This window comes from Tenrec ecaudatus, unplaced genomic scaffold (genome assembly GCF_050624435.1).
Source record: "Tenrec ecaudatus isolate mTenEca1 unplaced genomic scaffold, mTenEca1.hap1 Scaffold_555, whole genome shotgun sequence".
In the NCBI taxonomy this organism is placed as follows: Eukaryota; Metazoa; Chordata; class Mammalia; order Afrosoricida; family Tenrecidae; genus Tenrec; species Tenrec ecaudatus.
In genome coordinates, this window is record NW_027459467.1 from 350416 (window position 1) to 494594 (window position 144179).

Genomic DNA, 144179 nt, shown 5'->3' on the forward strand with positions numbered 1-144179 from the left:
TTGCACATTGTTACACAATATTTTCAAAACCTCTAAATAGAAAGTTTGATTAACAGTCTGACCTAGTGGAAGGAACTCTAAATGCACTATATTATGGACATCAAAAAAATCAAATGAGCATAATCTTGATCTTTAATTTCACTTGACGAGTTTTTCTTGGGCAAGGTGATGATGGTGTCTTCCCCTGGCTTGACTGAAGTTTGCTTGTCACCAGTAATGACCTTGAGAAAAATCTGGATCACTTCAGAGTTGTTCTTTCCAAGAATGACTTGTTTCCAGTTGATACTCCTTCTTGGTGGCCTGTCACAAATCTTCTGTTAAACTTCACTGAACTAAGCTCCAAGATAGTCCAGATAACTTCCCCATCTTTTTAATGGTCCATCATTGGTCTTCAAGCAAAAGTGGATGAATTTTTTGGACATTTTTGTCTGTTTGGAAAGTTGATGGACATCCAGAATAAGGTTTGTTATCGATCGACATTTTACCTTTTTGGAAATAAGAAAACTACTGGTACACTTGCGTTTTTTTCAGAGTGCTATCCTTGTAAGTTGTATTCAACATCACAACAGTTTCTGTGACATTTTTCTGGAGCAGAAAGCAAACTTTCACAGCCACACGCAGTTCTCTTAAATGAGCCATCACAAAAAAAACAAGGTGTGAGCAAAACTGCTTTTATGAAAAAATTCACTGTGACCAGAGAACCTTCCCAGGCGACGCCGCTGGGTGCACTAACTCAGAACAAGTTGCTCGATGCTCAGCTAGTAGGAACAATGCATTCTATGAAAGCTCCACAGAGTGGAGTTTTCCTGTTTTTTTTTTTACCCACTCATATATGTTAGGTCATGATTAAGGGGCTGCTCAGATACCTTATCTGTGCAGTATAGTCTCCCCTAACACCCTGACTCTACAGTCCAGGAAAATGTGTTTTCTTCAAAGCCCTTGGCCAACTACAATCTTATTATTAGCTCTCATCAGCTCTAGAATTTAAGTTCCATGAGGGCTTATTTATCTCAGGTCTACCTAGAAAAGTGCTTTCCTACACAGTAGGTGCTCAGTAGGCAATGTGCTGAATGATGGATGCATGAATAAATCCATAACCTTCCTGAGGTTATGTGGCCATCTCAAAAAAGAAACCTTAAAATGATACCCAAAAGAAAATAAGTACAATAAACAAGCTAGTTATATATATATAATAGAATCTTTTATTGACTGCTATTAATTATGAATCCTGTGGAAAATTACTTTATGTTCAAGTATAAGGTGTTGACAGAGGCTCAGTCTGAGGGGTAACTAATGAACATGGCCTCTCGGAGTCTGTGACCAGACAGTCTCTTACTACACCAGCTGTGTGAATACCCAGGAGGTAGAAGTGTGCAGATATAAGATGTTTGTGAGGAAATGACAAGAACTTATCACTCACCTGGTCCTTCTGCTCATCTACTTTTTCTTGTAGAAGCATTTCCATATTCTTTAAGATCATTTCCACTTTATCCACTTGCTTTTCTGTGGTATTAAGTTGTTTTTCATGTATTTCCTGACAAAAGGAGGTTACCAATCAAAAAATTATGTTTTAAAAGAACTAACTTCAAGACATTTAAAATGGTATTTGGGCGAAATGTACACATCTACAAGTTACTAGCTACGAGCCTCTGTCTGAACATGGGATGCTAACAAGCTCTGTCAGGAGTATAGGTGTGGCGCAGGGCGTAGTGTTTTGCATAGGAATCCGACAGTGGCAGTTTCTTACATAGGCTTACAAAAAACAAAAACAATGCCATCAAGCCAATTTGACTCACAGCGTCCCTATATAGAGTTTCTGACAGGATTTCTTTATGGGAATAGATAGGCTTATCTTTTTCCCTCGGATCATCTGGTGGATTTGAACTGTCAATCTCGATGTCAGCAGTCCAATACTTATCTGGTAATGTAACCACTATTCCAAAGGCCTGTCATATGTTTTAGCAGTTGTGTTCCTAGGTATTTACTCAAATGAGTTGAAAATCTGTATCCACATAAAAGCCTGCATACAAATATTTATCGTAATTTTATTCATTATTGCCCCAAACTGGAAGTAATCAAGAGGTCCTTCAACAGGTCAATGGCTAAACAAACGAGCATATCTGTATCATGGAAATATTATCTAGCAAAAAAAATAAATGAGCCATCAAGCCATGAAAAAAATATGGAGGAAACTTAAGTACTTATTAAGTACAAGAAACCAGTCTGAAAAAGCTACATAATGCATGATTCCAATTATAAAGCAAAATTAAAGAGACAGAAACAAGGTCAGCGACTAGCAGGAGTTGAAGGAACAATAGAGGAACAAACAGGTGGAGCAGAGAATTTTAAGGGCAGTGAAATTATTCTGCATGAAACTTTAATCTTGGGTACAGGGCATGCCTACGGGCAACCCTAAGCGTCATCCTGAATGGGAACAAGAGACAGCAGTTAATAACGAAAACTGATGCTGTGGAGTTAGTTCTAACTCACGGCAACACATGTATTTGTCAGAGTCGAAGTGCTCCATGGGGCTTTCTTGGTCATGATCTGACTCTGTAATTCTAACATCCCAGAAAACCTGATCTGATCTGTAACCACATGGAGTTTCTTTCTATCTCGTTATTTATTTTTCAATATGAAAACCGTTTGCAGTAGTGGTCTCATACAATATCTGTCTCTTGTGATTGACTAATTTCACTCAGCATCATGTTCTCCCGAATAATCCATATTATTGTTTTGCATCACATCTTTTAAAACAGTTGTATTAGCACTTCACCCACGTCATACAATTCAATCAGATCAAGAAAAGTTGTCCAATTGTTACAATATTTAATTCAAAACCTTTTTCTTCTTCCTTGTACTCATTGTAATTCATGTACTTATTTTTTTCTAACTGTGGCACAAATATACAGAAATATTTTCCAATTGCACAACTTCTAGTTGTATAATTCAGAGCGAGAAGAGGCTCAATAATATTCTTCATGTTGTACAACTATCATTGTTATCCTTTTTCAAACTATCGACCACAGTGACAGACACTCAATGCTCCCAAAGCAACAGATCTTTCCCCTTCACCCATGGTAACTGTTGGTCAAGTTTGGTTTCTTTTTTTACAGTATTTTAAAAAATCATTTTATTAGGGGCTCATACAACTTTAAAAAAATTTATTATTATTTTTTAAACAATTTATTAGGGGCTCATACAACTCTTATCACAATCCATACATATACATACATCAATTGTATAAAGCACATCCATACATTCTTTGCCCTAATCACTCTCAAAGCATTTGCTCTCCACTTAACCCCTCTGCATCAGGTCCTCCCAAGAGCAACCTCACTGGACACCCCTCCCCCCACAATGTCAGCCCTCCCTCTTCTCCCCTCAACAGGCATGCACCTATGTTCCCCCAAATTTGACCATTGCCTTTCTTCTTTCCTGTGCTGCCCCTCGCATCAGTAAGCCCCATTCCTCTGACAGGGCTGATTCCCTCTCTGGGAGACCTCACCCCAAATCCACATGGCTACCTCTCAGGGACCAGCATCAACCCCACCCCATCCATCTGATTCCAGCTCTCATGAGGTGACCTTCGGCCAAGTGACCTACATGATACTTACTTTGAGCAGATGATGTGTGGCTCTTTAGCGGCCTGCCTGGTCCCCAGCCAGACGACTGGATGGCCTGCACACTTGAACTTGTGCCCGTTCTGCTGCATGTTCCTATTATCGTGGACTCACACAGTGTTTATCCTTCTGTGCTTGACTAGCTTCACTCAGCATAATATCTTCCAGATGCCTCTACAACTTGAGGTGTTTCATTGCTGTTTTTAGGGATGTATTCCATTGTATGTATGTACCAGAGTTTTTATCCACTCTTGTACTGATGGTAATGTAGGCTGTTTCCAGCTTCTTCCTGCCCACCCACCAGCTTTTTGCTACTATGAACTCTGCTGTGATGACCATAGGGGAGGGAAACATCTGTCCGTGATCTGCTTCTTATTTCTTTGGGGTACATACCAGCAATGGTATTGCTGGATCATATGGTAGTTCAGCTGCCATCTGTTTTAGGTATCGCCATACTGCCTTCCAGAGTGCCTGTACATATTTACCAGTCCACCAGCAGGGGATAAGAGTTCCTATCTCACCACACACTCTCCAACATTTGTTGTTCTGTTTCTTTTGAAAAATCATTTTATTGGGGACTTGTACAACTTATTGTAATCCTTCCATTGTGTCAAGCACATTTGTTCATTTGTTGCCATCATCATTTTCAAAATATTTTCTTTCTACTTGAGCCCTTGGCATCAGCTCCTCATTCCTCCCCCTACCTCCGCCCTATCCTCCCTTTCACATTCTGGTTTTTTTTAATTGGGCTAGTTATGGGCATTAGGTGGGATCTTATGGTCATTTTGACTCGCATTTCCTGGGTGGCTAGTGACAGGGAGCATGTATCAGTATACCAGTATCAGACTGTTTTGACAACTGTGGCTGTATAAGTAGGTTTTGGGGTCAAGTAATGTGAGATCACCTGCTTTGTTCTTTTTCTTGGGGAGTTCTTTGCTTATCCTGGGTTTCTTCCCTTTTTATATGGAGTTAATAATCAGTGTTTCCATTTCTTTGAAGAATGATGTTAGAATTTGGATCGGCAATGCATTTTATTTGTAGATTGTTTTAGATAGTATCAACATTCTCACAATACTGAGTCTTCTGATCCACAAACACGGAATATGCTTCCATTTGTGTAGATCCCGGTTGGCTTCTTATAGTAATGTTCTATAGTTTTCTTCGTACAAGTCTTGGTTTTTGGTTAAGTTTATTCCCAGGTATTTCAGCTTTTGCAAAGGATACTGATTCCTTGGTATCTTTTTCTGTACCCCCATCCCTGGTATAGAAGAAGTCAATTGTTACTCTTGTATACTGCTACTCTACTAAACACCTCTATGACTTCCAGCTAGTCTCTTGTGGACCCTTTAGGATTCTCAATATATAAAATCATATTATTTGCAAACAGTGAAGTTTCACTTCTTATAATGAGATTCTTGAGGCTCTTGCTATCTATATTTTCAACTTGTCTTTTCAGAAAGGTTGTAGGAATTTACTCTCTTTTTAAGATTTAATTCCTTTATGCTACTCTTCTAAATAAAGCAGATTTATAAAAAACTATGATATTCCATGTTCTTTTCCCCCAGGCTTCCTGGCTATGTGTGGGGCAGTGTATGTCTCCATATCTTTAAGTTGTTGCTCTCATATTCCCACTCTGCACTGCCCACTCACCTGCTCTTTCACCTGGTGACCAGCCCGATCCATCTTCAGTGTCAGCAACTGAACGGGTACTTGATTTTTCTCATTTTGAGCCTTGTGGACAAAGGCCTCCTCACCCAGGTGAAGGATCCTATGGTTGAGCTGAGATAACTGATCCTTGTATTTCTGACTCTAGAGCAAAAAAGGGTAAAACAATGATTGAAAACAAAAACGAAGCCCCAGCAGATCCTTTCAGTGGTTAATGAGGAGTAATTTTGTCTCACTGTGGGACGTGGCAACATCTGGAGGCATTTTTCATTGTCATAATTGGGGTAGGTAGGGGTGGCTACTGACATGTAGAAATGCTACTAAATATCCTACAGTGTATAGGACAGCCCCTATACAGACTTATCCAGTCTCACACAGCAATGATGCTGAAGTTGAGAACTCTGCTTTATTCCTGAGAAGAAGTGAGAATACATCTAGACCATTAAGAACATTCAAACCACTGTTCTGAAGGCCTCCCACTTTTATCTAAGTTATTTAAAACATCATGTTAAGGGGGGGGAAGGAAGAAACTTAAAGCATATGAATCTCTTCAAAAGGACCTCTGACCTGTCCCTGATATCCAAATCTATCTGGCAGTAAGTTGTTGATATTCTCAGTACCACTGGGCCAGGAAATTAGAGTGTCTGACAGATGTCCTCTTGGTGTATACACAAATGGCCGTGTGTTCCAACAGTTGCTAGAAAATTTCTCAGTTTTTCACCATAGAGATTTCAGTTACTGTCAACCACTGGTCAGGAGCATCTTTCAATAAATTACAATTTAAAAGAATCAAATTACATTTTTGTTGGATTGCCTTTCTTTTTTTCTCACAACAATTAGTTTTCAGGGGAGAGATCAACCACAGTTCCAAGGTATTCCCACGTTGGTGTGAATACCTATGGTTCAGCAATGAGCAGAATCATATCATTTTTATCTTGTAGGTTTAATACGCACACACAAGGGTAAGTATAAAAGCATTGTATAATAGAAACTTGTTAAAAATGATTATGGAAACATATGTATGAATGTGCTTGACACAATGAATGTATGTATGGAATGTGATAAGTTGTATGAGCCCCCAATAAAAGGATTAAAAAAAGAAACCTTAATTAAACAAAACTATCAAAATATGAAGCTACTGTTTCATGTCATATCTTTATCTATGCCTATATGCTTCTGAAGTGTTTTCATCTTTCTATTCATTTCCCAAAGAATTCTCACTCTTCAATTTATGTCATGTCAAATGGGAGTTTTGTCATGTTCAAGGGATGCAAATCATGTTCGTTTTAAATGTCCTCTGAGCTTGGGAACACAGAGCAGTGTGGAAGGCAGATAAGGCTGCGTCAGGTGGATGGGTCGTTCCCAATGAGGAGCTCGTCAGACAGTCCTTGCTACCCTCCAGGAGGAGCAGGTATGGCGCCGTAACAGAACACACGCCGTGGTACATTTTCCTGTCCTTCCTCCTCCCCAGCGCAGCTTTCCATTCTCTTCAGATGTCTTCCTGAGAAGTCTCTGTGATCATCCTTGAGAAAATATAAAGAGGATTCCTTTGAAACCCAGAAAGAGAGTCTCCAAAGCCTTCTGAGGTGACTTGCCTTGAATTCATCTTTGAGGTCTTCCCGACCTTCATTAAAACGCTAAAAAGTATTGTGTTATGTGGAGCAGCAGCATTCCTGTAAACTTGTGGGAAAACTTAATTAATTTGGGAATATTCACTTGAGTTTTGTTAAAAATGTGATAGCCCTGATGTAAATGAAAATTGATTTTTTAAAATTTATGTTTTTCCCAGATCTTTTTATTAGGGCATAATCCAGACATCATACCAATAGCTCTATCAGATCAAGCAGCATTGTGCAATTACTGCATATAATCAATTTCTTCCTTTTCATACTACGTGATGTCAGCTCCCCATTACCTCTTTCCTCCCCATCAATACACCCCAAGAACTCTTACTCCAGTTATTACCTCTACAGATTCACCCAATCTGGGTTTGATAAACCCCCAAACACAGAAAGATACATAACAGAGAATCAAGAAAGGTACCACAATAACAAAATACAGCAGAGATAAGACCTAATCTAGAAAACAACAGCAAAACCCAGAAAATATTAAAAACTAGATAAAAGTCAAAGTGTATCTAAAGGGAGCTCAAATAACAAGATTTTAACCATTCAAGCCCTATTTATCATTTTAATTTACTATAATCGTCTTTCCAATACCAGCTGCCTGATAACCAGGTTATTCCTATCTCTCAGTGATAGTCAGAGGGGGGCCACTGGAGGCTTATTCCCTGTGGAGAACCTGAACATGTATTTTGGGCTCCCACTGTCAGCCATAGCTTTGTGAACACCAGAATGTCACAAATTTCAGCTCTGACAGCACTCCCTTCTTCAGATCTGGTTTATATAATTGATAATCCTTGGATCATCGATGATCGTGTGCTTCTTCCAGGTGAGTTTACTGACATCTCACTTAGATGGGTGCTTATTTGAAACAAGCTCCAATTATTTCCAACAGGGTTTTGTGGAGACCTTGGGTTTTTCTCTCTCTATAAAATCATACCATCTGCAAATAACTAGAGCTTAATTTCTCTTTGCCCAATTGCACTCCCTTAATCTCTTGTTGCCTTTTGATTCTGGCTAGGATCTAGCACAATGCTGAATAAAAGTGGGGATAATGGGCATCTTTGTCTGGTTCCCATTTTCAATTGCAATGATTTCAGCTTTTCTCCATCCAGTATGATACTGGCTGTTGGATATTAAGATATGGACTTTAGTATATTGAAGAATTTCCTTATATTTAATTATTGTTTTTATTAGGAATGGGTGTTGGATATTGTCAAATGCTTTTTCTACATCCATCAATATGATCATCTGGTTCTTCTATATTTTGTTTATATGGTGGTATGAATCCCATTTGGGCATGAAGTATTATTATTATTTTGATATGTTGTTGAATTCTACTGGCCAGGATTTTGTTGAGAATCTATGTTCATGAGAGATATTGGCTTGTAGTTTTCTATTTGTGTGAGGTCTTCCTTTCATTGTCATTGGTTTAGTAAATTTTTCTCCATCTTTTGACTCTCAGTCTGTTTTTGTCTGTGAGTTTGAGGTGTGTTTCTTGAAGGCAGCAGATTGATGGATCTTGTTTCCTAATCCAGTCTGCTACTCTGTCTTTTGACTGGGGTATTTAGCCCATTGATTTTCATTGGTATTAATTCCAAATGCAGGTGAGTTACTATCATATTGTATTATCTGTGTTTGGGAGGGAGGAATCTATTCATGTCCTTGTTTCCCGTCTAGATCTACTGTTTTGGGTGTTGTTTTAGTGTGTTGACTTCTGGATAGTAGCACGGACTGTGGCGATCTCATAATGTTTTTGTGCTGTTGATTTTCTGACCATAGAGATATGGTTAGTGTTTTCGGCAATGCTGGTTTTGTTTTTATGAATTCTCTAACTATTTCCTTGTTTGGGAATACCTTTATTTCTTCTTTATATGTGATATATCGCTTTGCTGGATACAGGATTTTGGTTGGCAGGTTTTTACTTTGAAAGTTTGATCTATGTTGCTCCATTTTCTTATTTCCTGCATATTTTCTGCTGAGAGCTCTGAGCTTATTCCAATCTGATTACCTCTGAAGGTGACTTTTTCCCTCTCTAGCTGCTCTCAAGATTCTCTCCTTTTCCTTGAAGTTGAATATTTTGACTATCATATGTCCTGATGCCCTCCTATACATGTCCCCTACCCCCACCCCCCGGGTCTAACCTCCTTGGAGTTCTCTCTGTCTCCTGAATGGTTATTATCTCCTCCTTTATAGTACTGGGGAAAATTTCCTCCACAAATTCTCTTACTAATTTATATGTAGATTTGTTTGTTTCTTCCCGTTCCAGTATTCCAAACAAGACATTCATTACTTCTGCTCATGGTTTCTCACATCATCCTCAGGTTTATTTCAGATTATTTTACTTTTTTGTTTGTTTCTCTCATTTGCTGAAGTCTGCATGGTTGTCTTCAAGTTCATAGATTCAATTTTCATTTTCTTCCATTCTATTGTTCAGTTCTTTTTTGGGGGTAATTATTTTATTGGGGGCTCATACTACTTTTATCACAATCCATTCATACATCCATTGTGTCAGCACATTTGTACATTTGTTGCCCTCATCATTCTCAAAACATTGCTTTCTACTTGAGTCCTTGGTATGAGCTCATTTTTTACCCTCCCTCCCTGCCCCCCTTTCTCATGAACACTTAATAATTTATAAATTATTATTAGTCATGTCTTACACTGTTCAACGTCTCTCTTCACCCACTTTTCAGTTGTACATCCCCCAGGGAGGGGGTTATATGTAGCTCATTGTAATTGGTTCTCTCTTTCTACCCCCACCTTCCCTCCACCCTCCCAGTATTGCCACTCCCACCACTGGTCCTGAAGGGTTCATCTATCCTGGATTCCCTGTGTTTTCAGTTCCTATCTGTACCAGTGTACATCCTCCGGTCTAGCCAGATTTGTAAGATAGAATTGGGATCATGATAGTGGTGGGGAGGAAACATTTAAGAAATAGAGGAAAGTTGTATGTTCATCATTGCTACACTGCACCCTGACTGGCCCATCTCCTCCCCGTGACCCTTCTGTAAGGGGGTGTCCAGTTGCCTACAGATGGGCTTTGGGTCCCCAATCTGCACTCCCCTCATTCACAATGATATTATTTTTTGTTCTTTGATGCCTGATACCTGATCCCTTTGACACTTCATGATCACACAGGCTGGTGTGCTTCTTCCATGTGGGCTTTGGTTGGCCTAGAAGGCCACTTGTTTACCTTCAAACCTTTAAGGCTCTAGATGCTATATCTTTTGATAGCCGACACCATTGACTTTCTTCACCACATTTGCCTTCAGTGATTGTGTCTGGAAGGTGAGCATCATGGAATGCCAGTTTAATAGAACAAGTGTTCTTACATTGAGAGAGTACTTGAGTAGGGTCCAAATGTCCATCTGCTACTTTAATACTAAACCTATAAATATATGCATAGTTCTATTTCTCCATCATCATATATAAATATATTTACATATGTACATGCCTATATTTAGAGCTCTATAAATGCTATGTGCCTTGCAGTTCTTTCCTCTATTTCCTTTTACTTTGCTCTTGTTCATGTTCAGCCTTCATTAGGGTTTCAGTAATTCCTCTCGGTTACATTACCCATGATCAAGCCCTACCAGGCCTCTTACACGCTCCTCACCACTGATTTTGGATCACTTGTTGTTCTCTTGTCCCTTGGTTTGTTAACCACTTCTTTTCCCCAACCTTCCCCTCTCTCATGTCCCCCCGGAACTGTCAGTCCCATTGTTTTCTCCTCCAGATTGTTTATCCCACCTATTTTATCTAGATAGACCTGCAGAGATAATAATATACACAAAAACAAGACAGAACAAAACAAAGCAACAAAAGAAAACAAAACAACACCACCAAAAAACAAATGACACAAAAAAGAAAAGCCTGTCAATAGTTCAAGGTCTGTTTGTTGACATTTGCGAGTGTTTGCTGATTGAGCCTGATGGGGTGCCATGCTCTGAACCCAAAGTCTATTTTTGATAATGCCTCGGGACTTCCTTGCTCTGCTCCCCTTGCTGTTCTGTTGCATGCCCTTCATGCTTTGCCTCAGTGTGGTGGGGTCAGATCGGTCTAATTCCCACACTGTGTCTCCAGTGTTGTCCCCTATAGGGCTATGGGTCAGTGGGGGATGTCCTGTCTCATAGTGGGACCAGCCATATGGTCCTCTCTCTGCATTGGCTGTTCTTAGTGGGGATATTGTCCTTAAGGCTTGGTGGGCCAGGATGTGCTCCAGTCTCTCTTCCTCCCCCTTCATTTGCTTCGATTTGCTCTGATCAGACATGTCCCTCTCTCGGACCTGTAGCTTCAATGCTATCCTCTGAAGTACTTTCTTCTGGGGGCAAGGGCTGCTGTCCATGTAGTTGGGATTGGGGCCAACCCCTCAGACCTCTCTACTGGTTCCTTGCTTCATGCCAGTATGTTGCATTCACATCTTGGAGCATGGGGTAGAAGTCTGGTCCTTCTTTCCCGGCGACGATATGAACAAGACCCTCCCCTTGGATGGGTTAGTTCCCTGTTCCCCAGCTACCCATTTATTTCATTTTCTTCCCCCCCCCCAACCTTTTTAATTGTCTAACATATGTATCCCTGTATTTGGTCTGGCCCCTGCCATACTACCTGGACCTCACCCCAGGAATGTTTGTATACAGTAGCTTTTTCCTTATGTCTCTTTTGCATTTTTTTTAAGTTTACCTCAGCGGACTCATGTTGTATTTGTGTTTTGTGCTTGGCTTACTTTGTTTAGCATCATTTTCTCCAGTTTTTCCCATGTGGCAAGGTGCTTCATGCATTCATCACTGCTTTTTAGTGATGTGTAGTACTCCAGTGTATGTATGTACCATAGTTTTTATTTAAATCATTTTATTAGAGGCTCATACAACTCTTAGCACAATCCATACATACATCAATTATGTAAAGCACATCTGTACCATAGGTTTTTAATCCATTCATCTGTTGATGGAAATTTGGGTTGTTTCCAACTCCTTGCAATTGTAAACTGTGCTGCGATGAACACCGGTATTGCTCAGTTCTCATACAATGTTTTGTAATTCTGTTATCTCATTGTTTTGTTTCTCGGTTTCTTTGGGGTGTGAGGTTTTTAGTATCACACTTTCTTCCTTTTTTCAGAATTGATCCCCAAATCTCTTGTATGGTCACAAACATCATTCACCTGTATTCTCTTTCTGGTAATTTAAGGTCTTCACTTTCTGTGTATTCCAATGAAGTTGCGTAATCTTCAGTTGTTGACTTTTGTTTATCTTGATTTTTTGTGGTTACTACTGCTGACTGTTGTTTGCATGGCATAGTGATCCAACTGTAGATGGTATGTAAGGTTCTGGATTGTGTGTGAGTAGGTGGAGGAGGGAGGGACAGGACTTGCTCTTTGGGTTAGTGGAGAAAGTTCAGATAGGGGCTGGAAATTGTATTCTGTTGAAATGAGGAAGAAATGATAGAGCTGACTGGGTAGAAGGAATAGGAGATAGGAATACATGAGTAGGATTTAGGTGACAGAAATAATCATAAGTGGTGTTCTGGTTATAGTGGTTTTCTGATAAATTAAAAAAGGGGATTTTAAGGGGTCTGCTAGTACTTGTTAGTTTATGTGAAAGTGTGTCTCACTGTTAAGATTCTGGCTGAGACTGGCTGAATTCCCAAGGAGGTTCTAACTGGTGGCAGTTTCTAACATTTTATATTTTCTTTTGGCTGAGGTTTTTCTCTGTTTTGCTTTGTCATTGTTTGTGCTTTGTGTGATTTTCTGTGTATGAAATCCAGGCTATGTAAATCTCTAGAGACAGTAACTGGAGTGATAGCTGGCTAGGGGCATGGCAGGGAGGATGCGGGAAGTGGGAAGCTAACAATGAGTGGAAGAAGGAAGAGTTCTGACATTGATGGTGCTGATGACTGCACAACTCTTACTCTTGTACTTCTGCCAAAGAAGCCTCATCTCAATCTAATTATTATCAATGACTAGACAAACCCAAACTTCAAGACACGGAACAAAACAATTGCATGTAATATTCAAAAGTGCCATGGTCTCCAAAATAAAGAATAGACCGAGAGAAAGAGACAAGAAGACATGATATAAATGCCACATGTGATTCTAAGAATTATCAGGATGGCTGGCAGCACCAAAATGGGGTGTCCCTGACGGCAGTAATGTATCCACACGAACTTTCTGATTTTTGACAAGGGAGGTAGTTACTGCATTCTGAAATCGTTGAGGAACAAAGTCCTCTATAATATTCGAAAATAGTTTTAAAGAAAGAAAGAAAGAGAGAAAGAAAGAAAAGTTCATTAGCTTCACATCAGGTGGTAATACTAAACCTGACTGTTGATCATTTCCATTTCAAGGCAGGCCTGATATTTCTCTTTCTTTAAAATATCAATTTCTTTCCTGTTGAAAAAGCAAAATTAACAATATCATTGCCAATTAATGAGTTTTCTTCTTCTAGTAACAGTCCACCATGGCTTGGACAAAAAGGCCCACCCCTACCTCCCCTCATATTCTACGGCCCAGATCCCTCTACACTACTGCTACTGCTATGATTGATAATAGTGGTGATGGTTCAATCTTGATCCCAAGCTCCTAAAGCCAGAAGAATTTAGGAAAGTTTACCCTTAGGACTTCAAACCGATTCATTCCAGTTCCAACCCCTGTTGATAATTTGAATTTTTGACCTAAATATACTGAATCACAATCAATATTTTAGCAAAGTTCTCAGGCGATTCTTTAATTTTTAAAAAAGTTCTATTGATACATAATTCACATATATACAATTCAATAGTTCAATCATATCAAGATTGTATAATCATCACCACAATCAGTTTTGGAACATTTTCTTCATTCTTGTACTCGTCGTTATTAGCTTCCCATTTCCTTCTAACCAACTGTGTGAAACTCCCAAAGAACCATTAATCCAGTTAGGGTCTGTATAGATGCACCTATTCTGGACTTCATCTATAGGAAAACATACTTTGAAAACAACAGAAACAACTAACAATAACAAAGTAAAACAGACAAGAACCTTTAGAAAAGAAAGCAGAAAGTATTAAAAACTGGAACAAATTAAAAATGGAACTTAAGAGAGATCAAAAGACAAGGTGCCAAATTTTAAACTAACTGCATCTCCAATAATCCCCTTTCCAATGAATTTTACATGAGAACAAGGCTGGTCCCATCCTTGGTCTAGGGTCAGATGGGATTCGTCAGGTGACTCTTTTTGAGGCGGAAATGAAAATTTTCAGCAGGGAGGGTGAAACCAAAGCCAGGTGTCACCTTGGTTTGTGCTGGTAACTGCCAAGGTCAATGGTATAGCCTCCCACACCCCTTAACGATTCAGTCTTAGAAACCCTCTACAGACTCAATGAGAGTGGGTTTAGTTTTCACTTGCAAGATTTTGCCAGATTGTACAAAAGGAGCATTCTCCGTGGCAATCCTTAGTCAAGCAAATTACTACGGATTTAGCAAAGTATGGAACTAGCCACCCAGCAACACAAACACAAACCATCTTACCCTCACTGCGATCTGCTGGGAATGGAGTCTGGTAGTAAACTTAGGAGAAAATGGTTTCAAGGGAAGACCTCCTGGATTTCAGAACTGTAATGATGCAAATCCCCGCTGGTCCCTTCCCCTGCCATCCATATTCTGACCGTCATGGCTACTCCATCAACTATGCTCCATGCTCGCAGCAGGTCAGAGTTGACTTTATCTTGAACTTCTTATTTGGAAGAAAAATCAAAAGGCAGACTGCCCTTGGATATGGCTACAGCAGTGAAAACTCACTGACCAGTGTTAGCACTCCACTCCCTGTCCCTTGTTCCTGCCTCAGTGTCCTAGGGCCCAGACCTACCCCTAATGCCGATATCTACATACAAATATAAACCGTGGTGAAAAGTCCACCTGAAATTATTACTGAGTCATGAACATAGATATTGTATTAGTCTAGGAAGGCCCTAGGATCATTTCACTGTACTAAACTATGTCCACCTGTCCTCACCATCAGGTGTGATGCGGAGTACTTTCATACAGGGAATAAGGTGGTATGCCACGATGGCAGAGGTAAGAAGGATGGGTGTAGCAGCTGCTCACTGTGGGGTGGGCCATGCTGCCACATACATACGTGTTCTACCTTTTACGTCTGAGACCAGGCATTCAGGTATGAGAGGGGCTGCCTGCATGTGGAGGTAGGCCAGGGCCCTTTACATATGTGTCATGTCATGGTCAGAGACCAATTAGGTTCATCCACTCTTGGCTTTCTGGAAAGTGAGGTTGATTTGAGAATACGCCCCACTTTCTATCTCAGTAACTTCTACACTCACTTTACTGAGAGGAAACCACTCATTCTGCTATGTGAAAACTGGGTCACAAGCTCAAAGGTCCTAAGTTGAACCTGGACAAGCCTTTACCTCTGTACATCATTTGTTCTTTCTGCAACTTTAAGTTCTTGCTGAATCCTTCCCAATTCATTTGTCAACGATGTGTTTTCTTCAGAAAGCCTCTGTAGCTCGGCTCTGCAAGCACAATTGACAATCAGAAGTAAGTTGGGAACCATGTGCCCATGGTTGGTATCAATGCGTAATACTGAATGTGAGACCTTGGGGCATTCCAAAAGCTATTCCCTGCTAGTGAATCCCGGCAGGGATCTAAGAAACAAGAATGACCAGAGCTTAAAATATATGCACACATTTTCCTCTTTAGTGAGACTGTCACCTGCTATACTCCAAGGTCATCCCTGGAAGGAAAAACTGAGGAAGAAACACATATTGATTTATGGAGCGGCCTGATGCACAGTGAATACCTCAGCAGAGAAAGGCAGGTGTCACTACCTGGGCCACATTATTTCCTGACAAACAATTCTTAAAGAATCTCTGCCAAGACAACACAAGTGATTTATGACAGGCAATTATTTTTACCAACAAAAAAATCCCTAATGAGCTTTGAACCCATACTTTCTGTCCTGAACACATGTCGATATTTATCCCCCCAACTACGTCTTTGTCTGGCATCTTGTTAGATTCTAATTTTCCCAATCTAAGTAATCAAGGTACTATATAACCTTGCCATGCTTATCTTATGCATTATGTTCTAGTATCAAGCACAAGTATGTCTCATCTGACTTCATTTGATCTCATGGGGCACTAAGGGAAAAATAGAGAAAAAGAAGTCATGGGAACTTTAAAAGCAGCAAAGGGTTTAGAGTAGGGCTGTCAAATAAATGGGACATGAAATTTGAAATGGTCACTCTGGCTCTAGTATGGGAAACAGACTGATTCTAGGTATGTACACTGTGTTAGGTGGAGGTGGAATTCTACTTTTGGCTGCTTGGAGCGCAGATACACTGAAGATTGCTCATCCTATCTGCTGAACAATTAAGAGACTATGTGAAGCCAAGTATGTAACTGCCCTCACAGAAGTAATGGAGAACACACTCAGAGCAGAAGACAATGGATGACTAGGGGCTCCGAAAACGTAGACAATTGTGTGTGTCAAGAGATTCCACCAAGAGTCAAAAGAGCAGCCAAAGGCTGTGGAATTTCATATTGGACAATGACATACTGGACAAGAGACTCATCTCTAAAATTTACAGAAAATTGAGTATCTCAACAGAAAGAGATAGGCAATCTAATTTAAAAAATGGTCAAAGGATGTGAACAGGTCCTTCACCGAAGAAGACATTCAGGGGGGCAAAAATATATGAAGAAATGCTCTTAATCATTAGCCATTAGAGAAATACACATCAAAATGAGATACGACCTCACCCCCCAAATTAACTGGAAGGTTAAAAAAACAACAACAGATAACAACAAATGATGGTGAGGGTGTGGAAAGACTGGCACTTTCATACACTGCCGGAGGAACTGGGAAATGGTGCAGCCACTGTGGCAGGCAGTATGGTGCACCCTGAGAAAGTTGGGAAGAGAAATACCATGACACATCAATCCCTCTACTTGGTATGTGTCTTCGAGAAATAAAAACTATGACACAAATAAATAGATACAGACCCATGTTCGTCATAGCATTATTCACAATAGCAAAAAACAGGAACAATCTAAATGCCCTGCAGTGGAAGAATGGATGAACAAACTTGGGTGCAATAAACACACAATGAAATGCTATGCAACGTCGAAGAATAACGATGCACCTGCAAAGCCCTCACAGAGGGATGGACACGGAGGACAGTACGCCGAGTGGAATTAGTCAAAAACAAAAAGGACAGATATCGTATGAGACCACCACTATAAAAATCAACAGTAAGTTTTCTTATGGAAATAAAAACATTCTTTGATGGTTGCAGAGGATGGAAAGGAGGGGGGGGAGGTGCGGCTAGAACACAGGCAAGTGATAGCCTGGGCGGAGGGGAATGCAACACACAGGAGAAACGATGGAGGCAGGCAGGCGAGTACACCGGTAGTTTGCAAGAGTGAGAAACTACAGACGCAAACACTGTTAGATTCAAAGTCCTACAACAGTGGGGGATTGGGGAATCTACAAGTGAGTACTTGGACATACACACAGGCTGAACAGATAGGAGACTTTTACAAACATATATATATATATATATATATATATATATATATATATATATATATATATATATATATATATATATATATATATATATGTTTAAAAGAGAGTATTTGTATATTTACTTTTACTGCAAATATATCCATGAATGTGGTGGGGCGAACAGAGGACAAAATTATGACAACTTCTTAAATATAAGCAGATACTCTGAAGGAATAAGGTACTGGGCTTTGGGGGAGTGGTATCACAATAGTTGCAGGGGACAAAATGATCCATTAGCATATCATAGTTCACAAAGACAGTGCTCTACATTCTAATCTGGTAAGTAGCAGCGGTCTTAAAGGTCTCTGAGCAGCCGTCTAGGGTGCAAGGACTGATCTCTCCCTGTCCAGAGCAGAGCAGCGGGGTGGCAGTTAAACAGACACAGGGAAAACACTTAGTCGAAGGGACAGTGAGAACACCGGTCTCCACAATCCTGGGCCCAGAAGAACGGGGTGATACCTGGCGCCACCACCACCAGCTCTGCATAAAATCACACTAGAGAGTCCTGGAAAGAGAAGAAGAACCTGTCAATCAAAATGGTAAAAGAAACCAGGCTTACTGGTCAGACAGCGTCTGGTAGGGCCCCTAAGACCGTGCTCCCTTGGGTCTGGACTTCAACTCACTACTGTGTTAGAAAAGTCAACCGTTAAAATGAGATGGGGAGCATTCACCCAAAGACAGAAGGCTAGGAAAGGAGGAGAAAAGGACATAGAAAACAGGGAAGTCGTGGACTAAGGGAGGGCATATTAAGGGGACTGGAATGAATGAATGGCATCAAAATATGTATGAATTGCAGAGCGTTAAAGTATGATCTGCTCTGTAAACCTTAATTCACAATAAAAACTTCATTAAAAAAAGAGTTGTAGTTGAGTTTTGCACAAGACACATTGTTTCTTATGTCAATAAAAAGGTAAACATTATTATATCTTAAAATCTAAAAAATTCCATTCCGTACAAACATATTGCATTGACCCAGAACTTTCATAGCAGTAGAAAAATGCAGGCAAGAGAATGAAAAATAAAGTGCAAATGAAATAACTATAGCTCTAAGCAACAATATGGAAGAATCTCACAAACAACGTATGGTAAGAAAGGACGGATGGTATGCTTCTTTTATATAAAGTGCAAAAACAGGCAAAATTAAGGAGTTAGAAGTCAGGATACTGGCTATGTGTGGGGAATCCAGGAGGGTTCTATTTCTTGTTTTGGGTGCTGGTAAAACGATCTGATCAATTTCTTATAAAATCATAGCAGTACACTTTTTTATTGCATATAACATTAGAATATTTTAAAAAATACACACCTAAATACACCAAAGATATGTGATCATGAATGTATCAGAGATAAAAAACATCCAGATCACTGCTGTGGTTGGCAGATTAATGACCTCCTAAAGACTGTTCTGGGAAGCCATGGTGGTGCAGTTGGTATTGTATTCATCTGCACTTCACTCTAGGTTGCTAACTGGAAAGCCAGCAGCTAAAAGACCCACCGACTCACTGCTCTAAAGGAGAACGATGGGGCTTTCTGCTTCTATCAAGATTTATAGCCTCACAAACCCTAGGGATCAGTTTTACTCTGCCCTTTGGGGTGGATATGAGTCAGAATTAACTCGATGGCAGTTGGTAAAACATTATTCATGTTCTAATTCCCGATTGTGAATATTATGTTACATGGCTAAGGGGAATTACAGTTGAAGATGAAATTAAGTCTGCTGATCAGCTGACTGTGAGATAATGAGATTATTCTGGACTATTCTAGTGGGCCTATTGTACAGACTAGGGTCCTTTGAAATGAAAGAGGCAGAAGAGGCACAGCCTTAGATTCAGCCAGCCATTGGATGCTTTGAAAAGTGGAAGAGGCCACGAGTCAAGAAATGTGAGTGGCTTCTAGAAGGTGGAAAAAGTAAGTACATGGGTTCTCCTTAGAACCCCTTGGAAGGGGCACAACCCTGATGACACCTCGATTAGAGTACAATTTAGCTCTCAGTTCTAGCTAACATGCAACTAAGCTGTCAAGAAATTAGCTAAATTTTAACCTATTTCTGACCTGTAGCGTCTAGAACTGTAAGATATTAAATCTGTGTTGTTTTAAGCCACTCAGGGACATGGGTCCATCTATGGAAAATATTGGGAAAGGCCTTCCTATATCCCAGGCTTTTGAGATAGAGCATTTGCCAGCCAAAGTTCTCAAGCGAGAAGGCCAGTTCCACCTGTGGCCTTTCAAGCAGCCTGCCCAGCTGGTGGAATTAAGAACTCCCCCTCAGCTCAGCTTTCTCTAGAAGGCATTGGTTTCTGCGGCCAACATCTGAGTGTCCCAGTCAGTTCTTGGGGCTCTCACAGAATTCACGAAGCAGTAGATCTGCGCCAAGGACACTTTCAATAAATACACACAGTGGGACTAAAGGAAGGTGCTTGGAGCTGGCAGGCAGAGACCTTCAGAGACCCCAAAGGAATGAAATGGGGTTCAGGGCAGTCTTTCGTGGGCCCCGTGAGACAAGCACAGATTTCCTGCCGACAGAGATAGTGAAAACCTGAGTCTAAGCCACAGCAGTCCTCTTGGTGAAGTTCTGGGGGTTTCTGTATGGAAAACTTCTCTTTTCGCATTCACACAGCACCTAGCAACACCACGGCCCGAGTACAGGCCAGACTGGGCTTGTAAGCTTGGGCACACCTGGGCTACGTGGTATTCTCCTGGTGCCGAGTCTACCAGCCTGCTAAGAGGAAAAGGGGTTATGCAATCAAGTCATCAGGGACTGAGATGACTCAGTTCCACTTGTTTAAGAATGGATAGAGGGCAAACCTGTTATTCTCTCTCGAGTCTGCTTCTTTCTCCCTAGCCAGAAGCTTATCTTCCAGCTGTAGGAGCCTGGTTTTCATGTCATTCTTTTCTCTCTCCAGCAGAGTTTCTACCTTCTGTTATCGGTACAGCATCTTCTAATTTCTGCTGTCCTGTCCTAGTGGTCCCTACCCCATGCTCACCTTCCAAGACACAGAGGCTCCTAGAGGGGCAGCTTGTGTCCAGCCATGTCCAGTAAGGGCTGCTCTGTGGCTTTGGACTCCTGCTGCTCAGATGATCTTTGCTTCTGACCAGCAAGGCTGCTAGCCAAAGGTACGGGTTTCTCCAGGAACATGGGCCTTGCCCCTCTAGGGGATAGCATACATCACCCATGTCTCTAAAGGAGCAGGAGCCACCTCTATATCATTCACCAAGATGGGATGGCCCTGATAGTGAGCTATGCAGAGGGTCCTCTGGGCTGTGGGGCTGCTCTCGGGACCGGGCTCTGGACAGGATCTGCAGTGAGATGCCTCCCTGGCATACGCAGGAACTCAGCCTCTCCACGTTCTGACCCTGCTGGTCCCGTCTCCTTTCTGACTTCTGTGGACCTCAGCAGGCCTGGAGGCAGTTGCCTTTCCCTCCTTCAAGAAGGCTTTCAGCCCCTCTGCCTCCAGGGAAAGCCCTTTTAATTGCTTCCTATATGTGGTTTCTAACTTTTCAAGTGCAAACACTTTGCAAATTTTAGCTTGCTCTTTACTCATCAGCCCTCCCTGCCACCCTCCACCCTCCACCCCCCACCCAACTTGCGTTGCTGCTTCTTGCACTGGGCTAGCATCTCCTTCTGCCTCTCTTCTCTATCCCTTGTCCAAGTCCAGCTGGGCTCCCATGTCTGTCACTAGCTGCAGTTGCCTCTGAAGCATCCTTTTCTTTTTACAGTCCCATTGCTGTAACAAGTGCGCTGCTTCCATCCACAGGAGTTTCTGGCTCAGTTCAGCCTTTGCCCCCTTTCTACAGAAACTTTCACATGGACCTGGCTCAGAAACACGAATGTCACATGTATCACAGGGTTAGAAAGGCCTGCCCAAGCGCACGTTCTAAGTGCACAACTCCTCGCTACTCGTGCCAGCTGCGCTCAGAGAGTGCATGCACAGGATCTAGTTGATAATGCAGCAGACACGACTTGTCAAATGGGACTAAATTTACATTTAGACGGATTAAAATGGAGTAAAATCAAAGCTCAGATTCTTGGTCACATCAGTCACTTTCAGTGACCCCATGTGGCCAGTGGCTCCTGTAATGGGCAGGCAAACACAAGATATGTCTATCACTACAGAAAGCTGTATTGGGCAGTACTGGCCTAAAGTTTAGTGAAAAAAAAAAGTACCTTTAGTCGAAATTACTCTAAAAAGTATTTTAAACATCTAGGAAAGAGGCCTTTAGAAGCCCCAGGAAAATAACACTGAGGTGGAGTGAGGCCCAGCTGAGAGCAGTCAGCCTGGGAGAACAAGAGTAACTCAGCTCATCAGAGTCATGCAATATGGCTCGACTCACAATCATGACATGGGGTGGGAATGGGGGTGGGAGCAGCCTTCCAGCCAGTTAAGGAAACTCCTGGGACCAGACATGTCCCTTTGCTGCTTCTTAGAGCCTGAGAGGGCTTGGGATTAGTGGCAATGGTCTATAAGGTGTAGTGGAGAGTAGCCCGCCCTTTACCAGAGAGTTCACAGGTTCAGATACTATGAAGCAAAATTCTCAGGAGGAAGCTCTGGATCATCCTAGCGGGCAGTATGTGTTATTGCAACGCCCAGGTCTGAGGCCACTGTGTGGTCATCTTTTGGGGAACAGAAAGGCAGGGTACAGAAGAGGGTACAATTCAGTAGTCCAGGATTTTCTTTACCGCCCATACTCAAGCTGCCTCAATTTCCTTGCACCATGACAGAAAGGCAGACTGGCTCTGGGATCATCAACCTCCCCAGGTCACAGGACACGGGAGATGGCTTGGTCCACTGTGGTCATCGTAGTGTCACTTCTAACCCGAGCCATGTTCCCAGCTAAGAATGCTTCCCAAGGAGGCTTTGCAGGTCTGGTCAGCAGGGCTCTAGCCCGCTTGGTGTCCAAGGTGGCGAGGGCCAAGATTCTCTGTGGGAGAGTGAGGTCATGATAAATAGGCATGGGCTGGCAGCAACCAGTTATCATTCCACTAAGTGAAACCTACTTGATACGCTCAGTTTTCCAAAGAAATCTTGCATTGCTTTTCTTTGTGATGACACAGCAACTCGCTGCCATGAAACCGATTCTAACTCCTATGCTCTGCAGGATGGAGCAAACTGCTGCCGAGGCTCTCAGATGGTCCCTCTTCTTGGAGGAGCAAGTCTGTTTTTCTCTCACAAAGCAGTTGGGAGGTTGGAATCACCAATCTTGTAGTTAGCAGCCTGATGCTAACCCAAAGCCCCAGCAGGGCTCCTTCCGCTTAGGACAGCTTTGAAAAGCTACCTTCGCAGATAACTGGCCTCCCTATTGCAAAGGAGCTTTTAGCCTTTTTCTCCATTTGCCCACATGCTACCGCGTGCACTGGAAAATTAGAACATGACATTAAATAAGGAAGATGCTTTGCTACTTTGTTCCTTTGCTACAGATAAGTCTGAGGCAGAAAATAAATATGAATGTGTTAAAAGTAGTCTACAAACTAAATTACTTCATAACTTAAGTTTTAATATATATATTTCTAATTTAAGTTAAAACAACTCATACAAAGCCCTATTTTTTCCTACCTTCCTCTCTATGGCCAGAGAAAAACTACCCACTTAGCATGCACTGCAGTTGAGTCATTTCCTGAATTAAATATCTAATGTGGGTTTTTGGGAAGAAATTCAGATTGAAGGAGGACCCAGAAGAAAACAGGGCAGCAGACCTGATTTGTGGTAGTCCGTGCTGGTGTCTCAGGCGTAGCTTCTCGTCTGGCCACTGAGCTAAGGTGGCCAACTCCTTGGGGAAATGTGGGCCCCCACTCCTTATCTCCCACAGCTGCCCCTGCAGGCTGCAAAGGGCATCCTGAGACTGTGCATGGAGCGCCTCCAGGTCTGCTCTCTGGCTCTCTAGCATGCTGACTTCACTTTTGAACATAAGCTCCATTTCCCTTTTCTCCTTCTCAAAGTTTTTCTTCATTAGTTCAATTTCCTGCTTGTAGTTTACCTGGAAAGAGAAACATTAGCCCCTGACAATATGACATGGAAACAGCAAGGTTGTCGGGCATGCCAAGGAGCTGAGGCCTGCAGAAGTCAGGGATGAAAAGGCAGTGGTGACATCCCCAAGACTCAGTGCTCAAGATGTAGGCACAGCCTTGTCTGGACCAGTTGGATAACCTCCCGTGGGAGAAGATATTGTCTGGCCGTTGGCTGGCAAGCTCCGTTTAGGTAAGTAACTTGCACCCAGGAGCTCAGAGGTCCCGGTGGAAACAGGGTGGCTGGCTCTCTGAGTCCTGAAAGTAGAATGAACGCGGCACATGGCAACTGTGTGCGGACATTCTCTTAGTCACCATCTAAGGAGAGGCAGGAGCTAACTTCATCTGAGAAGACCTTGTGAGCCAGGGTAATTCTGGCTGAGAAACTATGCAGCATCCCACAAGAGGCAAATCCAAGGATAAGTTATGCTAAGAATGAGGTAGGTGGTGTGAATTCCCGCACAGCAGTTGGCAGGGCTGCACTCAGCATGCCAGCCCCCAGCGACTTTGGGCCAGGCACTGACAGTCATTTCTGCTTGTATTTCCCTCAGACTGTCTTCTTAGTGCCCCCGCTCACCAACCAGAGAAATCCAAGGCAGCTGCCTGGAGAAGGGTCAGCACTAAGCACGGCTCTCTGTGCACAAAAGGAAGCCCCAGGCTCCCCCTCGGGCACCCCTCACACCTACCTTCGTCTCCAGCTGGCTCTTGACGTCTTGGTAACGTTCTTTCACCTGCTCCATCATGAGTTCCGTTTCGAGGCTCACTGGAGTAGGAGCTGTAACGCATGTGAAAAAGCCTGCGAAGAAGAGGAAATCTCAGCTTAGCTCAGTGAGGACATTACAGGTTTCTTACAGCTTTCCTATTCCCAAGGGACAACAAAGCACAGATTCTACATGTGCTTTTTCAAGGGAAAGGCAGTGATGGTGGAGTCCTGCCGCACTGGCGTACAACAGCACGCATCACTGGTGATCTGCTATGTTGTATCCATGTAGAATAAAGGATCTCAAACTTATTTGGTCAGCTGTCCAATTTTCAGAAAAATAGTTACCCAGCAACCCTCTGGCAATTAACTTTTATACAATAGCCCATCCCTAATCCAGGATAGGGTGTAGGTTATTTGCTTTGGCAGCTCCCACGGATTATTCCAGTGCCCCCCAGGGGGCAGCATTGCCCACGTTAGGAAACACTCATTTAGAACCATTTCACACTTTCACCAGAACAGATTGCTCAGGAGGCTCCTGCAGCCCATCACACCCTTCAAGTTCCTACAAAGTGGCAGTGATATCGTGTGAAGGGACTTCAAAAAACCTCCAGAACACGGAAGAAAAAGATAATGGAATTGTCCATGAATGTAAGGCCCCCTTGTACTTCACTTCAAGTTTATTCCCTGGTGATGCCAGGATCATAGAGGAGGTGGGGAGATGGAAGAAGTGGGGTGACCTGGTGACACATGCCTCTGGGCAGTGTGATGCCTGGGAATGAGCCTCACTGTGTGTGAAGGTGGCCAGACACACCTCATGGCTTGTTTATTAGCTAAAGACTTCAAATTGGCCTCCTCCTCCTCCACATTATTATATCACACAAATAATGCTGGGTTTCAGGATATGTAGGAGCTCTGGTGGCATGGTGTTTATGCATTGGACTGTGATCTGAAATGTCAGCAGTTTGAAACCACCATCAAGAGTTACAGTCTCAGAAACCCACAGGGGCAGGTCTCCCATGTCCTATAGGGTCATTATGAGTTGGCATCAACTTGATGGCAGTAAGTCTGTGTGTTGCTCGATAAACTGGTCAGATGATTGCTGAAGCCAAAATGGGTGTATAAGCAAATGTGGTTGAAAAAAGCTGATGGTGCCTGGTTATTAATAGCATATGGGGTCTTAGATGCTTTGCAGTTAAATAAGTGCCCAACTAGCAGGTAAGAAACAGCCCACAAGGAAGCACACCAGCCTGTGTGATCATGAGGTGTTGAGGAGAAATGGTATCAGAAGTTCAAAAGATAAGCAACCAAATTGATGTGAAGGGGCATGGATGTAGTAGAGACCCAGAAATCACAGCCCCTCTGGTAATTAGACAGTCACGCTCAGAAGGGACACAGGAAGGGATGATAAATCCAGGGTGTGGTATAGCACTGATGAACTACATAATTATCCTCTAGTTCCTTAATATTCCCTCCCCTTATGATTATGGTTTTTATTTGTTTTGCCTCTTTAATCATATCAGATTTGATGCAGGTTCATCGTATATTTAATATCATTTGATACATGAAAGCTAAGATAGATAACCCTTCAGAAACAATAAATGGAGTAACGGTTCCCTGAGGGTACGGGAAGGGGGGAAGATATAACAGGGAGCTGAGAGCACTGATGACTGAATAACCCCACTCAATGGGATCGAACAACAGAATTGTATGTGAATGGATATATTGGATGTGCAAGATATGGAAAAAAATAAAGTAAGGTTTCCTGGGGCGGGGTATGGTGGGCAAAGGAGGGAATAAATGGGGAGCAGATATCAAGGAGTTCAAGAAAAAGAAAATGTTTTGAAACAGATTGTGGTAGCAACTGTACAACACTGTTTGATGTGATTTAACTATGGAATGTTATACTTGTAAGATCTCCCAACAAAATGATTTTAAAATACAATAATAATAATAATAATAATAATAATAATAATAATAATAATAAATAAAGCAGTCAGGCACATTCCATACGTGTGGAATGAGGAATGGTGCTTGAGAGCACTGCAAGGACTCGCTTTCCGACCTGAATCACCACTCCGCACACCAGGCACACAAGGCACATCTTTGAACTACGTGTGTTGCTAGGGCTTGGAAGAGCTGGTCTGAGACTCAGAATTGCATTTATGCCATGACTCAGTCTTCATTTTGCAGTGTCAAGGATGGGACGTGGCAAAGTCATCCTCTACTCTCATTGTCACCCTGAAAATGGTGACAAACTTTGACATAAGGGACAAGACAAAAACCTGAATGAGAACCTCTGGAAAGAATTACTTTGCCTTGGAAACTGAGAACTGTCAACTTGCGCAGTCACCTGGGCTGACAGGAGGTCCGTGAGGCTGGACAGTCCACATCACTAGGCTTACTGCAACCCAGCTTCTTACTATTCTCTCAGCAGCAGACAAACATCGGAAGGATCAACTGAGCCTTGGTGCTGCTTCTAAAATGGTTTCCATCAGAGGGATGGGAGGACAGTACATAAAAAGGCCACATTGTGAAACTGCTAGGTTTCATTAGCGATGGCATGAAGCCTAGGTCTGTGATCTGGTGCCGCAGTCCCCAGTCTCGAGCAGACCCAAGACTTCAGGGCCTTGTCTCCCAGGTTTTGGGTCAGTGGTTCGTGCTGAGGGCCATAAATTCTGTGTAGTTGAGGGGACACAGTGTCCATTTCCCTGGGGATGGCTGACCTGTCTGTTGTGTGGAAGAATACGTAGGATGCCTTAAATGGATGTCACAGCACCCTTGGCATCTCTGGATGTGGTGCAGCTGGCTGTGTCAGGCTCCATCCCACATTTCCCAAATGAGTCTAATGGCCTTTGGCTGTTGACTCACAGGATTTCAAGACACCAATCTGCCATTTGCAGGTGAGCAGGTTATGTTGGGGTCCAAAGACGCTGTACCCACATTCAGAGAAAACTTAAGGTTCCCAGGTTGGCTCTTTTAGCTATAATTCATTTACATTTTATTAAATAAATAGCTTTAGAGCACTACAAAACTGGGAGGGAGGAGGATGCAAAATGCTCAACTGCCAAAGATCCACAGGTCAGTGTCCACAGATCTCCCTGGGGTGAGGGAGTGGCCTGTCAGTGTCCACAGATCTCCCTGGGGTGAGGGAGTGGCCAAAACTTAGCACACAAAACCACTGTGTATCAGAGCTTTGGCAGCAGGGCTGAGAGACTTGCCACGGTGTCTGCTGATGCACAGTTGGGGGCACTGATCCAAGAACCAACCCCTGGCTATACAGGACTATGACAAAACTCTAGGGCAGCTGTGTTACCTCCTTGTTCTTGTCTTTTGAAGGAGCTGAGATTAATCAAACACAGTCTACACTGTAGGTGGAATTTGTCATAAACCTCAGCACTAAGAGGATCCTGAAGCCAGAGATATCTACTTTTAAGCAGATATGCATGCCTATGCACAAAGGTCCCAACTGCTTCCAGTGCTTGACCTGTGTCCTGCGCAGGCGCCGCTGGCACAGGTCTATTCTGACGAATTCTGACACTCAAGGGGACAAATCTCAAGCTCTCTCTGAACATCAGGGAGTCATTAATATGTTTTAGATATAATTTATCTCTTTTATTAAAAGAGTTTTCACATCAACCAGCTTACAGCTCAGAGGACAATCTGTATAGAGACTGGTCTGTGACCTGGGCAAAGGAAATATAGCTCCTTTATTTACTGTCACATACCCTCACTCTCTCTGTCTCTAGCCTATGCTGAAACCTCACCACCAAGTCCCTTCATCTTAATCACAACTCTGGAGGTGGCTTTGGAACATCTACGAGTGATGGACATGCCTCTCATGAAGTCATTGTGAGATCACATAACTGCTGCCTTTTCATTACAGTTGATAAAGCCCCCATCACCTTCCATAAATTCCCAGCTACAAGGAACTCAGCCGGGTGGTGCCAGTGTGTCTGGGGCAGGTGTTTGTGCCTCAATATACCCTATGATGCTTGGAAGTGGCCCATGACACAAACTACGGGTAGGTCTGAGAGATAGCCCAGTTTGCTGGAACAAGGACTCCACCCTTTCCCCAAGAAGATCCTCTACCTTCGGAGCAATCTGCTGGGGGCAGGCATCCATCTGGCCGGAAACTAGATGGGCTACTCTGTGTCTTGTGCATCCATGTCTGTAGGCCTTCCAGCGCAGCCTGCAACTCATCATTGCGGTCCTGCAGGTCCCATAAGCAGAGTAGAGATGGCCCTGCAATCCCCATGCTACACAGCAAGGCCCAAGGAGCAATGCAGCACCGCAGGGTCTGCAGGATGCCCAGTGGAAAGGAAATTCAATTCCTGACAGCAAACATGTAACATTCAAACTATAAGTTTCCAACTATGCAGTGAGTTAAACATGACAGGGATAATTCAGCTTTCTTAAATCCTACATCGCCTTCTATCACTAGAATCATAGCAGGGGCTAAATTTTTTTTTAAGTGAAGTGAATGTGGAGGAGAAATGCAGATCACCAACATCTGACTCAACAGGAATGTGTGCAAGTCCACCACAGTGATGGGGTGTGGGCAAGAAAAGCAACTCGCTGGTGTCCTTTCTCCAGAGGGTTCTGCAGCATTGACTGTCAAGGCGTTGCCATCATCTTAAAACAAAATGCCACCCAGCAGAGCAGAAAGGCCACATGGATGGCTGAGGCCCAATAAGGCACATAGAGTGGGGGCTGCAGGACAGACAGGCAATGCTGGGAGGCTGCCCTGAATCTGCACCTGGCTGCAGTGGTCTGTCTGCACAGGAGTTGAGGAAATGCACTGTAAAAAGCACACTTGGTTGCCAGGGTTTAGAGGCGAATCTCCCAAGACACAGCTCTCACTTGTAGATTTAAGGGTAAGAAGGCAAGAAGCGCCTGTCTGTGGGACTATCGTGGTGTGAAGTCTCTTGGCATGGCTCTTCTGTCTAGGTCTTTGTGATTCCCATTGATGATTAGGTGGGACTTTGCAAATAGGGCATGTCTAACACAAAACAGAGTGGACTGGTTCATTTTCGTTGCCACTTCCCTGGCCATAGGGATGTGTTATCTTAGAAAAGGAACAGAGAGGAATCCCATGAACTTAAGGGATAAAGAACTACCAGTGGAGAACAAATGAGATCTCTGTCTAAAGACAAGAGGAACCAGAGGCTGTGAAACAGAAATTACTGGACAGACTGAAAGAACAAGGCAAAGTCAGAGGCTGAGGCAAGGAGACACAAGACAGAATTGAAGAGCAACACAGAGACTAAGGACTAGAGAAAGACTTGATTGAGGCGAGATGATACTGTGGACCAATGACTGTATCCTTAGTGTTTTCTGATCTTGGCTTGTAGTAACCCATTAAGTTCTCTAAAAAGCTCCCTTAATTGTGAGTATTGCCTGTGAGCTCTGTGCGACCAGTGCAATGGATTATAGAACACAGCACAAAAGTAGAATGCTGTGGAAGAAACAGTTACTATCAGAAAAGGGTAAAGAATGATGGAGGGTGGAGGCATGCCTGATCTCTATTTTGTGGCAATCGGCCTTGATTGATGGAGCTACGTAGGATTCTTCTCCTTGATGTAGCCAGAGGTCAGCTATGCACTCCATGCGGTTTACTCAGGGACCCTAGATCCCTTCGTGAAGGAATGTGAGGTGTGTGGTCACTTTCCCTTTTGTGCACCTGGGGATGGGGGACTTGGGACTCTTCAGACCTAATGAATACGGCAGCAGTGCTCCCAGGGACTATAGGAGTATGATTCTACCTGGTTTCTCCTTTAGGAAACGTACTCTGGAGGGACACTAGACATTGAACTGTGAAGAAGCCCAAACTGGCCCATCAGGCAGCCACATGGTAAGCGAGCTTTCAGACATTTCTGGTCTAGCCAGTAAGGTGTGTAGCTGAGGCCCTGGCATCATAGGGCAGAGAAGAAACATGTTTGTTATGCTATGTCTGAGTTCCTTCCCACAAAATATAAAATCTATGAGCATATTTAATTGCTATTTTAGGCCATTAAGTGTTGGCGATAATTTCTTATGGAGCCATAGTAACTGGAATAACATGTATGAGTGAGCCACAAATAACTCATGGAAATAGGATTAAAAGGTAAAGGAATTTTCCATGAATTTTTGAAGCCATTTTTCTGTAATTTACAAAGGTAAATTACAGTCTCTTGAGGGGGAAAGTATATTAATTTAAAGTGGGAGAGAAAAAAAAGTTCTCACAAAAATCTGTTAAGAAATGGATGGTAGAGACTTCCAGGAAGATGGCGACTGAGTAACACATAGCAGAGGAACTCCACAGAAATCTGTGCAGGAGAGTCACTAAGAGGGAAAATCCACACCGCCAGGTCGCAGAAGGAGCATCAGAAAGATAAGTAGGCAGAGATCCAATAGGTTTTAAGGAGCTGGGTCTTTTGGCTTACCACAATGGAGGCCAGCTAGGGTTTGACCTTAGCCTAAGGTGACCAGACGTACCGCTTTTTAAACATTTTTTCTCGTGTCTATGGTGTTTTTAAAAAGTCCCAATTTTTGGAAAGAATGGACAACAAGTGAGGGTATGTACGGTTTTCGGCTGCCATGTGGCAATTTCACCAGGATATGAGTTTTATCAATGGTGTCCCGCTATACCAATGTTAAAATCTGGTCACCTTACCTTGGCCCGGCCACTGTCTTGGCTGGAGCCAGGATCATTTGTAGCCAACACAGGGGCTTTATCTCAACACAGCCACAGTTTGACACCATCTCAGGGCAGGGATTAAACCCCTGCAGCCCCATGGTCAAGGATCAGGTTCATTTATATTGATGCTTCAGTTTCCCTCTCTTCTCTCTATTCCCCCCTATCCCCCTGTCTCAGTGGGCTGTTTTTTTCCTTCTCTTTTTCTCTTCCCCTTTCTCTCACACAGCACTGCCAACATCCTGACCACTACCCTTAGCCTAGGGCATTAATGCCTGCACTCAACCCTGCTGGGCGAGCTCCTCCCTCTGCAGCATAACCGGAAGCTGGGAAAGCCCACCCACACTCCAACAGGGGATATCCTGCCCAACTTCTTCCCTGGAAAAGCCCACCTGCCGGTCCTCTGTAGTGCTTAAGACATGGCTGGAGAAATTCGGCACCCCTTCTTTGGGGGAAATCCTGCCTGTGTGCCTTGGGGAGCTCCTATCCATCCTCTGTGGTCCCACGTTACTGAGGGAGCTTCCTCCCGCCTGCTGTAGTGCCTCACAGACTAAGAAAGCTTATCAAACACTCACCAGCTTTCCACGGAGCAGTGGAAACCTCTGCCTAACCTATGCAGTGATCTACCTGATCAGGGAAATTCCGCCCACCATTCACGGTGCTCTATACCAAAGCAGGCAACCAACCAGATTTCTGTGACACTCCTGTTGCAGCGGGCACCTTTGCATGCCACCTGTGGCAACCCAAGCCGTCATGGGCCACACCATCATGGATTCTTGTGAGATCACCCAGTAAAGCACCATCCTCGTGGATCCACAACAACCCAACCAGCATCTCCGGAGAGGCCCATCCAACTTGTTGACTAGGGAAAGAGTGAAGCCACAGGAGGATAAAGTGGTTGGCTAATTCCATAGTGAAATTAGCTGTAGCAGTTCGAAGAAGCTTTCCTACGAGTCTCCCAGAGAGAGCCAGTGCTCTTTGACTCCCTGAAAAATGGCACCTGGCTCCTCTAAAACAAACAGCAATCAGGCCCAATGACCTCAACAAAAAAACATGAGAAACAAACTTCAATGGCAGAGATGTCCTGAACCGAACGACATGCATAGAAGAAGCAGATATTTATCTGCCACATAAAGAATTTTTCAGAATACTTCTTGCTGTAATACAGGATATGAGAAAAACAATACAGAAAAAAGATGAAATGAAAGAGGAGATTAAGTCCATACACCAAAGGGAAATACAAGAGATCAGGGAAGAGATAACAAAAACTAGTAGCAGACACGCAGACCTCGAGAATCGACTGGAGGAGGCAGATAATTGCACCAGTGACCTAGAGGACAGCCAAGGAGACTTTAAATGCGAACAAAAATCTAATAAGATCATTAGTGAAGCTGAAGAGAACCTAAAAGCGAGGTCTGATGCTATGAAGTGGAACAACATTAGAATTATTGGATTACCAGAGGAAGACACCACAAAGAAGTCAACTGCAACAGAGAGGAAATTCTTGGAGGAAAACTTCCCGAGCTTAATGAATGAAAACCTGGCAACCATTCAGGAAGCTGAAAGAACACCAGTCAGATTGAAACCCAAGAAGAAATCAAGGCACATCATACTTACTATCCAACTTTGAGGAAAAGGAGAAAATCATGAGAAGAGCTAGGGAAAAACAAGCAATCACATAGTTTCCCAAATAAGAATATGCTCAGACCTATCATGTTTCCCCAAAAGTCAGACATCCCCCCAAAATAAGACCTACTTACAGTTTTGCCTCGGGCTGAAATATAAGGCATCTCCCAAAAATAAGACCTCCCCAAAAATCAGCACCCCCGAAGCTACCGTAACTCTGGACTCTGGATCATAGTGGTGGGCACCACCACGCAGCTCACTATTGGCTGCAGCGCAGTCAGAGCAGACAGGTAGTACGAGGTCTCTTTTAATAAAACAATAAACAATAAACGTGTACCACATTCTTCTCCATGGAAAAATAAGATATCCACTGAAAATAAGACCTAGTGCATCTTTGGGAGCAAAAATTAATATATATGTCTTATATTTGGGGAAACAGGGTATCAGAGAACACTATGAAGAAGAGGAGAGAGTTGTTGAGTAACATTGCAAAAATTGAAGGAAAATAATGCAAACCCAAGAATACTCTACACAGCCAAATTACTGATCAAGATAGATGAAGAAGTAATTGTCTTGTTAGAGAAGGAAAAACTCAAAGAATACATTAGAAGAAACCAAGCCTGGATCCTTGTCGATCCAGTATAGGCAGAAGAACAGCACTCACCAAGCATAAGTAAGAGACTGCCACAGAGAACAACCTCACCCAGAGGGAAACAAAGAGAAAACAGCCCCCAAGATAGCATTGGATTAAGGGTGAAAAGAAGTCAAGAATGAAACACACACACACACTACATTAAAAAGAAAGGGAGGTGGGAAAACACCCAATACAAAAGGTGTAAGATGACATCACAGAGTCCACGGATGGAAATAATACCCCTGAATATCTATGAACTAAACTCAGGCATTAAAAGACTGAGGCTAGCAGACTAGTTTAGACTAGTTTAGAAATACAACTAATCAATCTGCTGCCAACAGGAGACACATGTCAAGACTACAAACAAAACTAGGCTGAGAATCAAATGCTGGAGAAAAACATACCAAAGAAACAGCAATTAAAAAAAAACCAAGGGTTGCAATCGTAATCTTGGATAAAACTGACCTCAAAGTGCAAACCATAAAAAGAGATGAGGCACACTATATAATGCTCAAGGGAGCAGTAGGCAAAGAACCACTAAGCATTGTAAACATATTCCCCAAATGACAGACCTGCTGAATACGTCAAACAAATGCTTCAAAATATGAAAAAGGAAGTCACAGCCTCAACAATTATAGTAGGTGACTTCAATACACCACTCTCTGAGAAAGAAATATCACAGGGAAAGAAACTCAACAAGGAGGCCAGAGATCTAAACACTACAATTAGTCAATTTGACCTGATATATATTTACAGAGCTTTTCATGAAAATACAAAATATTTCACATTCTTTTCAAGCCCACATAGCACATATTCGAAGATAGACCACATGCTGGGGCATAAGTCAAATCTGCATAAATTTAAGCACATTGATATCATATAGACTTCTCTCACTTACCACTGTGCCATAAGGCTGGAAATCAGCAAAAGGAAGATGAATAAAACAAGGCAAACAATTGGAGGATGAATAACTCTCTACTGAAATAGGAGTGTGTACTGGCTCAGATGATAGATGAAATTAGGAAATTTCTAGAAACCAATGAGAATGAGAATAAGACGTACCAAAACTTATGGGACACAGCAAAGGCAGTTATCAGAGGAAGTTTCACAGCAACACATGCACACCTGAGAAAGGAAGAAAGCCATATGATTGATATGCTGGCACAAAATTTACAGCAACTAGGGCTGAGTCAACAGCACAATCGTGCTAATAGCAAAAGAAAAGAAATAATAAAAATCAGGGCTGAGATTTAGGAGAGGGAAAATAAGAAAACTATGGAAAAATTAATGCTGCTAAAAGTTGGTTCTTTGAAAAGATAAACAGAATCAACATATCGTGGGTAAACCTAACCAAAGAAAGACGGGAACAAATTTCAATAGCAAGAATGAGGGATGAAAGAGGGGACATTACAACAGACTCTAATGAATTCAAAATGATAATTAAAGAGTATTACGAAGGACTGTATTCCAATGAATTCAACAACTTGGAAGACATGGTCAAATTTTGAAAAACAATCCCTCCCTCGAATTTCCCAGAGGAACATCAAGAATGTCAATAGACCCATAGCAATAGAAGAAATAGACAAGGATATCAAGGGATTACCAACCCCAAATTCCCTGGACCAGATGGCTTCACAGGACAATTCTACCAAGCATTTAGGGAAGAAATGACACCAATCCTACACAAAATCTTCCAGAACATAGAAAAGACGGCAACCTCTTGAAGCAAGTATAAATATGATACCCAAACAGGGCAGGAATCCTACAAGAATTGAGAACTACAGACCAATATTCTTAATGAACACAGATGCAAAAATTGTTAACAAAATACTTGCCAATAGAATACAAATGTATATAAAACGAATACCATATATACTTGAATATAAGCCGACGTGAGTATAAGCCTAGGTACCTAGTTATTACCTGGGAAACTAGAAAAACTGATGACTTGAGTATAAGCCTAGGGTGGGAAATGCAGGATGTGAATTAACACAGAGACCAGAGGGGAGAGACGGAGCGCAGCCACGGACACATCCTGACCAGTTCAGCTGCCAGCGTAAGTGAATCACTATGGGTGCTTCTGCAAATTGGAGCCTTCCATGTCATAGGATGGCTCTGATTGGTTAGATGTGAGTAACAAACATTCAAAGCCCTGCAGTATCAGTGGGGCTTTGAATGAACAGCGGAGGAACGACAATCACCTGTGAGATATTACACCTCGTATAAGTTAAACCCCAGTTTTTCAGCACATTTTTTGTGCTGAAAAATTCAGCTTATACACGAGTATATATGGTAATTCACCATGACCAAGCAAGATTCATACCAGGGATAGTTCAACATACGAAAGACCATTAGTATCATGTGCCACATTGACATGAAAAACTCTAAGAACCACATGATAATATTGATAGATGTGGAAAAAGCATTCGACAACATCCAACACCAATTCCTTTTTAAGACAGGTCAGGAGATAGGAATGGAAGGACAATTCCTCAAGACAATACAAGCTATATATGAAGAACCAACAGCCAACATGGTAGTCAATGCAGAAAAGAGGAACACAATTCCACAGAAAAAGGGTCCAGACAAGGATGCCCCTTGTCCCCACTCTTATTTAACATCATACTGGAGGTTTTAGCTCGCAGCATAAGGCAAAGGAGAGACATCAAAGGTATTCGTCTGGGGAAGGAAGAGGTAAAACTATCGTTATATGTAGATGACATGATTTTATAAATGGAAAATCCCAAAAGATCCAAAAGGGGCAGAGTGGCAGGATACAAGATCAACAAACAGAAGTCCACTGGACTGCTATACATATCAGCTAAAATAACAGAAGAGGAGGTCAAAAAGGTGGTACCCATCACAATAGCCAAGCACAAATTAAAATATCTAGGGAAATAGCAGACTAAAAGAACAAAAGATTTATATGAGGAAAACTATGGAACACTATTACAAGAAACCAAGAGTGATTCAACAAATGGGAGAATATCCCATTTTTGTCGATCAGAAGACTCAATATAGTAAAGATGTCAGTTCTCTCCTAGGCACTATATAACTTTAATGCAATCCTGAGAGAATTACCCTCGTCTTTCTTGAAAGAAATGGAAAAACTGATTACCAAATTCATATGGAGAGGGAAGAAGCCCAGAATTAGCAGAGACTCCCTAAGAAGGACACAGTGGGAGGGCTTGCTTTACCTGACTTTAGCACATATTATAATGCCATCATGGTCAAAACTGGGAGGTATTGGTATAATGACAGATACTTAGACTACTGGAAAAGAACTGAAAACCCAGAAATAAAATCATCAGCATACAGACAACTCACTTTTGATAAAGCCCCCAAAATATCAAAAGCAGGTACCCTCTTTAACAAGCGGTGTTGGAAAAAATGGATATCTACCTGCAGAAAAATGAAGCATGACCCTTATCTGACTCCATGCACAAGAATAAACTCAAGGTAAATCACAGACCTTGAGGTAAAACTCCAAACTATTAGGTCCATCAATAAGGGAACTGGGACCAATCTGAGAATTTTGGCACTGGGAATACATGGGATAGCAGAAACAGGGAAGGACACAAATGCACATGAGTCACAAATTGACATGTGGGATACACTGAAGATAAAACATCTGTGTACATCAAAATAATTCACCAAGAGAGTAATAAGAGAGCCCACGGACTGGGAAAACATCTTTAGCCTGACACATCAGACAAAGGCCTTATTACTAAAATCTACAATACTCTGCTAGTTTCCAAAGAGAAAAAAAAAACTAATTGCCCACCGAGGAGGTGGGCAAAGGACCTGAACAGCAGTTCCACAAGGGTACAAATCCGAATGCAAGGAGTTGGAAACAACCCAAATTTCCACCAACAAATGATTGGATTAAAAAACAGTGGTATATACATACAATAGAGTACTACACATCACTAAAAAGCAGTGATGACAAATACTAAGAGGACGCCTGGCCCTCCCACCAGAAGAACTTATTTCAAAAGACGGCATTGAATCTGCAGCTCCAGGAGAGGGACATATCTGATGGGAGCACATGGGTGATGATGAAGGGGGAGGAGGAGAAAGTGGAGCACATCCTGGCCCACCAGGTCTTGAGGACGATTATCCCGATTAGAGCAGCCAGTCCACAGAGAGGACCACATGGCCAGCCCCACTATGAGACATGACGCCCCTCACTGACCCATAGCTCTACCGGGGACAACACTGGAGACACAGTGTGGGAACTACGCCTGATCTGATCCCGCCACACCGAGGCAAAACACTAAGGGGGTGCAACAGAATAGCAAGGGAATGGAACGGCGAGGTCCTCAGGGAATGATGAAGGTGGACTTTGGGGCTAGGGTGTGGTACCACAATTGATTGAACTGGAAAACACTCCTAAAGGCCAACACACAATCCTTGAACTAACTACAAACTTTTCTTTCTTGTGTTTTTTTTGTCATTGATTTATTGTTGTTGGTTGGTTGTATATTGTTCCTTGGTATTTTTATGTCTTGTTTTTGTGCATGTTATTATCTCCGCTGGTCTTTCTAAATAAGATAGGCTGGATGAACAATCTGGAGGATAAAACAACAGGACCGACAGTTCAGGAGGGACATAGGAGAGGTGGGGGAAAAGGTAGTGGTGTTAACAAACCCAGGGACAAGGGAACAAGTGATCTAAATCATTGGTGAGGAGGGGCTGGGAGGCCTGGTAGGGCATGATCAAGGGTAATGTAACAAAGAGGATTTGCTGAAACCCTGGTCGGGACTGAGCATGATAGTGGGACAGAAGGAAAGTCAAGGGAAATAGAGGAAAGAGCTAGGAGACAAAGGGCATTTATAGAGGTTTAGATAAAGACATGTATATATGCAAATATATTTATATATGAGGATGGGTAAATAGATCTATGTGCATATATTTATACGTTTAGTATTAAGGTAGCAGAAGGACATTGGGCCTCCACTCAAGTACTCCCTTAATGCAAGAATACTTTCTTCTATTAAATTGACATTCTGTGATGCTGACCTTTTCAACGCAACTGCTGAAGACAAAGCGGGTGCATAAGCAAATGTGGTGAATAAAGCTGATGGTGCCCGGCTATCAAAAGATATAACGTCTGGGGTCTTAAAGGATTGAAGATAAACAAGTGGTCATCTAGCTCTGAAGCAACAAAGCCCACATGGAAGACGCACACCAGCTTGTGTGATCACAAGGTGCCAAAGGGATCAGTTATCAGGCATCAAAGAACAAAAAATCATAACATTTTGTGCTTGCCTCCATGATATGATCGCTGAAGACAAATGGGTGCATAAGCAAATGTGGCAAAGAAAGCTGATGGTGCCCGGATATCAAAAGGTATAGCGTCTGGTGTCTTAAAGGCAAACAAGCAGCCACTTAGCTCAGAAGCAACAAAGCCCACATGGAAGAACCACACCATCCCGTGCGATCACAAGGTGTTGAAGGGATCAGGTATCAGGCATCATCAGAACAAAAAATCTAACCATAGTGAATGAGGTGGGGGGGCGGGGTGCAGATTGGAGATCCAAAGCCCATTTGTCAGTCACCGGAATCCCCTTGCAGAGGGGTGTAGGGGAGGAGGCGAGCCAGTCAAGGTGTGATGTAGCAACAATGAAAAATACAACTTTCCTCTAGTTCCTAAATGCTTCATCCTCCTGCACTATCATGATCTGATTTCTACCTTGCAAGTCTGGCTAGACCAGAGGATGTACACTGGTGCAGATAGGAACCAGAAACATAGGGAAACCAGGGTGGATGAGCTCTTCAGGACCAGTGGTGAGAGTGGCACTACTAGAAGCGTAGAGGGAGAGTAGGTTGGAAAGGAGAAATCGATTTCAAGGATCTGCATTTGACCTTGTTACTAGGGGGTGGACAACAGAAAAGTGGGTGAAGGGAGATGTCGGACAAGGCAAGATATGACAAAATAATAATTTATAAATTATCCAGGGTTCATGAGGGAGGGGGAAGCGGGGATGGAGGGGACAAAATGAGGACCTGATGCCAAGGCCTTAAGTGGAGAGGAAATGTTTTGAGAATGATGAGGGCAATGAATGTACAAATGTGCTCTACACAACTGATGTATGTATGAATTGTGATAAGAGTTGTGTGAACTCCTAATAAAACAATTAGGCCTCCACTTACTCAATGCAAGAACACTTTGTTCTATTAAATTGGCATTCCAGGATGCATACATTCCCTACATGATTGCTGAAGAAAAATGTGTGCATAAGCAAATGTGGTGAAGAAGGCTGATGGTACGTGGCTATCAAAGCGTCTGGGATCTTAAAGCGTTGAAGATAAACAAGCGGCCATCTAGCTGAGAAGCATCAAAGCCAACATGGAAGAAGCACACAGCCTGTGTGACCACAAGGTGCAGAAGGGACTGGTTATCAGACATGAAAGAACTAAAAATCATATCAATGGGTGCCCACCTCCCTGATACGATCAATGAAGACAAACGTGTGTGTAAGCAAATGTAGTGAAGAAAAGTGATGGTGCCCAGCTATCAAAAGATATAGCGTCTGTGTTCTTAAAGGTTCTAAGATAAACAAGTGGCCATCTAGCTCAAAAGCAATAAAGCCCACATGGAAGAAACACACCAGCCTGTGTGACCACGAGCTGTCGAAGGGATCAGGTTTCAAGCATCAAGGAACAAAAGATCATATCATTGAAAATGTGGGTGAGTGCAGAGTGGAGACTCAAAGCCCATTGGTAGCCAATCGGACACCCCTTAGTGAAGGGTTGTGGGGAAGAGATGAACCAGTCAGAGTGCAGGGTAGCAGTGATGAAACATATAACTTTCCTCTAGTTCTTAAATACTTCCTCTCCTCCACTATCATGATCCCAATTCTACCTTACAAATCTGGCTAGACCAGAGGATGTACATTGGTACAGATAGCAACTGGAAACACAGGGAATCCAGGACAGATGACTCATTCAGGACCAGTGGTGAGAGTGGCGATGCCTGGAGGGTGGAGAGAATGTGGGGTGGATAGGGGGAACTGATTACAAGAATCTACATATAGTCTCCTCCCTGGGGGAGGGACAGTTGAGAAGAAGGCGGTGGGAGACATCGGACAGTGTAGTATATGACAAAATAATCATAATTTATTAATGATGAAGGGTTCATGAGGTAGGGGACAGTGGGGAGGGAGGGGGAAAATAAGCAGCAGATATTAAGGGCTCAAATAGAAGGCAAATGTTTTGAGGATGATGATGGCAACAAATGTACATATGTTCTTGACACAATGGATCAAGAACATATTGTGATAAGAATTCTATGAGCCCCCAATAAAATTATTAAAAAAATAAGAAAAAAAGTAGTGATGAATGCATGAAGCACATTGGAAAGAATTGGAGGAAATTATACTAAGCGAAGTAAGCCAAGCAAAAAATGAGAAGTACTATATGAGTCTGATGAGGAAAGCTTAAAAAAAAAAGTACAAAACGGGCTTAGGGAAAAAACTATTGTATATAAACATTCCTGGGTTCAGGTTCAGGGAGTATGGCAGGGACCAGACCAAATCCAGGAATACATATGGTAGACAACTAAAAAGGAAGGGGAAAGAGAGAAAAAACAGAAACAAATGAGTAGTTGGGGAACAGGGCACTAACTCCCCCAAGGGGAGTGTATTATTCATATCTTCTCAGGGAAAGAGGGACCAGACTACAAAGCGGTGCTCTAAGATGTGAATGCAACATACTGGCATGAAGCAGGGAACCAGTAGAGGGGTCTGAGAGACAGGCCCCAATCCCAACTATGTGGACAACCACCCCTGCCCCCTGAAGAATTTACCTTAGGGGCAGCACTGAAGCTACAGCTCAGGGAGAGGGACATGTCTGATCAGAGCACACAGGAGCAAATGAGGGGGGAGGAAGAGAGAGTGGAGCACATCCTGGCCCACCAAGACTTGAAGATGATATCCCTGCTCAGAGCAGCCAATAGCTAGAGAGGGCCATATGGTCAACCCCACTATGAGACATGACATCCCTCACTGGCCCATAGCCCTATAGGGGACAACACTGGATACACAGTGAGGGAATTATGCCTGATCAGACCCCACCACACCGAGGCAAAACACTAAAGGCGTGCAACAGAACAGCAAGGGGAGCAGAGCAAGGACGTCTCGAGGGAATACCAAAAATAGACTTTGGGGCCATGGTGTGGCACTCCATCAGACTCCACCAGAAAACACTCCTAAATGTCAATAGACCTTGAACTATTTTCTTTTTTGTTGCTTTGTTTTGCTCTGTCTTGGTTTGTGCATAGTATTATCTCTGCAGGTCTGTCTAGATAAGAGTCTGGATAAACAATCTGGAGGAGAAAACAACAGGACCGAAGGTTCCAGGGGACATAGTAGAGGGAGAGGTGGGGGAAAGGAAGTGGTGTTAATAAATCCCAGGGACAATGGAATAACAAGTGATCCAAAATCAGTGATGAGGAGGGTGTAAAAGGCCTGGTAGGGCTTGTTCAAGTGTAATGTAACTGAGAGGAATTACTGAAACCCAAATGAAGGTTGAGCATGATAGTGGGACAAGATAAAAGTAAAAGGAAATAGAGGAAAGAACTAGAAGGCAAAGGACATTTATAGAGGTCTAAATGCAGGCATGTACATATGCAAACATATTTATATATGACAATGGGGCAATAATCGATCTATGTGCATATATTTATAGTATTAACGTAGCAGATGGACATTGGGCTTCTACTCAAGTACTCCCTCAATGCAAGAACACTTGTTCTATTAAACTGGCATTCCATAAGGCTCACCTTCCCAACACGATCGCTGAAGACAACACAGGTGCGTAAGCAAATGTGGTGAAGAAAGCTGGTAGTGCCTGGCTATCAAAAGATATAGCACCTAGAGTCTTAATGGCTTAAAAATAAAGAGGCCATTTAGCTGAGAAGCAATAAATCCCACATGGAAGAAGCACACTACCCTGTGTGATCATGAGATGTTGATGGGTTCAGGTATCAGGCATCAAAGAACAAAAATATTATTATCACTGTGAATGAGGGGCAGTGCAGAGTGGGGATCCAAAGCCCATCTGTAGGCAAGTGGAGATCCCCTCACAGAAGGGTCGCAGGGAGGAGATGAGCAAGTCAAGGTGCTGTGTAGCAATGATGAAACATACAACTTTACTCTAGTTTCAATGCTTCCTCCTCCCCACTATCATCATCCCAATTCTACCTCACAAATCCAGCTAGACCAAAGGATGTATACTGGTACACACAGGAACTGGAAACAGAGGCAATCCAGGACAGATGACCCTCTCAGGACCAGTGGTGAGAGCGGCGAAACAGGGAGGGTGGAGGGACGGAGGGGTAGAAAGCAGGAACTGATCACAAGGATCTACATATAACCACCCCCTGGGGGACAGACAACAGAAATGTGGGTGAAGGAAGATGCTGGACAGTGTAAGACATGGCAAAATAATAATAATTTATAAATTTATCAAGGATTCATGAGGGAGAAGGGTTAGGAGGGAGGGGAAAAATGAGGAGCTGATACCAAGGGCTCAAGCAGAAAGAAATATTTTGAGAATGATGATGGCAAGAAATGTACAAATGTGCTTGACACAATGGATGTACGTATGGATTGTGATAAATGTTGTACGAGCCCTCAGTAAAATGATTAAAAAAATAAAAAGCAATGGATGGTAATTAAAATAGGAAAAATCCCACAAAGAATGGTGTCTTGCTAGGCACCCGGTTGAGTAGTACTGCCAATCCCATGGGTGTCAGGGTAGAACTGTGCTTCACAGGGTTTTCGATGGTGATTTTTCAGAAGTAGATCACCAGGTCTTTCTTTCAATATCCCTTTCAATGTGGGTGGACTCAAACTGCCAGCCTCGCAGTCGGCAGTGGGATGCGTCAACTGTGTGCACTTGCAGCTCATTTCCCTTTCCACTGGGCAGCACGGATCTTGGAAGCAACATCCACAGTCATATTTATCTGGTGGCCTGCTTCTTGTGTGGTTCTTCTTATATTCCAAATAGGTATTCTGAAAATGTCCACTGCTGATAACAAGTTGATTCTGACTCACAACGACCATATAGGGCAGAGAACTACTTCTTTCGGTTTTTGAGGTGGAAAATCTTTACAGGAACAGACGGCTTCATCTCGCTCCCACAGACTGGCTGATGGGTTTGAACGACTGACCTAGATTTTAACAGCACCCAAACATAGCCACTAAGTACCACTAGGACTCCTTTAGACACATCCCTACCACTCAGCAGTGTGAGAAAGCTGATGCCTGATATACAACGAGTCGAAGTCTCTCTGTCTTGAGATTTAGTAACACAAAACCTAGGAGCATAGTCCATTACAACTGGTAGAGATGTGTGGAGCCTGAGCTGGAGCAGCAGGGCCTTAGCACGTCTACTTGGTGGCTCTCTGGAAGGATGGAAGTCAGACTACTGTTTTTAAGTTATCATTTGCTTAAGTGGGTGGCTGTGGATGTTGAAGGTGATAAGGAATCTGGGGAAAGTCTTGTGAAGTAGCAAGTCCACTAAGGTCTATCACAGCATTAAGAACAAAGGACTCTGGGTTTCTTACAGAGGCCACAGAAAGCCATTATGGTGTCCAGCAAAATACACAGCAGAAAAAAGTATCAAACCAAAGATAGCGGGTTACCATCTTATATTTCCTTTTATCAAAGGCAGCCTCACCAGGAAAATCAAGATGGACAGTTGGGAAAAAAAAGAAAAAGCTGAAATGATGCTTAAAGAGAAAACATTTGATAAATCCATTGTAGTGTCCACAATAGCAGTAAAAACTGCCACTGAAAGCGATCTGACTAAAATCTTATATTTGCCAAGGGCAGCCTCATGGAGAAAACAAAGATTACCAGCTGAGAGAAAGAGAAAGAAAGTTAAAATGATAGCTAAATTGGAGGAAAATTCAGCGACAAAGGGAAGAAGCATGGTTGTTGTGCTTTGCAATATGCATTGTAAATTACAGTGAAACTTTACGCTAAAATTTGGAAAAGAATGGGTGCTACGCAGGGGGAAAGGTCATGCTATTTCTCCTTCTGTAGAAAGAGTGTAAGACACTGAGTTCAGCCAACAAGCAAGGATATCCCTGTAGCAATGAACCCATCTGGTAACCTAATCGACCTCAAGAATCATTCTCTTGTCAAATGAACCGGCAGTCATTGGAGAAATGGCAGATTCTGGGGTAAATGGCAGCAATGTACAAGGTAAATCTGGAGTATCTCAGGAACCACGTAATAAAACAACCAAAATAATGATGGTGCAGTGCAAAAACTTAGCAGATAGGTTGACCTGTCTGGCACAATTTGAACACCAGAAATCTAAGCACAGTAATGAATTATAAACCTTTGGTAATAAATCGGAAATTCTTTAATTCCATAACAACAGGTAAAAACCCACTGCCTTCAAGTTGATTCTGACTGTTCGTGTCCCTATGGGAAGAGTAAAACTGCTCCCCATGGTTTCTTGGTTGCTTTCTTTACCCTAGAGTTCTGAGAGCGTACATGTTTATGGGAGCAATAGCTTGATCTTTCCCCTACAGAGAAAGATGGATGTGAATTGCTGACTTGTGGTTAGCAGTATCACACCAATCTGCCCCACCAGGGCTCCTTATACCAATATGTGACACACGCCAACCGATAGATGGCATCGCCCTACTTTAATTAAAAAGGAAACAACAGAAAAGCACTAAGTCAAGGCATTTCTTTGAAACAGGGAAGAAGAGTCCCAAATAACCAGAAGCCTTGGGAATTTGGCAATACCAGACCAGCCCTACATGTACTTAAGGAAGTTTTCTAAATGGAAAGGAAAGAACATTAAACAAACACTCAAATGTACACAAAGGGGGAGGAAGGAGTCAGACAGAGATCTCAGAAAATAAGTACATATTACGACTACTGGATGTAGGGTGCACATTACTGTCACTGGGGATTCACCAACAGAAAAAGGAGAGGGAACAGTAAACCAGGAATACTTAATATTTCACATTCATTGTTGATTGCATGCTAAATGTTACTGTAATTGCATGTTGTATAGTATAATATTTGTAGTAACCACTAAGAGAATATGTAAAGAGGAATTAAAGCTCATAACAAAAGATGCTAAATACAAAAAATAACAGGAAAATTGATAAAAAGAGAAACCAGATAAAAGAAACTCAAAACCCAATTAGCTAAAAGAATGAAGAAAATGTAAATAGCCAAAATATTTACACAAAAGGCAGAGTGATAGACTGGATAAAAAACATGATTCATCTTTTGTTACCTACACAAAACACACATTCACATTAGGACACAAACTGACTGAAAATAAAGGATGGAAAAAATGTTCCGTGCAACCAGCACCCAAAAAAAGGAGTGTGGTCACACTGATAAAGGCTATTACATAATAAAAGGGCTAATACTTCAAGAAGATACAACAATTATTAGCATATATTCACCTAACCTGTACATAAACATGACACAAACACTAATATCAAAGAAAAAAATTACAGTGCCGCTATTAATATTTGTAGTTTTGAAGCCTTCAATTTCAGTTCTCGACAGAACATTTAAAAAGTGAATCAATAAGGACATTAAGAACATAAAGAAAATCATAAGCCAATTTAACTTAGAACACTCCATCCATCATCAGCAGACATTTTCACAGGATAATTTTTCCAGAACCAACTACAGATTAGGCCACAAATCTGAAGTTTTAAAACATTAAAATCATACAAAGCATACTTTCTGACCATAATGGTATGAAGTAAGAAATCAATCACAGGAAGAATAAAAATGAATAATTATTATTATACCAAAATTAAATATTGTACGACTAGAAAACAATTTCTCTATGTAAGAAATTAAAAGTGAAATAAAAATATACTTGGTATCAAATATAAAGGAAAGCACAACATACCAAATCCTTTGGGACACAGCACAAACCATTCTCAGAGGGAAATTCATAGCAATACATGCCCATATTTAAAAAGATGGATGAAAATCAATTGTTTAAATGAAAACTTGAACAAAAAGGAAAGGAAGAGCAAGAGGCCAAAGATACTAGCTGAAATGAATAATAAATACCAGTGAGAAAGAAATGAAATAGAATACAGTTAAACAACAGAAAAAAATCAATCAAACTAGAAGTTGGTTCTTTGAAAAGAATCACTGAAACAAACTACTGGATATACTGGGGGGGGGGAGGGCAAATAATCAAAAGAAATGAATCTGGAGACAACACAACATATTCATTGAATAAAGAATCATAACACTATGAAAAAGAACTGCAACAGATTTGAAAGTGCTGATGAATGGGACAAATTCCTGAAAATATACGACATACCTAAACTAATATGAATAGAAATAGGTTTAAGCAGAGTAATTATGAAATAAGCAATTCAGAATGTGATTAACCCCCTGCTCCACCCCTTCAAAAAAGACCAAAAATATATATAAAAAGAAAAGTCAATGGCAATATGGCTTCACTGGGATATTTCATAAAAATTTCAGAAGTGCTGACACCAGTTCTATAGAAACTTTTAAAAACATTAAAGAAAGGGGACTAGAACATGTCCAACTGAACACATACACACAGGTAGATCCTTATGTAACAACCAGGATAGACTAGGCCCTAAGAAAAGACAGGTGGCCTGTGATCTCAGACAATGGCTTGAAAGTGAAGTAAAAGGAGGCTTCCACATATCAGAGACTGTGGGAGCAAGCAGAGAAGGGAAGGAAAGAGCAGGTCCACTGAAGAGGCGCCCAGTGGTCTCCTGCTACCCATCTGTAGCTCCATTCTGCACTGCTGGCTACAGCAACCCAGCTCCACTCCTCAAAGACTATCATTGTGAGCAGGGTCCAAAGCTTCACGTGTAATAAGCACGCAGGTCCCATGTGGCTTCCAGCTCTCCAAGCAAGCTGGCCTGCACAGTTCCCGGAGCATAGGTCCCAAAGGACCATCCTAGGCTATCCCAAAGACAAACTTGGCACCATGATAGTTTTCCTGAAGATTGCCTGTGCTTTGACGGACTATGTTAAGAAGCTCTTGGCCTTAGGGAAGAATACACTCAAGTACAGTGTTCCTCCCCCTCCCAACTTTTCTTAGTACAGCCTTTTACTGCCCAAAGCCTTTTTTCCCTCCCCCGTCCCTCTTCTATTATTCATTTCTGGCACTACTCAACAAAGTCATCGACTCACACAAAATCTAGCAGCCCTCCCAACCGTAATACCCGGCCACGATGCTGCAGTGGCAGCAGTCACTCCTGATTCATCAGAAGAAGGATTAACAAATGAACAACACTCAGATCTCAAGGAATTTTCTTAAAAAGAACAGGCTCTGAAACTATCATAAATTGAATTCAGAAAAATGTTGTCATGTACTTTCAACAAAGAGTTTGCGAGAACAATGGTCAGAATAGAAAAGCTAGATATCTTCAACAAAAACCTCTAAAAAGAAATGCAGAAAATATTAAGATAAGAGAATTAGGCAACAATTTAGAAGAACAGAGTAAGAGAATTGAAGAAATGGAAAGCTGAATTGGTGAGTTTGAAGGCATATCTCTTAACTCCAATTTATGAGTGATACAATCAGCTAAAAGAACAAAAGAATCTGAAGAAAACATAAGAATTAAGTGGGATTCTATCCATATAAGAAATTCCGGAATAATACTTCCTTAACAGAACAGAGGAGGAGAAAATAATTCTCCAGGAAGCAGAGAGAACCCAAAACACCACAGATCCCAAAAGAAAACACTGGAACATATTGTCGTTGAAATTTCCAAGACAGAAACAATTAGCAGGCTGAGAACAGCTTGGAAAAATTGTTTTAATTCATTTACAAAAACACTTTTATTGGCATATGACTCACATGTCATACAATAGCTCAATTATATTAAGATAAATTGTAATAATCATTATCACCACAATCAATTTTAGATCATTTTTTCTTTATTGTATTCATGTTATTTCCCCCAACCTCCCCTGCCATAGCCCCCAAAACCATTGTCTATATAGATTTAGTTATCCTGGATTTCATATACAGAAAAATGTATTTTTAAAAGCCTAACAACAATAACAAAGAAAACAGATTAAAAAAAGCTCTAGAAAAGAAAGCAGAGGTTAAAAGAACTGGAATATATTTAAAATGAGTCAAAAGGGAGATGTATAAATTTTAACTTAAATACATCTGCAATAACCAATTTTACAATGCTATCTGTCTGATAACAGGGCTGTTCACATCCCATGGCTCTGGTCAGAGAGGATTCCCCAGAGCTTGCAAATGTTATCCACAACCTTAAAACCAGGTGTTCATAATTGAAGCTGATATCATTCCCTCCTTCAGATTTGAATTTCATGAGTTAAAATCCTAGGACCTTACAGGCTGGTGTGCTTCTCCCACATGGACTTAGTTGATCCCTCACTTAGATGGCTGTTTAAGACCAGCTTTTAAGACCCCAGAGGCTATTTTTTTCTGATAGGTGGGCACCATCTAGTTTCTTCATTACACTTTCCTATAGCATTCATGTCTTGAGTGATTTCTTCATGAGGACGAGCATCAAATAGGGCCATTTCATAAGAACTAATTGTACTTAGATTGAGGCTAGAATTAAGTGCAAGCGCAAAATCCATTCACATATTTATGGTTCATCTGGCTCTGGTTCACCTCAGAGATATAATTGTTATTTTCTGTTAGAGAACATTATCAATCATCCCCTTGGGCAGAAGGCAATTTTATTGATAGTGTAGTTAATTTAACCAATGGTATAGAATTTAAAACAAAAATATGTCTTGTAAATTTAAATTTTATGTTTTCTTCCCATTGTCTCTCTTTTGTTGCCTTTAATAGATATTTTTATTAATTTATTTCTATTACCATCCTTTTTGTCTTATTTCTCATATTTTTCTGTGTTACCAATGTTCTTAGGAACCAAGACACCGCTCCTCTATCTGTCTCTAGGTGGGTCCGCCCACATGCAGATACACCCACATGTGAGTACCGTGAGTGAACATTGTTACCCATGCTGCACCATGCTTTAAGACAAAATTTCATTTATTTGTCAACAGAAATAAATATTTCAAACAAAACAAAACTGTAAACCAATATCCCTTATGAATATAGGGGCAAAATCTCAAAATCCTGGCCAACAGAATCCAACAATCTATCAAAAAGCTAAGCAAAAGAACCACAGCAGGTGAGATTGGTTCCAGGGATGCAAAGATGGTTTGAAATGAGAAAAATAATGAATGTGATCTACCATATAAAAAAGAAAAACAACCACATGAGCATTTCAATTGATTCAGAAAAGGTATTTGATAATATCTAACAGCCATTCTAGATACAAATACTAAAAAATAGGAATCGAAGGGAAATTCTCAATGAAATCAGGGACATATATGAAAAACCAACTGCCAGCATCTTACTCAATAGGGAGAAACTGAAAGCACTCATTCCTCTTTCAGATGGAAATACACAACAATGCTCCTTATTAACACTCTTATTCAACATTGTACTGGAAGTTAGCCAGAGCTATCAGGACACAAAAAGAAGTTTTAAAAATCCAAATGGGCAAAGAAGTAAAACTGTCACTATTTGCAGATGATCTGATTCTATACATAGAAGGCACCAAAGGCTCAACAAAAATATTGCTAGAAAATATAAAAAAGATTTGGCAACATGGCAGGAAACAAAATTGACATATAATAATCAACAGGATTCTTGCATACTAACAAAGATAACTCCGGAAAAGAAAACAAGGAATCAATACCATTTACAATAACCACATAAAGATGAGTCTCTTTAACAAATGGTGCAGGAAAAATTGGATTTCGACTTGCAGAATAATTAAATAAGACTAATGCCCCACACCCCCACAAAAACATATAATATGGATCAAATATCTAAAAATAAATACCAGAAAATCAATGAGAAAACATGGACAAACTTAAGAGTCCTATTGCAGGGGATACACAAAATGTCAAATATTAATGAAGGATACACACGTAACAGAAGACAAAATTGAAGTCTGGTACTTAAGAAAAGTAAAACAAAAACTTCATCAAAAAAGTAAAAATGTTATCTACAGATTAGGAAAAAGATTTTGGCAATGATATACGTAATTGAAACACTTCAATAAGAAAAAGATGAATAGGTCTGTGTGGCAAGATGGTGATGGAGTAGCATTCCAGAGGGACTCTGCAGAAATCAGTGGAGGAGAGTCACTGAGAGGGAAATATCACTCTTCTGGGTCACAGGCAGAGCATCTTAAAGATGAGCAGACACTAGGTCTTCAAGAGCTGTGGCGTTTGGGCTACTACTGTAGAGGTTGGCTATGGCTTAGCCTTTCCCCTGCCACAGTCTCGGCTGGATCTGAGCTCTCTTGGCCAGCACAAAGGCTTAACTTCAACACAACCACAGCTTACTGCTGCCTTTCAGCAGGGTTTAAACCCCTCCAGCCCCACAGTCAGGTGACTGGGACTGTTATTTCTCTCTCCCTTCTTCCACAGTCTAATTGGCCTCGGTACCCACCACCTGGTCTTTTTTCTTTCTTGTCTTTCCTTTCACATGTCACTGCTGGGCTCCAGGTCACTGCTCTTTGCCTAGAGCAACTGCATCCATCCTCCACTCAGCTGGGGCAGCTCCTGCCCACTTGCCCTCTGTAGCCTTACAAGCAGCTGGGGAAATCTTGCCTGTCTTCTGCCACACCTCAAATGGGGGAATCTCCCCTTAAAACATCTAGGAGAACTCCCATCAACCCTCCAAAGCCCTGTAAGCAGATGATGGAAATCCCAACCACCCTCCACGGTGCACCATGTGGCTGGGAGGGTCCCTGGGCCCCTCCCCGTCCTCTGTGGTCCCACATGGCTGAGGGAACTTCCTCTTACTTGCTGCCGTGCTTTACACAACTTAAGACAGCTCTGTGAGCCCTCTCCAGTGTGCCACACTGCTGTGGGAGCATCTGTGTGACCTATATGGGAGATCTTGCTACTAGAACAATTCCGTCTGTTATCTGCAGTGCTCTACACTAAAGTGGGCACACCCATCAACACTATGTGGCAATCCCGCTGTAGGAAGCACCCCCACACTTCCCCTGAGGTGTTCCAAGCCGCTGTGGGCCACACCACCATGGCTTCCTGTAAGATCATCCAGTGCAGTGTCATCCTCCCCAGTCCACAATCACCCAACCAGAGTCCCATGAGAGGACCATCCAACGTAACCTCTAAATAACAGGATACGGGTTGGCTAGGTAAGGAGTAAAACCACAGGAGGAAAAAGTGGTAGCCTGACCTAGTACATTTAGCTGCAGGCAGTTCAATGACGCACTCCAATGAGTTTTCCAAAGTAGGAGACCAGTGCTTGTTGACTTTCTGAAAAATGGCACCAGGCTCTTCTAAAACAACACAACACAAACAGCAACCAGCCACAAAAACCTCAATGAAAAAACAGGAGAAACAAAAGGCAATGCCAGAAGTCCTGAACATAATGACATGTATAGTAGAAGCAGACATTGATCTGCAAACAGAAAGCAATCTTCAGGATTTCTGCTTGGAGTTATACAGAATATGAGGGAAGCAATATAAAAAAAGGATGAAATGATAGAGGAGATAAAGGCCACGCACCAAAGGGAAATAAAAGACCTCAGGGACAAGATAACCAAATCCAGTAGTGAATTCACAGACTTCTCCAAAAGACTTGATGAGGCAGAAAATTGCACCAGTGGCCTAGAGGATAAACAGGCAGACTTCAGCAAATGGGAAAGGCAGTTAGCCAAGATAATCAAAGAAACTGAAGAAAAGCTGAGAGCCATGTTTGATGCTATGAAGAACAACATCTGAATAATTGAACTACCTGAACAAGGCACAACAAAGGAGTCAATGGCATAATAAATAGTGCAGAAATTCTTAGGGGAAAATTTCTCCAGATTAATAAATGAAAACTAGGCAACTATTCAGGAGGCCAAAATAACACCAGCTGGACTGAATTCCCAAGAAGAAATCACCAAGGCATATAACAGCTATTCTATCCAACTTAGAGGAAAAGGACAGACTCATAAGAGATGCTAGGGAAAATAGAAACAGTTACCTATAAAGGAACTCAAACAAGAGTCTGTTGAGACCAATCAGCGGACACTGTGAAGAGGAGAAATTGAAGAAAATAACACAAACCCAAGAATACTCTATCCAGCCAAATTATCAAGATAGATGGAGAAGTTAGAGTCTTCCCAGACAGGAAAAACTCAAAGACTACGATAAAAGAAACTAGCCCTACAAAAGATCCTTATCTAACCGGTATGGGCAGAAAAACATCACTCACCAAACAAAAACAAGAGACTGCCACATAAAACAACTCCACCCAGATGTAAACAAAGAGTAAACAGCCCCCAAGATAACAGTGGCAAAGAAGGGCAGAATGAACCACACACAAATGCACAACACACTGATAAGAAAGGGAGGTAGGAAAACATTCAACACAAAAGGTACAAGATGACATCACAGAGTCCACAGCTGGATATAATAACCCTGAATAACAATGGACAGAACTCAGCCAATAAAAGGCAGAGGTTAGCAGCCTGACTTAGAAAACACAACCCCTTGGGCTGCTACCTATAGGATACACATCTTATGATTACAGACAAAAATAGGCTGAGAATCAAAGGCTGGAGAAAAATATACCAAGAAAACGGCCATTCAAAAAAAGCAAAGGTTGCAATCCTAACCTCAGATTGTAAAAATAGTTCCCAAGGTACAAGCCATAACAAGACATAAGGGGTAGGGGCACTATATAATGTTCAAGGGAACAGTAGATGAAGAACCAGTGAACATAATAAATATATTCATGTTCAACGCGACGTCCACAAAATTTATCAAACACTCCAAAAGATGATAAAAGAAATCACAGGCTAACAATTATAGTAGGTGACCTTAATACACCATTCTCTGAGAAAGATCACAAGGAAAGAAGCTTAACAAGGAGGCAACAGATCTAAACATTATGATTAAATGACTTGACCTGATAGATATTTTCAGAACTCTCCACCAAAATGCAAAAACACCCTCATATTCTTTTTAAGCCCCCCATGGCACATACTCAAAGATAGACCACATGCTGGGACATAAGTCGAATCTGTGTAAATTCAAACATAAAGAGATCATACCGACTTCTCTCTCCGACCACTATAACATAAGGCTGAAAATCGACAGAAGGATGATGAAGAAAACAAGGGAAAAAATTGTAAGAAAAATAACTCTCTATTGCAAAAGGAGTGGTTACTGGCTCAGAAAGATATGAAATTAGAAAATTTCTAGAAACCAATGAGAATACAGTTACCAAAACCTTTGAGACAGCAAAGGCCGCTATCAGAGAAAGTCTGATAGTAATATGTAAGCACATGAAAAAGAAAGAGACGTATGATTGATGTGCTGACACAAAACTTACACCAATTAGAGCAGTCAGCAGAATAATCCTACAAATTGCAAAAGAAAAATAAAAAGGGCTGAGATTCATGAAAGGGAAAACAAGAAAATTATGGAAAAAATAAATGCAGCTAAAAGCTGGTTCTTTGAAAGGATTAACAGAATCAAAAGACCATGGAAAACCTAACCAAAGAAAGGAAGGAACAAATTTCAATAGCAAGGATGAGGAATGAAACAAGGGACATTACAATGAACCCTAATAAAATCAAAAGGGTAATTGCACAGTACTATGAAGGACTGTACTCCAATGAGTTCAACAGCTTCTCACTCCCCGCTATCACGACCTCAGTGCCGCTTCCCAATCTAGACTAGACGGGAGCATGCGCATAGGCATAGGCAAGAGATAAAACTCACGACACATGGAACCAGGAACAGGAATGGGAATAGAGACAACAAAAGGGTCGGGGGAAGGGGGGCGAAGTGGGGAGAGAGGGGACACCAATAGCAATGAATAGCATATAATCCCGCACCCCCAGTCAGGGGGGAGAACAACAGAAACTAGAAGGGAAGGGAGATGGCGGTCGGAGTAAGATTTGAAAATAATTAACAATCTACAATGTATCAAGGGGCCACGAGGGTTGGGGTTGGGGGAGGAGAAGGGAGAGAAAAAAAGAGGAGCTGATCCCAAGGGCTCCATGGAAAGTAAATGTCTATAAAAGAAAGACAGAATATATGTACGGATATGTCAGATACAATTGATGTATAGATTGTAACAAGAGTTGTAAGAGCCCCCAATAAAATGATTAAAAAACACCCACACAACAACTTTGTTTTTAAAGAAAGATATACAGTAGAAGAATAGCAGCCGTCAAGTCTGGAGCACTGGGCCTGGTTTCTTGGGACATTCTTGTGGCTATAACATGAGGCCACTTTTAGATATCAAGTTGACCTTCCACACGCAGCAAGTAGACGTCATCAAATTTGAGGCTTTTCAGCAGAATCAAGGCTAAACGTAGAAGCCCGGTCTCTTCAAGAAGATACTCTCAGTGGTCTCCTCTTTCAACCTCCAAAAGGAGGGCCTGAACATGGCCTGCTCAAACCTCAGCCACTCTCATAGCCATCAGCTAGGTTGAGCTACACAGACACTGGTCACCTACAGTTCTGTCCATTCTAATGGTTGAACACCACCCTCTTAGCAGGTACAATGAGACAAGAAGTAGAGTTCTTTGGACTTTTTTGCACAAGAGGTCTAGAGACCTGCTGATGCAGCCAGAGGGTCATGCTTTTAGAGAAAACCCTAAGTTCCCCATAAGCTTTGACCCTGCCCCAGTGTAGAAATGGTTGGGGAAGAGGATGGGAATGAGCAAAGGTGAAGGTTTGGGTACCAACAACCAAAATGCTGGCATGTAAGACCCAATACAAGATTAATATGTGACTGCTCACAGCAGTCAAAAGAGTGAGTGCAGTAGAGCTGAGGATGGTGAGGGAACCCCCCCGGCCCAGCCCCCCAAACTTCCCTGGCACATACCCTGCACTTGAATTCATACTCCTTCAGGATCGCCATGAACTGTTCTTGAGAGAAGAGTGCAGTGCCATCTGGTTCCAGCTGATGTCAGACCCAGAAAGAAAGCAACAATACAGAGAATGGTAAGGCAGGTCCTCTTGGGCCAGGTTCCTGGGGCCACCTCCTCACTTTCCTTCTGGGAATCTAACTTCTACTTTCCAGTAGCTCTAGAAAAAAGCATCCAGTCTACCTACTTTCAAACTTGTTTAAAAGGTCTTGCCACCAACAGCGTTTTCTTAGGACCCGGAGCCTGTGGTGGCTGGGATGCACTTCTGCCTTGTCTCTGGTGCAACTTCTCCCTTCCCAGCAACGTCCTTAGGGTAGGTGACATATGATGGCACCACGCTCTAAGTGCTCCTTTGGCCTCTCTGGCTAATCCCAAGTACTATTAGTGGGTCCTGGCTTTATCAGTACAGAGGCCATACTACGCGGGGTAGCACTAGGTCACAGTGACTTGTCATGAAAAGGGGAAAGAAAAAGATATTCTATAGATTTCTCTCCATTACAGGATTTTTGTAAGGAAAAAAACCAAAGTTCTATCACCCAAGTATCATTTTCAAGACATGGCCCACACTACTGACCATGATTCTAGTTGAAAGACTCAGAATAAGCAGAAGCACTTGCCTTGTCCTTCAGCACAAACTCAAGGTCATTCTGCAGTTTCAGCACCAGCTTCTCTGAATCTGACTACTTTTCCACAACTTCAAAGATCTCCTTCTGCAATCGACTGTTTTCCTAAAAGATTCAGGCCAGTGGTTTAATAGCTATATAACGCAAGCAATGACGCAATGGTAACTTTCTCACCTTTCCATAAGGGAGAGGTGTTACAGGGAGGCAAGCTGCTTTTCCTTGAAAGAGTTCCTGTAGTGGTGGAGGGTGTGAGGGCAGCTGTGTTGAAGTGAAATTACTTGGAATGGCTTTTCTATTCATGTCTTTGTAACTCCCACCAAATTTTGGGGCCATATCAAGCAAATAGGGTATGTGAAATGCTAACTGAGGGAATTTGTTGGTTTTCCCATTGCACTGTGTATATAAGAGTGAATGATAACAGTTGCAGACAGAAACATTCCATGTTAATCAAGATGGAAACACCAGGAGTGAGCACATGTAAGATCCTTGCCTGAAGTAGTGGAGGCACCAGAAGTATCAGAGGCCAAGGCACTGAGAACAGAAGACAAAGCAAAGGAGCAGTGCTAAGCTCATGAGGTAGAGGGCAGAGGTGCAACACTAAGAAAGAGATGCCTACCATCGTGGGTGAGAAGAGGCAATGCAGACCAAAAAGCCTGTTTCCTTAACGTTCTGTAACTGGTTAGCTTCCTTAAGCAATTCTATAACCATGAACATTGCCTGTAAGTTTTTTTTGAAGACGTTGCAATACATTATTGAACCCAACAGAGAGGTAGCGTGCCAACTGAGGGATGTTGGTATCAGATAAGGGTAAAAAAAGGATAGAGGGTCAAGGCATTCTGCCTTGTGGCAATTAGCTTGGGCTGGTGTGGCATTGGAATCTCCCCCTTTGTGTAGCTAGGAGGTCAGACGTACGGCATTTCATCAGTTGGTGTCAAGAGTGGAATTAACTGCAATGGCTCCAGGCTCATGAAAGCATGGGGTTTTATAAAAGAAAGGTCAGGGTAAGGGAAGTGAAAATTTTGATTCTTAGATTATTCCTTTGGTTATTCTTACTATGGACTGCTGAAAGGACAAAATGATCTGTCTTGGAAGAAATACAGCTATAGTGCTCCTTAAGAGTCTAAGATGGGCACACTTTGGACATGTCAGGAAAGACCAGCCCCTGGGGAAGACATTATGTCTGATAAAGCAAAGGGACAGTGAAAAAGAGGAAGGCTCTCGATGCGATCGATTGGTACCATGGCTGCAACAGGAGGCTCAACGGGAAAAACTGTGAGGATATTGCAGAACCTGGCATAGATGCATAAGGTCGAAACCTACATGATGGTACCTACCTAAAACAATGGCAGTGCTTGAAAGAAATGTAAGAGATGTCAAGGGCGTGAAAGTGCTCTGGAGTGGCCTGAAGGAAATACCAGGCTGGTTAAACAAAACAGTTAATAAGAAGGCCAGGGTTTCCTGGATGTACCCTAACAGAGGCTCAAGTCCGTAGACATACGAATGGGATAATCTGGGTGGAGAAAAGAACATTGAACTGAGTGTTTTTAAAAGGATGATGTTTATGTGTTTAGCTGACTGTTGGATAGAGGTTTCTCCTGACTAGTGTTATAAATAGGTATCATGTGCGATAGAAACAAATACTCAGTTTTATGATTACAGAGAGCTTGTATGTTCACATTCAGCCTATTCTTATTGGATTTGTTAAAAGGGGAGTTAGGAATTTTCTCTGAAGAAATGGGTTTTTGTTTTAAGTCCAAGTAGAGTATTGGAGGCCTGTTGGTGTAGTAGTTACGCACTGGGCTTCTAACTGCAAGTTCAGCAGTTCAAACCACAAGACACTTCATGGGAGAAAGATGTGGCTTTCTATTCCTGTAAAGAGTTACAATCTTAGAAACCCACAAGGGCAGCTCTACCCCCTGCCCTATAGGCTGAATGGGAGTCAGAATTGACTTAACTGCAGTGAGTTTGGTTTGGTTTGGTTTGGAGAGAGCAGTGAAAGCTCTCACCAGTGTGGATGGAAGCCTCACCCAGAACCTTTGCTACCAGTACTTTTGCACTTATTTGCAAAGACATGCAGATCCACCCAGAACAACTGAAAGAATGAGTAGGAGAAAAATCGCTTTGGCCTTTTGAATTTTGAGCTGCCTGCCTTTAGAGTCATCTTAGCAGGGAGAAGTGTGTTCCTCTCACAGAATGGCTCCTGACAGACTGAAGTTAAGGGAGCTGGCGGCAGCCTAGTACGCTCACTGTGCTGACACTTGGGTCCACTTGGGTGGGAGTGGTGGAACTGCCGCACTGATGACACAGCCTGCATTTTGGCATGTTCTATTGGCACCTGCTGATCTGGCCCCAGAAGCTAGAGATGAGAGCGAGGGGCTGGCTGGTCTGAAGTTTGAAAATGTGAGTGAAGAGGGGAAGACATTGGGAGATTTCATGAGTTGTGAATTATAAAGCTGATGATCAGGACCTAGGCCATGGGGAGTTAGGGTTGATGAGAATATATGAATTGGCCAGTTAATCTAAAGTACAGGGAGGTGTGTGTGAACTCCCAAGCTTGATACTGGTACCTATTTGATCTACCTTGGATTCTAGGGCTGAGTTGACCAGAACCCAAATGAATGACAAGATAAATGTTGACACTATGATCTGGCATACATTGCTCTAATTTGATGGCTTTCCCTGGATTGGATTATATTTATGGAAACAGATGCTCAAAGTTTAAATCATAAATAAAGATTCTTCTGATCAAAAATTTGCTTGTCTCCTCAGAGGACTGGTTGTTAGGGATTGACAATTTAGCAATGGGATATCTAAAATAGGGAGTGGTAATGAAGTAGCTGGTTTACCAGTTTTTATGGGTGTATTAGTATCAATATGAAAAACAAAAGAAAAAGAACAAGTCAAGGGAAAGTCCCCATTGAAGAGTGTCCTCTTTTCACCATGGGCTCAGGTAAAAGGAGGCGAGGAGAAGATGCTGGTTTGATGATATGACTGAAGTACGAGTGACTGTTAACAGGGTCACCACGACTGTGAAAACAAATCCTAGATGTCAGTGGGCAGGAGGCAATTCTTCATGTATTAAAGGAGCAATGTCTAGAAGAGCCAAAAGGTAGCCCGGGGTGAAGTGAAATGATCCAAAGGGCTCTTCTATCCATATCTTTGTAACACTCATCAAATAATTGGGTGGGACTAGGCAAATCGGGTATGTGAAACACTCATAGATGGGTCGGACAGTGATGCCCTTGCACGGCATCTCAGTAGCAGAGAGAGAATCCTGTGTCCATCAAGAAATAAGAGCCATCAGTGGGGCACATGTGAGATCCATGCCGTAAGTCGTGGAGGCAGCAGAAGCCCTGGCACTGAGCACATGAGACAGAGCAAGGAGCAACACTGAGACCACGAGGCAGAGTGGTAGGCTTCCTGGCCCATGGAACAAAGCAGAAGCCAAGGGACTATGCAACTGAGAGGCCTGGGACCAGAGAAAGAGGTGGTTATCAGCATGGTATTGTAGACAAAAGACCTGTATCATTAACATTTCCCTGATTAACTTGATAATTGTGAATATTGTCTGTGAATTGTATGTGGTCACTGAAATAAATGACCGAATCTAGCTAAGAAGAGTGTTATGGGAAGGTTAGGGATGGTTGGCGTTAGAATAGCATAAAGATGGTGGGGGGAGGCATCTTTAACTTCTGCCCTGTGCCAATTGGCATTGGGTTGGTGTTGGAGTCTCCTCTTCTGTGTGTAGCCAGAGGAGGTGCGTGGTGGCCCCCATAACATTTCTTTAGTAGACCAGCTCCTAAGCCAGACATGCAGACACTGAAGTGCCCAGTGCTTTCCCACTGCCGCTACTTCTCCCACTTCAAGAGCTCAACAGCAATAAGCTAGGAAAGAAGATTAGAGACAAATGATTTCAGGGTGTACTTCTAAATAAGAGATCTGAAATAACATCAATGCAGTCCATATATCCAGTCAGGGAAAAGTCCAGTGTTTACAGACACTTGAAAGCTGCAATGACGAATCAGAAGGATGTGGAATTACTTCTGAGACACAGTGTATAACTAAGAGGTAAGGCTCTGCTGAGTGCTCCGCAGGGTTGAAAAGCCAGGAGCTGGAGTAAGGGAGACAGACATCAAGGGAGGGAGGACAGGTAGAAAGGGAGAGAAAAAAGGAGCCAAGATGAAAACGGAGAAGGCAGGCAGGGTGGATTGCAAAAAGGACTGGGAAGAAAGTCCACCGAGACAGTCAGCTCAGCTACTTCTGCCTCTCACCTGCTATGCCATCCTCTCCCCAGAGGCCTCACAACTAAGACAGGGATTCAGGGCCTTCCTGTCTCTCCTGAGAAGTAATCCCTGGGGATCAAGTGCCAGCTGTGGTAAGGACTGGGTGGCACACACCCATGAACCTCTCAGCTCCTGGAAATACAGTGGGGCTCCTGCTAGGTGAGCTTCAGGTCCTGGCTTTTTTTTTTTTTTTTTGCTAAAGCCACAATATGTTCCTGGTCTCTGGGGATGCAGGGGTGCCAGATGCTGTTGCAGACCTTCCCTGGCCCCTATCTACCAGCTCAGAGCTGCAGGCAATAGCCACGAAGTAGCTATACTACCCTAGAGCTGGCTGGGGCAATTGTCAGGGAACACAGTTGTGAGGAGAAAATCAAGCTTTATGTACTCCCAGCTTTGTGCACATGCATTTTCTTTGTATAGCACCCTCATACCTTTAGCACCAATGATAGCCTCTCTTGCAAGCAGGCTTCCTCCCTGCGCAGGGCTTCAAGGTCCTCCTCCAGCCTAGCCCTCTGCATGCTGGTCTGCTGCCAGAGCAGCTCTTGTTCCATCTCCAACTCTGAGCGAAGCAGGGCCAATTGTCCACAGTATCCCTGCTCCAGGTGTCTACAATACCCACAAAGGAGAGACTGAGGGTACCTTTTGGGACACCTCCTTAAACTACCTCCCCAGTGTCACACATGGCCTGGCCTTCTGGAAGATTGTATATCTACTGACAGTTTTAGACTTTATAGCCGCCTGTTTGATAGAAAGTATGAGTGTTCTGAAGGCAGGGACCAGACACTGGACACCACATTCACTGCTGGTCCTTCCAGGAGAACATGACCCCACACAGAGGCAAGGTGCCAAGGGGCCAACCTTTTCACCACGCCAGGACTCTGCATCATTTATGACGTCTCTCTCACTCTCTCTGTTTCCTGAGGCACATGATTGGGCCTATGCACAGTCATCAGAATTAGGAAGCTCGACATATTGTGTTGGTCATCCCTCCATGCTAGACAGGGCTCATTACCATTCTCAGGTTAGAGATGAGGAGACCAAAGGACTCCGCTTACCCAAAGGGCAAGGGGCTAGGGGTAAGGAAGCAGGATTCTAAAAGGGCATGCCCCACAGACATCTTGCCCACCAGTGAAGGAAGACAGACCAGGGAGCAGGCAGCCAGTGTTCTGACTTCTGGCATGAGCCAGTATGAGAGAAAGAGAAATGTAGAAGATCATTTCATGTAGCCTCAGCTGTTTCCAGCAGAGCACCTTCAGTAAACAAAGGATTCAGGAAGGTGAATCACTAGCTGAGTTTAGCCACCTCTGGCCAAGACTTTTCTCTCAATAGGGGTGAAAAAAACCTTCTCCCTGATGCAGTGTGGATATATATGTGGCTAGGTTTTCTTACATCCTTTTCTCTGGCCTTGAAGCCATCACCAAACATACCATACAGAGTTCCCCCTAAGACTGTTCAGTATGAAGGGTGATGAGAGGCAAGACTGAGGTGTTGGGGTACCTTCGCTGTGTTGAGTGCTACCTGCTGAACTCCTGAAGCTGTTTGCAAAAATATCTTACATAACACCCATCACAAGCACAAACAATAGTTAAAGGTCTTCCTTGAGCTGAGGGCAGGTCCAACGGATTGAGCAAAGAGAGTAGAGGTAGGGTAGAGACGAATGTCTGCAGCCCATAGGCATATAGAATGAGAAGCCAGTGCATACTGCACCAGCCCCACCCAGAGTTCAGTTGATGCTTCTATTGTACCCTCATCTTTCAAGGAGTCTTGTGATAGCTAATTTCATGTGTGCCGTTGGGTAGGCCATGGGGCCCCACTGCTTATTAACATATTGGCTTAGTATTGCTATGAGGGCATTACATATGATTAGCATTTAAGCCTGTCAGTCCTAAGTAAAACAGGTCATGATCCATGATGTGTGTGTGTGTGTGTGTGGGGGGGGTTATGTAATAAGTTGAAGGTTTTCCGAGCAGACGTTAAGGTTTCTGGAAGGAGAAGGATGTTTTAAGACCGTAGCCATCCTGCAGACAGTCTCCAACCTGCCATCTGACCGATGGATTTTAGAATTGCCAAGCCTCACAACCAGGAGGCAGTTTTCTAAAATAAATGAATCACGTGTATCCCTCCATGTTTCCACCCATATGAACACCCATCTATCGTACTGACCGTGTTACTCTGGAGGCCCCTGACTGATGGTACAAAACAAAAAGTCACATTTTCTGGTTTCTACTGGCTCAAGTAAGGCCTTCAATGAACCAGAACTATAGCACTGCCACTTGGGTAGCAGCTATTTGTCCTTCACCCACCCTCTGGCCAGGGTGTAGGGACCAGATTGGGGACAGCTGCTGTGATTCTAGAGGGCTACTGTGCCAGGCTCTGACCCAGAAGCTGTCTCCGTGGCACCTACTTGATCCTGCGTTCCGTGAGCTGTTCCATGGCAGAGTGGCAGTCATCCATCTCTGTCACAAACTCCAGGTTCCTCTTCTCAGCCTTCTCCAGGTCCTGTCTTGCCTTGTCTCGCTCCTGCACCATTTGCTTCATTTGCCCCCTGCCCACAGGAAGGAGACACTGTCAAATGTAGCTACTACTCTGTCAGCTTCCCACAGAAGCACATACCGTTGCAGGGCCCTCAAACTCTGGGTCTGCATAAACGACAAAAAACAGCCAACATGATGGTGTTGAGTGCGGGCTAGCCTTGTCTTTGAGTCTTTGAAGAATGGTTCTCTAATGGTGTATCCTGACATTAAATGACTTTATTCGTTTTAGTTTCTATTATTGTCGACTTGCTTTTAAATTGAGGTTTTTTGGTGTTCATTTTGTTTTGTAGGATTTTCTGTATATGAAATCCGGGATAGGTGATCTATAGAAACAGCAATTAGATTAATAGCTCCTTCCGGTTGTGGCAGGGGAGACTGGGGGCTATGGGGAGTTAATAATAACGGGTACCAGAATGAAGAAAATATTCTAAAACTCATTGTGGTGACGCCTACACAATTCTTTTAAAATATGTCTAAACCACTGAATTGTATGATATATGACTTATATGCCAACAAAACTGTTGGAAAAGTTATCTTTCTATAAAATACTATCAACTTTTGTCCCTGTGAATCTATTTAGCAGAACAACATGAATAACCCGTTGAGTGAAAGCAGAGCTCTGTTGTAATGGAACACGGTGCCAACTGCCACGTTGTGCTCAGTGAAAAGGTCTAAGAAGCAATTTTTTTTGTGCGCTTTCAGTCAATTGGCTTAAGCCTGGGGGCCCCGTGGGCTGGTCTTGAGCTGGTCTGGAGAACATTTGCACCTCCATAATAGCAAGAAAAATGTCAGTCACATAAGTTTTAAGTTGGATTCAGCTGCTTGGGATATTATTAAGGGGATTAGGTTAGGATTTTGAGATCTGGCTTTCTAAGCCTCTCACCAAGTATGCAAGACCTGTGGCAAGAATAACCGTAGGCGGCCCCTTGCTCATTAGGCCCTATTAGGAAGAGGCAAAGCGTCTCTCCCTACACCAGAGACCCTTTTCCTTGTCCCATCACAAGTTGCCTATAGAGGGTGGTGGGGGCAGGCAAGGCAGCAGCCCAGACCCTTGCCAGTCCCGGACCCCTGAGAACAAACCACACCCCTAGCCTTGAAACAACCTCTCCCAGCCTCTTACTGGAGGTAGCTCAGCTCCTGGTGGTAGGAGGCCAGGGCCGCTTGCTGAATGACACCAGTGACCATCAGGAGCTTGTTGTCGATAGCCCAGGCCAGATCCAGAAGGTTCACCTTCTCATCCACACTGAATTCGAGGCTCTAGAAATAAATCCCAAGGGACATTCAAGATGAGTTTAAGTCTCTCAACAATTTGACTCCAGACTCCATTTTCCTTGTCTCTCCCATTTGCCTGAGACTTTTCCTCTTGGGGCCGCCCCCACTCCAACTCCTAGGCTGTCAATAGGAGATCCCACTGTGCCTGAGCCAGGGACACATGAGGAAGAATATGACTCCATGCATAGTACTTCATGGGGATTAATAGCAAGAGAGGGGCCCTTCCCCCCACCTAAACCCAATAATTATAAAGGCTGTATGGAGCTATAGAGAGGAGACTTTGCCCAAGGCTAAGGGCACTGGAAGGAGCTCTGGTGGTGTGGTGGGTAATGCAATACGATGTTAACTTCAAGGTCAACAGTTTGAACCACACCATTTCCCTGAGGAATAAAGTAGAGGCTATCTATTCCCATAAAGATTTAAATTCTTGGAAAACCAAAGGGGTAAGTCCATTCTGCCCCCTAGCATCATGATGAGTTGAAATTAACTTGATAGCAAAGGAAAATTTGGAAGCAGTTAGAGATGAAAGGGTACTGATACAGGCACTTACAGAGAGCAGTGGCTAAATTAACTCTGCCAACTGCCCACCACTGTAAGCCACTAACATTCTTTCTTAAAAAAAATCATTTTATTTGGCTCATACAACTCTTATCACAATCCATACATACATCAATTGAGTAAAGCACCCTTATACATTCGTTGCCCTCGTCATTCTCAAAATTCGCCTTCCACTTGGGTTCCTGGAATCAGCTCATTTTCCTTTTTTCCCTCCTCCTCCCTCCCCATTGCCCCCTTCCTCATGAACCCTTAATAATTTATAAATTATTATTTTATTTTACATTCTCCTTTTTTCTTATGCCACTTGGAGTTGAGTTTTTACCATTTCAAACTAAAAGAATTCTGGGAGAGACTCCTAACGTAATATATGTAAAGAATCCTGACACATATTTCATATCTCCATAATATCTATCTATCTATCTATCTATCTATCTATCTATCTATCTATCTATCTATTTATCTATCTACACACACACACACTGATGATTTGTATTGGTAGAAAAATTATGTATCAGAGGACATGAGCCATGGTCAAAAGTATTACAGAAAATGAAATCTTCCTTCTCTCTCAGAATTTTGAAAAATAAACTTAAAAAGAGATGTTATGTGCATCTTACCACCCACATATACAGAATGAAACAATGAATGTTTAAAAATGAATCTTTGCTATATTTATTTTAAATTGACTACTGCACAGTGTGACACTAAGTCCAAGAGCAAGAGCTACACCAGGCTAGTCTCCTGGGCCAGTTGCAGAAGAAATGGAGGAGCATGGGCAGGAAACCCCCATGGCTTCCAGGAATGCGAGGCTGGCCTGTGGAGCCAAGTGGCACAGTTCCCACCTAGGTCTTTTTTGATCAAAGGACTTGGCAGAATGCATGCCCTTATGTAGTGGTCAGTGCTGACTATACACATGCACCTTCTCTGACTCTGATGCCACCACAAAAGTGTGCTTGTTCCAACGCCCGTCGGAGTGCTGCCTTGTCCAAGCAACAAGCCTGAAAGGTTAGCATGGCAAAGGGGGAAGTATCTAATACATGAAAACCTACCTTCAGAGTGTTTTTATCACTGTTGTTTTCTCTGTATTTTATTTATGCTCTTTCAAAATTAAAATTTTTATATATTAATAGCCAAAAAGAAAAGTTTCCCGAGAATTTCCCTGTCTGGGATTCTCTGTTGCAGCAGGAGTAAGGAAGCCAGAGAGCAGAGGCCAAGCACAGTAACCCTCTCGGGCTCCCACCCCACCCTCAGCCCATTCTCAGCGGAGCAGCTGTGGCCATCCATTTCCAAACCTGCAAAATCTCCTTGCCATTTTGAATGCCCTCCTGGGCCCACAGAGCCACCACTTGCTCAGGGCATGCAAACCCAGTGCCGTCATCGATGCTGGAGAAGAGGTGCCGGTCTGAGCAGATGGACACGAGGGACGAAGTGGTCGTGTGGCAGCTGCTCTCCTCTGTGGCCTGTACACCAGGGACCAAGAAAGTGCTGTGAGCACGCACGTCTGTTCAGCCCAATCTCTTGTTTCTCGTGTCCCCCACTGCACAAACCTGCATGCTGCCTAGCAAGAACAACCTCACCAGTTATCGCTCTCTTCACTTTCTAGCAAAGGTGAGAGGGCTGGGCACAGCGACGTGATTCATCAAAGCAGCCATGACTGCTCTGGAGCCAGAAGGCAGCAGACAGGGCTTTCTACTCCCACAGAGAGCTACAGGCTTGCAAACTGCCAGGGCAGGCCTACTGTGTCCTGTATGGTCGCTATGAGTCCACACTGAGTCAATGGCAGTGAGGATGAGTGTGAGTTGGGTGTGTAAGTGCAGCCCGTGAACTATCCGCATCTCTCTGGCATGACGAACAAGGTACACAGGGCCTCACAAAGGAAGAGCCTAAAGAGGGGCTTGCCATCATGGAGAAATTCCTAAGAGGCTCCAAAAGCAGAGTGGGCTTCCCTGTGTGTGAAACTGCACATTACTGGGAATACAGAAGCAAGCAGCTTTCAGCTAAGCAAGCTAGGGGAGTCTTACGATGATGGTAAAGTCTCTCAAGTGGAAAGCTGACCTGCTACGTTCAGATATTCTATGAATCCACAAGGGCATGAAATATTTCCCTTAAATTTTTTCTACCTCAGAGCCCTTTCCAGTAAATATGTGTTGTCAGGAATCCCTGGGAGTAAGAATGAGTGTTCTCCACGCCTTCAGGTCATCACATTTCTGCTCCAGGCATCCAGCGCTCCTGCCTCCCTCAGAGTAAAAACCACCTTGCTCCAACCTGCTCATGGCTCTTCAGCTACCCTCTCCTCACTGCCTTGCTGGCTGGGATCTGGATCTGGGACCCTCAATACCTTGCTCAATCACCCTTAACTCCTCTTTTCTGACACACCGGCTCGCTGGCCTCCAGATAGAAGGATACCTAGCTATTTTTTTAGCCCTTTCAAGTCCAGCCCCACAGCTTAAATCATGCTCCTCTTGCTCTTTCTGGCTCATCCTGGACTCTTTCCGGTCCCTTCTCTGATGACCACCAGGCTTGTCCTGGCTATACTCTCCACCCTTCATCCCTCATCTTCTCCCAGCAGTACACTTCCTGAGTCAGGCTCAAGGGAGCAGAAACCTCCTCTGCCTGTACTCACTGAGTCACCAATTCTCTAATGAAGGAGCTTGTTCACCGAGCTTACTAAGCTACGCTGGGTGCTCTGCGTGCCAACTGGACAACACTCTAGAGCAGGTATTTTACTCTGTTTGCAGGTGGAAGAGGGCACCATGGCTATCAATGGAGAGTCCCAGATACTCAAATGCATCTGGAACTGCTATGAACCCTCTAGCCACTTACTCTAGAAAATATGAGGCTCAGAATGGGTTTCCCCTATACCATGTCCACCTGATTCTCCTGCTGTCATATATATATGACATCAGTACAGAGCTAGTATACCTGTTAGTAAGTAGGTTATCTATCTATCTATCTATCTATCTATCTATCTATCTATCTATCTATCTAACAGGTATACCACATGACATGGTCAAACATCACACTCTATAGCCAAACTGTGGAGACACACACAAGATATGGCACACTCTACTTTGAAATAATACAGGAGACTCTACCACCCTGGCCTCCTTCCAGTTTCTGCCCTAAAATGACAGTGCAAATGGGCAATTCTCAGGTGAGAGGTATCAAGAGAGGGGTAGGACTTTGTGCTCCACAAACGAAAGACTGAATCCGCCCACTCCTCAGTTTGACATTCTATGCCCCAAAGGTATTATATACTGTGTATACACTCATATCTCTGCAGTGAATTTAGTGTGGGTGTGTAGAGAGTGCATGTATATGAATATACTGTGCATGAATGCATACAGAATGTATAGTGAAGGGATGTGTAGGCACTGTGTTTATGATGTTTACGTACACTAGCAGTGTGTGTGGTGGGCATGAGTTTGTGTGCCTTACAATTTGTGTGCATATAGTAGGTGGTACCCCCCCAAAAAAAACCCTGGAATTTTTTTCAAAGCTATGTATTTAATTTTTTTCCATGTACCAGTGACCGGGCTATGGAGGCTGCTGAAAAGGAACAGCCCCATGCATGCATCCCAGGATCGCTCTGGCCCATTGCCATCGCTGGAAAGCTGTACCTGCCCAACAGTGCCCAGCAACCATGGGGCATGCATTTAAATTCTTTTACAAAACAAACTTGTCACCTACAAAGTACTCTCAATTACACTTGATACATTTGTAAAATCTGCAATTTAATTCTTGGAAACATTTTTCAAACTCATCTGTTTGGATGGCTGACAGCACCTCCCTAGTGTTTTTCTTCACTCTTCTATGTCCTCAAATAGTTATCCTTCCATGTCCCTCTTCTTCGAGGAAACAAAAAAAAGTCACACAATGCAAGGTCAGGTGAGTAAGGTGCATGGGGCAAGAGAGACATTCTGCTTTTTGCCAGAACCTGGCACACTGAGATGGCTGTGTGAGCAGGTGCATTATCATGGTGGCAAAACCAGTCCCCTGTCTGCCATAAATCAGGCCTGTTTTTGCCGCACACTGTTACGAAATCTTTTCAGATCCTCTAATAGAAAGCTTGACTAACAGTCTAACCTGGTGGAACGAATTCCAAATGCACTACAAATCGACATTTTTATCTGTTCGATAAGATGATGGACGTCCAGAATGAGGTTTGCCATCAATCAACATTTCACTTCTTTTGAAATGAGAAAACTACTCATACACTTAGAGTTTTTCCCATAGCACTGTCTTTCTAAACTGTATTCAACATCACAACAGTTGCTTTGGCATTTTTCCTGAGGAGGAAACAAAGTTTCATAGCTGCATGCTGTTCTCTTAAATTCGCCATCATGAAAAACAAGGTTCCAGTGAAACCGCTTTTACAAAAAATTCACTGTGACCAGAGAGAACCTTCTCAGGTGGCGCTGCAACTCGGAGCTCTCAAAGAGGGAGAAAAAGTCATATTATGAAAGGTCTACTCTGCCCAGCACAATTCCAGTTCTGGGAGGGTACCACCTTGTATCATGTGCATATATAATGTGAGTGTATAGTTAAGTGTGTGTGTGTGTGTGTGTGTGTGTGTGTGTGTGTGTATGACAGACGCATCTATAGTTTGGGTGTATACATGTAGCATTGACTACATGTATCAGGTGTGTATATATAGTGGGTGTACATGTATACAGTGGATGGGTCCAAACTGTGTGGATATGTGTACAAGTGTGTGCTGTATGTAGAAATACACGTGACAGGAAGAGTAGATGGCTATGACAGCAGGATAATGGGTCAAGTTGCTGTGCTGAAAGACCTGTTAGTCTGGGTAGATTAGAAAAACAAATTCATAGACACTCATAGGTGTTAAGAGAAAGCTTTATACACAAGAGCAATTGAATATTGAGAAAAAATTTCACCCCAAGTCCAGATTAAGTCCATAAATCCAATATTAGCACATATGTCCAATCCCAATTTATAAAATCCTCCTCAGACTCACGAAACACATGCAATATGCCAAATGCAGGAAGATCACAGGCCAGTGGATGGAAAGTCTTGTGGATCCAGTGGCATTATAAACATCTCAGGGCTGGCATGAGTCTCCATGTGGCTCCATGGCTCTATCTGCCATCAGTCTAGCTTCATGTGGCTTGTCCGGAGGAGGATGAAGCACCTATCTGTATCTATCTGGCCTCTGTATCTATCTGGCCTCCAGTAAGCTATTTATCTCAGTGGCACGCCTAAATGAGGTTATCAAGCTGTGACCTGATTGACATGCTAGACAACACCCCTCAACAAGTTGACACCAGAATATGTAACTACCACAGACCAACCTTTGTCAAGTTGACACTTTTACACAACTTTTTACCCATACATAATTCTTAACAAAAAATAATAAAATCATATCTGTAACAAACAAGATAAAACTAATAAGTGTACCATTCAGTATGTGCCATCCTCATTTAAACATATTATATAAGTGACAAAACAATATTCTATGCCTAAGCATCGCAGTTAAGGAACACACACTTAAACCTATAATCCTATGTACATATTCCAGCACCTATGAAAGTTTGTAGCCAACCACTTCATGCCTTTATCATCTCCATTTTAGGTATAAAATTTCTATACTGCCCACTTACATCAGCCGTGTTCTGAGGAACCTTCATCCCAGTTAGAACCTTGTGAACTCCCCATCCATAGTAAAGTCAAATCAGGACAGGCTATCCATGAAGTCTGCAGCAATATCTCTACTTCACAGGCTCAAATATCTCTTCATCTGGTCGGATTCTGGTCAACTCAATGTGGGCTGCTTCACTCAGCGTCCACATGGTGCCCATTGGTCACCTCGCTTCTAGACCATGGGCACTGTCACAAATTTTCAACAAGCCTAGCCCCCTTGCGCTAGATCATGAATTTCAGACCAGTCAACCCACTCTCGTTTTCTCTTCACGTTCCTGAAACAAGGTCCATGAGTGTCAGTGGCCAGACTCAATCTGTCTCTTTATTGCTGCATTTCGCCCACTTCCACTCAACAAGTGGATCTGGGTGGTCGCCTAGCAAGCAGTTCAGCCTGCCCACAGGCTCCCTGTAATATTCAGCCCCAGAGAGTAGTTTTCTTCATGGTTCCAGATTTTTTCCCAGCTTCTGACAAAACCATGAGTTCAAAATTTAAATATCCAAAGAGTTCCCTTTTTTCCCCCTGTCAATCTGTCAACAGCCCTTGGCAAGTCTCTTCACCCTTAAATGTCCTCAACACTGAAGACACTTTTCTTTTCAGAGCTTACTTTTTCAAAGCCTTCTTTGCGGGTGTGTCCTAAACCCATCTAACAATCCAGTTTTAATGACGAGAAACAAGTGGGCTTACAAGCTCTCTATTTTCAAATTTCCCAATAATCATTTCTATCAATCATATATCAATAATAATAAACAGAAAAAAAATCAGTATAAACAGAGTAGCATCAGATCCTAAGCTCTATTCGTAAAACAGTCTAATTCGATGCTTATTTAGTTATCTTACTCATTATCTAAACGCTTCTATTGATAGAAAATATGGCATTAGGCCTCTGACAGCATCAAGCCAGAGCCAGGGTTCATTATTTATTTTTATTTTTAAAAATAATTTCATTGGGGCTCATACAACTCTTATCACAATCCATTCATACATCCATTGTGTCGGGCACATTTGTACATTTGTTGCCGTCATCATCATTCTCAAGTTATTTTCTTTCTACTTGAACCCTTGGTATCAGCTAAGCATTTTCTCCCTTCCTCCCCCACACTCCTGCCTTCACGATAATTTATAAAGTATTATTTATAAATTATTATTATTTTCTCATATCTTACACTGTTCAATGTCTCCCATCCCCCACATGTCTATTGTACGTCCCCCAGGTAGGGGGTTATATGCAGATCATTGTGATCATTTCTGCCTTCCCTCTTGTCCCACTATCATGTTCAGTCTTCATTTGGGTTTCAGTAATTCCTCTTGGTTACATTGCCCTTGATCAAGCCCTACCAGGCCTCCTACATATTCGTTGCCATCATTTTTGGATCACTTGTTGTTCACTTGTCCCTGGGTTTTTAACACACATGTCCTTTCCCCCACCTGTCCCTCACCCATGTCCCTGCAATACTGTCAGTCCCGTTTTGTCTTCCAGATGGTTTATCCTGCCTATCTTATCTAGATAGACCTACAGAGATAATAATATGCACCAAAAACATGACGGACCAAAACAAAGCAACAAAAGAAAACAACAACAAAAAAAACAAATGACAAATTAGAAAAGAAAAACCTGTCAATTATTTATCTGTTCAAAGAAACAACTTTTAGCAGCACTAATTTTACCATAGTTTTCTTATTTTCCCTCTTCTGAATCTCAGCCATGATTTTTATTATTTATTTTCTTAATCTATTAATAGGTTTGTCCTGTTGACTCGGCTTTAGTTGCTGTAAATTTTGTGCCAGCATATCAATCATAAGTCTCTCTTCCTCTTTCATGTGTTCATGTATTGCTATGAGACTTCCTCTGATAACTGCCTTTGCTGTGTCCCATAAGTTTTGGTACATCATGTGCTCATTCTTGTTGATTTCCAGAAATTCCCTAATTTCATCTCTGATCTGGGCCAGCACACACTCCTTTTGCAAGAGAGTTATCATCTTCCAATTGTTTGTCCTTGTTTTCTTCATCTTCCTTTTGTTGGTTTTCCAGTCTTATGGCACAGTGGTCAGAGAGAGAGGTACATATATCAATGTGCTTAAACTTATGCAGATTCATCTAATGCCCCAGCACCTCTATCTTTGAATATGTGTCATGTGGGCTTGAAAAGAATGTAAATTCTTTTGTATTTGGGTGAATAGCTTTGTGCACATCTATCAGGTCAAATTGTCTAATTGTAATATTAAGATCTCTAGCCTCTTTGTTGAGTAAAAGCCCTAGGATAAGAGGAGATGCCTGGAGGTTGGCAGTGGTGTGTGAGATTAAAAGGAAGAGAAAGAGAGAGGAAAAAAAAGAAGAGCCTGTTGAAACTGTAGTGGGAAAGAAGGAAGAGTGAGAAACAAAAGTAACAATATAGCTTAACCCCATCCCTGACCCTGGGGCTGGAGGGGTTTAAACCCTTCCACAATTCGGAGTTGAAGTGTGGCTGTGTTAAGATAAAGCCTTTGTGCCAGCTCCAGATGATCCCGTCTCTGGCTGAGACAGTGGTGGGGCTAAGGTTAGACCTTAGCCAGCCTTCACTGTGGTAAGACAAAGCCCCCAGCTCCTCAAAACCGAGTGGATATTTGCCTGTTTATCTTTATGACGCTCCTCCTGCAACCAGGCAGTGCACAACATCCCCCTTAGTGACTCTCCTGCGCTAATTTCTGCAGAGTCCCTCTGCTATGTGTTACTCAGTTGCCGTCTTGCCTGAAGTGCTCCCTGCCCCTCCAGCCAGCTTTCTCTCAGCCATTTTGACCTTCTGTCAGCCATTTTCACTAAGCAACTCTGAGAAATTCAAGGGGTGATTTTGTCCCCTGAGCTCAAAATATACATTAATCACATTTTAACCATTTCACACAAGAATAACCAAAGACTACAACCAATGAAAAGAATCCAAACTTTAACTTCCCATGTTCTTTCCAGAAAACTATCCAGTAAACTGCATGGCCATATCTGACTTCTGGCTAGCCAAAGAAGCACTATCATGAAGCAGAGATCAAACAAACATCCACTCTCCATCTTTATGATTCTTTTATCTAGTACTCCACTCCCAAGGGACCATAATGTGTTAGTCTGAGTAGACTAGAGAAACAAATTCATAGACACCCATCTGTGTGTAGAAAGAGCTCTATATACAAGAGCAGTTGAATATCACAAAAACATCCCACCCTAGTTCAAATCAAGTCCGTAAGTCTGATATTAGCACATATGTCTGACATCAATCTATAAAGTCCTCTTCAAACTCACAAAACATATGCAATGATACTGAATGCAGGAAGATCAGAGAGTAAAATATCTTGTGGATCCAGTGGCAGTCTAAGCATCTCAGTGCTGATGTGGGTCTCCACGTGGCTCCTCCAGCTCTAAGGCTCTGGCTTTCATCAGCCTAGCTCCATGTGACTTGTCCGAAGGAAGACGATGCAGAGACTGTGTCTATCTGGCCTCCAGTGAGTTATTTATCTTCGTGGTGGGTCCAAATGAGGTCATCAAGCTATGACCTGATTGATAGGCTAGACTCTACCCGTCCACAAGTTGACACCAGATTGTGTAACTACCATAGGACCCATACTTCAGTGGTATTCGAGGTTACAGAACTCTTAGGGATCCTGCCCTTGCAGGCTCAGGGGTGCCACTTTGAGATCCTTATCCTACACTAGCTTCCAGCAACACCTAGGTCTCCACATTTGGACATGAGTTACCCTTGTTTCTGTATCTTCCCTAGTTCTTAGCCTCAGTGCAACTTACCCTGGAGAAAATCCTTGACAAAGAAGAGAAACCCATTTCCATGTTCAAATCTTAATCCACAAACAGGGATCACACTTCACTTGATGTGGGTGTCTCCTGGAAGACATACCTGCCTGCCTAGGTCATTTCCCCAAGATTCCTCCTTACAAACTCACACCTCTGGCCAGAGAGCATCTGTTCAGGAAGGTGTGCATGGCACAAGAAGCGGTACGGCTCTATAGCCACTATCTTGATTCTTTAATGCCAACTATGCGCACATCCATCCCTAGTTCAGTGTCCACATTAGTCTATACTTCAGATGAATACAAAGGGAACATGGGGCTGCTTCTGCTTCAAGGAAGTCATATCTGCCAATTAACCCAATCAGTGACATATAAGGGCCATACTCTGATTTTTTTTACCTTATATGGCCTGAAATCTCTCCTTAATGCTCTTGAATATCTTCTTCCTGCATTCTTATTGATTTTAGAATGAAAAACTTATGCTCTCAGAAGTACCTACTCAGTGGTGAAGAATATCACACTGGTTTTACTCTGCCTCCCACACAACATGGGAGTCAGCCACATCCTTGTGCAGAAAGCAAGAATTCCTTAGAGCAGTCTGCTCTGTGGTGAGAGAAGGAATTTCTTCTGTTCGGAAAGTGCTAACCCAGCAGTCACTGAGCAATGCTATGATTTAAGGAAACTGCCTAAATCTGTTCTGTTTAAAGCTGCACGGAGACCTGGTACTTCTGCAAGACATAAAACCCAGGGATAGGAGGGAGGAATCCAGACTCAGGACCTAAATCAAAAGGGCTGCCCGAGGGAGATGTTGCAGAATGCTCTTTGACATTGCTCTCCTGCTGCATCATGGTATGAGGGAAAAGGGATTTCCCTACTGAAATGTTCTCTATCCCACAATTAAGAATGGCTGAAGCTGTCATGTCAGACACTACTTGGTCTTATAGAACAACACCTGGGAGGCAGGCTTCACAATTGCCCCATTTTATAGATGAGGAGCATGAGGCTCAGAGATGAGCATGCCATCCAGGGACATACAGTTATGGAGGTCTGTGTGACCCCAGAATCTCAAACACATATCTCTGTTACTTATCCCTCTTGAACTCCTGGACAACAGTCAGGTGACTCAGAGAGGACAGGTTTATGAAAGATGCTGACGGTTATGGTTGCAGTCATCAGAAAGATAATACTTAATGTTGTTCATAATTTATTTGTCCTATTTTACCTGGTAATGAGTCCAAGGATCACTCAGTTCAATGGGAGTAGAAGATTTCGGAAATGAATTGGGTCTATGACTGAACAGGCTAAGCTGGAATTCCTCAAGACTTACTCTGCCATCTCCATCTTGATCCAATTTGTTAAACAAATCTTCCATTTCCTAAACAAAAGTCATACACCTGGATCAGAACACATGTTTTGCTTGATGCAGAGGTTCCACAAACAGGCAGCTCAACCCAGATGTCACCATTGGGCCTCCTGCTTCTCCAAACTTTTGGATCAAGCATTCAACAAGGGCAGCTTGCTCATCTTCATCCACATTCAAAATTGTCTAGGTCCCAACTGGCTGTATTTCCAAAATATTTTTCCTTATCAGTCTCAAGGGAAATCTATACTACCATGTCTGTTTTAGTTCCATAATCAGTAGCTGAGTCATTCAAACTGCCTGAACTCCATAAATAACTTATTTCCTATCTGCTGTGGCTGGGAACTTGCAGTATGTTGGTGGAAGATGTACCCACAAAAACCAGCCTGGCTCCAGCGGGTCACAGGATAACAGCAGCTAGGCCAAGAGCGCTTTAATGAAGAGTGAGGACTGCAATATAACACTCCACCTCTATTCCCATCTGATGAGACTACAGACAGGTTCTAAAGAGGCCTTACTTGGCCGTAGTACAATCAGCCTGGCAGGCAGGGAACGGTGATCTTGAGTGACTGTGTCTAAGAGTGCCTGGCACAACTGCCCTACAGTGGTGAGAGTTTATCACAAGGGGGGGGGGGTCTGAGATATATTCTTTGACAGGAGTTTTGAAGCCAGTCAAGAGTTTTAATGAGAAATTGATATGTCTGAATCATAGTCTAAAAGAGGGTGAGAGTTTTCAGACCAAACATTTCAAAGAAAAGTGGTTGAGACAGGTCAGTCTCAGGCTTTCTCTCACCTCTTTCTCAAGGTCTTGTAGCCCAATGGTTTGACAGACCACAGTCAGCTCTTGCATACTGAGGAAACCACTGCTGCCAACGCCAAGCTCTTCCCAGATTATCTGGGCTTGGATCTCAGGGGTATGAAAGGAGGGGCTGCTGAGCTCCAGAGGGCTCCAGACTTGAAGTTGGCCTGAAATAAAGGGAAGATAGTTAAACGTGGTACCACTTGAAGAATTTAGGAGAAGTGTACCAACACCAGTAAGGTTTTCTAAATTAAGGAGGAACAACTGGATAGAGGGATGGATAGATACACGACAGGACATGATGGATATATATATATATTAGGTAGAAAGACTCTAAACTTATTTTAGTTGTTGTTCAGTGCTACTGAGTCATTTCCAACTCATAGTGACCCTAAGTACAACACAACGAAACACTGCCTGGCCCTGTGCCATGCTCACAATTGTTCATATGTTCAAGGCCCTTGTTGCAGCCACTGTGTCAATTCATCTTTCCGAGGGCTTCCTCTTTTCATAGTTACTGGTCTCTCATGATAACATGCAAAGGGAAAGAAGATGAAGTCTTGGCATCCTTGCCTCTAATGAGCTTCCCTGCTCTACTTCTTCCAAGACAGATTTGTTTTTTGTAGTTTGTGGTACTTTCAATATCCTTTGCTAGCACCATAGCTCAAATGCATAAATTATTCTTCAGTCTTCCTTATTCAATATCCAATTTCCATGTGTACGCAAGGGAAGTGAAAAGGTTCATGAGGGAACTGAAATGATACAGTCAAAATGGTATCATGGCTTGGGTCAGGCACACATTAGTCCTCAAAGTAACATCCTTACTTTTTAACAGTTTAAAGAGATCTTGTGCATATTTATCTAATGTATCGCATCATTTAATCTCCTGACTGCTGCTTTCATGAGCACTGATTGCAGATCCAAGCAAGGCGAAATCCTTGATAACTTCAATCTCTACTCGATTTATCAAGTTACCTATTGGTCCAGTTGTGGGGATTTTGATCTATTTTATATTGGGATGTAATCTATACTAAAGGCTTTAATCCTCGATCTTCATCAGAAATTACTTCAAGTCCTCCTGATTTTCATCAAGTAAGATCATGTCATCTGCACATCACAAATTGTTATTATGTTTTTCTAATCATTGCCATTCTTCTTCATGAAATGCAGCTTTTCTGATGATGTGCTCAGCACACAGAGTGAAGAAGTGTGGTGAGAGGACACAGCCCTGATGCACACCTTTCCTGATTTTAAACTGAGTAGGATACCCTTGTTTGTACCCACAACTGTCTCATGGTCCATGCACAAGTTTTACATGAGCACAATGAAGTGGTCTGGAATTCCCTTTCTTCTCATGGCTATCCTAACTGTTATGATTCACACATGAGATAGTTTAGCCTAGTGAATAAAACACAAGCAACCTCTGGTGTACTCTGCTTTCAGCCAAGATCCACTGACATCAGCAATGGTATCCCTTGTTCCACATCCTCATTTAAATCTGGCTTCAATGTCTAGCAGGGTCACATATGGGTGATCTCTTTTAAAAGACACAGTACTTATGGGTGGTATTTATTAGTTTGGGGGCTAATGTGTTATTTAGCTATAAAGAGACTTCAGGGTGAGTTTTGGTTCAAGGTTTAAAGATTATTTCATATCAATAATGTTAAGTCTTCCAGATCAGATCTATCTTTTATTGTTTTTATATAATAGGAATTTATGGTTTTATTATCAGGAGCCATCTACAATGGTACTAATTAGGTAATGGTAGCCATCTAGTTCTTCTGGTCTCAGGTAAATGTGGATGTGATTTTTGGATTGGATTCTTCTTCGGGTCTTTAGTTTCCATCTTACTCTTTGGTTCACTTTAAGTAGAACTCTAAGTTGTACCTTAGGTGACCAGTCATAAGCTTTTGAAACTCCAGAAAAAATTCAACAAACTAAAAAGTAGAACATAACTTCATAAACTAAATTATACTGAATGAATGAGATGTCCCAAAAGACTATGGCTTTAATCCTTCAAATCTAAAATTTATTTATCATTCTATTGGGGGCTTTTACAACTCTTGCAACAATCCATACAACCATTAGTTCAAGCACATTTTAGCACATATGTTGTCTTCATCCTTTTCAAAACAGTTTCTTTCTACTTGAGCCCTCGGTATCAGATCCTCCTTTTTTTTCCCCTCCCTCTTCCACCCTCCTATCCTCATAAACCCTTGACAAATGATAAATTATTGCTATTTTCATATCTTACACTGTCTGCTGTCTCCCTTCACTAATTTCTGTTGTTCCTCACCCTAGGGTGTGTGTGTGTGTGTGTGTGTGTGTGTGTGTGTGTGTGTGTGTGTTTACATTGATCATTTGGATCAGTTCCCCCTTTCTCCCTCTACTGTCCCCAACCCTCCTGGTATCACTACTCTCATTATTGGTCTAGCCAGATTTGTAGGTAGAACTGGGGTCATGATAGTGGGGCTGGGGGAGGGAAGCATTAAAGAACTACAGGAATGTTGCATGTTTTATCAGTGCTATACTGCACCCTTGCTGGCTTGTTCCTTCCTTGTGAATCTATGGTGAGGGAATGTCCAATTGTCTACAGATGGGCTTTGGGTCTCCCCTCCCTACCCCAGTGTTTGAATCAATATGATTGTTTGTTTGGGCCTTTCTGATGCTGGATACCTGATACTGTCTACATCTCATGATCACACAGGCTGGTGTGCTTCTTCCATGTGGACTTTTTTCGCTTCCCAGCTAGATGGCCGCTTTTTTATCTTCAAGTCTTTAAGACTCTAGGCACTAATATATTTTAATAGCTGGGCACCATCAGCTTTCTTCACCACATTAGCATATGCACCCATTTTGTCTTCAGCGATTGTTGTCGGGATGGTGAGCATCACAGAATGCCAGGTTATTAGAACAAAGTGTTCTTGCATTGAGGGAGGACTTGAGCCATGTTGAGTAATGTCCGTCTGCTACCTTATTATTTAACATATAAATATATGTACATAGATCTATGTCCCTATTGTTATATATAAATATATTTACACATGTACATGCCTGTATTTATGCATCTAAAATATCTTTTGCCTCAGTTATTTCCTCTATTTCCTTTTACTTTCCTCTTGTCCCACTATCATGTTTGACCTTCATTTGGCTTTCAGTAATTCTTCTTGACTACATTGCACTTGATCAACCCACCAGGCATTCTACAGCCTCCTTACCATCGATTTTAGATCATGTGTTATTCCCTTGTCCCTGAAAACCCCAAATCTTAATAATGAGTTATTGGGTTATATATAAGAAATATCCATACTTGTGTCTATGTGTTTTATTACACACATACAATCAAATACTTGCATTTATTTTAATTTTAAAAAATAATTTTACTGGGGGTTCGTACAACTCTTATCACAATCCATTGTGTCATGCATCCATTGTGTCATGCACATTTATACATTTGTTGCCATCATTATTCTCAAAGCATTTGCTTTCTACTTGAGCCCTTGGTGTCAGCTTATTTTGTCCCCTCCCTCCCCACCCATCCTCCCTCAAGAACTCTTCATAATTTATAAATTATTATTATTTTGTCATGTGTTACACTGTCCAATGTCTCTTCCACCCACTTTTCTGTTGTTCACTCCCCAGGGACGGGGTTATATGTACCTTGAGATCAGTTCCCCCTTTCTACCCTACCTTCCACTTACCCTCCTGGTATCACTACTCTCATTATTGGTCCTGTGGAGTTCATCTGTCCTAGATTCCCAGTGTTTCCAGTTTCTATCTGTACCAGTGTACATCCTCTGGTCTAGCTGGATTTGTACAAGAGATCATGATGGGGGTGGGGGAGGGAAGCCTAAAGAACTAGAGGAAAGTTGCATGTTTCATCATTGCTATACTGCACCCTGACTGACTCATCTCCTCCCTGTGGCCATTCTGTAAGGGGATGTTCAGTTGCCTACATATGGGCTTTGGGTCTCCACTCCTCACTCCTCCTCATTCACAATATGATATTTTGTTCTTTGATGCCTGATACCTGATCCTATTGACACCTCATGATCACATACATGCATTTATATAAACACCTAGCTCAGTAGGTAGACCAACATTGACTTAATACTTTAATGCCTTACTTGCTGTATTAAGATATGTTTTATTCTAGCAGACCTGAATGGCATTATCAGTGAATATTATTGCAAGTTTTGCCTGATAACCAACTCTACTTCTTTAAGTAAATAGCATCCAGTCAGGTAAGGATTTATTCTATAAAAATGAATAATCTAGATATTGAGATATAGTTAGCCTACCCTTATTTAATCTCCCTCTCTCACTAGTGTTCAAAAAATTAGTACCATAGCTTAATTAATGACACTATAAACAAAAGGTCCTATGATCCATGGAGAAGATTGATATCATTTGCTACCATAAACTAACAAGGATATCTCTAAGGTGAGCCAGAGGCAAATTAAAAACATAGATCTGGGAATGGATTTGGGGCTCGCACTTAATTTTAGCTCCAGGCTAAGAACAATTATTTCTGATGACATGGCCCTACTCATTACTCACCTTCACAAATGAAACACAGAAGATACGGTTGCATAGCAAAGTGCAGGGAAGAAATTAGATAGTGCCAGGCTATCATCATCTGGTTCTTAAAGGGTTGTTTTCAAATAAGCAGCAATTTAAGTGATATGTCAACTAAGCCCACATGGAAGAAGCACACCAACATCTATGACCTAAGGATTATAAATTATATAATCCAGATATTAAGGATGGAATACTATCAGAGCTTATATTGTGAGATTCTGGTGTGTAGAAGGCAATGGATGACATCAGAAGGCCAAAATATATTTGCAGGATCTACATAGGAAATAAGCCTTTGGTGATTTCCTTCTGACCATAATTGAGAGATGAGAATAAGCTGGTTATCAGACAGAGAATATTGGAGAGATGACTGTTGTAGATTAAAATGATAAACCTGACCTGATTGGTTAAAACTTTGCCACTTGATACATTTGACCTTGATTTGGTTTTTAATATTTTCTGTGTTTTTTTTTAATATTGGGTTTTATCTCTGTTGTATTTTGTCATTGTGGGTAGCCTTCTTGACGCTTTTTATGTGTTTTTTCAATGTTTTTTGGTATATGAAACACAGGATAAATGAAGCTAGAGAAACAACAATTAGAATAAGGGTTCCTGGGGGTGCAGTGGGGGAAGTGGTGGGTGGGGTGCATTAGTAGGGGGAACTGATATCAAGGAGGAAGAAAAGACTCTGAAGTGGATTTTGGTCACAATACCACAATGCTGTTTAATGAGATTGAACTATGAAATGGTATGATGTCTGTATTAGCTCCTAAGAGAAGATTGGGGAGGGGGGGAGATTAAAAAAAAAAAAAGCAACAACAGAGATTTCCGGCAAGATGGCGATGGAGTAATACATACCAGAGGAACTCTGCAGATTTCAGCCCAGGAGAGTTGCTTAGAGGGAATTTCAACACTGCTGGAATGCAGGAGGAGCATCATAATGATAAGTAGGCTCAGACCCACATGGTTTTGAGGGGCTGGGGGCTTTTGGCTTACCTCAGTGGAGGACGGCTGGATTTGACCTTGGCCCTGCCACTGTCTCTGCTGGAGCCTGGGACCATTTGGAGCCTGTACAGCGGCTTGGTCTCAACACAGCCACAGTTTGCCACCACCCACCTCGGGGCAAGGACTGGACCCTTGCAGCTCCTCTCTGTGCCCCCTCAGTCTTGGAGGGCTGCACAGGGGCCTTTTCTCAACACAGCCACAGCTTGCTGCTGCCGCCTCAGAGCAGGGACTAAACCCTTGCAGCTCCACTTGCGGGGGATCGGGACTCAGCTACATTTGTTACTTTGTTTCCATGTCTTCACTATATCCTCCCCTCCCCTGCCCCCCACAGGCTCAGCGGGCTTGATTTTTTTCCCTCCTCTTTCTCTTTCTTGGTCTCTCCAGACCACTCCCCTTAGCCTAGGGCATGTATGCCTGGGCCACACCCAGCTAGGTGAACTCCACCCTGTGTAGCTAGGGAGGCTGGGAAAGGGCCTGCCAACCTCCACCAGGGGATACTCTGCTAAAACATCTAACAGGGGAATTCCTACATGTGTGCCTGGAGTCCTAAGGTAGCTCAGCCAACACTCCTCAACCTTTCAAGCTGCTGTAGGAACCTCTGCCCAACCTCAGCAACACCAAAGCAGGCAACCCACCAGCCTTCTGGGTCACTTCCCTGAGAGGGAAGCTATAGGAGGATAAAGTGGTAGGTTAATTCCATAGTGAAATAAGCTATAGGCAGTTCGAAGAAGTTCTCCTACAAGTCTCCCAGAGAAAGCCAGTGCTAAGCAACTCACAGGAAAATGGCACCTGGCTCATCTAAACCAACACAAGGCAAACAGCCATCAGCCCAAACGACCTCAACGAAACAACGGGAAAAACAAAAGGCAATGCCTGAAGATGGCCTGAACATAATGACATGCATAGAGGAAGGAGACATTGAACAGTCACAGAAAGGAATTTTCAGAATGCTACTTGGATTCATAGAGGATATGGGGCAACAATACAGAAAAAGGATGAAATGATAGAAGAGGTAAAAGCCATAAATAAAAGAGAAATACAGGAGCTTAGGGAGGAGATAACAAAAACCAGTAGCAGACTCACGTAACTCAAGAATCGACTGGAGGAATCAGAGAACTGCATCAGTGACTTGGAGGGCAGCCAGGCAGACTTTAACAAATGCAAACAAAAATCTAATAAGATCATCAGAGAAGTTGAAGAAAACTTAAGAGTGATGTCTGATGTTATGAAGCGGAACAACATGAGAACTATTGGCTTACCGGAGGAAGACAACAAAGAAGTCATATGCAACAATAGTGAGAGAATTCTTGGAGGAAAGCTTCCCCAGCTTAGTGAATGAGAACCAGGAAACCATTTAGGAGGCTGAAAGAACCCCAGCAAGACTGTATCACAAGAAGAAGTCACCAAGGCACAAAAGAATTAAATTATGCAATTTAGAGGAAAAGGAGAAAATCATGAGTGCGGCTAGGGAAAAACAAGCAAGCAATCACATACAAAGGTTCCCAAATAAGAATATGCTCAGACCTATCAGCAGAATCTATGAAGAAGAGGAGAGAGTGGAATAACATATTCCCAAAATTGAAGGAAAACAATGCAAACTCAAGAATACCTTACCCAGTCAAATTATCTATCAATATAGATGGAGAAGTAAGAGTCTTCCCAGACAAGGAAAAACTCAAAGAATATGTTAGAAGAAATCCAGCCTACAAAAGATCCTTGCAAACCCAGTATGGGCAGAAGAACAACACCCACCAAGCATAAATAAGAGCCCACCACATAGAACAACCTCACCCAGAGGGCAAAAAGAAAACAGACCTCAGATAGCACTGACTTAAATATGGAAAGACTTCAAAGGCTGCTGAGGTAATCTTTAAAAAAAAAGGCAAAAGAGGCATAGGGAAAAAGCTACGGTATACAAACATTCCTGGGGCAAGGACCACATAATATGGCAGGGACCAGACCAAACACAGGGGTACACATGGTACACAACTAAAACGGAGGTGGGGTAAGAAAAAAAATAATAATAAAGAAAAGGTTAGCGGGGGCACAGGACACTAACCCACCCAATGGGAGGGTACTATTTTTGTCTCCATAGGGAAAGAGGGACCAGATTTCAACCCGGTGCTCCAAGATGTGAATGCAACATGCCGGTGCAGAGTAGTGAATCAGTGGAGAGGTCTGGGGGGCTGGCCCCAACACCAACCAAATGGACACCTGCCCCTCCCCTCAGAAGAATTTATTTCAACGGACAGCACTGAATCTACAGCTCTGGAAAAGGGACATATCTGATCAGAGCATATGGGAGCATATGAAGGGGGAGGAGGAGAGAGTAGAGCACATCATGGACCACCAGGCCATGAGGTTGATATTCCCAATTAGAGCAGTCAGTCGACAGAGAGGATCACATGGCCAGCCCCACTATGAGACATGACGTCCCTCACTGACCCATATCTCTACAGAGGACAACACCAGAGACACAGTGTGGGTATTGCACCCAATCGGATCCCACCACATCGAGGCAAAATAATTAAGGGGTGTAACAGAACAGCAAGGGAATAGAGCGGCGAGGTCCCCAGTGAATGCTGAAGGTAGACTTTGGGGCCAGGGCATGATGCCCCAACAGACTGGACTGGAAAACACTTTTAAAGACCAACAAACAATCCTTGAACTAATTACAAGTTTTCTTTCTTGTTGTGTTTTGTTTTTTCTCATTAGTATGTTGTTATTTTGTTGTATATTGTTGCTTGGTTTTGCTCTGTCTTGTTTTTGTGCATGTTATTATCTCCACAGGTCTGTCTAAATAAGATAGGCTGGATGAACAATAGGAGAAAACAACGGGACCAATAGTTCCGTGGGACATGGGAGAGGGGGAGGTAAGGAAGTGGTGTTAACAAACCCAGGGACAAGGGAACAACAAGGGATCCAAATTGCTGGTGAGGAGGGTGTAGGAGGCCTGGTTGGGCATGATCAAGGGTAATGTGACTAAGAGGAATTGCCGAAACACTGGTGGGGACTGAGCATGAGAGTGGGACAGGAGGGAAGTCAAAGGAAATAGAGGAAAGAGCTGGGAGGCAAAGGGTTTTCATAGAGGTCTAGATAAAGACATGTACACATGCAAATATATTTGTACATGAGACTAGGGAAATAGATCTATGTGCATGTATTTATAGGTTTAGTATTAAGGTAGTAGAAGGACATTGGGACTCCACTCAAGTACTCCCTCAATGTAAGAATACTTTCTTCTTTTAAATTGGCATTTTATGATGCTCACCTTCCCGACACAACCGTTGAAGACAAAAAGGGTGAACAACCAAATGTGGTGAAGAAAGCTGATGGTGCCTGGCTATCAAAAAATATAGCATCTGGGGTCTAAAAGGTTTGAAGGTAAACAAGCGGCCATCTGGTTCAGAAGCAATAAAGCCCACATGGAAGAAGCACACCAGCCTGTGCGATTACAAAGTTTCAAGGGATCAGGTTTAAGGCATTATCAGAACAAAAATCTTACCATAGTGAATGAGCAGGGGAGTGCGGAGTGGAGACCCAAAGCCCATTTGTAGGTCACTGGACATACCCTTACAGAAGGGTCTTGGGGAGGAGACGAAACAGTCAGGGTGCGATGTAGCAACGTGAAAAAATACAACTTTCCTCTAGTTCCTAAATGCTTCCTCCCCCCACCCCACTGTCAAGATCTGAATCCTACTTTGCAAGCCTGACTAGACCAGAGGAGGTACACTGGTACAGATGGGAACTGGAAACACAGGGAATCCAGGGCAGATGATCCCCTCAGGACCAGTGGTGTGAGTGGCGCTGCTGGGAGCATAGAGAGAGAGTGGGTTAGAAAGGGGGAGCTGATTTCAAGGATCTACATGTGACCTCCTCCCTGGGGGACATACAACAGAAAAGTGGGGGTAGGGAGATGTGGGACAGACCAAGATATGAGAAAATAATAACTTATAAATTATCAAAGGTTCATGAGGGAGGGGGGAGGGGGGAGAGAGGGTTAAAAATGAGGACCTGATGCCAGGGGCTTGGGTGGAGAGCAAATGTTTTGAGAATGATGAGGGCATTGAATGTACAAATGTGCTTTACACAATTGATGTATGTATGGATTGTGATTGGAGTTGTATGAGCCCCTAATAAAATGATCTTTTAAAACAAATAAGTAAATAAATAAACAATCACTGACATTAAAAAAGAAAATAAATAAAAAACACATATAGATTACATTGCTAAATGTCATCAAGTCAGTTTTGACTCATAGTGACACTTTGTACAACATAAGGAAACACTGCCTGGTCCTGCACCATCCTAAAACTCATTTTACAGCCACTGTGTCAATTAATCTCAATGCGAGTCATCTTTTCTGTTTACCCTATACTTCACCAAGCACAAAAACCCTACTCTGGTGTAACTATAGGAAAAGAGCTCACAGGAAACTGGTGTTCCAGAGGAGAGAATCCAGATCTGGGTTCAGTATAGCAGTACACACACACACACACACACACACCACAATTTTTGCTTCTCTGGAGAACCCGGTGTAAAACATTTGGTTCCAAGAGTGATTCTAGAGAAACAAAGTTGTACAGATCAATTTTCTCAATTGGTTCCCAAGTCTGATCAGGTTTGAAGGTACTAATAACTGCCCCCATGCATATAAAGGGCACTGTGAAATCGTGGTGTGCGGTGTGCTGTAGTGGTTACGCATTGGGCTCACCTCAGTGTCAGCAGTTCAAAACCACCAGGAAGAGAAAGATGAAGCTTTCTACTCCCATAACTAGTCTCAGAAATCCACAGAGGGCAGTTCTACCCTGTCTGACAGTCACTACTCGATGCACGCAGTGTATCACCACCCGCACATCAGGAATTGGTGGAAATTGATGCTCTAAGTGATAGCATGTTTGATATTCTTCTGCAATTGTTTCGGGGTAAGCAGTATGGAGAAGCTGATTATTTATCCTACTTACAAAAGATAAATTGGTAGAAGGAAAGACATGAACTCAGGACTTCAGAGTCAAAGATCAAAAAATGCATAAAAGACTTCAAAGTTTACATTTATTCTTTTAAAAAAAGGTTTTCTTTTTGTGGTAACAGAGGTGATATTACTGAAAAAATAAACTCAAGAGTAATATCCTAAGAATGATGAATTATAGTGCCAACTGAATTCTCAACCTCAAATGCTGTTAAATTGAGAATATTGATTGGGAACAAAACGGACTCTTACGCCTTGGGATGGGGAGATACAGGCAGATAATTAAGAAGACGGGTGGATTGAGCCCCCAATTTCCATAATGTTACTTTAGCTAACAGCAGATTGTTTCCATCTGAAGAGATTGTTCCATCTTAATTCATGATCAGTAAAAAAAACTATTATCCCTTCCCACCACATGAAAAGATTAACTCAATAGTGCATGCTGATATGAATCCTGGGCATTTACTGGAGCCTTGCTTGAGGAGATGCTTTAAAAGATACTGATAAATGTTTCCAGTTAATGAATTCACCACCCATTATTGCTTCTAGACCTAAGACTAGACTTATGTTCCAGCAAGCTCTAAAAGATGACATATACATGGTGACCCAGGCAGAGGTACACTATACTCCAAAAGAATTTCCAGAAACGTAGAGAATATAGATATAAGAATGGCTAATAATGGTGTGTAGAACATAAAGTTGGATCAGTCTTAGTTTACTGATATGGGCCCACTAAGTGCAGAATATAAATTTAATGTTTCAATCTAAGACACTTTTTGGTTGATTCAGTGAAGCTGATTCGTGGGTTGTATGATGGCATAAATAAATCATGCTCAATGACAAGTCCAGTCAAAGTATATTGTAGCAGAAGGTATCCACAAGATTAAGGAGTTGGGCATGCTATAATGGATTAATCAGGATGGGTCTACAGACGCACATGGAGTAGAACTCACACCTTTACTGCAAGAGGAGGGAGCCCAATTGCAAATGTAGTCCCAGCATCTCTGAAGATTGCTATTTTGTGTAAGTCACATTTCACTGTGGAAATGGACTTATTGGAATAGTGACACCTAACTACACTTGGGCTGATTGGGTTGCAGGGAAGTAGGGGCCAAATGGCAGCACTTAATTGACAGAGACAGGTGGATGTGGCTACTGTAATGGACAGCTGAGTCAAAGTGGGAATCAGAACAGCTTGACTGTCATGGACTCATGGTATTGTCTACTTAGGCAGGAAGTCCTTGGGAGTGAAAAACATAGGAAACCTAATGAATATTTACTTGATCTGTCTAAGCAGAAAAAAAAATCTGGGTCAAGTGAACAGCAGTGAAACTCAAATGATTAGAAGAGTCATAATTGTTCAATCATTCCCTGAGGTGAGATAGTTTACAGACCCATAACCCATTAAAAAGAGCAGGGGCTATGTTTCCCTGTGGAAGGACCCCCACTATTATGACAAAATTTTCTGTTATTTTTTTGTCAGCCTTCCTCAAATGGATCATCAGCATTTTACAAGAGTGAGTGTTCACTGTGGGAAAAGAAATAATTAGATTTTTTTTAGGGATTATTGGACACTGGCTCTAACTGAGACCAATTCTAGAAGGCCTAAAACATCACTGTGACCCACCATTTGGTGTGGGGGCACATGGAGGTCAATATTGTAACGGAGTCTCTTACTTCAAGTTCATCTTCAGGTGGGCTGGTGGCTCTCCAAACCCACCCTGTAGCAAATGAACCAGTTCCAGAATCCATTTTGTGAAAGTCAGATTTACATAACTGGAATACTCAGCAGCTAGCAGAACATCCACATTGGGTCCCTGAGGTGGGGAATAAGGCTAAAATGGTAGGAAAAACCAAATGCCAAGAAGACGCCATTTAAACTGTCTAGGAAAATGGTAAGCTAAAAACAATATTGTATCTTCCCCCACACTTTCACCACTTACTCATCTCTCTCCCCTTTCCTTCATTTCACCATATTTTCCACCTTCTATTAGACCTCTCCCACATCACTAGACAAAGCCAACTAAGTGTTCATATCACTGGCACTACTACTAGGATTCTGAGGAAACAGCAATCAACCACAGAAAACCCAAAACATCAAGAAAAACAAATGTAAACAAATGGAAATTGCCCAGATCCAATAGAGAATTCTGAAAAAGAGGCCCTGGAACTATAAGAAACAGGATTCCGAAGAATGATTTAGACATGTAGGGAATACTCAGGAAAACAATAGAAGAAATCTTAAATCAAAGGGAATCTAAGAATATAAACAATGAGATAACAGAATTAGGCAACACAGTAAATGACTTGAGGAATAGATTTTCCTTCTGAAAAGGAAAATCAAATCAGTGAGCTCAAAGACGATCACTCTGACTATAACTGACAAGAAAAACCACCACCAAAAAACAACAAAAGAATCAAGAGAAATAATCTATGTCTCATTAAAAACCCTGAAAAAGAAGTAACAAAAATACATACAAAGAAAATAGTTTTGACAAACTATAAAAGAAAATTTGACCAACAACACAGGAGTACATAATTATTCAAAAAGATAAGAAAACCAAAATGAGATAGAAGCTAAAAGAAAACCACCATGAAATATCAGAGCCAAATTCTCCAATTTGAAAAAAAAGGATAGAATCCTGAGGGCAGTTACAGAAAAAAGATGGGAGGTGGGGTCAGGGGAATGTATGTCTTGAAGAAGGCGACTACATTTCTATCAATGGTTAAACTGGCTGGAGAAAAACAATGAACAATACTCGTAAAGAATCCAATGGGAGAAAATGCCCGGTATTATGTTCCTACTTGGTTTCTTTTCATATAGTTTCCATCCAGACCTTGGTGAACCAGGCTATGCGCTGTAGACTACTGGGACCTTGAACTGTGTTTTCAAGGCACACATCTGTCCTACTGCTCGAACTGTTCACACTCACCTGTAGCCGTTTTAAGGAACAGACAGACTTTCTTGGACTTAATATTTATATGACTTAGTGTGAGAAGAAGCAGATGACTGCTATCCCAAGGTTATGGAATTGGTGGTCTTTGGACTGTGGTTCAGCTCTCTTGCTCTCAGGGTGCTCTATTAATGATGCCCATTCAATGTGGCCCGGGTTTACCATATATTTACTACTTAATGCCCTTCTTTTTTCTTATGAAATGTATTCATCTGATAGGGATGATTCTGCTTCTGTGAATTACTGCAAATTTTGTCTTATCACTGATCCCACTGCTTGTTTATAAATAGTGTCTTGTTATGTACATGTCATTAATTCATATTTTACAGTCTGAAGCCTATCTATACTTAAATAATTTTTCTTCAGCATTTTAAAATGCTATATAATTGGCTAAATAAAAGACATTACCTTATGCCCTAGGGGGATGATTTATAAAGTTCTCTATCATAAAATCATAATAATCTCTGAAGTTAACCAGAGACATATAAACTATAGATATATGAATGGATTTGGGGTTCACACTTAATTGTAGCCCAATGCATCCTAGCCTGGCCCCGCTCAATGCTTGCCCTCATGAAGAGGTCACTGCTAATATGAGGGCTGTAACAGTATGTGATAAAAAAACCAGTTGGTGCCCGACTATCAGACAGAATAGTGGCTGAGGTTTTAAAAGCTCGTCTTCAAACAGGTAGCTATGTGAGTGAAGCATCAACTAAGCCCACATGAGGAAACACACCTGCCTTTATAATCCAAGGATTGTAAATAACATCCAAATCTCAGGAGAAAATAGTATCAGAGCTTGAATTCTGGACATGTGGTTTACAGAAGGCTATGGAAGACAGTGAAAGCCAAAAATCCAATTGCAGGGTCGCTTGGATGGATTAAGCCTCTGGGGAATCTTCTTGGACCAAAGTCCTGGGATATTAAGAGCCTTGTTAGAGACAGAACACTGCAAAGTTGATTAAGTCCGTTGTACTTAGGTTACATTTTAATATCTTGCTATTTGATCTCCCTTTTGATTCATTTTAAAGTTGTTTCAGTTTTTAATATTTTGCTTTTTTTCCTATGAAGTTTTTCTCTGTGTTCTAATCATTGTTTTCCAGTTTGTCTTTTCAATGATTTTCTGTATGTAAAGTCCAGGCTATGTAGATTCACAGAGGTAGTAACCGGCTTGATAATTGTGTAGAGCATGGTAGGAGTGATTGATGGCAAATTAGGAACTAACAACAAGTTCATGAGAAAATGCGCTGAAATTCATTGTGGTGATAACTGCAGAAACGTTCTTAATAGGATAGAACAATTGAATTGTATGATAGGTGAAATATGAGGGAGTACCCCTCCCCACCAACCCCAGACCAGAATTGCCCTGGGCAGAGTGGAGCTTTCATAGTACCCATGTTTCCTGCTAAGTATGCATCGAGCAACTTGCTCTGAGTTAGTGCACCCCGTGGCACTGGGAAGGTTTTCTCTGGTCACGGTGAATTTTTTCATAAAAGCAGTTTTGCTTGAAACCTTGCTTTTTGAGATGGCCAATTTAAGAAAACAGTGTGCAGTGGTGAAATTTTGTTTCCTACTCAAGGAAAAACACTGCAGAAACTGTTGTGATGTTGAAAACAGCTTACAAGGGCAGTGCTATGGGAAAAAACTCAAGTGTTTTTCTCATTTCAAAAAAGGTAAAATATTGATTGATGACAAACCTCATTCTGGATGTTTGTCAACTTCCTGAATGAACGAAAACGTCAACTCATCATGCATTTGGAGTTTGCTCCACCAGGCAAGACTGTTAATCAAGCTTTCTATTTAGAGGATCCGAAAAGATTGCATAATAGTGTGTGATGAAAATGGTCTGATTTGTGGCAGACAGGGGACTGGTTCTGCCACCACGACAATGCCCCTGCTCACACAGCCATCTCAGTGTGCCAGTTTTTGGTAAAAACCAGCATGCCTCTTTTGCCCCACACACCTTATTCACCTGACCTCACTTTGTGTGACTTCTTTTTGTTTCTTTGAATGAAGAGGGAAATGAAAGAACAGAGATTTGAAGACAAAAGCAGAGATGAAGAAAAAAATTGGAGAGGTACTGTCAGCCTTCCAAACAGATGAGTTTGAAAAATGTTTCCAAGAATGGAATCACAGGTGTGACAAATGTATGAAGTGTAATGGAGAGTACTTTGACGGTGACATGGTTGTTTTGTAAAAAAATTTAAATACATAACTTTGAAAAAAAATCCATTTTTGGTAACTCCTTGTATCTTCCAATAAAACTATTTTAAAATAATAAATATGTAAATGGGGTTAGCCCAGATTCAGTTGTACACAGGTTAAGACTTGAGTCAGTGGTCTCCTGTATTGCTTGCTGTCCTTGGGAGTTATCAGTAGCTTGTCACCTGACTTACCAAGCTTGGACTTATTCGTCTCTTTAGCCACAGGCTTGATCTGCCAACCTTGAATTCATTTCCCTCTGTAGCCATAGACCTTTGTCTTTCAGCTCCTTTTGGGCCCATCAACTCCCAAAGCTATGACAGTCATGATAACCCTGCACCCTAACATCAGCATCATGGGCCTAGAACTTGCTCAACTTGGAATTTGCCTTCTTCTACATCTGTGTGAGCTATTTTCTTGATGCAACGCTCTCTATATAAGTATATCCGGAGAACAGACTGTCCAGGGAGATTACCCACACTGCACTCTCCAGGAAACTATTCTTGTCACAGCAACACTGCTGACAATCCAGGTCCTGGATCTTTCAAAGTACCAAGCATGAGGTCATGGTTTTACCTTGTGCCTCAAATAACTCATTCTGAGGCTCTTTGGCACCATCAGGTTCTTCATCTGACTTGAAACTCTGTGGGAAAATGGAAAGGATACATAAATCCCTTGGAGAATATCAAAAGCAGTTGCAGAACACCAAACAAACATGTAGCACTGGAAAGCTCTTTTGTGTAACTGAAGTGGACATGCTATCTGTACACCAGCAGCACGTGGATCATAAATTCCTTATTGAAAGTGAGAATGCCAGAAGTGGCAATAGGGAGCATGTCGTACTTTGTGAAATCATACTTGGTGTTCCTACCCCCTAAGTCATCAGCACTTTAAGTGGGCACATGCAGTCAACTGTCTTGGTTACCTTACACCAAGAGAAAAGACGAGGACACCCAGAAGCATCTGATTCTGTCAAAATCTTATGGTGTATGTAGTGACCAAGTGAATACCCACAAATGGAATCGGTGGAGTCCTGGTGACATAGTGCTTGAGCACAAGGCTACTAACTGGAAGTCAGTTGGTTTGAACGCACCAGCCTTGGAGACCCTTTGAAGCTGTTCTACTAAGGACGATGGGGTTGCTAAGAACCCAAGTAGGTTAAATGGTAGTGGGTTTGGGTTTGGGTTGGACCAAGACTCAGCATTCTAAGCAGGAGCAATCTTGAGGACTGAAAGCTGAGAGCAGACAACAGGAAGAGTCTACGGAAGTGATGAAAGAAAGAAGCATCGTGCTACCGATGGAGTCCAGCATGCGACAAAGGGACAAGGTAGCGCCTTCAGCTCACACCCTGTCCACTGTCTCTCTGGGGTAACTGAGGTCTACAGTGCTTAGGTGTCTTGTCTACCAGAGGTCTAGGGCCGACCCTCCAATGCTCTCACACCCTTGAATTTAAATGACAAGTCAGAGCAACACCAGTAAATTCAGTCCCACTTCCCTAATGCCTTCCACTCACTGAAAAACTAAAAATACCCTTTCCATACCCAGTTTTGAGTACCAAAAAGGCCTCAAAAATCAGAAGAGCCCCGATGAAGACAGAGTCTCATTAGCCCAGGAAATGATAATTCAACCCACACCATACTTCAGATCCAAATGTAAAGAGAACAGAAAGCAAATGTCCTGGGTTTATGGTGTAGCCCAACATAGCACATGCATCCATGAAAGAAAATTTAGGATTTAAACGTGTGCTTATTTGTTTCCCCCTGCCTTACAAATGTTTAAGATTAAAATCAATTCAGGACTCCAAGTTACCTTACTAAAGATAGGTTCTTGATATGGTCTCGTCTTTCAATCTGACAGCACATAAAGGAGGAACCAGTAACATTCTGGAATCCTTGAATACAGATCTAACAAGTATGTGATTTACTTAGGACATGTGATGCATCATCATGAATATGCTTCTTGACATGGAGTACAGTGAGGACCTGGCCCTTAGCAGGTGTCTGGGATTCACTCCAGGTACTTGAAGTGAGTAACTTAATGAACTGGGAGAAGGGAGCTGAAGCTAGCCCCCAAAGCGACAGGGGAGTAGTAAGTATTTCCTGTCTTACAGTTTCAAAGCACTACAGTACTAGCGTCAGAAAGGAGTGAGAAACAAATGAAAACATTTCTGCTGTTGCAATGTCTGAAGGAGAGCACTCTTTGTCCAGGGTCACATGGAGACAACTAGACCCAGATCTTATTTAAAATGAGATCTTATTCCCCAATGGTAACCCTAGCACCTGTCTACTTAAAATTCCAGGGAATGAGACTCTCTCTGCTTACATTCTCTCACAACCATGTGAACTAAGATATTTACCTGATATTAGGCACTCAAGTTGGAGAAGGAAATTCTGACCCACCTCCACACTTTGCAGAGATGTTGCTCGGTGGAGCTGGCTGCTCAGGCTGCTCTGTCCTTGCTTATCTGCTGCATGCCTGACTTCAGTCTCCAGTGAGCACAACTCAGGCTGGGTCCGACGACCATACCACTTAGGACCACTCACATGCTTCGGTAGGACAGCTTGTGAGAGAGAGAGAAAGGAAGAGGGAAATTTGGTGAGGAGCCCTTTAAATGAGCTCTCTGAGATTTGAATGTGTCTACGTTATCATGGATGAACATTTTTACCCAACAGAAAGCATTAAAAAGAACACGAGAAGCTGCTTCTCTGTTAGGTGTGAATTGGGTCTGAAGGCTAGTAATAGTGGCTCAACTTTATGCACTGCTTGAAGTTTTCAGAGTCTATTTTTGCTTTTGTTTATGCAATAAAAGGCTGAGGGGGGAAAAAAAACACCCCCAAACCCTCTAAACCTGAAGCCCTAACTTTTTATGCAAACAGTAGGTTCTCCAGTAGTCTAACAATCTAGGGCTCTGGAAGCTGAAGATCATCTTCCAAACCTAAATGTCCTCGGAGTACATCTTAGCCACCAACAGAGGAAGAGAGAGTGGTGCGTGGGATCTGTGGATGTGGGGCCAGGATACAGGCAGGCAGGTACCTCTGAAATTCAGAGCATGTCTGGTGAGTCTGGGACAGAAAGAGGCTTTTAACAGCTCTCTGCTTCCTTTTGAAATCCTTTCTTCTCTATATCTACAAAGAGTAGCTGGGACCTCTCAGCCAGAGAAGAAATTGATGCTGAATTCTCATGAAAATTGAAAGTGGAAGCTAGGAAAAAGAAATGGGGACTGGGGTGGCATGGAAGCCTGATCGAACAGGCCATGGCTTCAGAGCAGAGCCAGTTGAAGAGAAGGCAAAGAGACTTTCATGAGGTAGGGACGGGGCAACAAAACCAGATGCATATTTCGGTGCACATGTGTCTTTTGTCTCCCTACACAGAAGTCTTGCTTCATAGGGTCATGCGCCACCTCACTTGTTTTCTGCGGACATTGACCTTGGGGTTATGCAGAGCAGGAAGCTGGTTAAATCTGACTGCTGGTAGAATAGTGATACCACAGCAGATAGGAGTAAGGTGTTACGTTCGAGTTCTCATGTGTGAACGTATTAGGCATGGCACTATGCTGGTGTGGTGAGTTATGAATTGGACTGCAAACAGCAGTAAGAAACACTTGCACAACTACACAGGACAAAGATGGGGCTTTTGACTCCATTCTCGGAAACCCACAGGGGCCGTTCTACTCTGTCTTATGGGGCCGCTATGAGTTGAAATCCACTCGATGGCAGTGAGTGCGTGTGACATCCAGGGCTTCCGACAGTGTGTGTGGTGGTGATATAACCTATCATACCACAAGAGACTTTTGAAGTAAAAAGATATTGTTAATAAGGATGATTGGATGACAGGTATCAATAAGGAATGGCTTGGGAAATTCTAAGGAAATGTGACTACAGCTTATAGGAAATACCAAGCAAGAGAGAAAAGTTTCCAAGTTAGTAGCTCCCTTCAAGGAGAAGTAGACAGGAGAACCATACCTTCCGAGAGAGAGACCACGAGTAAAGCGCTGCCCAAAGGGTGCGTGATAGAACACGTCTGACTCCCTACGAAGGGCTCTAAAGTGGGTTTGTGTGAGTGGGGAAGCATCGATTTTTTCTAGTATCCAGACAGGGATCCCTTGGTGGTACAAATCATTTATGTGCGTGGCTATTTACCAAAAGGCTGGAGATTTGAGTCCACCCAGAGGAGTTTCAGAAGAAAAGTTTAGTGACTATGCAAACAGAAACCCCTGCCACCGGAGATCCTGTGGACCGCAGTCCAGTCTGACACCCGTGGGCCACCGTGACTCACAATCCAATAGACAGCAACTGGCTCCCCCCCACAATAGTTTTATTGAGATATAATTCACTTAGCACACACTTTCATAGTTCAGTCATAGTTTAAAAGAAGAGTTGTATACACATCAGCACAATCAGTTCTGGTGCAATCTCCCCACTCCCATATTCATGATTTGCTTCCCAATTCCCCTCAACACACCTGTATCCCCTTTAACGATTACATCATTTGTTGTCTCTATACATCTGCCCCTTCTGGACTTCATAACTGGGACACATACTAAAAAAAAAAACCCAAGAATAAAACAGTGCACATTAAAAAGGGAAGAAAGAAAAGTCTACCGGCAATATTAAAATAAGCTAGAGCAAAAAGACTGTCATGAAACAAACAGGACTTCTTTAATTCAAGGACCCCTTCAGGGTGTGTAAGAAGAAGGGCATTGTCAGGGAGGGAAAAAGAAAGCTGGTGACAGAAAATACATTTCTCCCTGGACTCATCAAACCCACCACCGGAACAGACCATCTGCCAACATCCTGCTCCGAGAGCCCAGCCCACTGCTGCACCGCCTGCCTGTGAGAATTTCCATTTGCTCCTTCAGTGCTGGCTCCACAACATCATTCCTTCCTTTATAGTTGCTGCCAGCCAGCATTTTCCTTAGAATAGTAAGCTGTCCAGAAAAACATGCTTTTTTCACAAGCCTTTCTAATGTTCTCAGAAGAACATCCTAGGATGGAATCCATATAATCCGAACTTGACGGTGGGATAAGCATCAGAGCCTAAATTGCGAGAATCCTGTGTGTAGCAGGCAATGGGAGATAGTGGAAATCCAAGATCCACTGGTGGAACTCTGTAGGAAGTAAGCCTCCAGAGACCTCCCCTATCTAAAATTGAGGGAAGTGAGGAGAGTGGTCACTAAACAAGGTGCTTGAAGAGAGGAGATAGAAAACCAAAGGCATAAATCTGACCTCAACAGTTAAAACTTCGTTAGTAGGTTCTCCGCCCCGCCCCCAACACCCACCCCTTTTGATGCAGGCTGGACCTGATCTGATTCCCAAAATTTTCAGTTTATATTGTTTTCTTCAGTTTTTGTTTGCTCATATTAGAGTATATCTCAGAGGAGTTATTCAATGGAGGTCACCTTCTTGAAGCTGTGTTATATGCGTTTCTGTTTTTCAGTACTTGAAACCTAGGATCAATGAACCTAGAGGGAGAGCATGTAGGATAAGGGGTTTGGGGGGAGGGAGTACAGTGGTAGATATGGGGTAAAAAAGAGATGATGTCAAGGAGTCCATAGAAAAAGAATGCTTGGAAACTGATTGTGGTAACAATTGTACAATTCTACTTAATGTGATTGAAATTTGGAATGATATATGTATTAAATGCCAACTAAAAAGAAAATGAACATCCTAGGAACTTACCACCTCCAAGAAGAAGAAATACAAAAATAATATCCACACAGGCCAGGAAGAAACAAGAGTAGCAAACGAGTGATCAAAATACAAATAAATGTGTCAGCTTCCCAGTATGTGATATTATGAGACTCAAACTCTCAGGTTTGGAAGGACCATAAGCTATTGCACCAAGTACTTTTTTTTTTTTGAGTCTGAGAAGTGGCTTTCCTTTTGCTACACACACGAGAATACCAAGAGTTCAGGTAATGGTGCTTTGACATTGAGACACTGGTTTGCTTTCTTTTTGTTGTTGTTGTTCAGAACACAACTGGACTTTTATTTGACACAGAACATAATACAGTTGCATGAGCACAACAAACTGAAAAGCCAAAGGAACAAAGATGTGGTTCTAGCAAGTCTTTTAATGAATAATAAAACATTTAAGCTTGATAGAAGAATTCATTTTTTCTAATGCCCATATGTGGCAGTTACATAACTTCCTGTCAACTTGCGAAGAGATGGAGTCTATACTGTCAACCAGGTCACAGCCTGATGACCTCATTCAGAGGCCCGAAGGAAATAAATAGTGCACTGGAGGCCAGACACATTCTTTCTGCTTCATCTTACTGCTGACAAGCCACATGGAGCTACACTGAAGGAGACAGAGCCCCAGAGCTGGAGGAGGCACGTGGAGCCCATGCCAGCGCTTAATGCTTCCACCACTATTGGATCCACAAGACTTACCGCCACTGGCCTGTGATCTCCCATTATTCAGCATCATTGCATGGCTGTGTGAATCTAAAGAGGAATTTATGGGCTAGTATTGACGTATGGGGTAACATTGGACTTATGAACTTGATCTGGACTGGGCTGGGATGTTTTCTTAATGTACAATTGCTCTTTGATATAAAGTTCTCTCTTACACACATATGAGTCTCCTTGGATGTGTTTCTCTAGTCTACCCAGACTAACACATCATACTTTTGGAATTCCCACTCTGTTGTTCAATGGACACACCTGCCATGTTTTGAGTCAGAGAGAGAGGCAGTGGAAATAAAAAGCATGCTTAGACTCCCAGATAACAGTACACTCTTCTGACGTGGCAAATGCCTGGTTATCTTGTCATTCTCTAAAGAGATCCATCATGTGGTTCCTACAGATGGCACAGTTATCAATCACAATATCCCAGACCCAGAGGGCTACTGCATTCCACTTTTTTACTTCGAAGCGGTTCTTGCTCGCACCACCAGTGGTGCTGCTCGGGTATCCACATCCATCACTGCTGCCATTTTGGAAACGCACGGTCTACTGGCTTGGTTTGACAGGAAAAGATTTACCAAGGGTAAAGATAAAAATATATTGACATTATGTATTTAATAATGGTCTTTAATGGAAAGAGAAAAAGGCAGGGGATCAGGGTTGTTCTTAAAAATTCAGGACATCTGGGCACTTAATGAAAGTAATTAACTCCAAGAGAGAAGTAAAATAATGTTGACCAGACAGGACTCATTCAGCTAGAGCTCCTGCTGCCAGACCAGAAAATTGGGAGGTAAGGTGAAGGAAACGGGCAGGTGGAATCCTGAAATTAAAACCAGGGCACTAGGGTCTCTCCTAAACCCCTTTTTTTGCATGTGATTTCCACTCACAAAGCAAACCAAGGATGCTTTAAAGTGCTCTAGCTTTGGCGAGCCCACGGGTACCAGCTGCGCCCTTGCTGGGAGCAGCGATTTCTCCAGGGCTGAGTCCTAAAGGGGACAGAATCCCAAACACGAGAACCCCATGCAGGAGCGGCAATGGCAGGTAGCCAGAATTTAAAGTAGAAGAAAAAACAGGTATTTACCCCAGGTAGATAGATTGTGGTGTGGAAGAAAATAGGCAGATAGTCGGAATCCAGGGAGCAAATTTAGTTCCAATTGGCAGAGAAGGAAACAACCCCCCTGATAAGCTGGATCTCCCCGTCTGGGGGTCAGCCTGACAGCCCCCAAATCGGAGTACATCACAAGCATAATAATAACAAAAGAGTCAAATATATATATTTTTGGTTTAAAACTCAAACCCAAGTCTGGTTGCTCAGCTCCAAGGAGCACATGGGCAGTGGGGGATTGGGGGGCTTAACATAAATCAGCATAAGAAGAAACCTAGCTAAGGAATGCCAGAACTCAGCTAAGAGCTGGGTGGCTTTTTGCATATCAAAGACATGCTGTAGCAAGTGTCAGCTTCAAACAGCACATAAGTACAGCCCAGAGACTTTGGGAGACAATTCAATTTGATTTTATTCTAGCTGGCCAGGGTAATAAAATAAAATAACAGAAAAAATAAAATCCATTGATCTAGTAGGCACCAGTAGACTAGATAGGACAATAAGCCCAACTTCCCTCTTAGTGATTCTACACATAGCTGGGGAGGCCCTGCCTGTCCTGGGGCCCTTGACAGGGTGGTGGAACACTCCAGCCCTCAGCCCTGCTGCAGTGCTACACACAGCACAAGGCAGGTACACCAGTGAACTCCAGCACTCAACTGACGCCTGGCCACGGGTGCGATCTTGTCTTTGAAGTAAACCCACACAGCATCTGTGGAACCCTACATCAAACAAGTACACCACCCCGCCACCTTGAGGAAGAGTTGGAACTCCTCCAGCCTCAAGGACAGGTGATCAAGTCCCAGTTACCTCCTTACCTACTACTCTATTTCTTCTCTCTCTATTCACTATCCCATATTTGCCACTGCAGTCAGTCTCAAAGAGCTCAGGTTTGTGTTGGGTTTTTCCTTTCTTCCTTTTCCCTCTTTCTCCTCTTCTCTCCCACTCTCTCCTATCATATATCCCTACTGGCTTCCAGGTCACTATCCTCCACTTAGGGCAAATCAACCCAAATAGCAGGAGGAACTCCAGCCTGCCCACCGTGGGAGTGCTGTACATCACACAGGGCACCTGGGACAAACATCTACAACACGCTGCTGAGGAAAACTCAGTTGGGGCTCTAAGGTGATCTTGTCAACTAGAGCAATTCTGCTCAGCACCACTGGGTCCCGGCATTGAAAGTAACACCAACCTGCCATTGTGGCGCAGGGTCTAAGCCCCTCTGGACACACATTCAAGCAATTAGGGATCAGCTATCTATTTATTCTCGGTCTCCTCCTTCTCTCTCTCCTCCCTCTTTACCATCACTGCCAATATTAGTGAACACAATTGGGGTTTTCCCCCCTTCTCTCTATATTCTCTTTTTCCTCTTTCTTTCTTTGTTCTCTTCACTTCTCTCTCTGCTTGTATGATTCTCACTTCGCCCTCTCACTCCTTTCACTGCTGGTTCACAGACCCCTACCTAGGGGAACCCTGTCCTCCCAGTGGGCAGCCTAACCCCTAAGACAGTGCAGATCACAGCACAGCACGGGGTCAGCTATTTCTTTATCTATTTTTAAAATTCTCACTCCTTCGCCTTCCTTTTCGCTCCTTTTTTCTTTCTTTATGTTCTTCTTTCATGTTTTCTTCTTTTCTCCTCTTCTAGCTCTTCTTTTTCCTACCCCAGCCTCAGCAGATTCAGTTCTCTTTTTTCGTTGTTGTCTTTTCTTTCTTTCTTTCCTTTTTTTTAAAAACCGTTTTCACATTTGTTTACTCTGTGCATTTTAGTTGTGTATGTGAGAGTGGGTGTCAGTTTGCTTGGCATTGTTGCTCCAGTCTGTGTCTTCCTCTTTCTCTCTTTCTCCTCTCCTTTCACTCTCTTTCTGTCACAAGCCACTGGCGGCCTTCAGGCCACTCCCCTCTGCTTAGGGAAACTCTGAAGGCCCAACTGGGGAGCTCCAACCGCATTTATTGGCTTGGCAAGCAGCTGGGAATTCACGCTCGTCCTCTTTAGACACCAAGCAGCAGGGGGTTCTCCCTACATCCCAACCAGTAGGCCCTACAAGTGATTGAGGAAATCGCCTGACCCCCACTGGTGGGGCTCCACACTACTGTGGGAACATCCACCCAACCTCAAAGGTGATCTCTCTGTCAATGGTAATCCCCCTGCCAGCTACAGAGCTCTACACCAAGGCGGGAATACCCACATGCCCTCCTCAGCACTACAGTTGCAGAGGAAAACACCACAGGACAGCTGAGGTGCTCTGAGAACCGTGAAGCCTACTTAAATATCGTCCAGGGAAGCGACGCCCTTGTTGGCCCACAACAACCTGACCAGTGTCACATAAGAGGAATATCCAACACACTTTCCAAGTAACAGAATACTGGACGGCTAGGATAAGTGTGAAACCACCGGAAGATATAGCAATAATCTGACCCCTAAGTACAGCTACCAGTAGGTAGTTCATAGAAGTACTCACATGAATCCCCAAAGAGAGAGCCCAGGGCTCTTCGACTCAGGAAGATGGCTCCAGGCTCTTCTAAAACAACATGTAAACAACAACCAGTACTAACAGCTCAACAACAAAAAAGCAGGAGAAACAGAAGACAATGCCAGAAGAAGTCATGAACCTAACGATGGGCATAGAAGAAGCAGATATTGACCTGCCACAAAAAGAAATTTTCAAAATGCTGCCTGAAATCATAAAGGATATGACGGAAGAAATGCAGAAAAAAGATGAAATGATAGCGGAGATAAAGGCAGCACACCAACGGGAAAGACAAGAGTTAAGGGATGAAATAACAGAATCCAGTGAAAAAATGACAGACCTTGCCATTAGGCTTGAGGAGGCAGAGAATCGCACCACTGACCTAGTGGATAACCAAGCAGACCTCAGCAAATAGAAAAAGTAGTCAAATAAGACAATCAAAATAGCTGAAGAAAACTTGAGAGCCATGTCTGATTCTATGCAAAGAAAGAATATTATTACTATTATCATGTGGTTCTCATGTTTCTTCGTTTCAATGTGACAAATAATACTAATGGTCTTTCTTTTGTTTGAACAATCCCTGCATCCCTGGTATGAAGGCCACTTGGTCATGGTGAATTATTTGTTTTATATATTTTTGTATTCTCTTGGCTAGTATTTTGTTAAGTATTTTTGCATTGATATTCATTAGGTCTACATGTAATCTCCTCCCTGGAGGACGGACAGCTGAGAACTGGGTGAGGGAGACATTGGATGGTGTAAGATATAAAATAGTAATCATTTATAAATTATCAACGGTTTGGGGGAGGAGGAAAGGGGAAGCCGATACCAAGGGCTCAAGTAGAAAGCAGGTGTTTTGAGAATGATGATGGCAACATATGTATGAATGTGCTGGACAAAAATGATGTATGTACAGATTGTAAAAAGAGTTGTATGAGCCCCTAATAAAATGATATTTTAAAAAGAAACAATATTAGAATGATTGGACTACCGGAATAAGACACAATACAGAAGTCAACAGTGAAAATAGCAAGAAAATTCTTAGAGGAAAACTCTCCCACCTTAATAAATGAAAATCAGGCGACCATTCAAGAGACTGAAATAACACAAGCCAGACTGAATCCCAAGAAGAAGTCACCAAGACACATAATTGTCAAATATTCCAACTATGAGGAAAAGGAGATGATCATAAAAGCAGCTAGGGAAACGCAAGCAGTCACATATAAAGGTACCCCAATAAGAGTATGTTCAGCTCTATCAGCAGAAACAATGAAGAAGAGGAGGGAATGGAGTAACATATTCCAATAATTGAAGGTAAACAACGCAAACCCAAGAATACTTTACCCAGCCAAATTATCTATTACGATAGATGGAGAAGTAAGAGTCTTCCCAGACAAGGACAACCTCAAAGAATATATAAAAAGAAACCCAGGCCTACAAAAGATCCTTGCCTATCCAGTATATGCAGATCAACACTCACTGAGGACAAAAAAGAGACCATCACATAGGACAACTCCACCCATAGGGCGACAAAGAGAAAACAGCCCCCAGGATAGCGTCAGCTCAATAGTGGAAAGAAGGCAAACATAAAACACACACACAACACAAGCAGATAAGATAGGTAGACAGGAAAATGTCCAACACAAAAGGTACAAGATGATATCACAGGGTCCACAGATGGATATAATAACGCTCAATAACAATGGCCTGAACGCAGGCATTACAGGCAGACACTAATAGATTGGATCAGGAAACATAACTCATCTATTTGCTGCCTCCAGGAGACTCATCTCAAGCTTGCAGAGAAAAACAGGTTGAGAATTAAAGGCTGGAGAAAAATATACCAAGGAAATGGTAATGTAAAAAAAGCAGGGGTAGCAATCTTAATATCTGACCAAATTGACCTCAAGACACAGGCCATAACAAGAGACAAGGAGGGGCACTATATAATGCTCAAGGGAACAAAAAACCAAGAACAGTGAGTATAATAAACATATATGCACCTAACGAGAGACCTGTGAAATTCTGGAATCAAAAACTCCAAAAGATGAACAAAGAGATCACAGGCTCAACAATTATAGTTGGTGACTTTAATACACCACTCTCTGAAAAAGACAGATCATCAGGAAAGAAACTCAACAAGAAGACTACAAATCTAAATAACACAATTGGACGAATTGACTTGATGTTTTTCAGAGCTTTTTACCCACATGCAAACAAATTCACATTCCTTTCAAGCTCACATGGTACATATTCGAAAATAGACTACATGCTGGGATACAAGTTGAACTTGAGTAAATTCAAGCACATAGAGGTTATACATACATCTCTCTCCGATTATTGTGCCATAAAGCTGGAAATTAACAGAAGGACGGTGAAGAAAACAAATACAAAAATTGGAGGATGAACAATTTCCAATTGCAAAAGGAGTGGGTATTGACCCAGGTCAGAGATGAAATCAGGAAGTTTCTAGAAACCAATGAGAATGAAAATATGATGTACCAAAACTGTGGGATACAGCAAAGGCATTTATCAGAGATAGGCTGATAGCAATAAACACACACATTAAAAAGGAAGAGAGACTTGTCGATGATATGCTGACACAAATCTTACACCAATTAGAGTAGAGTCAACAGAAAAACCCTACTAATAGAAAGAGGATAGATATAATAAAAATCAGAGCCAAGATACAGTAGAGGGAAAAGAAGAAAAGTATCGAAAAAATTAATGCTACTAAAAGTTGGTTCTTTGAAAGAATTAAAAGAATTGATAGACCTCTGGCAAACCTAACCAAAGAAAGGAAGGAACAAATGACATTTGCAAGGCTGAGGGATGCAACCGGGGACATTACAACAGACCTTAATGAAATCAAAAGGATAATTACACAATACTATTAAGGTCTATACTTTAACGAATTCAAAAATTTGGAAGACCTGGACAAATATTTTCAAAGACAATCCCTCCCAGACTATCGCAGATGGATGACAAGAACCTCAACAGACCCATAGCAATGGAAGAAATAGACAAGGCAATCAAGGGTTACCAACGAAAAATCCCCTGGGCCTGGTGGCTTCACAAGAGAATTCTACCAAGTATTCAGGGAAGAATTGACCCATTATCAGGCATCAAAGAACAAAAAATCATATATTGGCTACACATCTCCATGATATGATTGCAGAGGACAAATGGGTGCATAAGCAAATGTGGCGAAGAAAGCTGATGGTGCCCGGCCATCAAAAGACATAGTGTCTGGGGTCTTAAAGGCTTGAAGGTGAAGAAGCGGCCATCTTGCTCAGAAGCAACAAAGCCCACATGGAAGAAGCACACCAGCCTGTGCGATTGCGAGGTGCCAAAGGGATCAGGGATAAGGCATCATCAAAAAAATAAATCTTACCATAGTGAATGAAAGGGGAAGTACAGATTGGAGACCCAAAGCCCATTTGTCAGCCACTGGAGATCTCCTCACAGAGGGGTCTAGGGGAGGAGATGAGTCAGTCAGGGTGCAATGTAGCACCGATGAAGAATACAGCTTTCCCCCAGATCCTGGATGCTTCCTCTCCACCAACTACCATGATCCGAATTCTACCTCATAAGTCTGGGTAGACCAGAGGTTGTACACTGGTGCATATAGGAGCTGGAGGCACAGGGAATCCAGGGTGGATGATACCTTCAGAACCAGGGGGTGAGGGGTGATAGTGGGAGAGTAGGGGGTGAGTGGTTTGGAAAGGGGGAACTGATTACAAGGATCTACAGGTGACCTCATCCCTGGGGGACGGACAACAGAGAAGGGAGTGAAGGGAGATGCCGGATAGGGCAAGATATGACAGAATAATGATCTGTGGATTGTCGAGGGCTCATGAGGGAGGGGGTAGCGGGTAGGGAGGGGGAAAAAAAGAGGACCTGATTCAGGGGGCTTAAGTGGAGAGCAAATGCTTTGAGAATGATTAGGGCAGGGAATGTACAGATGTGCTTTATACAATTGATGTATGTATATGTATGGATTGTGATAGGAGTTGTATGAGCTCCTAATAAAATGTTAAAAAAAAAGAGAGAGAGAGAAACTAATTGCCCACCCTAACAGTAACCCTAACCCTAGGTATTACCCTTTCCCTAACCATAACCATAACCCAAACCCTAAGCCTAACCCTAACCCTAGGGCTAACCCTCACCCTCACCCTAACCCTAATCTAACCCTAACCCTATCTCTAACCCTAAAACTAACCCTAACCCTAACCCTAGGTCTACCACTAACCCTAACCCTAGGTCTAAACCAAACCCTAACCCTAACACTACCACTAACTCTAACCCTAGGTCTAACCCTAACAATTACCCTAGGTCTACCCCTAATCATAACCCTAAACCTAGGTCTAAACTAAACTAAACTTAACCCTAACCCCAACCATAACTTTAACCCTAACCCTAGATCTAAACCTAATCCTAACCCTAACCCTAGGTCTAAACCTAATCCTAAACCTAACCCTAGGTCTAACTCTAACCCTAACCCCAATTCTAACAATAGGTCTAGCCCTAAACCTAACCCTAACTCTAACCCTAACCCTAACACTAACCCTAACCTAGGTCTATCCCTAACCCTAAACCTAACCCTAACCTCAACCCTAAACGTAGGTCAAACCCTAACCGTAACCCTAATCCTAAACCTAACCCTAAGCCTAGGTATAACACTAAACCTACCGCTAACCCTAACCTTACCCTAAGTATAACCCTAATCCTAAACCTAACCCTACCCTAACCCTTACACTAGGTCTAATCCTAAGCCAAACCCTAATCCCAAACCCTAACCCTAGGTCTAAACCTAACCCTAAGCTTAGGTATAACCCTAAACCTAACACTCAAATTTGGTCTAACACTAACTCTAAACCTAACCCTAACTCCAAACTTAACCCTAACCCTAAACCTAACCCTAACCCTAAATCTAACCCTAACCCTACCCCTAACCCTACATCTAACCCTAAACCTAACCCTAACCATAACACTAAACCTAACTCTAAACCTAGGTCTAACAATAATCCTAAGCGTAACCCTAACACTAACAGTAAACCTAACCCTAGGTATAACACTAACACTAACCCTAATCCTTACCCTAACACTAACCCTAGGTCTAACCCTAACCCTAACCTTAACCCTAATCCTAACACTAAACCTAACCCTAACCCTAGGTCTAAATTTAACCCTAACCCTAACGCTAGGTCTAACCCTAACCCTAAACCTTACCCCTAAACCTAGCCCTAAACCTAGGTCTTACCCTAACCCTAAACCTAACCGTAGGACTAAACCTAACCCTAACACTTAAACCTAGGTCTAACCCTAACTCTAACCTTAACCCTAACTCTAGGTCTAAACCTAACCCTAACCCCAACCCTAGGTCTAAGCCTAACCCTAAACTGACCCTAACACTAACCCTAACCCTAGGTTTAACCCTAACCCTAACCTAGGTCTAACCCTAACCCTAATCCTAACCCTAACCCTAAAACTAACCCTAGGTCTAAACCTAACCCTAACCCCAGGTCTAACCATAACCGTAACACTTACCTTAACCCTAACCCTAAACGTAAACTTAAACCTAACCCTAATCCTAACCCTAACCTTAGGTCTAACACTAACCCTAACCCTAACCTAACCTTAACCCTAACCGTAACCCTAGGTCTTACCCTAACCCTAACCCTAATCCTAACCCTAGGTCTAACCCTAACCCTTACCCTAGGTCTACGATTAACAGTAACCCTAAACCTAGGTATAACCTAAATTACCATGACCCTAACACCAACCCTAACCTTACCTCTAACACTAGGTTTAACCCTAACGCTAACCCTAGGTCTAAATCTAACCCTAAGCCTAACCCTAACTCTAACACTAACCCTAACCCTAACCCTAAGTCTATCCCTAAACCTAGCCCTACCCGTAACCCCAAATCTAACACTAAACCTAACCCTAACCGTAACACTAAACGTAGGTCTAAACCTAATCTTAACCCTAACCCTAACCCCAGGTCTAACCCTAACCCTAACCCTAACACTAACAGTAAACCTAACCCTAGGAATAACACTAACACTAACTCTAACCCTTACCATTACACTAACCCTAGGTCTAACCCTAACCCTAATCCTAACCCTAAACCTAACTCAAACCCTAACCCTAGGTCTAAACTTAACCCTAACCCAAACCCTAACCCTAGGTTTTACTTAACCATAACCCTAAACCTAGGTCTAAACCTAACCCTAAACCTAACCCTAACCCTAATCCTAACTCTGGAACTACCCCGAACCCTAACCCTACGCCTAACCCTAACCCTAAGCCTAGGTCTTACCCTAACCCTAACCCTAACCGTAGGACTAAACCTAACACTAACACTTAAACCTAGGTCTAAACTTAACCATTACCCTAATCCTAACCCTAACCCTAAATTTAACCCTAACTCTAGGTCTAAACCCAAGCCTCACCCTAACCCTAACCCTAGGTGTAAGCCTAACCCTAACCCTAAGCCTAACCCTAACCCTAAACCTAGGTCTACCCTAACCAAAAAACCTAGCCCTCTGTCTAACCTTAACCCTAACACTAACCCTAGGTCTAAACCTAACCCTTATCCTAGGTCTACCCCTAACCCTAACCCTAAACCTAGGTCTAACCTAAACATAAACCTAACCCTAAACCTAACCTTAACCCTAACCCTAGGACTAAACCTAACCCTATCCCTAGTTCTAACTCTAACCCTAACCCTAACACTCTCCCTGGTTTAACCCTAAACTTAACCCTAATTCTAACCCTAAGCCTGACACTAACTCTAGGTCTAACCCTAACCCTATCCCTAACCCACCTTAACCCTAGGTCTAACCCTACCCCCAGCCCTAACCCTAACCCTAAGTCTAACCCTACACTTAGCACTAACCCTAACCCTAGGTATAAATCTAACCCTAACCTTAAAGCTAATCCTAATTCTAACCCTAGGTCTAACCTTAACCCTAAACCTAACCTTAACAGTAGGTCTAAACCTAATCCTAACCCTACCCCTAACAATAAAACTTGGTCTAACCCTAACCCTAAAACTAACCCTAAACCTAACCCTAAACCTAGGTCTAACCCTAACCCTAAACATATCCCTAACCCTAACCCTAGGTCTAACCATAACCATAACACTTACCCTAACCCTAACCCTAACCGTAAACCTAACCCTAAACCTAAACCTAACCCTAACCCTAGGTCTTACCCTAACCCTAACCCTATGACTAACCCTAACGCTAACCCTCACCCTAACCCTAACCCTAGGTCTACCCCTAACCCTAATCTAACCCTAACCCTAACCCTAACCCTAACCCTAACCCTAACCCTAAACCTAAGCCTAACCTTAATCTTAACCCTAGGTCTAACACTAACACTAACACTAACCCTAAACTTAGGTCTAACTCGAACCCCAACCCTAACCCTAGGTCTAAAACTAACCCTAACCCTAACTCTAACCCTAACCCTAGGTCTAACCCCAACCTAACTATAGGTCTAAACCTAACCCTAACGTAAACCCTAGGTCTAACCCTAACCCTTCCCTTACCCTAACCCTAGGTCTAACCCTACACCTAACCCTCAGACTAACCCTAACCCTATCCAAACCCTATATCTAAACCTAACCCTATCCCAAACCCTAACTCTAAACCTAACCCTAACCTTAACCCTAACCCTATATCTAACCCTAACCCTAAACCTAATCCTAATACTAGGTCTAACCCTGACCTTAACCCTAAACCTAGGGCTAATCCTAAACCTAACCCTGCCCCAAATACTAACCCTAGCCCTAATCCTACCTCTAGGATTAACCATAACCCTAACAGTAACCCTAACCCTAGGTATAACCCTTTCCCTAACCATAACCATAACCCAAACCCTAAGCCTAACCCTAACCCTAGGGCTAACCCTCACCCTCACCCTAACCCTAATCTAACCCTAACCCTATCTCTAACCCTAAAACTAACCCTAACCCTAACCCTAGGTCTAAACCAAACCCTAACCCTAACACTAACACTAACTCTAACCCTAGGTCTAACCCTAACAATTACCCTAGGTCTACCCCTAATCGTAACCCTAAACCTAGGTCTAAACTAAACTAAACTTAACCCTAACCCCAACCATAACCTTAACCCTAACCCTAGGTCTAAACCTAATTCTAACCCTAGGTCTAACTCTAACCCTAACCCCAATTCTAACCATAGGTCTAACCCTAACTCTAACCCTAACACTAACCCTAACCTAGGTCTATCCCTAATCCTAAACCTAACCCTAACCTCAACCCTAAATGTAGGTCAAACCCTAACCGTAACCCTAATCCTAAACCTAACCCTAAGCCTAGGTATAACACTAAACCTACCGCTAACCCTAACCTTACCCTAAGTATAACCCTAATCCTAAACCTAACCCTACCCTAACCCTTACACTAGGTCTAATCCTAAACCAAACCCTAATCCCAAACCCTAACCCTAGGTCTAAACCTAACCCTAAGTTTAGGTATAACCCTAAACCTAACACTCAAACTTGGTCTAACACTAACTCTAAACCTAACCCTAAATCCAAACTTAACCCTAACCCTAAACCTAACCCTAACCCTAAGTCTAACCCTAACCCTACCCCTAACCCTACATCTAACCCTAAACCTAACCCTAACCATAACACTAAACCTAACTCTAAACCTAGGTCTAACCATAATCCTAAGCGTAACCCTAACACTAACAGTAAACCTAACCCTAGGTATAACACTAACACTAACCCTAATCCTTACCCTAACACTAACCCTAGGTCTAACCCTAACCCTAACCTTAACCCTAATCCTAACACTAAACCTAACCCTAACCCTAGGTCTAAACTTAACCCTAAACCTAACGCTAGGACTAACCCTAACCCTAAACCTTACCCCTAAACCTAGCCCTAAACCTAGGTCTTACCCTAACCCTAAACCTAACCGTAGGACTAAACCTAACCCTAACACTAAAACCTAGGTCTAACCCTAACTCTAACCTTAACCCTAACTCTAGGTCTAAACCTAACCCTAACCCCAACCCTAGGTCTAAGCCTAACCCTAAACTGACCCTAACACTAACCCTAACCCTAGGTTTAACCCTAACCCTAACCTAGGTTTAACCCTAACCCTAATCCTAACCCTAACCCTAAAACTAACCCTAGGTCTAAACCTAACCCTAACCCTAGGTCTAACCCTAACCCTGAACCTAACCGTGCCCCTAACCCTAATCCTAACGCTAGGTCTAACCACAACCTTAACCCTAACCCTAATCTTAACTCTAGGTCTAAACCTAACCCTAACCCTCGCCCTTACCCTAGGTCTAACCCTAAACCTAACCCTAGGTCTAACTCTAAACCTAACACTAATCCTAACCGTAACCCTAATCCTAACCCTAGGTCTAAACTTAACCCTAAAACTAACCCTAGGTCTAACGCTAATCTTAACCATAACCCTAACCCTAAGTCTAACCATAACCCTAACCCTAAACCTAACCCTAACCCTAACCCTAACCTAGGTCTAACCCTAACACTAACCCTAGGTCTAAACATAACCCTAACATTGACCCTAACACTGACCCGTACCCTAACACTAAACCTAAACCTAACCCTAACCCTAATCCTAACACTAATCCCAGGTCTTACCCTAACCCTAACCCTACTCTAGCCCTAACCCTAACCCTAATCCTAGGTCTAACTCTAACCGTAACACTAACCCTAACCGTAACCCTAGGTCTGACCCTAACCCTAGGTCTAACCCTATCACTTACAGTAGGTCTACCCCTAACACTAACCCTAAACCTAGGTCTAACCTAAATTAACCCTAAGCCTAAACCTAACCCTATCCCAAACCCTAACCTTAACCCTAGGTCTACACCTAACCCTAAACCTAACCCTAGGTCTAAATTTAACCCTAACCCTAACCCTAGGTCTAACCATAACCCTAACCCTAACCCTAGGTGTAACCATAACGCTAACACTTACCCTAACCCTAATCCTAAGCCTAAACCGAACCCTAAACCTAGGTCTTACACTAACCCTAACCCTAACCATAACCCTAACCCTAACACTAGGTCTAACCCTAACCCTTGGTCTAACACTAAACCTAACCCCAAACCTAAAACTAGGTCTACCTCTAATCGTAACCCTAATCCTAAACCTAACCCTAACCCTAGGTATAACCCTAAACCTACCCCTAAACCTAACCTTAACCCTAGGTCTAACCCTAACCCTAAAGCTAACCCTACCCTAACACTAACACTAGGTCTAATCCTAATCCAAACCCTAAATCCAAACCCTACCCTAGGTCTAACCTTAACCCTAACCCTAACCCTAAGCTTAGGTATAACCCTAACCCTAACACTAAACCTAGGTCTAACACTAGCCCTAACCCTAACCTTAATGCCAAATGTAACCCTAACCTAGGTCAAATCCTATACCTAACCCTAACCCTATGTCTTACCCTAAAACTAACCCTAACCCTAAACCTAACTCTAAACCTAGGTCTAACCCTAACCCTAACCTTAATCCTAACCCTAATCCTAACCCTCACCCTAACAGTAACCCTAACGCTAACCCTAGGTATAACACTAACACTAACCCTAACCTTTACCCTAACACTAACCCTAGGTCTACAGCTAACCCTAACCTTAACCCTAATCCTAACCCTAAACCTAACCCAAACCCTAACCCTAAACCTAGGTCTAAACTTAACCCTAACCCTAACGCTCGGTCTAACCCTAACCCTAAACCTAAACCTAACCCTAAGCCTAATCCTAACTCTAGATCTAACCCGAACCCTAACCCTACCCCTAAACCTAACCCTAAGCCTAGGTCTTATCCTAACCCTAACTTAACCGTTGGACTAAATCTAACCATAACTCTTAAACCTAGGTCTAACCCTAACCTTTACCCTAATCCTAACCCTAACCCTAACCATAAACCTAAACTTAACCCTAACTCTAGGTCTAAACCTAACCCTAACCTTAATCCTAACCCTAATCCTAACCCTCACCCTAACAGTAACCCTAACCCTAGGTATAACACTAACACTAACCCTAACCTTTACCCTAATCCTAACCCTAACCCTAACCATAAACCTAAACTTAACCCTAACTCTAGGTCTAAACCTAACCCTAACCCTAAACCAAACCTTAGGTCTAAGCCTAACCTTAACCTAAACCTAACCCTAACAGTAACCCTAACCCTAGGTTTAACCCTAACCCTAACCCTAAACTAACCCTTACCTAGGTCTAATGCTAACCCTAACCCTAACCCTAATCCTAACCCTAACCCTAACCCTAGGTCTAAACCTAACCCTAACCGAACCCTAACCCTAACCCTAAACCTAACCCTAAACCTAAACCTGACCCTAACCCAAATCCTAACGCTAGCTCGAACACTAATCTTAACCTAAGCCTAGGTCTAATCCTAACCCTAACCCTAACTCTAAGCCTAAACCTAACCCTAGGTCCATATCTATCCCTTACCCTAATCTTAACCCTAGATCTAACCCTAACCCTAACCCTCACCCTAACCTAGGTGTAACTCTAACCCTAACACTAATCCTAACGCTAACCCTAATCCTAATCCTAGGTCTAACCTTAACCCTAAACCTAACAATAACCCTAGGTCTAACCCTAATCTTAACCCTACCCGTAACCCTAAAACTAGGTCTAACCCTAACCCTACCCCTAACCATAACCCTAACCCTAAGCCTAGGTCTAACCCTAAACCTAACCCTACCCCTAACCCTAACCCTAGGTCTAAACCTAACCCTAAACCTAAGCCTACCCCTAACCCTAACACTAACCCTAACCTAGGTCTAACGCTAACACTAACCCTATCCCTAACCCTAGGTCAAACCCTAGGTCAAACCCTAAACCTAACCCTAGGTCTAAACATAACCCTATCCCTAACCATAACCATAACCCTAGGTCTAACCATAACCCTAACACTGACCCTAACCCTAACCCCAACCCTAACCCTAAACCTAAACCTAACCCTAACCCTAATCCTAACACTAACCTTAGGTCTTATACTAACCATTACCCTAACCCTAACCCTAGGTCTTACCCTAACCCTAACCCTAGATCTAACCCAAACCCTTACCCTTGAGCTACCCCTAACACTAACCCTAAACCTAGGTCTAACATAAATTAACCCTAACCCCAACCCTAACCCTAGGTCCAAACCTAACCCTAACCCTAACCCTTGGTCTAAATCTAACACTAACCCTAACCCTAGGTCTAACCCTAATCCTATCCCCAACACTAACACTATCCCTAACCCAAACCCTAACCTAACCCTAGCTCTAACCCAAAACCTAACTCTAACCGTAACCCTAGCTCTAAACCTAAACCTAACCCTAACCCTAGGTCTATCCCTAACCCTAGGTCTTACCCTAACCCTAACCTTAGCCCTAGGTCATACCCTAACCCTAAACCAAACCCTAACCTTAGGTCTAACCCTAAGCCTAAAACTAACTGTAACCCATAAAAACCCTAAACCTAGGACTAACCCTAACCCTAGGTCTAACCCGAACCCTAATCCTAACCTAACCCTGACCCTAACTCTAACCCTAACCCTAACCCTAGTTCTAACCCTAAACCTAACCCCAACCCTAACCATAACCATAACCATAACCATAACCATAACCATATGTCTAACTATTTCACTAACATAACCCAAACACTAACCCTATCCCTAACCCTAAACCTAACGCTAGGTCTAACCCTAACCCTAAATTTTTGGTTTAACCCTAACACTATCCCTTAGCCTAACTCTAAGCCTAACCCTAAACCTAGGTCTAGCCTAACCCTAAACCTAACTCTACCCCTAACCCTAACCCACACCCTCACCCTAACATTAACCTTAACCCTATCCCTAACCCAAACACTAACCCTAAAAATAACCCTAACCTTAGTTCTAACCCTAACCCTAAACCTAACCTTAACCCTAGGTCTAAACCAAACTCTAACCCTAACCCTAACCCTAGATCTAACCCTAAACCAACCCTAACCCTAACTCTAGGTCTAACACTAACCCTATCCCTAGGTCTAACCCTAAACCTAACCCTAACCCTAACCCTAACAATAGGTCTAATCCTAACCCTAACCCTATCCCTAACCCCAACCTTTAACCTACGTCTAACCCTAAACCTAACCCTAAACCTAAACCTAACCATAGGTCTAACGCTAAACCTAACACAAACACTAACCCTAACCCTAAATCTAACCCTAACCCTAGGTCTAAACCTAACTCTAACCCTATACCTAACGCTAGATCTAACCCTAACCCTAACCATAGGTCTAACACTAACCATAACAATAACCCTAACCCTAGGTCTAACCCTAACCCTAAGCCTAACCCTAACCCTAACATTAACTCTATGCCTTACCCTAGTTTTAATCCTAAATCTAACCCTAGGTTTAACCTTAACACTAACCCTAAGCCTAACTCTAATCCTAACCGTAACACTAGGTATAACCTAACCCTAAAATAAACCCTATCCCTCACCCTCACCCGAACACTGACCCTAACACTAACACTAGGTCTAACCCTAACCCTAGGTCTAACCCAAAACCTAACCCTAACACTAAACCTAACCCTAGGTCTAAATCTAACCCTAACCGTAACCCTAACACTAATCCTAACCCTAGGTCTAACCCTAACCCTAACAATAAAATAACCCTAACCCTAATGCTAACGCTAACCCTAACACTAGCCGTAGGTCTAACCCTAACCCTACCGCTAATCCTAACCCTAAACCCAACCCTCACCCTAATCCTAACGCTAGGTCTAACATTAACCCTTACCCTAACCCAAGGTCTAACACTAACCCTAATCCTAGGTTTAACTCTAACCTTAACATTTACCCTAAACCTAACCCTAACCCTAACCCAAACCCTAAACATAAAAGTAGGTTTAACCCTAACACTAACCATAACACTAACCCTAATGCTAACTTTATCCCTAACCCTAATCCTAACCCTAACCCGAGGTCTAACCCTAAACCTAATACTACCACTAACCCTAAACCTAACCCCAACAATAACCCTCACACTAACCCTAACCATAGGTCTAACCCTAATCCTAATCCTAACCGGAACCCTAGGCCTAAACCTAACCCTAAACCTACCCCTACCCCTAAGCCTAACACTAACCCTAACCCTCACACTAACCATAACCCTAAACCTAACCCAAAGCCTAGGTCTAACCCTTAACCTAACCCTCATCCTCATCCTAACCCTAGGTCAAACATTAACCCTTACACTAATCCTAACCCTAACCTGAACCCTAGGACTAACCCTAACCCTAAACCTAGGTTTAATTCTAACCCTAACCCTAACCCTAACCCTAACTCTATACACAACCGTAGGTCTAACCTTAACCCTAACCCTAACACTAAACCTAACCCTTACCTTATCCCTAATCCTAAACCTAGGTCTAACCCTAAACCTAATCCTACCCCTAACCCTAAACCTAACCCCAAAATTAACCCTCGCACTAACCCTAACCCTATGTCTAACCCTAACCCTAACCCTAATCCTAACCCTAAACCTAGGCCTAACCCTAAACCTACTCCTAACCCTAACACTAACTCTATCGCTAACCCTAACACTAACCCTAAACCTAAACCTAACCATAGGTGTACCCCTAACCTAACCCTAACCCAAAGCCTTGGTCTAACCCTACACCTAACCCTAACACTAACCCTAGCACTAACCCTAAACCTGACCCTAAACCTAACCCTAACTCTTCACCTAACCTTAACCCTAACGCTAGGTCTAACCCTAACCCTACCCCTACCCCTAACCCTAACCTAACCTAGATCTAACACTAAACCTAACCCTAACACCAAGGTCTAATCCTAACCCTAAACCTAGGTCTAACCTTAAAACCAACCCTCACACTAAACTTAGCCCTAACCCTAACACTAACCCTTGGTCTAATCTTAACCCAAGGTCTAACCCTAACCCTAACAATCCTAACCCTAACGCTAACCTTAACCCTAACCCTAGTTCTAACTCTAAACATAACCCTACCCCTACACCTAACTCTAACCCTCACCATAATCCTAACACTAGGTCTAACCCTAACACTAACCCTAATCCTAACCCTAATCATAACCGTAACCCTAAGACTAACCTTAATGCTAACCCTGGTCTAACCCTAACCCTAATCCTAACCCTAACCCTAGGCCCAAACCTAACCCTAAACCTACCCCTAACCTAACACTAAACCTAACCCTAACCCTTACCCTAACACTAACCCTAACCCTAAAGCTAACCGTAGGTCTAATCCTAACCTAATCCAAATCTAACCCAAAGCCTAGATGAAACCCTAAAACTAACCCTAACCCTAGCAATAACCCTAAATATTCACCTAACCCTAACCCTAAGTCTAACCCTAACCCTAGGTCTAACCCTAACCCTAACCCTAAACCTAGGTCTAACCCTAACACTAGGTCTATCCTTAACCCTAACCTTAACCCTTAACCTAAACCTAGGTCTAACCCTAACCCTAGGTCTAAGCCTAACCCTAAACCTAGCTCTAACCCTACCCCTAACGCTAGGTCTAACCGTAGCCCTACACTAACCCTAAACCTAAACCTAATTGCAAACCTAACACTAACTCTAAACCTAACGCTAACCCTAACCCTATACCTAGGTCGAACCCTAAACCTAACCCTATCCCTAAACCTAACCCCAATCTAACCCTAACCCTATTCTTAACCCTAACCCTAACACTAGCTCTAACCCTAACCCTAACCCTAACACTAGGTCTTACCCTAACCCTAAGTCTAAGCCTAATTTTAACCCTATCCCTAAGCCTAGGTCTAAACCTAACCCTAAACCTAAACCTAACCCTAAACTTAGGTCTCACTCTAACCCTATCCTAGGTCTAACCCTAACACTAACCCTAACCTAGGGTCTAACCCTAAACATAACCCTAAGCCTAATCCTAACCGTAAGCGTTGGTCTAACCCTAACCTAAAAACTGACACTAACCCTAACCCTGACCCTAAACCTAGATCTAATCCTAAACCTAACCCCAACCCTAACCCTAGGTCTAACCCTAACACTACCCCTAAACCTAACACTAAAATAAAGTCTAACCCTAACCCAAACTCTACCCCTAACCCGAACGATAACCCTAGGTCTAATCCTAACTCTAAGCCTAACACTAACCCAAACCCTCCGTCTAATGCTAACCCTAATCCAAGGTTTAACACTAACACTAACCCTAAGCCTAACGCTAATCCTCAACCTAACACTAGGTCTACGCTAACCGTAACCTAACCATAAACCTAACACTAACCCTATCCCTCACCCTTACCATCACCCTAACACTAACCCTAACACTAACACTTGGTCTAACCCTAACCCTAACCTTTGGTCTAAACCTAACCCTAATCCTAACACTAACCATAACCCTTGGTCTAAACCTAACCCTAACCTTAACCCTAACCCTAATCCTAACCCTAGGTCTAACCTTAACCTAATTGTAACCCTAACACTAACCTTAACCCTAAATCTAGGTCTAACACTAACCCTAACCCTAAACCTAGGTCTAACCCTAAACCTAACCCTAACCCTAGGTCTAACCCTAACCCTAAACTTAACTCTAACACTAAACTTAATCCTAATCCTAACTCTAACCTTAACACTAACCCTAGGTCTAAACCTAACCCTAAACCTAACCATAACACTAACCCTAGGTCTAACTGAAACCCTATCCCTAGGTCTAATACTAAACCTAACCCAAACCCTAACCCTAAACCTAGGTTATCCCTAACCCTAACCCTAAATCAAACCCTGACCCTAGGTCTAACCTAAACCTAACCCTAAGCCTAACCCTAACCCTAACAGTAGGTTTAAACCTAACCCTAACCCAAACACTAACCCTACCCTAACCATAACCATAGGTCTAACCCTAGTCCTAACCCTAACCCTTACCCTAACTCAAGGTCTAATCCTAACCCTAACACTAACCGTAAAACTAAGATAAGGACTACATCTAAAAAAAACCCTACCCCTAATTCGAAACCTAACCTTAGGTCTAATCCTAACCCTAAGTCTAAGCCTAACCCTAACCCTTACACTAACTCTAACCCTTACTGTAACGCTAGGTCTAACCCTAAACCTAGGTCTAACCCTAACCCTAACCCTAACCATAAGACTAACACTAATCCTAACCTTAAACCTAACCCTCACCCTAACCCTAACACTAAGTCTAAACCTAACTCTAGGTCTAACACTAACCCTAACACTAAACCTAGGTCTAAACCTAAACCTAACCCAAACCCTAGGTCTAACCCTAACCCTAAACTTAACCCAAGGTATAACCTTAACCCTAGGTCTAATCCTAACCCTAAGCCTAACGCTAACCCTAAACCAAGGTCTAACCCTAAACCTAATCCTAAACCTAGGTCTAACCCTAACCTTAAACCTAAGTCTAACCCTAACCCTAGGACTAATCCTAACCCTAACACTAGATCTTACCCTAACCCTAAACCTAGGTCTATCCCTAACCCTAGGTCTAACCTTAACCCTAACCCTAACCCTATCCCTAAACCTAACCCTAGGTCTAACCCTAACCTTAACCCTAACTCTAACACTAAACTTAATCCTAATCCTAACTCTAACCTTAACACTAACCCTAGGTTAAACCTAACCCTAAACCTAACCATAACACTAACCCTAGGTCTAACTGAAACCCTATCCCTAGGTCTAACACTAAACCTAACCCAAACCCTAACCCTAAACCTAGTTTATCCCTAACCCTAACCCTAAATCAAACCCTGACCCTAGGTCTAACCTAAACCTAACCCTAAGCCTAACCCTAACCCTAACAGTAGGTTTAAACCTAACCCTAACCCAAACACTAACCCTACCCTAACCATAACCATAGGTCTAACCCTAATCCTAACCCTAACCCTTACCCTAACTCAAGGTCTAATCCTAACCCTAACACTAACCGTAAAACTAAGATAAGGACTACATCTAAACCAAACCCTACCCCTAATTCGAAACCTAACCTTAGGTCTAATCCTAACCCTAAGTCTAAGCCTAACCCTAACCCTAACACTAACTCTAACCCTTACCGTAACGCTAGGTCTAACCCTAAACCGAGGTCTAACCCTAAACCTAACCCTAACCCTAACCATAGGTCCAACCCTAACTATAACCCTAACCTTAACCCTCATCCTAAACCTAACCCTAGGTCTAACCCTAACCCTAACCCTAACACTAGGTCTAATACTATACCTAACCCTAACCCTAACCATAACCCTAACACTAACCCTAAACCTAAACCGAACAGTAGATCTAAACCTAACCCTAGGCCTAACCCTAAACCAAAGCCTATGTCTAACCCTAACCATAAACCTAAACCTAACCATAGGACGAACCCTAATCCTAACCTTAAAACTAACCCTCATCCTAACCCTAACCCTAAGTCTAACCCTAACTCTAGGACTAACCCTAACCGTAACCCTAAACCTAGGTCTAACCCTAACCCTAAACCTAACCCTAACAATAGGACTAACCCTAATCCTAATCTTAAACCTAACCCTCACCCTAACCCTAACACTAAGTCTAACCCTAAATCTAGGCCTAACACTAACCCTAACCCTAAACCTAGGTCTAACCCTAAACCTAACCCTAACCCTAGGTCTAACCCTAACCCTAAACTTAACCCAAGGCCTAACCTTAACCCTAGGTCTAATCCTAAACCTAACACTTGGTCTAACATTAACCCTAACCCTAAACCTAGGTCTAACCCTTGGTGTAACCTTAACCCTAACCCTAACCCAAAAGCTAAACCTAGGCCTAACCCCAACCCTAACCCTCGGTTTTACCATAAACCTACCCCTAACCCTAAACCTAGATCTAACCCTAACCCTAAACCTAACCCTAACCCTAAACATAACCCTTATCGTAAACCTAACCCTAATCCTAACGCGAACCCAAACCTAAACCTGACCCTAATTCTATACCTAACCCTAACCCTATTTGTAACCGTAACCGTAACCCTAACCCTAGCTCTAACCCTAAGCCTAACCCTAACCATAGGTCTAACCGCAACCCTAGGCCTTACCCTAAGTCTAACCCAACCCTAACCCAAGGTCTAAACCTAACCCCAAACCTAACCCAACCCTAGGTCTAATCCTAACCCTAAGCCAAACCCTAACCTTAATCCTAGGTCTAACACTACCCCTAACTTAACCCAAATCCTAACACTAGTTCTAACCCTAACCTTAATCCAGGGTTTAATCCTAACGCTAACCTTAACACTAACATAAGGTTTAACCCTAACCCTAACCCTATCCCTCACCCTCACCCTCACCCTAACACTAAACCTAACAGTAACCCTAGGTCTAACCCTAACCGTAGGTCTAATCCTAACCCTAAGCCTAACGCTAACCCTAAACCTAGGTCTAACCCTAAACCTAATCCTAAACCTAGGTCTAACCCTAACCTTAAACCTAAGTCTAACCCTAACCCTAGGACTAATCCTAACCCTAACACTAGATCTAACACTAACCCTAAACCTAGGTCTATCCCTAACCCTAGGTCTAACCTTAACCCTAACCCTAACCCTACCCCTAAACCTAACCCTAGGTCTAACCCTAACCCTAACCCTAACTCTAACACTAAACTTAATCCTAATCCTAACTCTAACCTTAACACTAACCCTAGGTTAAACCTAACTCTAAACCTAACCATAACACTAACCCTAGGTCTAACTGAAACCCTATCCCTAGGTCTAATACTAAACCTAACCCAAACCCTAACCCTAAACCTAGGTTATCCCTAACCCTAACCCTAAATCTAACCCTGACCCTAGGTCTAACCTAAACCTAACCCTAAGCCTAACCCTAACCCTAACAGTAGGTTTAAACCTAACCCTAACCCAAACACTAACCTTACCCTAACCATAACCATAGGTCTAACCCTAGTCCTAACCCTAACCCTTACCCTAACTCAAGGTCTAATCCTAACCCTAACACTAACCGTAAAACTAAGATAAGGACTACATCTAAACCAAACCCTACCCCTAATTCGAAACCTAACCTTAGGTCTAATCCTAACCCTAAGTCTAAGCCTAACCCTAACCCTAACACTAACTCTAACCCTTACCGTAACGCTAGGTCTAACCCTAAACCTAGGTCTAACCCTAACCCTAACCCTAACCATAAGACTAACACTAATCCTAACCTTAAACCTAACCCTCACCCTAACCCTAACACTAAGTCTAAACCTAACTCTAGGTCTAACACTAACCCTAACACTAAACCTAGGTCTAAACCTAAACCTAACCCTAACCCTAGGTCTAACCCTAACCCTAAACTTAACCCAAGGTATAACCTTAACCCTAGGTCTAATCCTAAACCTAACACTTGGTCTAATATTAACCCTAACCCTAAACCTAGGTTCAACCTTAACCCTTGGTGTAACCTTAACCCTAACCCTAACCCAAAAGCTAAACCTAAGTCTAACCCTAACCCTAACCCTCGGTTTTACCATAAACCTAACACTAACCCTAAACCTAGATCTAACCCTAACCCTAACCCTAAACCTAACCCTAACCCTAAACCTAACCCTAACCCTAAACATAACCCTAATCGTAAACCTAACCCTAACCCTAACGCTAACTGTAACCCTACCCCTAGGTCTAACCTTAACCCTAACCCTAACCCTAACCCAAACCTAAACCTAACCCTAATTCTATACCTAACCCTAACCCTATTTGTAACCGTAACCCTAACCCTAACCCTAGCTCTAACCCTAAGCCTAACCCTAACCGTAGGTCTAACCCCAACCCTAGGCCTTACCCTAAGTCTAACCCAACCCTAACCCAAGGTCTAAACCTAACCCAAAACCTAACCCAAACCTTAGGTCTAATCCTAACCCTAAACCAAACCCTAACCCTAGGTCTAACCCTAACTCTAAACTTAACCCAAATCCTAACCCTAGCTCTAACCCTAACCCTAACCCTTACCATAACCATAACCTTAATCCAAGGTCTAACCCTAACCCAAACCCTAACACTAACCCTAACCCTAGGTCTAAACATAAACCTAACTGTAACCCTAACCCTAAACCTAATCCCAACCCTAGGGCTAACCCTACCCCTAACAATAACCCTAACCCTAACACTAACCCTAACGTAACCCTAGGTCTAAACCTAAACCTAACCCTACGTCTAATCCTAACCCTAACCCTAAACCTCACCCTAATCCTAACTCTAGGTCTAACATTAACCCTTGCCCTAACACTCATCCTAGGTCTAACCCTAACCTTATTCTAGGTTTAACTCTAAACCTAACCCAAACCATAAACCTATTCCTAACCTTAACCTTAACCCTAACCCTAACCCTAGCTCTAACCCTAAGCCTAACCCTAACCGTAGGTCTAACCCCAACCCTAGGCCTTACCCTAAGTCTAACCCAACCCTAACCCAAGGTCTAAACCTAACCCAAAACCTAACCCAAACCTTAGGTCTAACACTAACCCTAACCCTAACCTTATCCCTAACCCTAACCCTAATCCTAGGTCTAGCCCTAAACTTAACCCTATCCCTAACCCTAAACCTAACCCTATGTCTAAACCTAACCCTAACCCTAAACCTAGGTCTAACCTTGAACCTAAACCTAACCCTAGGTCTAACCCTAACCCTAACTTTAACCCTTAGTCTAACTCTAACACTAGGTCTAATCCTAAACCTAACACTACGTCTAACTCTAACCCTAAACCTAACCCTAACCCTAAACCTAAACCTAGGTCTAACCATAACCCTATGTCTAACTTTAACCCTAACCCTAGGTCTAACCCTAACCCTAGGTCTAACCCTTACCCTTACACTAACCCTAACCCTAAACCTAAATCTAACTCTCTTCTTAACCCTAGGTTTAACCCTAACCCTAAACCTAAACTTAACCCAACACCTAACCCTAACCCTAAACCTAAACCTGATCATAAACCTTACCCTAACCCTAAACCCTAAACCTAACTCTAACCCTAATCCTAACCCTATTCGTAACCCTCACCCTAACCCTAACCCTAGCTCTAGCCCTAACTCTAACCCTAAACCTAACCCTAAGTCTAATCCTAACCCAAAACCTAATCCTAACCCTTACCCTAACCCTATGTCTAACCCTAACTCTAACCCTAAACCTAACCCTAAATCTAATCCTAACCCAAAACCTAATCCTAACCCTTACCCTAACCCTAGGTCTAAAGCTAACCCTATCCCTAGATCTAACCCTAAACCTAACCGTAGGTCTATCCCTAACCCTAGGTCTAACCTTAACCCTAACCCTAACCCTACCCCTAATCCTAACTCTAGCTCGAAACCTAACCCTAACCCTAAGTCTAACTCTAGGTCTAACCCTAACTCTAACCCTAAACCTAACCCAAAGTCTAAACCTAACCCTAAAACTAACCCTAACCTAATTCTAGGTCTAAACCTAACACTATCCCTAGGTGTAACACTAACCCTAACCCTAGGTCTATCCCTAACCCTAACCATAGGTCTAACCCTAACACTAACACAAACACTAATCCTAAACATAACCCTAACCTTAACTCTAGGTCTAACCCTAAACATAATCCTAACCCTAACACTAAGATAACCAATAACCCTAATACAAACCCTGCCCCTAATGCGAAAACGAACCCTAGGTCTAATACTAACCCTAAGCCCAACCCTAACCCTAACCCTAACACTAACCCTAACCCTAAACCTAACCCTAACCCTACGTCTAATCCTAACCCTAACCCTAGGTCTAACCCTAATCCTAACCATAACCCTAACCCGAACCCTAGGTCTAACCCTAATCCTAACACTAAGATAAGGTTTAACCCTAACCCTATCCTTCACCCTCACCCTCACCCTAACACTAAACCTAACACTAACCCTAGGTCTAGCCCTAACCCTACGTGTAACCCTAACCCTAACCTTAACACTAACCCTAACCCTAGGACTAAACCAAACCCAAAACTTAACCTTAACTCTAACACTAGGCCTAACACTAAACCTATCCCTAACACTAATACTAACACTAACACTAAACCTAAGCCTAAACCGAACAGTAGGTCTAACCCTAAACCTTACCCTAACCCTAACCGTACCACTAGGACTAACTCTAAACCTAACTCTAACCCTCATCCTAACCCCAACCCTAAACCTAAGTCTAACCCTAACCCTAGGTCTAACCCTAAGCCTAACGCTAACCCTAAACCTAGGTCTAACCCTAAACCTAATCCTAACCCTAGGTCTAACCCTAACCATAATCTTAACCCTAAGTCTAACCCTAACCCTAGGACTAATCCTAACCCTAACACTAGGTCTAAACCTAACCCTAAACCTAGGTCTATCCCTAACCCTAGGTATAACCTTAACCCTAACCCTAACCCTACCCCTAAACCTAACCCTAGATCTAACCCTAACCCTAATCCTAGGTCTAACCCTAACCATAACCCTAACTCTAACACTAAACTTAATCTTAACCATAATCGTAAACTAACCCTAACACTAACGCTAACCCTAAACCTAGCCCTAGGTCTAACCCTAACCCTAAGCCTAACCCTAAGCCTAACCCTAACCCTAACACTAACCCTAACCCTAACCCTCACCCTAAACCCCAACCCTAACCCTAGGTCTAACCCTAATCCTAACCATAACCCTAACCCAAACCCTAGGTCTAACCCTAATCCTAACACTAACATAAAGTTTAACCCTAACCCTAACCCTATCCTTCACCCTAACACTAAACCTAACACTAACCCTAGGTCTAACCCTAATCCTATGTCTAACCCTAACCTTAACACTAACCCTAACCCCGGGACTAAACCAAACCCTACCCTTAACCTTAACCCTAACACTAGGTCTAACACTAAACCTAACCATAACACTAATACTAACACTAAAATGAAACCTAAGCCTTAACCGAACAGTAGGTCTAACCCTAAACCTTACCCTAACCCTAACCTTACCACCAGGACTAATTCTAACCCTAACCCTCACCCTAAGCCCCAACCCTAAACCTAAGTCTAAACCTAACCCTAGGTCTAACCCTAACCCTAACCCTATCCTTCACCCTCACCCTCACCCTAACACTAAACCTAACACTAACCCTAGGTCTAAACCTAACCCTACGTCTAACCCTAACCCTAACCTTAACACTAACCCTAACCCTAGGACTAAACCTAACCCAAAACTTAACCTTAACTCTAACACTAGGTCTAACACTTAACCTAACCCTAACACTAATACTAACACTAACACTAACCCTAAGCCTAAACCGAAAAGTAGGTCTAACCCTAAACCTTACCCTAACCCTAACCTTACCACTAGGACTAACTCTAACCCTAACCCTAACTCTCACCCTAACACCAACCCTAAACCTAAGTCTAACCCTAACCCTAGGTCTAACCCTAACCCTAAGCCTAACGCTAACCCTAAACCTAGGTCTAACCCTAAACCTAATCCCAACCCTAGGTCTAACCCTAACCCTAATCTTAACCCTAAGTCTAACCCTAACCCTAGGACTAATCCTAACCCTAACACTAGGTCTAACCCTAACCCTAACCCTAACCCTAACCCTATCCTTCACCCTCACCCTCACCCTAACACTAAACCTAACACTAACCCTAGGTCTAAAACTAACCCTACGTCTAAACCTAACCCTAACCTTAACACTAACCCTAACCCTAGGACTAAACCAAACCCTAACTGTAACCGTAACCCGAACCCTAATCCTAACCTTAGGTCTAACCCTAAACCTAACCCTAAGTCAAACCCTAAACCTAACCAAACCACTAACCCTATACCTAACCCCAAAAATAACCCTCACATTAACACTAACCCTAAACCTAACCCTAGGTCTAACCCTAACCCTAGGACTAAACCAAACCCTAAACTTAACCTTAACCCTAACACTAGGTCTAACACTAAACCTAACCCTAACACTAACACTAAAACTAACCCTAAGCCTAAACCGAACAGTAGGTCTAACCCTAAACTTAACCCTAACCCTTACCTTACCACTAGGACTAACTCTAAGCCTAACCCTAACCCTGAACCTAACCCCAACCCTAAACCTATGTCTAACCCTAACCCTAGGTCTAACCCTAAACCTAATCCTAACCCTAGGTCTAACCCTAACCCTAACCTTAACCCTAAGTCTAACCCTAGGACTAATCCTAACCCTAACACTAAGTCTAACCCTAACCCTAAACTTAACCCGAGGTGTAACCTTAACCCTAGGTCTAATCCTAAACCTAACACTTGGTCTAATATTAACCCTAAACTTAAACCTAGGTCTAACCCTAACCCTTGGTCTAACCTTAGCCCTAACACAAAAGCTAAACCTAGGTCTAACCCTAACCCTAATCCTCAGTTTAACCATAAACCTAACCCTAAACCTAGATCTAACGCTAACCCTAACCCTAAACCTAACCCTAAACCTAAACATAACCCTAATCGTAAACCTAACCGTAACCCTAACCCTAACGCTAACCGTAACCCTAGCCCTAGGTCTAACCCTAATCCTAAACCTATCCCTAACCCTAACCCAAACTCTAAACCTATCCCTAACCCTATTCCTAGCCCTACGCCTAAACCTACCCTAGCTCTAACCCTAACCCTAACCCTAACCCCAACCCTAACCCTTGGTCTAACCCTAACCCTAGGTCTAACCCTAACCCTAAACCTAACTGTAACCCTATCCCTAAACCTAACCCTATGTCTATCCCTAACCCTAACAATAACCCTAAATCAAAACCTAGGTCTAACCCTAAACCTTGGTCTACCCCTAACACTAACCCTAAACCTAACCCTAATGCTAACCCTAACTCTAACCCTAGGTCTAACCCTAAACCTCACCCTAAACCTAACTCAAAACCTAACTGTAGGTCTAACCCTAACCCTAACCCAAACACTAACCCTAACCCTAACCCTAGGTGTAAACCTAACCCTAACCATAACCCTAACCCTAACACTAAGATAAGGATTAACCCTAACCCAAAACCTACCCCTAATTTGAACCCTAAACCTAGGTCTAATCCTAACCCTAAACCTAACACTAACCCTAATCTTAACCCTAGGTCTAACCCTAACCTTAACCCTAGGTCTAACCCTAACCCCAATCCTAGGTTTAACCCTAACACTAACCGTAAACCGAACAGTAATCCTAACCCTATCACTAGGTCTACCCTAACCCTAATCCTCACCCTACCCATAACCCTAACCCTATTCCTCACCCTCACCCTCACCCTAACACTAACCCTAACACGAACCCTATGTCTAACCCTAACCCTAGGTTTAAACCAATCTTAACCCTAACACTAACCCTAACCCTAGGTCTAAACTTAACCGTAACCCCAACCCTAATCCTATCCCTAGTTCTAACCCTAACCCTAACCCTAACCCTATCCCTAAACCAAACCCTAGGTCTAACCCTAACCCTAATCTTAATGCTAAACCTAACCCTAACCCAATCCTCACCCTAACCCTACCCCTAGGTCAAACCCTAAACCTAACCCAAACCGTAAGCCTAACCCTAAGCCTAATGCTAAATCTAACCCTAACCCTAACCATAGGTCTAACCCAACCCTAACACTTACCCTAACCCTAACCCTAACCCTAGGTCTAACCCTAACCCTAACCCCAAGCCTAGGACTAACCCTAACCATAACCCTAACCCTAACCCTAGGTCTAACCCTAACCCTAACCCCAAGCCTAGGACTAACCCTAACCATAACCATAACCCTAACCCTAGGTCTAACCCTAACCCTAAGCCTAACCCTAACCTAACCCTAACCCTAGTTCTAACACTAACACTAATTCTAGGTTTAACTCTAACCCTAACCCTACGTGTAATCATAATCCTAAACTTAACCCTAGGTCTAACCCTAACCCTAAACCTACCCCTAAGCCTAACATTAACCCCAACCCTCACCCTCACCCTCACCCTCACCCTAACCCTAACCCTAACCCTAACCCTAGGTCTAACCCAAACTCCTGGTCTAACCCTAAACCTAACCCTAACACTAACCCTAACCCTAAACCTAGGTATAACCCTAAACCTAACCCTAACCTTAGTTCTAACCCTAAAACTAACACCCAACCATAACCCTAAACCTAAATCTAACCCTAATCGGAAAACCTAACCCCTAACCCTAACCCTAAATAAGCTGTGCCATCAGGTCCTTATTTTTTCTCCTTCCTCCTTGCTCTCCCCTCCCTCATGAACCTTTGATAATTTATAAATTATTATTTTGTCATATCCCCCCCTGTCCAACGTATGGTTCATATGCTTAATAAGAATATACATACTCACTGCCAGGCAGTCAATTCTACACATAGTAACCCTATAGGACAGAGTAGAACTGCTACTTAGAGTTTCTGAGATTGTAAATCTTTCCAGAAGCAAACAAGCTGATATTTCTCCTGTGCAGTGGTTGGTGGTTGGCAACTCCATGTTTTATTTGATGGGCCTCTAGGGTCCAGGGTGTGGCTAGTTGTAGATGACAGGAAACAAAGGAAAGAATCCCAAAATCATGATTGGCCACAAATCAATTCATCAGTGTCAGAGGTGAGACTACCAAAATGGGGGGCAGATGATAATTGGGATAAATACACAATTGTAGATTAGAAAAGTTTAATGATTAGTTCTGAGGCTCTGTAACCACCTGGATATTTGATGGTTGGGGTATAATTCATGACCTTTCAGCCTGGTATCTCAACTTCTAGGTGATCTGTAAATGATTAAGGACATCCTAGACACATTCTCTGAGGGGAGGACTGCTCTTTCCTAGGCTGTCTGGAGTTGCAATCTTCTTTCAAACCCACTGTGGTTAAGGATTAATCCACCATCTTGCTGTTTAATAGTCAAAATGAATTCAAATGGTGTGTGAATGTGTGCCAAGATTCAAAATAAGGTAGAATTCCTAATATAAGCTGCTAACTAACTACCATTGAGTCAATTCTGACTCAAACTACAGTCTTCCACAAATCAATTACTTTAAAATTTAAATACCTGGTAGATTGAAGAGATGAGTACTTTTTAGTCTAAAAAGTAATAACAAGAAAAGAAAATCTACAATGCTTAGCTAATTAAAATAAGGAAAACTGAAAAGTTCCTGAAATTTTTATTAGTTTTTTTGGGAGAATTATTTTCCATTACAATTTGAAAGTGTAATGGAAATATAAAATGAATATAAAACATTATTTAAACTACATTACCAATATGTGAATGATATATTTAATCTCTTTAGCCTCAGGTTTCATATTTGAAGTCTTTAGGGGGAAAAAGTTTCCATTGACCGTCAAATAAGACAGAGTATGGCATAATGTTAATTATGCTTCTATTAAAAACACTAAATTTAGCAAATAGTAAAAAATTATGGCAACTATTTCTTCACTTGGTACTGTTAGTTGAAATTATGAATGTTTCAAAGAAAGTATATATAATTCACAATTTATTTAATTATAAATTTCATTAAGTATTTAAAGGTAACTTGAAGTCAATTCTAACCTTATAAAGGTTACATTAGAGAAAACATCAAGAAGTTTATGTAATTTTCTCAACTGGATGGTATAGTTTTATCCCCACATCATCCCTCAAATACTCTTCCCTCCAATCTCCACCACTGTGTATGCATTTTAAAAATTAAACTAATGTAATAGTTATCTATATTAATGAAGTGATGCTTCTCGAAATCGTTTGTCATTGTACTATCTCCAATTTTGCTTTGACTGCTCACCAATGTATTACAGATGTATTATTTTTTTACTAACTTGGTTTAACAATATCTTCCATCTAGTTAGAGATTGAGATTATTTACATGTAATGTAACTATAGATATGGCGTGTTACAAGAAAGGACAGGAGGCTTCAGGTTGCTCATTTCTTGGTTTTTGTCATGCTCGCAAGAAAGTGTTCCAACAAGAGATAGGCATACATTTCATATGGAGTGAATTAGTTTATTTAAGGATTATGTCCAACAAGATTGTGCAAATGGGCATCCAGTTAACCTGAGAGCCCAGCTGGATGGAAAATCAGATTTTTATACTGCTGATGGCTGACCTTCTGCTATTGGCATACATTTACTTTATAATTTCCTTTTACAGATGTTGTGCACACCCAGGCCCCACATGGCTGTATTTTGCATTCACTTCTCAGTACAATCCTTGCTTCTCTGTGTAGAGAATTCCTTCTTTTTAAAAATATATTGATAAAGGAAATATGCCTTCTCTGTTCTTCACTTCTATCTGTACCAGTAATTCCTTCCATGGTTACCCCTCCCCACCTTTCTCCATTTGTGACAGTTACGTAATCTGTCTACTTGAGGAGGGAATGGAGTCTAGCCTGTTAATCAGGCCACAGCTTGATGACATCATATGGAAGCATGACAGAGATAATTAGCTCACTGGAGGCCAGCCACACTCTCTCTGCTACACATTCCTGTTGACAAGCCATATGGAGCTGCGCTGATGGAACCAGAGCCCTGAAACTGGAGGAGCCACACTAGCACTGAGATGCTTTACTGACACTGGATCCAGAAGACTTTCCACCCACTGGCCTGTGATCTTCCTGCATTCAGCATCATTGCATTGTTGCATGAGCCTGAAAAGGAATTTAAAGACTGGTTATCAGACATATGGGCTAATCCCAGACTTATGGACTTGATCTGGACTTGGCTGGTGTGTTTTCTTAATATACAATTACTCTATAAATGAAGGTTTTTCTTGTACACATATGAGTGTCTATGAATTTGTTTCTCTAGTCAACCCAGCCTAACATACCATCTATATTGCTTTTCTAACAATAGTGTCAAATGTACTGTTTTACTATTTAATTTCTTCTTTTTTCTGCATTCTTCTTTTCTTACCTCTTTCTTCTTCTTTTAAGGACTATAGGAACCCTCGTGGTGTGGTTATATGTTGAGATGTGTTCCACTTGGTTGGCAGTTTGAAACTAGCAGCATCTCCTCTGGAGAAAGACTGGGTTTTCTACTCTCATAGATAGTTACAGTCTCAGAAACCCACAGGAGATTGAAATAAGTTAGCATTGACTCCAATGGCAGTGAAAAAGTTTGGTTTAAGGATTATAATTAAATTTTCGGGGGATTAGGCCACAGACATCTTTCACAGGCCATTGTTCTATAACTCTCTGAGTTTCATCTGCTATTTTTACATAGATTCTTTGTGACTCATTTGTTGAAGTTAATGGTTTAAAGAAAAGGCTATGCGTATTAAGTTTATTCTGGATTCTTTAAATATATAAGTCTTTTGCAGCTGCATGTTTTCTCTCTACATTACCAATGACCTTCTTGAAGTAATAGTTTTTAATAAATGAAATATGTAATGGCAATAATAAGGGTGATTCTGGTAGTAGTAATGACGATAAGTGTTTAATTAAATGTTTATATTTCATGAACGGTAGCAAGTTTTGTGGAGTAAATAATCATAGCATATGGATTATATGATGAAGAGCTCAGCATCAAGATTAGAGGAAGGCTCAATAACAACCTATGCTATATAGATGACACATTTTTCTTGGTGAAAGTGAGGACTTGAACCCTTTACTGAAGATCACAGGCTATAGCCTTCAGTATGGATTAGAACTCAATGTAAAGAAACCCCAGATCCTCACATGGACCAGTAGGTACATCATGGTAAATTGAGAAAAGACTGAAGTTGTCAATGATTTTCTCTTACTTGTTTCCACAATCAAAGTTAATGGCAGCAGCATTCAAGAGATAAAAAGACACATTGTATTGGGTAACTGGTTAGCTCAGCACAACACCTCGTCAAACATTCTTATAGGACAGACTTTTGAGCCTTCATTCTCTTCCTGTTCAGAATTCCAACTCATTCCAGCATTATGCCCTATAGCTTGAATGTTTCTATCTACAGTGAAGTTCCTACACTAGTCATATCTCACTTCTAACTCAGGTCATTCATCTTGCAATCATTCTAGCTATGACCTAGAGAGTATAAAATAATTTGAATAATTAATAATTAGAAAATAAAGTAAACTTTTTGGACCATGCTCGGCTATGAAACCATAATCTAGTACCCTTATTTTGTAGATAACCCAGGCTTATGTTTCTGCTCATATAATGGGCAAAATTATTGGTTTGGTTTGTTCTTGCTTGAAAATCACTTGAATATTCTGCCTAGTGTTAGATTTTCTTCAGATAACATGTACCAAGATATCCCCAAAGTTCATGCCACTTCATTATGTCTTGATATAGGGTGCTTTGTAGCTTGTGCAGTTGTTCACATGTAGCTCAAGAAGCAGGTACACAACATCCTTCAGAGGCCCCACCATAAGGATTTGATGCGAAACCCCTCTAAGTGAACTGAGCTTTGCCTCAAACTCACTGGTAGCTCTGGTGAGAAGAAGCCACAGGGAGATGGTTGATAATATTCTCTAACATAAAATTAAAATGATGTATCTCAAGTGATATATATATATATATGAATTTGTTCCCTCAAATTTAATCCTAGCCCCAATCTAAGAATAATTTGTTCTTATGACATGGCCCTGTTTGATGCTCACCTTCATGAAGTTATGGATACTATAGCAAAGTGTGGTGAAGAAACTAGATTATACTGGGCTATCAGAAAGAAAAATGTCTGAGGTCTTAAAGGCATCTAAGCAGTCATCTAAATGAGGCATCAACTAAGTCCACATGGAAGAAACATGTGTGATCTAAATCCTGTGTTATCTAAAGTTTTTAAATAATAAAATCCAAACATGAAGGAGGGATCAGAGCTTGAATTAAGATCACCTAGTTTGCAAAATTCTATGGATGACAGTGGGAGCACAAAATCCATTTTCAAGGTATATGCATAAATCAAGCTTCTAATAATCTGTTCTGAATATTGTTGAGGGACTTGAATAACTTTATTATCAGACAGAGAGCATTTTAAAGTGGATTATTGTATATTTAGTCAAGCTAAAATATAACATATTACCATTTGATCTCCTTTTGTCAAATTTTACAGTTGTTTCAGGGTGTTGTTTTTGTTAATTACAATGAGTACAAGAAAGAAGAAAATGTTCTAGAATTTATTGTGGTAATTTTTTAATGTAATTAAACAACTGAAATTCATATGTAGATTATGTGCCTATAGAACTGTTTTTAAAAAGAAATAGAAGCAAAACCATATCGTAAAATTAAATAAATACAATTTAAAAGAAGCAAGCAAATTAATTAATATGTCCCCTCATTTGGCAGAGCTTTATTGAAAAGAGAGAAGTGTTGTAGAAATTCATTTGGGTATTGCATTTTAATTCAGGCATATAAAAATATTCCAACAGATAACCTTGGCCAATCATTGATTTCCTGCGTAAAAAAATATCAACTTAAAAGCTATGTAGACAAATGTTTCCTAAATTTGCAGAGTAGCAATGCATGTTGACAGACTCCCATTTACCATTGATCAGAAGTGGCAGGAAGTGTTTCTGTGAGGCCTACTCTTCTCTTGAATAGTCGATTTATCCTGGACGCTGAAGCAAATCAGCTAACCAAACCTCTTACCTCGCTTCTTCTGGGGGACCTCCTTGGATAGCAGACCTCGTTAGTATCTTGGCGCAGTTATTCTCAGTAGCTAACTACACTTTTTTGCCATTTTATTCTTTCTCCTTGTTTTCTGTCTCCTTCTCTAGTGCCATTCCCCCATGTGCACACAGGCCCATACAATACAACCAAAGGAGCAGAAATCCTGGCCCACAGGGCAATTTTGTTTTTTACTGGTAGTTGTACTCGTAATAGTTAGATGATTTTATGTGAACTGGGTACTTCTGGCAAAGGATGGAGTCAAACTGTATATCAGATCATAGCTTTGTGTTACATAGTTCGAAGTGTGGCCTTCTCATAAAAAGGATACTGGGAACCCCCTACTCACTCTGCGACTCTGCCTCCTGCTTTCTGGGACCCTGTTGGCCACTCAGAGTTGCCAGTGCACTGCCATGTTTCCACATACCTTGAATCCCCACAACTGTATACCCAGTGACCTGTGATCTTCCTGAATTCTGCAGCACTGCATGTGGCTAAGAGAGTCTTAAGAGGAACTTATGGACCAGTATTAGCCTTATGGATTTGAGTTGAAATGGGCTTGGATGATTTCTTTATATATAATTACTTCTTGATATGAAACTCTTATAAATATATGAGTGTCACTGGATTTATTTCCCTAGTCAACATGACCTAACACAACTTTATTTATTTAGTATTTATACTTCTATGATTTTTTATACTAGTAGCCTCTCACTTCCTTTTCTAGTAAGATCCCACCATCCTGAGAATATGCATTTCTCCCATGCAAAAACAGATAGGCTTTTGGTTTTGAACATACTTTCTTTTCCCATTTTCCTCCTTGTAGAGAGGAATACACTCTTGTTGCCATAGCAACAGAGTTACAACACCCACAAGCAAACCACTCCCTGTTTTTTGTCTCTGTTTTCTCTTCTTCTCTATAATGCAAATTTCTTGCCCCTCTTTTACTCCTTGTCTTTTGCTTTCCATAACATCTCAAAGGAGAACAAAATAACTGTTCAAGAAGGCGAGAGAACACCAAATAAGATAGACCCCCCAAGGAAAAATAGCATGATATGTAATAGTCACACTCCCAATTTCAAGGGAAAGGAGAGAATCCCGAGGGAAGCTATAAACAAACAAACAAAAAAAAACCAAAAGATACACCAATAAGACTAAGCTAAGACTTTTCAGCACAAACTATGTGGGCAAGATGACATGGAGTGACATAAGAATTCTGAGCAATAACAACAAAACAAATAACAGCAACCAAAAACCCGTCACCCAAGAAACCTATACACAGAAAAATCATGAGGAAGAAATATATTCCAAGACATAGAAATGAATGAAAACAAAGAACATTTTACAAAAAATATTAGCTAGATAACTAATAACAAAGAGGACAACCCTGTGAGCATTTCACAGAAACCACCACCCATAAAGTAATATAATTAAAGTGGTACTCAAAATAACACAGAATAGAGGGGAACAAAGGCACAAATAAAACCACAAAAAAGTAAATGAAACCAAATGCACCAAAATCACAGCAAAAAATACAAATATATCAATAGTGACACTAATGTAATGGATTAAATGCAGCAATGAAAAGACTGAGAGGAGCAGAATGGATTATAAAAACAGATCCTTCTTAATTCTGCCTATAACAGACAAAACTTAAACGGAGTAACAAAAATAGAGTAAGAATCCAAAGCTAGGAGAAAAAAAATCTACTCAGCCAATAGCAACCATAACAAGGTAAGAGTAGAAAACATATTTAAAGGTGAATAACAATAAAAGACAAGAATGGGCACTACATAATGGATAAAGGAAAAATACATCAGGAATATATAACCTTAATAATAATATGTGTATCTAATGAAAGGCTCTCAAAATTCATTAATACAATTCTCAAAAATTTGAAAACATAGCAAAGATATATAATTGGAAACTACAACATACCATACTAAAAGATAGATAATCAGGAAAGAAACTTAATAAAGAATCAGAATAGCTAAACAACACAATCAACCAGTTCAATCTCCTAGACTTATATAGAGCTCTCAACCCAATAACAGTATACTCTCTTCTCTAACACATTGGGGCATACCCAGAATACAACTCATGTTAGGCCACAAAGCAAGTGTCAACAAATTTTAAAACATTGAGATCTTACAATCCATTTGATCACAATTCTATAAAACTGAAAATCAATAATAGAAAGAACAGGAATAAAAATACAAGCATATAGAGACTGAATAACATACTACTTAAAAACTCACTGGGTAACAAATCAAATAAGGGATGGAATTCAGGAATTTTTTGACACAAGTCAGAACAATACCATCATAACAAAGCTTTTGATACACAGTAATATCAGTTATCAGAGGACAATTTATAGCAATTAATGCAGATAGCAAGAAAGGAGAAACCAAAATCAATAACTTAACCCAAGACTTCCAATATCCAGAACAGGGTAACAACATAAATGAAAGCACTTGGATGTAGAAAATCTGAGCAGAGCCATCAAAAAAGGAGAATTATAGAAGGTCATGAAGAAAGATTCAAAAATTAATGCCAGGACAAGATAGCTTCCATGGGATTTCCATCAAGTATTCAAGGAATAGCTGTTACCAATTCTACAAAGACTATTCCAGAATATAAAAAGGAACAGCAACTCATTCTATAAAGTAAGTATAGCCTGAATACTACAAGCAAGCAATGACAGAAAACTATGAAGCAATACTTTGTGAACAAAGATGCAAAAATTCTCAACAAAATTCTTACCATTAGAATCCAACAATATCAAAAAATAAGTTCATCGTGATAAAGTGGAATTCAGACCAGGAATCCAAGACTTGTTCAATATTTGAAAAACTCATTGCAACCTACCACTTAAAATAAAACCACATGATCTAATTAGAGGTTGCAGAAAAAGCATTTGACAATATCCATCACCCATTTCTGATTTAAAACCACTCAGCAAAATAGGAATAGAAGGAAAAATCTGCAACATAAATAAAAGCCATATTCTAAACGTCAATGGCCAACATCAAGCTGAAAGGATGGAAATCAGAAGCATTTTCTCAGAAAATGGGAATCAGACAAAGATGGTCCCTATTGCAACATCATGCTGGAAGTCTTAGGCTTAGAACTGTTTGGATGACAAAATGACCAGGGAATGCAATTAGTCAAAGACGAGGCAAAATTCCCTATTTGCAGATCATATGTGTGTGTGTGTGTGTGTGTGTGTGTGTGTGTGTGTATGTATATATATATATCCCAAAAGATTACATAAAGGTTGTACTAACAATCTAGTAAACTGGCAAAATAGATTAATATAAGCCAAAATCAATTGGATTTCTGAATACCAACAAATAGAGCTCTGAAAATGGAATAAAGAAAACCATTTATTATTATTAAGAATGCAGGGAAGATGATGGACCAGGGGACTCGCATAGTCTGAGAGTTCTTTAGAGCAAAGTGGGTTTGGTGTCCAGGTAGCTGAGTGGTAGGTGTCTAGTGAGTGAAATATCCCCCTGGGACAGCACCCCAACCCCACCCCCACGCATTTGTTCTGAGCAGAGGGCTCTGAGATACAGGACCTGATTCATGGGGCATCTCTTGTCACTAGGCTGCTGCCATCGCCGCAGCAAATAGCTATAGCCCCACACCATCCCCAGACCGGGACCCCAAGCCCAGATTCGCATGCCTGCCCTGCTGAGACAAGTGCAGTGGTGCGGGACCCCCTACAGCAGCGGCCCACTTGTGGGACCCCACTAAGAGAGAAGCTTCCCTTTCCCATGATTCCCCTCTCCCCATGTGGCAGCGATCTACCCTTGGGCCCGCGTCCCTCCCTCCATTCATCCAAGGCCTGGGTAACTGACCTGCAGACACCGGGGGCTTCCTGAGTTAGACCCACCGGGGACCAACCACTCCCATTCCTGCCTGGGACCACTCCACCGGCACCCCGTTTGCCTGGCCACCCACCCCCATCAGCTTAGCACCTGCTCCACTCCCGGCCCAGGAACCTGTGCTGAGCACTTCCCGCCGGTTCGGCCTGCAGCCAGAGCCCCATCCTGCTTCAACCCCCGACACTATATTTCCGCCACCTGAGCCACTTCAGGCTGGCCTGCACCGCCACGGAGACCTATGCCTGGAGCCTGGAGCACTAGACCTGCCTGTCGCGGGTGCCCCTTCCAACACAGACAGCCCAGGGTGCAACAGTGAGTGGTCCTGCCTACTGGGAGCATGAGCAATGGAGCTTTGCACCCCTGCTGGAGCGGCATTGCCCTACCTGGTGCACTGTGGGCATTCCAGTGCAGGCGACTCCAAGCTCTGAGCCTGCTGTGACACATTTCTTCCAAGGCAGAGGACAAGCGCCATTAACCGCTGTTTCCCGCCAGAGCTGCTGCTGTGCAATCCGGCTCGGACCTCATTGCTGCAGAGCCTGCGCCACTCACAGGGCCGGCAGCTAATGAGATAAAAGTCCCAGCCTGCTAGGAAGCCTAGGAGATGGCTTTCCCGTCCCGGCCGGAGCCGTCTTTGCGCCCCACCCAGTTCCCACTGCTGGGGTGCACTGCGGAGTGCCCAGCGCCAGCATCTAAGCCTGCCCCAGCCCTTCCCAGCGGGCATAGGAGGCGGGCACTGTGGCCTATGCCTCTCTCAGCACCCCTTGCAGCCCCAGCATTTTCCAGCTGGTGCCAGAGGCCTGCCCCGGGGGCCTGTTCCCACCTGTGTAGCCTCGGCCTACAGGCTCAACTCTACAGGCCTGCAGGAAACTTGGAGGGCTTGCTGATCTGAAGAGCATCCCCCCACACACACACACATAGGCCGGCTCCAGAGCCCAGATCACCACCATGTCCAGTGGCAGCAAGGCCTAGTACAACTCCAGTTTCTATTAGGCATCATTAGAACTTGGAGGGAAAAAGGGGAAATTTTAAATATATATATATATATATATATGTATATATATACATATATATACATATATATCTTTTATCTCATGCTAGTTTTTCTCTTTACTTTCTTTGTTGTCTTTTGACTCTTCTTTCTTCTTCCTTTTTCATTATTGCTAGTACTTCTCTTTTGCCCCCGTTCTATAGGTTTCCTTCTATTTCATTTTTCTTCTCCTTCCAGTTCCATTATCACTTCTTTTCTCTCCTCTGTTATAGCTTCTCCTTCTTCCGCGCTCTCCATCTTTTTCTTTTTCCTCCCAAAATTTTGTTTAAAATTATTTTTAAATTCGTCTTTTTTCTTACTAAGGGTACCCTTACAAACCAAATCAAAGCAACCTGGGGGCACTCACTGAGGCTCCAGCCCACACTCCAGTTGATGAAACATCTCACCACTACGGGTCACAAAGCTTCTGGGAACTCTGCCTACACAGCAGTCTGACCCATCCTTATAGTAGGTAATAGGCAGTCACCTGAAATAATCCTTAGCAGTAACACAGATAAAGTTCCCCTGGCCTCCCAGAAGCATGGGACCTATGAAAGGGTCGAGAAAAAATCAACAGACCACATTACTCCCTACAAAAAAAAAACAACAACCAGAGAGACGAAACATAGTAGCAGAGATAACATTTCTCATAGAAGAAACAGATACAGATCAACCACAGAAGGAAATCTTCAGAAGTCTGCTCTCAGTAATACAGGAGCTGATAGAAGCAACCCAGAATAAGGATGTAATGATAGAGGAGGGGAAGTCTACAATAGAGAGGATGAAGTTCACAAGAGGGGATTAAATCCACCCAACAAAGGGAACTGCAAGGAGCTAGCAGGGTAGGAAGCAGAAGGCACACATGTCACAGAATTTATTACTAGGTTTGAGGAGCCAGAGAATCTTATCAGTGATCTCATGGACATTCAAACAGACCTAATCAAGTGAGAAAGACGGTCAGATAGGAAAACTAAGAAACAGAGGATAGCCTAAGAACAATGGCAGATGCAATGAAGAGGAATAATATTCAAATAATTGGCCTACCGGAGGACAACAAAACACACAAGTTGACAGCCAAGATAGCAAAGGACTTTCTGGAAGAAAACTTTCCTACCCTAACAAAGGAGAACCAGGCACTCATACAGGAAGCAGAAAGGGCGCCAGCTAGAATAAATTCCAAGAACAACACGGAAAGACATATAATAGTAAAAATATCTAACTTAGAGGAAGAAGAGAAAATTTAACAAGCAGCAAGAGACAAGAAGACAGTCACATACAAAGGAGCGCAGGTAAGAATATGCTCAGACCTATCAGCAGATACCAGGAAGAGGAGAAAATGGAGCAACAGCTTCCAAATGCTGAAAGAAAAAAAATGCCTCCCCCAGAATCCTGTACCCTGCCAAGTTATCAATTAAGATAAATGGTGAGATAAGGGTCTTCCAGGACAAGGAAAGACTCAAAGAATATGTTGCAAGACACCCGAGCCTGCAGAAGATACTGGAGGACTCACTATGCCCAGAGGATAAACCTCCACCAAGAACAAACAAGAGACCACCATATAACCCATCTCCATCTAGAAGCCAACATGCCAGCCACAATTACCAGGACAACAGGTCTCAGATGGAAAAGAGGACAAGATAGAAACTCTCCACTCAAACACAGCACACTGATATGAAGGGAGGTAGGTAAAGGCACAAAACAGGGTATGATAATTATGAATCCACAGATAGTGATAAGAACTGACCCAATGGATTCAATTCATACATTAAAAGAACAAGGCTTGAGGACTGTCTCAAAAAACATAATCAATCACTCTGTTGCCTGAAAGAGACATATCTTAAGCAGACAGACAAGAATATGCTAAGAACAAAGGATTGGCAAAAAGTTTACCAATTGAATTGTTACTCCAAAAAGGCAGGGGTGGTTATCTTAATCTCCAACAAAATGGACCTCAAGATCGAAACCATAAATAGAGACAAAGAGGGACATTACGTAATGCTCAAAGGTTCAGTAAACAAAGAAGCACTTAGCATATTGAATATTTACGCTCCTAATAATGGTGCGGTGAAATTCATCAAACTACTAAAAAGATGAAAAAGAAAAATCACGGACTCAACAATCATAGTAGGTGATTTTAACACTCCCCTATCAGAGAAAGACAGATTACTGGGAAAGAAGCTCAGCAAAGATGCCATATAGCTAAAGAATGTAATTAAGCAACAGGGCCTGAAAGACATCTATAGAGCTTTCCATCCAAACACAAAGGGTTTCACATTCTTTTCAAACCACATGGATCTTTTTTTTTTTTTTTAAGAATAGACCACATGCTTGGACACAAGTCCAAACTGAGTAAATTCAAGCATATAGATATTATCCAGACATCTTTCTCAGATCACCATGCCATAAAGCTGGAGATTAACAAGAGGATGTCCAGAAAAGTAAGGGCAACCAATCAAAGAATGAACAACGATCTCCTGTGACATGAATGGGTATGGGCCTAGATCAGAGAGGATATTAGGAAGTTTCTAGAAACTAACAAGTACAAGAATACAATGTTTCAAAACGTATGTGACTCTGAAAATGCATATATGGAAAAAGTAGAAAGGCATATGGCAGATATGTTAACACAAAACCTCCAACAACTAGAACAAAGTCAACAGACCAACCCCTCCAATAGCAAGAGAAAAGAAATAATAAAAATCAGGGCGGAGTTAAGCCACTGGGAAGACAAGAGAACAATGCAAAAGATAAATGCAACTAAAACCTGGTTCTACGAAAGAATTAACAAAATTGACAGTTCTCTAGCAAAGCTTTCCAAGGATGGAAAGGAGCAAACATCAATAGCCAGGATGAGGGATGATCAAGTGCCAATAACAACAGACACCAATGAGATGAAAAGGATAAGCACAAAGTATTATGAAGGTCTGTATTCTAATGAATTCAGAAACCTGGATGATATGGCTAAATATTTGGAAAAACAGTCTTTCCCTAGATTATTTCAGACAGAGGTCAAGAAACTCAACAAACCCCCAGCGAAATAAGAAATAGAGAGGGTCATCATAAACTTACCAACAAAAAAGCGCCAGAGTCAGATGGTTTCACAGCAGAATTCTAGTAAGCATTCAGGGAATAGTTGGCAGGTATCCTCCACAAAGTATTCCATAACATAGAAAAGGATGGCAAAGTCCCAAAATCATTTTATGAAGCCAGCATTACTTTGATACCCAAACAGGGTAAAGACGCCACAGGTATAGAAAATTACAGACAAGATCTCTAATGATCGCAGATGCAAAAATATTTAACAAGTATTGGCCAGTAGAATACAGAAGTATATAAAACATATCATCAACTATGACCAGGTAGGATTCATCCCAGGGATTCAGGGATGGTTTAATATTTGAAAATTCAACATTATTATAAATCACTTTGAGAAGAAAAAGAAGAAAAACCTTATGATAATATCTATAGATGCAGAAAAAGCATTTGATAATATACAACGCCCATTCCTAATCAAGAAACTCATGAAGATAGGATTGGAAGGTAAGTTCCTCAAGCTGATACAACCTATGTATGAAAGACCAATGGCCAACATCATAGTCAATGGAGAAAAGACAAAAAAACAATCCACTGAAAAAGGGTACAAGACAAGGATGCCCCTGTTCCCACTTCCATTCAATATCGTTTTGGAAGTTCTGGCTAACAACATAAGGCAGCAGAAGGACATCAAAGGGATCCAAAGGGAGAGGAGGAGGTGAAACATTGACTATTTGCAGACGACATGGTCCTGTACATTGAAAACCCCCAAATCTCCACAGCTGAAGTACTTACAGTGATAGAAGGATATGGAAGAGTAGCAGGATACAAGATCAATAAACAGAAGTCGGTTGGTTTTCTATACACATCGGACCATGGAAGAGAGGATAAAGAAGGAAATATCCTTCACAGTAGATAGAACAAACTGAAATACTTAGGAATATATTTAACAAAAAATAGTGAAGACCTATACAAGGAAAATTATAAAACCCTACAATAGGAAACCAAAAGCGACTTCCACAAATGGAAGAACATCCCCTGCTCATGGATTTGAAGGCTCAACATAGTAAAGATGACTGTCCTACCTAAAGCGCTTTACAAGTTCAATGCTATACCAATTCAAATACCATCAACCTTCTTCAAAGAATTGGAAAAACTGACCACCAATTTCACACGGAGAGGGAAGAAACCAGAATTAGCAGAGAACTCCTCAAGAAGGACACAGTTGGAGGACCCGCCTTGCCCAATTTTTATGCCTATTACACAGCTACAATGGTCAAATCAGTTTGTTACTGGCACACGACAGACACTCAGACCAGTGGAAAATAATAGAAAGCCCAAGAATAAAACCATCAGCATATAGACAACTGATCTTTGACAAGGGTCCCAAAACCATCAAATGGGAACTGGGTGCCCTTTTTAACAAGTGGTGCTGGAAACAATGGATATCCACATGTAGAAAGATGAAACAAGACGTTTACCTCACCCCATGCACAAGAATAAACTCAAAGTGGATCACATACCTAGAACTTGAACCCAAAGCATCAGGACCATCAAGGAGGGAATTGGGACTAATCTCAGAGCACTGGCCCAGGGAAAGGCTCACTGCAATAGTGAAGGGTAAACACACAGGTGAGCTGTAAATCAACAAATAGAATTTATTAAGAATAAAGCACCTGTGCACCTAGAAAGACTTCACCAAGTGGGTGACAAGACAACCCACAGACTGGGAAAAGATTTTTAGTAAGGACACATTGCACAAAGGGCTCATTACTAAAATCCACAACACCAACATGACCTTCAAAAAGAGGAAAACAATTAATCCCTAAGGAAGTTGGCAAAAGAACTGAAAAGGACTTTCACTGGGGAAGAGATCCATATGGCCAATAAGCATATGAGAAAGTGTTCCAGTTCATAAGCCATAAGAGAAATGCAAATCAAAACAACCATGAGATACCACCTAACACACCTGATGTTCTCCCAAATCAGCAAATCAGAGAGCAAGTGTTGG

At 42.2% G+C, this 144179-nt stretch overlaps 1 non-coding gene and 1 pseudogene across 1 annotated transcript; both read right to left on the minus strand.

The window, feature by feature from the left end:
* Positions 1 to 5243: 5243 nt before the first annotated feature.
* Positions 5244 to 100350, minus strand: LOC142436739 (ninein-like protein; annotated as a pseudogene).
* Positions 67864 to 67995, minus strand: LOC142436745 (small nucleolar RNA SNORA84). The gene has a single exon (XR_012782093.1). It is a non-coding gene; the product is annotated as a small nucleolar RNA SNORA84 (small nucleolar RNA).
* Positions 100351 to 144179: the final 43829 nt, after the last annotated feature.